Genomic DNA, 144,179 nt, shown 5'->3' with positions numbered 1-144,179 from the left:
CTTAATTCATGTTATCACTTAGATGTCTTTCTCTTCAGCATGGCACCAATAAATTGTTCATAAGGAGAAAAGGAAGTGGAATCAGGAGATGCTCACCAGCATACAGATCTAATATTCCAGGTAACTGCTCCCATGAACAGCAAATTCAGCTTTCTAAAGAATGTTATCCATTCACAAGTGTAGCCATTCACTCCCATTTTTTCCTGGGACATAGCTCCTGATAGTAATAAACACTGTTATGAACATATTTCCTTTAATCATTTTAACAATTTTGTTAACATGTATACAAAACTCATTATACAATAATACACCTGCTTTATCTTCTGACACACAGCACAGCACCACTGAGCAGATGTGCTGGAGGATGGAGAAGGAGGAAGGGCAGTGAGGAAAGGGAAGGGTGTGTAACAACATTAGGACTGAAAATAAATTGAAAGGAAAACATGGACATACTACAGAATACACCACCAAACCAAAGCCTTGACAATGGTATATATCACCCTACGGTAGAACATTTAAACAAATGTTTTTAGGAATTCAAAAGAGGATTACTAAGCAATCAGCGGATGGTCATCATTTTGAGTACCAGCTAAATGAAAGATACATAATAAAAGTGGATAAATGAACATATGAATAAAGATGTAAGCATCTGTGTGTCAGAAGTTATACTGTTCTGAGTAAACTATTAAATTTTATATTTTAAACTTCTGCAAGAGAAATTCACTTTAGCAATCTAGCTGCCAGAATGTTACAACTGATTTTGTAGTCATCCAACATTGTTCTCTATGGTTTGTGCAACACTAAATTGTTGAGGTCACTGTCATAGATGCCAGGGCACACAGTTCCCACATACAATGTAACACCTCTTACTGTAAAGAGCAGCAAAAAGTCCAGCTCATTGTGTCAGGCATCACTGGAACACCTAAAGGCTTGCTGCTTTTTTCCTGATAAAAAAGGTATGAAACATAACATCTATTTGCAATGAGAGTTTGCATTAATTGAGAGCAAGCCCAAACAACACAATATGTGCCCTTTTAAAATTCCAATTATTTTAAGTTTTTGGGTCCTGCAAATCTACATTAAAATCTCAAAGGCATTTAAAATGGCAAATACACACAATGTAACTTTAAAGTTCAGCAGAATTTTTTCTCCAAATTCAGTTTTTAATTTTATTTAGAACAAGCTCAGAATATATAAAATGTTCAGTAACTAAAGATATTACTCAAAAAGAGGAGAAGAGAGACTTCCCTCCCTCTATCCCTACTATACTTATCTACCCAGTACTTTTTTCTTTTCTTTCTTGCTTCTAAAGCAAACAGAGTTAGAAAAAAACTTCTTTTGGAGGAAGTGGTCTCCCCGGAGCCACAATGAGATTTAATTAAACTAACCAACATCTTTTTTATATTTCATGCATAGGTGGATTCCTATATGCTTCTTAATAATCAGATTCTGACAGTCAGAAAACTATATTTTGTTTACGTCAGTTTTACAGTCTACCACTCAGTGTTTCCTTTGGTAGATATAAACCTGAAACCACAGGTAAGTGCTAATGCAGTGGGACAGTTGTTTAGGAAAAAAACAAAATCATTCTAAATAAGTGAAAAACATTAATGTTTTTAAAAAATGATTTAGTAAAACTCAGGAATATGAAAGGCAAAATTGTAGTGACTATAGCTACAGGCAGACCTTAAAATGTTTCTTTTTCTACTATATTAAATATGCTATTCTCAGAACGCATTGTATTTCACCAAAAATGTAATGTGCAGTTTTTATTAAAACGAATTTTTTCTTGTAAATATGAACTGATTGTAGTGTTTGGTATATATGCTCTTATGCAATTAGAAAATATACAACCTATCACTGCTGAAAGGTAAACACTGAAGAATTCTTTCAGGAAAAATGCCTAAATCAATTAATGCCATGTAGGTCAATAAATAAGAAGCTGCTTAAACCTAGAACACTAAAAATAAGATTTTTAATATCTGAAGTCTGTGTAAATGCCAAAGCATACAAATATCTGTGTCCTGTCTCATGAAAATAAATGTTACAAAAACTCACAGCATTACCTCAAGTAATCCTGAATCATTAGTTTGCTTTGTTCCATCAGTTAAAAATACCTTAGACATTATCTTTGTTATATTGTAGACTTACTCCACAAGCTAACAGGTATAATGGTTTCAGTTGGTTAGCACATAAATCATCTACTGAGAATGGCCCAGAAGTAGTAGTGAAATAAGATACAACAACAGTAACTCTAAAGGAAAAGCAAAAATTATTTAGTAGGTGTTACACTGGAACCTATGTACAAACAGAATGCCACTGCTCATGCCCTGAGTGCATCTGGCAGCATCTGGCAGCTTTTGAGCAAAAGTATGAAAAAAAATCATATGAGGAAACAAATTTGGAAAGCCCAGGCCATAAATCATGTATGTTAAAATAAAAGAAGCTTTGGGATTATTCACAATCTTCCTTCTAAATCTGGCCCTCCTTTCCAGCTTCACTCACTCATTGGGTGGCTTGACTTCACTGCTGCTTTCCTCTACCCCGTGCACGGTTCTGCTATGCATCATAGGGTAAGGAAAAGCAGCAGTGCCACAGCCATAGCCAAGATCGGCCAGACGGGATAGAGCTTTAATGCTACCTGGAGGTCTCCCCGGGCTGACTTTGTACCCCGCAGCTTTAGTTGTACCCAAAGGTCTGCCTGGACTTGTCTTAAATCCAGCCGCTTTGGTGGTTCCCAGGGGTCTGCCTGTGCTGGTCCGGTATCCTGCTGATTTTGTAGTTCCCGAAGGCCGGCCACGCTTACCAGATCGGTTGAGATTTTTCTTTTTCTTTAGTTCATCTTTTATCTCTAAGCTTCTGCCACTTGTAGTCTGCAAGTGTGTTTCATTTAATGGGTCTTGCCTCTGACAAGCCATTGGTTTGTGGCTGACTGTGTGGCTGTATTTGCTTTGCTGGGAGGAATATATGTCAAACTGATCAGCTCTCATGGCATCTTCATTGAGGCAGGAAGACTTGCCAGGCCCACAGAAAGCTGGATTACTGCTGGCAACAGGATGCATCATTTTCTACCAAAAATAAAAGGCAAATATGCATAAATACACATAAACAAATGTAAGTCTGTATGCCGGCATTCGGTGGGGAAGCAAAATCTTCCAACAACTATACAGGCTATTTAAAGTGAGGCTGACGGGCACGGACTACCTATCATTTATAAACAAATTTAGACAGTTCGAAGGAGACTCAAAGATACCGACCACTTTTAAGCAATACACATTAGCAGATTCAAACTGAGAAATGATTTTGACAATTTAATCACAAGTAGGGACAAACTCCATAAAAGGAAACTCAATTATAATACTGATTTAGAAGTCATAATGTTCTGTTTAGAAAATGTAAAGCGTATAAAATATAAACCTGTTATGTTTTGTTGATTCTTTTCTTCTAGATTACTAAACCTCAAAAGAACAACAATAAAGACAAGAACTCTTTTTCCTTTCCCCCCACTTTGTCTAACATTGTTAGAATGCTTCCCTAGGGTTTTTGATTATTTTTCTCACATGTGTACTTCTGATCTGGTCATAGTATACACAAGGTTGACACTTCCTCATCAATACTGTAATTTATTATTAAGATGGAATTCCGAGTGTATGCCTTACTTTACACAAGATGGAATCTACTACACAAAGAACACTATGTCTTGTCCCAAGATACTTATTCCCTTCAAACCATTCTATCCAAACAGGAGGAAGTACCAACAAGGGGTAAACAAATGTTTCTATTAGCTAAAATGAGTGAACATTTCTACATAAAGCTGAGACTTATATTGCAAAAATATGGAAAATAATTTTAAAATTCCTATTTTGAAGGTATGGTTGTCAAGACAAAGTTGTATGTGCAACAAAGCTTTCTACTGTGATCAGAAATGTGATTTTTATTTATTACTGCCTGCGGGGCCTCCCTGGTGGTGCAAGGGGTTAAGCACCAGCACCATGAAGCCATCCACAGCCACTGAGGCACAAGTTTGATCCCTGGCCAGGGAGCTACCCACTTGGTGGAGCAGACCTCTCCTGACTTACCCGCTGCTCCCCTCAGCAGTGTATTTCAGTCACTCTGCCTGATCTGTTCCCTAATGTCTCTGGTGAATCCTCCCACCCCTGCAACTCTGGCCTGCACCCCTGCTCTTGTATGCATAAATAAATAAATCTTTAAAAGGCTAAGAACAAATAATTAATGTGAGTCAAAATCATTATAAATTTATTTCAGGGGCCTCCCTGGTGTCACAAGGGGTTAAGTCTCAGCACTATCAAGCTATCAGCAGCTACTGCAGCATGAGTTTGATCTCCGGCCAGGGAGCTGACCCACATGGAGCAGCAGACCTCTCCTGTCTCTCGCTTATTGCTCCCCTCAGCAGTGTATTTCAGTAATAGTCATTCTGCCTGTTCTGTTCCCCACCGTCTCTGGTGAATCCTCTCACCCCCTGCACCTCTGGCCTATACCCCCATTCTTGGATGCATGAATAAAAATAAATCTTAAAAAATTTATTTCAGTTTATAAAGGCAAAAGGAAATATGATCAGTCACAGAATTGAATTGTTGAATTACTAAATATTTGCTGAGAATCAAGACAGAGATGTTGGCCAACTGGCTTAAAGTCTTAACTATGAAGGAAAAACATCTACAGTGAGAAGTTATTTGTTTATGTCAGAAGACTCAAAACGAGAACATAAACAAGACTGAGCAAAACACAAATATTAACAGGAGTAATTCCTCCCTCATTCCCCAAAGGCATAATAAGAACTAGGTAATTTATTACCACTTCACTCACTCAAATTCTAATTTCAGATGACAAATAAGAAGATTTTAAGGAAGTATTCCAAGTGTAACAATATAAGCCAACAGTTACATTTTTGAGTATTTTCTGTGTGTCAGGTAGTATACTGGGCACTTGAGGAACATCACCTCATTTAATCCTCAAGGCAACTCTATGAGGAACATACTATTATTAGCTTGACAGAAACAAGGACTTGAAGCAAGTTCCCAGGGCCACGCATTAAGAATCAGTGAAGTCAAATATGAATTCAGATAATCTGACCTCAGATTCAACAATTTCAGCAGATACACAACCAAACCATGTTTTCTCAGTAGCAAGCAGGACTATCCTTGGGTCAGTTAATTCTTTGTTGTACAGGATTGTCCCGTGCATTGTAAGATGTTTTGGTAGCATCCCTGGCCTCAATCCACTAAACTCTCTTCTAATAGCTATACACTTACTGGCTCTCAATTTGTAACAACTAAAAATTTCTCCAGACACTGTCAAATACTGCCTAGAGGGCAAAATCCATACCCTACTGACTGAATCAGTCAGTTACACTAAAATGAAAATGTAAGATTCAATTTAAAATATTCTTGGGCCTCCCTGGTGGCGCAAGGGGTTAAGCACAGCACTGTGAAGCTATCTGCAGCCACTGCAGCATGAGTTCAGCTTCTGCAGCAGGAGCTGGAGTTAGATCCCTGGCCAGGGGGCTGAACCCACACGGCTCAGCAGATCTCTCCTGCCTTGCCTCTGCTCCCCTCAGCAGTGTATTTCAGTCAGTCTGCCTGTTATGTTTCCCACTCTGTCTCTGGTGAACCCTCTTACCTCCTGCACCTCTGGCCTGTACCCCAGTTCTTATATGCATAAATAAATATATCTTGGGCCTCCCGGATGGCGCAGCGGGTTAAGCACAGCACTGTGAAGCTGTCTGCAGCCTCTGCAGCACGGGTTCAATTCCCAGCCAGGCAGGGAGATTCCCACATGGCTGGGCAGACCTCTCCTGCAACACGTGCTGCTCCCCTCAGCAGTGCTTTCGGTCTGTCTGCCTGTTCTGCTCCCCACTCTGTCTCTGGTGAATCCTCTTACCCTCCCCGCGCCTCTGGCCTGTACCCCAGCTATTGTATTATTTAAAAAAAAAAAAACTCTAAAAAATAAATGTTAAAAAAAGGAAAAAAAATTATTGTTTGATCTTTTTATTCCCCTCTGAAGCGCCCACCTCTCCAAAGAGCCTTAAAACCTTTCTGCAATGACAAATAAATTTGTTTTCTAATTTGAAGAAAAGCCAATGTTGGGATTTGTGAAGGAATCTCCCTTTCAAGTTATAAACATACTGAGAAATATACACAGGAATTAGAAATTGCCAGTTTATTACCAATAAAGTTAGATGAGAGACCACACTTAAATACAAAGAGAAACACATTCAGGCCTTGGAGCAAAAAACTAAAAGAAAAAAAGTGACCCCATTTTGAATTTTATTATTCAGGTATCACCCTGCTGGAAAGCTCTAGCAAAGAGGCAGAAAGATGTAAGTTCCCTCCCACAGGTGGTAGTATCAATAAATGGAGAAAATGTTTCCTCCTACAATCTACTTGAACTCTTTAAAGCTCATGCCTTTTAGTTTCCTGTCAGAAACATACCAAAATCTTGCTTCTGGATCTTCCCTTTCTCTTAATATATCACAACATTCATGATCTATTAGCACTCAGGATATACAGTCTCAGCTTACATTACATTAAGCTTTAAAGACAAGATGTTTTTAAAGGCATCTTTAACGATACCAAGCAACACTGAAAAAAAATCCCACACTTAAAAAAAGCAGACCTGAATTTTTTTTTTTAGACCTGAATTCTTTTTAAATGCACCCATCTGATTCCTTTCATCCTCTCCAGAAAGTTATGCATTTGATTTGTGTATGTTAATTTACTTCTGACATAGCTTGCCTTTATTGTGGGCCAACTCCATGCAAAATACTAAGCAGTAGGACACAAAACAGAAGTAAAGCTATTTATTCTAATAGGATGTCAACGAGATACTGATTTAAAACATTTCTAAAGGGCAAGTCTTCTATATGTTCTGTATTTTTTTCCCCAGCTACGAACAAGAAATTAGCTCAACATTCTGCTTACTCAATAACTGATTAACAAGCTGGACAAGAAAATTACTATGGTAATTACCCATGTAAATAGCTAACTAAAAAAGGAAAACAGCTAAAACCAATCCTTTTCTACTTTCAGATTTCAACCTCTTAGGATGGTAATCAGCACATTAGATATGCATGTACATAATCCTCATTATACGTTTATATGCAGTATTTGCATAAATAAGCATTAATCCTACACTTAATAACTCTGACCTCAGGGCTTGCCAGCTAACTGCTTTCTTGAAAGACACTTCCCATATTGTAATAGAGTCCATTCAAAGTATGCCGACGACTGTTTCTAAGAGTCAGAAAGACATTTCTAGAAAGTTAGGACTGAATGAAAACCAAGAACTGCAGAGCACAGTGTGTGAGACTATCAAAGGTTAATTATCTTTTGAAAACAGTTCAGTGAATACAAGAGAGTCAAATTAATTTTCCATATATTTTAACTATGAGTAAATTCGAATTTTAAAATACACACTAAAACTTGCCATCACTGAAGTTCTTTTAGTGCGGGTTAACCCTTGAAGTCTGTCCGTGAGCCACTGTTGATGAAATAATTCCTTTCCCTTCTCCTGAAAGTGGCAGTCATTACACTACAGCTTAGTCGTCCTATAGTACAGATTATAACTATTTTTAGCACTTCACAAAACATTCATGAAGCTTTCTAAACACGAGAAAAGCTCTCTTTCAACAAACCCAAATTCTGCTCTCTTGCGAAGACCAAAGGTCACATAATTCCCAGGGATTTATTTCAGGCCATACGGCCTGTTATTCTAAAGTAGAATCATATACGATTTTATAATTCTAAATCAAAGTACCTTTGTGACCCACCTCAATAACTCAAAAAGTGTATTCAGCAAAGGCCAAAACAAATAGCAGTAGCTAAGCATCCTGCCCCACCAGGGAAAGTTTTGACACGAGGACAGAACATAAATAACGGCCTCCTTTGTGTTCTCCCTACTCCTTAATTGTGCCCCACGGCGCAGTTTCCCCGGAGCCAGAATCCTTATTTGACACCAGACATTGAGAAATGTATTACCTGTTGTGCCTAAAAGCGATGGCTGTGTTGGCAGAACAACTTTGCAGAAGACACACACCCACACCCGAGAGAGGCTGGTGTGCTCTACTCTCCAAAACCCAACTCACACGCCGTGCTCCGCGCGCGCGGAGTTGTGCAAGCTGTGCAAGTCCACAGGCCACTCCAGCTACGCGTCCATCTCCCAGCCGCCAGGCTTTAATTCAGAGGGGTGGGGGGAGGAAGGGCTGCCGATTTTGACCTCTCCAAGAAAAGAAAGGGTAACCCCTCCCCCTCGCCGCAGGAGGAATTTCCCCCCAATAATGGCTCCACGCCGAGGGAAGAGCCTGCTCCGTCCGGGGCCCCTCCTCTCGCTCCGGGCGAGGCCAGCGCCCCTCCTCAGGCGTGGGTCGGAGACCTCTTCCCGCCGGCGCGCTAGGCCCGGCTGCTCGCCGCCTCCCAGCCTCGTCCCCGCGCGCCGGGCGCCGGGCGCCGGGCCTCCGCTCCCGCCCCGGCCGCCGAGCCCCGCTCGCCCACCTACCTCAGCCGCTGGTAGCCCGGCCCCTCAGCGCGCCCGGGGGCTGCCCATCGGCTGGAACCTCGCGCTGGCGCTGCTCCCTTCCCGGTCCGCCGCCTCGGCTCCGCGCGGAGGAAAGTACGAGGAGGACGGGCGGGCAGCTAGGGCGGCGGCGGCGGCGAGGGGGACGCTGGCTCCCGGCTGCGGTCGCGGCCACCAGTCAGGGACCTGCCCCGGACGCGGGAGGAAGAGGCCGCCAAGGCTCCGCACGGATGGGGGCGGCGCGCGCGCGCTCGCGAGGACCGCGCACGCGCACGCACACGCGCGCACACCTCGCGAGACCCGAGCTCCCGCCGCCGACCGGCACGCGAGATTGGGGACGGAGCCCCTCCGACCCGGCTGCGCGTGCGCGGCCCGGTCAGGCGCGGGGCGGGGCCTGTGCTGCCGCAGCTCGGGTCCCGCCGCCGCCCGGAGTCTGCAGCGGAGGGCGGGAGCGCTGGGAAGGGGGGTGATTTCCGTCCAGGGATTGAGTTTCACCCCAATGGTGCGATGTTGGAGCGGCTACTGATCCCATTTCTCTTCTCATATTATTGTACTAATAAAGTTAGGAAGGAAACCCAAGACAGCGGTCTTGTTGCAGAAATTGCTTTAATCGCTGCTGGAAAAAACGTTTGCTTATGTCTGAACAAGGTGCTGGCCTTGAGTTCAGAGGAGTTAGCCTCATCCTTTTAGTTATGGGTGGGTAGGGTGAGACCTCTGCCTGCAAACGTAATGAGAATATTCAATAATTATGAAGTTGTCTAGACCCTTGGTTCTAGGAGCTTCTTATGATCATGAAAGTCTCATTTTGTGAGACAGCCTATAATTTTAAGTTTTTACACCCACGACCGCGGAATCGCTACATTCATCATTCCACCATCACAGGATGGGATGGCACCAAAAATAAATTTGTTCATAAACTCGTGGACTTTCATGTAATTGTGAGACTTCTGGTTATCACTTACCACATGCACTCACTTAGATTAATTTCGCCAGTTCTTTCTCCTGTGCAGTCAAAGATGTCAGGAAAAAAGAGGATTAAGAATCAGGAAGGCTGCTGAAAGGAAAACACTTTGTTAGGCAGGTGAAGAGGCTAAAAACGACGGTGCTTGTCCTTTCCCCCAAATACCAAATGAAGGTGGAGCCCTTTCTTACCAGAGTTCCACCAGGAGCACAGTCCTTGGCCAGGTTGCTTGTGCCAGTAGAAGAGGAGCAACAACTTTCCTGGGTGAACACACAGGCCAGGAGGGAAACCCAAGACAAGCCAACCCATCCATTTTCTGGTAGGCAGGGTTTCATAACATGATTCAAAATAGCATTCTAACTAATCCCTGTATAAATACTAGAAAACAGGACTCGTTGCAGTATACTGTTTATATGTAAAAGGAAAATACCAATAGAGATAAGTTAAAATATGTACAAAGATTTGAGGGTATATTAAGTCGGCTTCAAAAAAAAGCTTGTAAACAAGTTACCTCTAAGTTTTCTTTTTTTTACTCAGTGGAATTTGAGAATGCATTGTAGCACTTACTGTGTCATAACTATACCCTATCTGTTACTCTACAAAACTGAAATGGTATTGTACATAAAACAATGTAAGAGACTAACAAGGTCAACGGGTACTAACAGGTACTAACGAGGTCAAATGATTTGCAAGCACAACAGAGCAGTAGCCAGCATAACAGAAGTCAGACATTCCTGGATTGGCATGCCTTTCTGCCATTTGCCTCTTATGGGACTTAACTTCGAGCAAGCCATTGCTCTTCGAAAAATTTCCCACATGTGAAATGAAGAGAATGTCATCCCCATAGGGCTGTGAAAATAGTAGGGCCACAGGACAGTCATGATCGTTGATCTGGGGCAGTTTACCTTCTGTAAGGTAGACAAGCACTCTTATAATCTGAATAGAATGTTAAATGCAATGATCTGGTATTTTCTGGTAATTGTTTCAGGGTGGTCTCTTTACACGGTGCTACCGTACGTACCACACAGGTACAATGTACAACTAGTGCTGAATACATATCAAGAGCACAGCCATTTATCATCACTTCACTGGTAACAAGAACATACAAAAAAAAAAAGGCACAGTATTTGACTTAACTCCCAACATGTCTTTATCAAAAGTGTATACCTTGAAATACAACTGGTATTCAAAATTACAATTTGAAGTTAATCCAACATTTTTCATTCATTTTCCAATGGCTTCAGCCTGACCCAAGGGAAGTCAGATCATACAAACCACCAGTTACTGAGATTTTTGAATGATAAATGGTGACTATACATGTGCAAGAAAGGCCATAAAAGGAATTTTGCCTAGAGCTAGGAACGGCCTCTAAAGGCTTTTCAATTGAGGCAACAAGTTTACTTAAAAACTTTCACTTGTGAAATCCTTTTCTGGTTCATAAGCAAGATGATTGGGTGTTCACGAAGCTGTGTGAGATGTGCCTCCCTTAAACCTTATTACGATGAAAGCATATTACCCTTCTGAAGTGAAAAAAAAAAAAACAAAAACTTTCACTTGTGGCCTCCCTGTTGGCACAGCAGTTGAGCGCTGGGCTGCGAAGTTGCCTGCAGCCTCTGCAGCACCAGTTTGATCCCTGGCCACCGGTGAGGGTCCCACATAGCGCGCAGACCTCTCCTGCTGTGCCCGCTGCTCCCCTCAGCAGTGTATTTCATCAGTCTGCTTGTTCTGTTCCCAGCTCTGGCTCTGGTGAATTCTCTCACCCTCCTGCGCTTCTGACTATACCCAGTGCTTGTATAAATAAATAAATAAATCTTAAAAAAAAAAGCAAAAACTTTCACCTGAACTGAAAGATACACATAGGAAAAAATTAATCTCACTTTATAAATTTTATATTGTGTGGACAGCCACTACTATTCACAGCTTATAGCAAGTGAAAGGTACAGCAAATAAGTAAATCCACTCTTTCACCTATTGTAATAGTACTAATGTTTACCATGCCAAGTATATACTTTAATATAATCTTATATACTTTAAAATCTTTATATATTTTATCTTACATACTTTAACTCTTTATATAAATGTGCATAAGTATATTATTTCATCTCATCCTCACAATACTTAGAAATAGATATTATCATGCCCCTATTTTATATATGAAAAACTGAGGTATCCAAATACCATTCCATATGTGAATTTATTTGTAATTATGTATATAAATCAACACTGTAAAAATATGACATGTCCTGTATCATATGACACACAAAACCTTCATACAAAAAACTTTGAATGAGGTAAAAAGGAAATACAAATAAAAGATCTAGTTTTTTTCTTCCTTCTTTTCAAAGGTTGATAGTACATATGCCCCACTTTGGAGACCAATGCTTTAGATGACAGGCAGTTGAAAACTCCAAGAGCAAAACAAAATGAAGATTATCAATAGTTTTCAAACTTCAATGAGTATCACAGACTCATGACCACCCAGACACATGTTTAATAACAACACTAGACAGGAAAAGTTACAGAGAACTTGGGTTCTTTGAAGGTCCCAAGCATTTACTCCCCTGCTATCCATGGAACTTTCCAAATCTGAGACTTAAGCCAGAGATTTGGGCCCTGGGCTGGTTTTCAAAAGTCTACAATATACTTGTAGAAATCTCAGTTCTAAGGCAAAGAGAGGCAAAAATGGAGAGAAAACACTACCTTCCAGGACCCTTGCACTGGTTGGATCCAGGCATCTGAGATTCTCCTAGAGATACAGAAATAAGGCCATGGACACTTTAGCATAAGGACTACCAGAAGCACCTGCTATCGCAAGCTGCTAAACACCTATCTACTACCAACTGTCAAATTCAAATTAAAAGCTTTTGTGGAGAGCCCAATTTTTAGGACTAAATCCTCACTTTTTTTTAATCCATGATTCATCAAATTATTCATTAAACCATCTCCTGCCATAGCAGAGAGGTGGAATATCAGTATCGTGGTCTTCATTTGATACAATGGGAGCTGAAGGTCCCTTATACTTTTCTGATCTGTGTGCAGTGATGGTCCCATCCCGAGCTATGGTCCCCAGTGCTTGGGTTGTCCAGGTTCTCTTTATTAATCTTCATAGCCATTCAGCAGTGAATTCGCATGAGGGTTATGGAGCATGGTTACCATGCCCCCAGGGACAATGCTTGGACCTCATGTAGAGATGGAGGTAGGACGTAAGCTCGGGTCTCTCATGCTTTCGGCGCTGTGACTTCAGGAAGACATTCAGCATGCTCACCCCAACCCACAGAGAGCAACAGTGAAAAGTGAGGGCCTTCCACATCGGAGTTAAGGAGGCTTAGCATGGATGCCTCTTGACATGGGTTTCCCAACTTGTAGCAGGGACTGACCCAGCAGTCTAGAAACCCAGCGCCCAGTTACCCTGCTATTTTTGATCTGGATTCTAAGCTCTTTGATTTCACATTTTCCTCTCAGACAGATTAATGCAAAATTAGAATTTCCTTTCAAGGGCTTCAGTTAAAAATCATGAACTTCTATGAGCTGATGCCATATTTTGAAGAGTAGCTAAGAAAACCAGTGAAATGTAAAGTCTTACCAATCCTGTGATTTAACAGTATGCACTTAGATACAAAAACATACTAATTCAGCCATAGGGACTATAGAAGTGAGACTGGTATTGTGGGAATTCTTCAAAGGGTATGTTTGTTTACACTTTTTCTTCACATTTCCACTTGGACTCCTGCCTGAGGAAAATTATAAGTTGTTATAGGAAAGAAAAAAGAACCTTCAAACTCATAATGGGTAACACATCAGGGAATCTCTACCTCCAGCTCCAGAAAGCTGGCCTAAGAGCAGAGCATATCTTTCATTAAGTGGTGTGCAAAAAGATGTTGTTCTTCAAGTTAATAGCCACACTCCAGTGAGATTTTATTGTTTTTTTTTTTGATGGCTACAAAACCTAAATGGGATGAAAGGTTAAGCCATTCCCTCTATACCACCACATACATTTACTACTTTTTACTCTTTATATACACATACTTTAAAAGATTAACTATTCATGCAAGAAACAGGAGATTTATAAGAAAAAATGTCAGTAGGTTCTAATTCTTATACTAAACTATGTACCACAACGAAGAACTGGTAGCTCCATACTCAGATCAAAGAGGAAGAGCATTTTTAGGGACCACATGGGACTAGTCACTCAGAACTCTGGCCTGCTAAGCTACAAGAACTCAGCATCCATTATCTACAACATACCACGTCCTTCTTTCCCCAGTTCCTATATAACTTAAGCCCCGTGTTAACCTGTCACCAAAGCACCTGAACTGATGGTTTTACAAAGCAAAGCAAGGCACCACAGGGAAAGGGCTCAGACACAGCCGAGTTACAATTTGTGATTCTTAAGATGTGAATGTCTCATTTAGAAACAGATCCCCACAGCTGACATCACAGGACTTATGAATCCGAGATATCAAGAGCTTCTCAAATAAAAACTTTGTATGTACAGGGTATGGATAAAAAGACAATTGACCATCATAGATGCCCTGTGACTACCAGCTGAACACTATGAGTATACCAATAAGGCTGGTAAGACATGAAACAAATCAAATGATAAATTCTCTATAAGAAGTTGGGGGAATTAGCTATTGTCCTTTCATTCCATACTTCCATTTCACATGACCAAGTGTCACTAGTTAAATGCTGACTGGCACAAGGACATATTATTTCACCTACAGAGCCTTTTTATCTTAAACTAAAAAGAAACACCATCAAAGACTGAGAGGCTTTTTCAAGAGATTTTTGGGTACAACTGTGCATTACGGGTATTGAGTGACTAGATTTTTAAAATAAAGATATAGAGAGTGTAATACACTTCTCTCAAGTCTCTGTATTTAAGCTAGAAAAACAGCAGAAAACATTTCAGCAAAGATAATTTTAAGAAAATGCAGGTTGAATTAACTTTATTTTATAAGGAAATTAGAAAACATGAGCAAATATTAATAATGCATTAAAAAACAAATCTGTACATCATTCAAATCTTAAAAATCAGACTCAGTGTGACACTAAAAAAAGTACTAACAGAACAAATCCTTTCATTGTAGACCAAAAGACCATCAGTAGCTCATTATAACTAGATATACAAACGTAAAGATAGTAATGATAAAATGATGTCAAACTCTGAATCTCAAAGTAATTTAGCAGTGAAGGGAGCACCAATTGTGACCATTGTGGGACTGCCACATTCTATCAAGGGAAACAAACTATCACTGGGTTAAAAGGGGGGGAGGGTAAATAAATACAGTGGAGGCGATGGGGGAAGGAGCCCAAGATACCTGCAATTTTAAACTGAAACTTTTTTGTTTGTTTGTTTGTTTTATACTGTTATATGTGTTCTGTCTGTTTTCTTCCTGTATGAAAGAATGAGAGGGATCCAAAAATATTCCCCAGTTACATCTCAGCTTTTCGGTAAGGGTAACTTTATGTTGAAGAAATAACGAAGGTGATTCCTGATCACTTTTAAGTCATTTAGTGGACTATTAAAGCAACTCAACAGCTATAGATGCTTTTTCTTTTCTTTTTAAAGAACTCTAAGTCAAGAATATTCAAAGGACCTTCTATGTCTCTTAATTTAAGACACTATCTATTTCATTCCTGAACATTTCCTTTTTTTTCAACAAGCAATGACAATATTAAGTTCTAATATACCAGGAGTCTTGAAAAAGATACATAGTGATCCCATTACAACAGTAGAAATAATTTTAGGAAATAAACCTGAGGGCTCAAAAAAATAACTTACAACTGCTCGTGAACTACATTTCATTCACATATGATTGGTCTAAGTCTAAAACTTGGGTGTCATTATGAAAAATTTTAAGAAAGAAAATTCACAAGTTACTCAATTATTCTGAAGAAAAAGCAGAATTAGTACGCTGCTTGTATATACCATATGTACAGATGTAGAAACACTTTCAAGAGGGAAAAGGAATTGTATTACTATTTACAGACTAAAAATCACTTTCTTTTAAGCAAGATTAAAAAGTTAGTAGGTAGGCATAGGGCAGAGGTTACAAGGGAAACCTAAAAGTAGCAATACTAAAACATTTTGCAGTGTAAAGAAACACAAAAACCTCTTATACTACAAATCTTTAATTTTACAAAACCAAAAAGCAGCCCATCTGTTCCCCATTTACAACAATAAAAATTGAAACAAAAACTCCCAACTCTTTTTGTAAAAATTCGGTTATAACATTCTTAAATCCAGTTCATACTGTTCACTGAGTCCCGTAAGATTTAAGTTTGGGGTAGGGGTGGACGGACACAAAATTAGAAAGAGAATTTTACCTTTTGAGGAGGCGATCACAATTTCATTGCAAGAGGATAAGGAGAATAGACCTTTAGCGACTTGTGTACTTTATTACCATTACCGTCAACAGGAAGTCCAAAATTTCCATTTTTTTTAAACTACTCAGATAGTTAAAATATTGATATTTAAATTTTACATTAAAGGATATACTATGAAAACAGGCCTGCTTTAAATATAGATTAATAATTCTGGGGCTACTTACTCAAAGATTTCTTTAACAAATACTGGTTTCTTGTATTTAAAAAATCAGCAAGACAGAATTTAAAATATCTTAATTTACAATACGCTGTAAACTGCAGACAACTGCCACGTGTATCACAGACCAGCACAGATAAAAAGCTTTTTCCAGATGTTTTATAGGACCTTGTATCTTCCTTTGTTTGTGGGTTGATAGGAATTTTGCTGTAATAAAAAATAAAAAAGCACATCATCAGAAAAAGAAGGGAAAAAAAAGCAATAACTGCTAAGGTATTTTCCTATACAAACTTATAAAACTATGGGATATTTAAATTTTAAATGTTATTATTATTTTCAGGAAGAAATGTCCAACAATCATTTCTGTATGTCCACCCGACTACTCCTTGACACCCATTTTGAAACAACTTAATGGTGGTGACACTGAAAAGTACAATTTTTTCCTCTATCACTTTTTTTTTTTAAAAGATTTATTTATTTATTTATACAAGCACTGAGTACAGTCAGAAGCGCGGGAGGGTGAGAGAATTCACCAGAGCCAGAGTGGGGAGCAGAACAGGCAGAAGGACCGAAGTACACTGCTGAGGGGAGCAGCGGGCAGCAGGAGAGGTCTGCGCGCCATGTGGGACCCTCCTCCGGTGGCCAGGGAGCAGCCATGGATCGAACCGGTGCAGCAGAGGCTGCGGGCAGCATCGCAACCCAGCGCTTAACCGCTGCGCCACCAGGGAGACCCTCTATCACTTCTTGGTGAGAGTTTGTTGGTTTTTTTTTTTTTTTTAAAGATAGGTTTATTTATTTATTTATTTATGTATTTGTAGAAGAACTGGGGTGTAGTGCAGAGGTGTGGGGGTGTGAGGATTCACCAGAGAAAGATTGGGGAGCAGAACAGGCGGGTTGACTAAAATACACTGCTGAGGGGAGCAGCAGGTGAGATAGGAGAGGTCTGCTGAGCCATGTGCATCAGCTCCCTGGCTGGGGATCAATTTCATGCTGCAATCACTGCCAATAGCTCGAGAGCACTGAGACTTTAACCCCTGTACCACCAGGGAGGCCCTGAAACACTTAGTTTTAAGCACTATATTTAAAGGCTGTTTTTCCTTCTCCCCTCTTATTTTGTCTGTCGTTTATTCTTTAAACTATTTATCTCCCCAAAATGTTCTGTAAGGGGAATTTTAGAAAGGTCCACAAACATATTCTTAGAGAAAGGATACTGTCTTTGCAAAGGCCCTCATCCCTACACATTGTAGGAAGAATTTACAAATTCCATCTGACACTGAAGACACAGTGATGTGTCTGACTCCTTTGGGAAGGTCTATAAAATGGGGCTTTCTACAAAATCACATTAATTCCTTGCCCAGATTTAAAAACATGGCAACACCTGTACTGGAAAAAATTTAGAGAAAATGGAATTTTCATACACTGCTAGAGGGGATAAATTGTATGACCTCTGGAAAAATGCATTATTCATAAAAACCAAAAACTTAACCCCAAAGTTCAATGTATCAATTAATTGTGGTATATTCACATAAATACTACAGTCACTAAAAATGGACTACTGCTCCATATAACAACATAGACTGATTTCCTCAAATGTTGTGACAGATACTAGATATATGGAGTTTAAATAGGCAAAATTAGTCTACCATGTTAGAAATCAGAGTATTGTTACATTTGGAGAAAATAAATAGTGACAGGAAGGGAATAAGGAGTGGTTTCTGGGATGCGGGTAATACTCTATATTTCTTGATCTAGATGGTGAGCACATCATTATGTTCTGTGAAAACTCATTAAGCAGGATGTTTATGATCTGTGTGTTTTTCTGTATATATATATTATAGTTCAATAAAAAATTTATTAAAACAAATAAATCCTTGAGGTTTTCACTTACCAACCGGATCAGCTCTTCTTTTATGAGCCTGGTGATTTCTGCTTTTGCTTTCTGCACAGCCAGTTCATTGGCACCTGGAGAATGTGTAGAAAACATTATTCCTATATCACAGTCCTATTATTATTATTATTATTATTATTTCTATTACTACATGTTTATCTCTGTCATTGAGTTCAAGTAGGAAAAACCACAGGTGACTTTCAGGAACACAGTACTGACTAACAAGATAGCCTTTCAATATTGGTGAAATATCAATCACATTATATAAAAGCTATTTATTATTCTGTTTACTCTCAGAGCTTTAAATGTAACTACCAAGGAAACATGAAGTAGAATATTAAGAATTCTTGATATGTTGGATTAAAAGGAGGGAAGAAAAGATCATTAGCAGTTTGTCCAAAAGAGAGTAAGAAACAATTAAAGAGAAATATTTACTGGACATTAGTTAGATCCTTGAAGTTAACAAATGTTCCAGAAAAGTCATCTGAGCAAAATCTTAAACATAAAGAGAACACTAGCCAAGTTGAGGGAGGAAAGATGACATGGTGAGTATTTTGCAAATGGAATCACAAGTGCAATGGTACAGATTACGAATGGCATGCATAATTACTTAAGAGTAAGAGAAATGGGGCATCCCTGGTGGTGCAGGCAGCTGGGCGGAGCGCTGTAAAGTTGTCTGCAGTCTCTGCAGTGCGGGTTCGATGCTGGCCAGCTGGGGAGATACCCACAAGGCTTGGCAGACCTCTCCTGTCTCGCCTGATGTCACCCTCAGCAGTGTATTTCAGTCAGTCTGCCTGTTGTGTGTACCACTCTGTCTCTGGTGAATCCTCTCACCCTCCCACACATCTGGCCTATACCCCAGTTCTTGTATGCATGAATAAATAAATCTTTAAAAAAAAAAAAAAGAGTATGAGAAGTACAGCATGCTTGAGGGTGTGTGTAAGAGAGAAAGAGAGAAAGAGAGAGAAAGAGAGAAAGAGAAAGGACACAGCCAGGTGCATGAGGCATGCTGGAAACATTTATCCATATAGTTATTATATTCAAGAAACATTAAGAGAACCCACCATGTAAGATACATAGTGAAAGTCCTTACACAAAAAACTCAATTCATACTCTTTATGATCTTGTAGATTATTAGAAAACAAACTTGTAAAGATATTACAGTAAGATGTACAAGAAGGAAGTTGCAGTCTATCAGACTAACTTTCAGATATTACTTCTTCTAAGTAGTTTTCCCAGACTTTTCCAGGAAGAGTTGTGTTTTCCCTCAATGAGTGCACAGAACTGTGTTCCTCCCGCTATGTAAATACATTTTTGGGTAGCAGGTAAGAAAGTCAGAAGAAGGAAGACACTGAATCCAAGAGGAAGACCAGGTATTATCAGCAGTAGTGGTGGTGAAATTCAATTCTGAGATTGCTGTAAGTTGAAGTGCTCATAGGATGTCCGCTGAAAATAGCACTGAAGTCAATAGATACATGGACCAGAAGTTCCGAAAGAGAGGCCCATCAAGGGTAGGCAGGGAGGGATCTGAAGTCAGAGGACATGCCAGGGGGCAGATAAATCTGGACAGACAGCACAGTACAAACTGATAAAAGGAAAAAAAGCGAGACCAAAGTAGTCTAAAGATTAAAAACTAAGAATATAATGTCAAAGAACAAAGGGACACCTGGCATTGCAATGTAAAGAAGTACATTTTATCATTTTATGTAAGAAAACCAAATGAGGAAAACAATTCGTAAGAAACGGGAAAATTTTTCCCCTTATTAGATGTGAATCACTTTTTCGACTCCTGAGAAAGAAGAAATGGCTTAACAACCAGAAGGAAAGAGCCATGAGTATAGCTATGAAATCACAGAAACATATCTAATCTATGTCATACAACCCCACTACCTATCAACCACAACATTTCAAAGCTGTTTGGGGAAGATGGATGCAGAAAGGACAGAAGGGTAAATGAAGTGAAGACAAGGGTAGACTCAAGACAAGTCAGACTGAAATGTTACAATCATAATAAAAATATACTTGGCAGGAGTTGGTGTAAAGTTTGTCATTGCTATACGTGATATTTTAATTTTAAAAAGGATAATGACACTGTCACCTAGATCTAAGTGGAAGAGTAATTTTCCTACTTTGTTCAGGGCTTGGCCATTTGGGCCAGTTTAAAATTTTGACTTATATAGCTTCTATGGGTAATAGGTTACACATGTTTATAAGCTGCCATGAAAAAGAGGCATTTCCTTTCATTGCTCCTAAAACAACTCTGGCTGCTTTTAAGGGATTCTCCACTAGTAAAAGAGAGGGTCACAAAACAGGCTGTATAAATTATACAGGCTGGCTAGGCACGTAAGTCCTTCCTGTTCTCCTTCCCGCTACCTGGTGGGAGGCCTGGCGCTGCTGAGCCACACAGAGCCTCCAAGGAGCCAGGCGGTGGGGTCCCTCCAATTACAGAACTAGAAACAGATGATGCTAGGCTCCTTCCAACACCTGTTTTCATCCTATTAGTGTTTCGTAGACTTGGTTGGAGCTTCAAAAACTAAAAGACCTCTTAAAAATCTAATCATCTATGAAAATTCTCAAAGCTTTAAATGATCTTAATGACCAATGTCCTGCACCATTATGTCCCTAGAATTCTCAAGATTCATTTTTGACAAGGCTATCTTTTTATTAGGGGAAAAAAGCTTGTTTGGATTATAAAAATTAGATGTTATTTCCTAAGTACTAGTTGACAATGAAGAGATGTGACCCAAACCATTCACGATGGATGGAAAAGTCAGCAGAAGCTGTGGGCCTGCACACCATGGCTAGCTTATTGCACTTCCTGTGGTAGTACAGGAAATGTGTTCTGGTAAAGCTATATTTAAAAGGAACCTTGATACTGTACATTAATCATTCTATACTACTAAACATGCATAGTAACCTTTAATAAATTATACAGAGGATCTTTTTTCAAAGCAAACAAATATGTCTCTGATTTACCTTCACTAAGGTAAGCAAAATTGGTTTGCTTACCAATTGAACATGATACTCAAGTTGAGGATAAAAACTTGACTTCACATCTACCTAAGGTTTTATTATCAGAGTCTACTGGATGTCACTGTGTCTCCCTCCTGCATGGCCTATAAACACGGTAGTAAAGGAGATGTGCACAGTCCCAAGTGCTGAAAGATGTCACTGTAATTTTCTCTTCTTGAAGATCTGTGTGCCAACATCCCCCACCCTGCTATGCAATGAGAAACAGCGTCACACAACTGAGAAACACAGTGACTCACTGGCAGACCAAAAATCTGCCAAGAAACACAACGGGTGCCACTTGAAAACCTGATTTGAAATGGGTAAGTGTCTCAAAGTCAGTCACTAAGCAAAAAATGGATTCATGCAAGGTCTAGACCCACATATCTTATACACCATTTCAAACTGTATATAAGAATCTCAATGTGTAATAATGGCAGAGTAGCACTAGCACAGGAGGAAAAAAAGACTGTATTTAAGTTCTACCTTAACACTAGTAATTTCTAAAAGTCAATAGTGAGAGTTTTATCAGCAAAACTGGCACAGTAGGGAACTTCAAAAGTCTGTCCCATGGGGGACTCCCTGGTGGTGCAAGAGGTTAAGGACTGCACTATGAAGCAATCCGAAGCCTCTGCAGCACAATTTCGATCCCCAGCAAGCCAGGGAGCAACCCACATTGCGCAGCAGACTTCTCCTGTGGTACCCGCTGCTCCCCTCAGCAGTGTATTTCAGTCAGTCTGCCTGTTCTGTTCCCGACTCTGTCACTGGTGAATCTTCTTAGCCCCCACATCTCTGGCCTGTACCCCAGCTCTTGTATGCATAAATAAATAAATCTTAAAAAAAAAAAAAGTATGTCCCTCCACAAAAGCAGCCAATAAACATGCAAAAACTACTAAAATCATATCAGAACTCTGGAAACGAAAATTTACAGAAATGAGGCAAACACTTAAGAAAAAAAAATCAGCTGGTTCTTGGTAATGGAACTTTTCTGTCTTTTAACTTACTCTAACCCAATCAAGCATTTTTGGCCAGGAAGTAATTTCTGCGCTGGGGTGGATGGGCTGCACACTGCACATGTGTTTCTTTTCTTGTACTCTTTATACTAAGAAGACCCACAAAAACAATATGAGCTGACCAATTAAAGGGAAAGTGACTAAACAGGCATTGCACTAATTTACTTGGTCCCATTTGTGAAATTTGCTTTGTTTTGCCCAGGAAAGAATCAAACCCTAAAAACAATTCCTGATATATAATCAAATCATTTTCAGTTTATAGTTATTGCAGAAAGGAACTTATCCAAAACTATAAAGTCTTCACAAAAATCAAAGGAATGCCAAAATATAACAAGAAAAAAATAACTAGCAAGAAATCTTATTTACAATATACTTTCAATGAATCTAAGTATCTTCTAATCTTTCAGAAACAAATTTTAGATTTCAGCTATCCAATATAGCAGCCACCAGCCATGTGGCTATATGAATTCAAATTAATAAAAGTTAAATAAAAATTTAAATTTCTGAGTCACACTGGTCACATTTCAAGCGTGCCATAGTGAACATTCAGAGTTCTTTTGGACAGTGCTGCTTTACCAATATCAAATGGATATGAGTCATGAGGACAGGAAGTTAAATCCTGGGGCTTAACCAGATACATTGTTCAGAAAATTTATCAAGTGTCTGCTTGTACCAGTCACTGGGAATACAGTAGATAACAAAGTCACTGCATTCACAGATCTTTAGCAGAGGAGACATAAGACATGAAAACATCATTTCTAAGTGGTGAGGATGGTGAAGAAATTTAAAGCAGCTAAAAAGTTGGAGACTGGCGAAGGTATAGTTAGATGTGACATGTATGACTCAAAGTACTAGACTGGTGTCTGAGATGACAGTCCCTCTGCGGCATCTATGCTATTTAACCACCAGGTGTGCATGCACTGGACCCCTCCACGGCTCCAACAACAATGTTCAACAACTACTTAGTTGACTAACTAAATGGATCTGGCTGATTTACACTTTACAAGTCTATTTCAAAAATGTTCAGATAAAATATAAATGAAGGGAGGCAGGCTGTGCGCTACCCTTTAGTGTAATAACATATTAGAGAAAAGTCAAAATGGAAATTGTCTTTCGAATTCATTCATGAATGTATAAAATAAGATTAAAAAACAAACCTGACTGATCTTAGGTAACACATTACTTATATCCTCTGACTGATGGTATGAATCGTCCTCTTAATGCTTTTCACTAGTATGCAGAAACTTCATAGGCATAGTTTCAGAGACAATATGTTTAGAAAAACATTCATTTAGTAGACTAAAAGAATGAATTTATTTTCTAATCTAAACTTTATCTAGACTGTTTTACAAATATACACCAATCTTCCACAAGTGTTACTTTCTGAGTTGCCGAAACTGAGAGTCCCAACATGTATCATCACCTTTGTGTATGTACCGAACTTCAAAAAAGACCTCAACTAATACAAGGAACTTTTTTTTTCTTGTAGGTTTTCCTATTTCAGTCCTCTCTAGAACTGACCTCACATTCTCTCTCTGTCTATTACACCTACACAAATCTTTATCCAACTCAAGACAGAAACTGAACAGTACATACTTTCAATTGCCAAGTAAATTTTCCGCTCTCCTTCTTTGGGTTCTTTGCCAGGTGGGAAATATGTTCCTCTGATTGTAATTGCGGCTTCAGAATATTCACTGATTCTCTGCAGCGCTTCCTTCGAAGTAACTTTCCATCTGGCAGTCTAAGGAGAGAGAGTGGGAGGGAAAAATCATTTCATAGGAGGATTAAAAAAACCTAGTGTGCTGACAAAGAAAAGGTTGTCTAAACCAAATTATGACCAACATGAACATTGTCATTAACACCTATCTACTTCATAAATCCATTTAGATCCTAATGTTCCTATAAAAGTCATAAAAATGCCATCGCTAGGGCCTCCCCTGGTGGTGCAGTGGTTGAGCGCTGGGTTGCAAAGCTGCCTGAAGCCTCTGCAGCACGGGTTTAATCCGGTTCGATCCCTGGCCACCGAAGAGGGTCCCACATGGCTCGCAGACCTCTCCTGCCACGTCCACTGCTCCCTTCAGCAGTGTATTTCGTCAGTCTGCCTTTTCTGTTCCCCGCTCTGGTGAAGTCTCTCACCCTCCTGCGCTTCTGGCTATACCCAGTGCTTGCATAAATCAATCAATCAATCAATCAATCAATCAATCAATCAATCTTAAAAAAAAATGCAATCTCTATTGTTCCCATGTAGATACAAAGTGAAGTATCTACTAAATGTTTATAGGTTTCACATTGAGATACCTACCACCTTACACCAGTGAGAAAGGCACATATCAAAAAAACAAGCAACAATAAATGTTGGCGAGGATGTGGTGAAAAAGGAACTCTCCTACACTGCTGGTGGGAGTGCAAACTGGTCCAACCACTATGGAAAGCTGTCTGGAGGTTCCTCAGTCTGCTAAAAATGGAGCTACCATATGACCCCGTAATTCCACTCCTAGGGATCTACCCAAAGGACACAGAAACACTGATTCAAAAGACCACCTGTATCCCTATATTTATTGTATCACTATTTATAGTAGTATTATATCACTATTTATTTTATCACTATTTGGAAACAACCCAAATGCCCTAAAATAGATGACTAGATCAGGAAGATGTGGTATATATACACAATGGAATATTATTCAGCAATCAAAAAAGATAAACTCATGCCAACCGCCGCAACGTGGATGGATCTAGAAGGAATTACGCTCAGTGAAATAAGCCAGAAGGAAAAAGAATAATATCAGATGGTTTCACTTACAGCAGGAATATAGGGGAACCAAATAAGACATCAGTGTAAAAAAACAATAACAGTACAAAACACAACAAAGCAAAAACAGACAATTATAAATCAGAGACATAATGCAGGGGAGGAGGTGGGAGGGGCTTCAGAGGGAGGGGGAAGAAGGAGCACAGGGGACTGCAGTGATGGTGCACGGGTGCATTGGTGAAGGAAACTCTATGGGGACTACACCTGAGGGGGTGGGGGGAAGCAAATATTGTTTCAAAATGAATAATGATGCTAAAAAAAATCAATTTAAAAAATAAATTATATAACACATTAAAAAAATGTTCATAGGTTTTAAAGTAGGGATTTTTACTCCTCAAGAAGCAAGAGTTTCTACTCCACAATGCAAAAGACTTAAACAAACGCTACTTGCCTGTGGGAAGTCATTGATCTCTAATTCTTCCTCATATCTCTTGAAAGATTCATTTTGTCCACCATCCTGTCTTTCCTCTTCTTGTTTCTCCAAAGGCACATAGTTGAGCTTGGCATTGATCTTTTCAGCGAGTTGCTCTGCAATGGTTTTTGCTGATACTGTGGGAGCCAAAATGGTGCCACCTCTGAGAATTGCATTGGTGGCCTGTTGCATAACATCCTGCAGTTAAAAAAGACCTACAGTCAAATCTCAGTTGAGGGTAGAGACAAGATGGAGACCCTATCACAAGTTATTCTCTGGAAAGACACTAACTAAAAAACATCTTTTTAATAGAGTTCTACTTGTATCTGTAATTTAGCAATTATATAACTAAAAAGTTAAAGTATCTCCCTTACCTTGGTGAGAAAACTAAAGAATATTTAACTCTACATTAAAAAAAACTCTACTGGATTATAGCTATGTCCTTGATAATTAAATTAACTCTTGCTATCAGAGATATTTCTGACATCATTCACATGCTCTGTGGCTCCTACGAGTTCTGTCCACTACCATCACTGAATTCCCGCCCCTCCATGGCCTGACCCAACATTCAATAAATCATAGTAAATGTAAACAGTAAAACTTGAAACTTGTATTTACAGACTCTACCATGGAATGAATTCTTCTGTGAGTAATATGAAGACACAACTCAAATTTTTCCAACAGCTACTTGATTTTCCCCAATAAAGATATTAATAATAATAATCCCAGAGAGTAGTACGTTAGATGTTACAAATCTTGTTTTCAGGAGAGGCCTATGCTTGTGTACAGTAAACACTTCATGATAATGCACTGGCTAAATAAAAATAAATGCAGACAAGCAACAAGCCCTGAATGTGGCTGCTTCCTGAGTCAGTCTGGCTTCTGGGTTGGTCATACCAGCTGGGCCACTACATATCTGAACTTACACAGTCTACTGGACAGAGTCCTATCTCAAACTCTTCAAAATGCTGTTAAAATTAACAAACCTTTCCTTGGGACTTCCACAAAAATTTACTCTTAATTAACCAAAAAAAAAAAAAAAAACCCACAAAAACTCCCGAAAGATGGCATGCAAAATATGTAACACATTTTCATTTTCCCACTACTTAAGACCCATGTCAGTTTGAATTGTGTTACTGGGCGTTTGTACTTCTAAGAAGTTATTTGTGTGCCCAATAACCCACCAATGAAAGCAGATCAAGAGAGAAAAACTCATTTAGGTAAGATCAATTAGAATATTACTGTACAAAACCAAGGTTAACATGCCTCCCAGAGTAGGCATTAAGTCCTCATTTAACATTAGTTTCAAATGCAACAATCAAAGAATTCCATATTCAAATAATGTTAAATGTCTAGCACAATCCACTTACTTGTGTAGAAACTTAACTCCTAAAAAGCATTTAAATCAAAAAACTCATAAAAGTATTGACTAAGGCTCGGAACAAATTACTTAATACCTGAGACTCAATGCCCAAATTCTTCTGAGCATTGATTCTAAGAGCCAATCTCTTAGCAATTTCTAATTTCTCAGCATTTCCTGCCGTGGGAGCAGGAACACTCGATGTTCCAGGAGCTGCCATATCTTTCACTCTCTTCTTTGAATTAAACATGCTTTCAATTTGCTCATCAATCTAGACAAGGAAAGAAAAAAAAATTAGAAAAAAGTGAATTAAAAACCCAACTTAGGTAGATCTATAGAAATTTAAAAAGAATACTTCTACCAAAAGGCTAGAATAAGATAGTTAAATTTATGCTAAATTTAACCACACATATCAATAGGAAAGAACACTAATTTTCTGTTAAGTGTAACAAATCTTATTTTTTAAAAATCTGTCTAATGGGAAAGAAAAAAAAAAAAAAAAGAAGAAGGAAGGAAATAGGGATACACCACTTAAACAGACTCCTTAGTGGTCCAGAAAATACATCCCAATTCAGCAAATGAGGATTATGTGCTGTCAAGACACAACAGCCAATATGATACAGCTGACTTACTCCAAGACTCAGGCCTGGAGATCAGATCACGTTGCAGTGAAATAGGCAAGAAGAAGGCAATAACTCAAGGCAAGTGGATAACTAAAAATAAAGTCAATGATTTTCACGGAAATGGAGTAGCATGTCCCTAAGACAGGGGTTCCAAAATAAACCCCAACTCCTAACGGGCAATTTGATTTCCTAAAAATCTGAATAACAAGAGTCAGAAGACTCTCTGGCTTTATTTCTTTCAAATAAAAAAGCAAAGAAATGAAAGTTGTTTTCTCCATCAAAACATTAGCAATGTGGGCCTCCCCAGTGGCGCAGCGGTTGAGCGCTGGGTTGCGAAGCTGCCTGCAGCCTCTGCAGCCGGTTCGATCCCCGGCTGCTCCCCGGCCACCAGAGGAGGGTCCCGCATGGCGCGCAGACCTCTCCTGCCGCCCGCTGCTCCCCTCAGCAGTGTACTTCGGTCCTTCTGCCTGCTCTGCTCCCTGCTCTGGCTCTGGTGGATTCTCTCACCCTCCCGCGCTTCTGACTGTACCCAGTGCATGTATAAACCAAAAAACAAACAAACAAATAATAAATAAATAAGACATGCCTCTAGAAAATTATAAAAAAAAACAAAAAACAAAAAAACACAAACATTAGCAATGCACTCAAGGCTCTGCCCTCCAGGAGCCCCACAAATTCCCCAGAGCTTTTTCTAATTCTCAGGTTAACCACACCAACCTAGTGAGGCAAATGCACACTATTTGCATTTCCTTTTAAAGATGTCTTTCTCACAACAATGACTACTGACACTGCCAGCCAAAGAGAGTAAACCCTTTCAGAGCCTCAGAGTAGGCTTTACCTTCCAAATCTCAAATGCAGAGGAGAACTTGTTCAGGGTTTAAAAATTGCTTAATTTAAAAAGACTTACCGAACTAGAAATAGTCAACTTAGCTTCTTTTAAAAACATTCATTCCCTAATAAAGTGTTTTAGTTATCAAGTACTTTTAAATTTGACATTTAACTGAGTAAACTGTTTTAAGTTAGAAAGCAAAAGTGGCATTAAAGTTCAAAATGACTGCATACAATCAGGACTGTGGACTGTGTATGGTGCTAGTTGAGAGGGGTAACTCTTTAACTTTTTCCACTTCAGTATTGTTCTAATTTTGTTCAGAAATTATATATTACTTTAACAACCACAGAAACAGGGCCTCCCCAGTGGTGCAGTGGTTGAGCGCTGGGTTGTGAAGCTGCCCGCAGCCTCTGCAGTGCCGGTTTGATGCCCAGCCCCTGGCGAGGGTCCCACATGGCGCATAGACCTCCTGCAGCACGCTGCTCCCCTCAGCAGTGTCCTCCATCTGTCTGCCTATTCTGCTCTCCGCTCTGGCTCTGGTGAATTCTCTCACACTCCCACGCTTCTGTCTGTACCCCAGTGCTTGTATAAATAAATAAATAAATCTTTAAAAAAAAACAAAGAAAAACAAAACAAAACAAAAAAACCACAGAAATAAAACATTGCTATAAAACTTGAAAAAAAGTCCAAAGTAATGTGGAAAAAAAAAAAAAAAACTGGTATCATTTTAAAAGAAACTCATAAATTGGGCCTCCCCGGTGGCGCAGTGGTTTGAGCGCTGGGTTGTGAAGCTGCCTGCAGCCTCTGCAGCGCCGGTTCAACCCCTGGCTGCTCCCTGGCCGCTGGGGGAGGGTCCCACATGGCATGCAGACCTCTCCTGCCTCCCGCTGCTACCCTCAGCAGTGTCCTTCGTCACTCTGCCTGTTCTGTTCCCCACTCTGGCTCTGGTGAATTCTCTCACCCTCCCGTGCTTCCGACTGTACCCAGTGCTTGTATAAATAAATAAATAAATCTAAAAAAAAAAGATTAATGAAAATTGTCCACCCTTAAAAAAAAAAAAAAAGAAACTCATAAATTCTTTAACAGTCTTTCCTTCTAGAAATGGAGTCTCTCCCAAAACATGGGCTGTACTTGCTGTCTTGCTTCTAGTAGACAAAGTGGAAGTGCCAGTGTATGACTTCTTAGTCACAAAAGGCACTAAGGCCTTTTCTCTTCTCTCTCCCATCACTCACTAAGGGAAGCCAGCTGACATGTCATAAGGACAAGCGGGTAGAGACAACAAAGGCTTCTTGCCACACTGAAGTGAGTGGCCATCTTGAAGATGACACAACTGCTTGACTGCAACCCTAGGAGACCTGAACCCATAAATACCTGGCTAAATGGCTCCTGATTTCCTGACCCCCTTGAGCTGTGAGATTATAAGTTTATTGATTTGTTATACTTTAAAAGGTAACGAAAACACTGACTTAATTTTGTGCCAGTATTCTTGAGAGAAATGGCCTAGGTTAATAGAAGACCTAGCTTCTGGTCCTGGCTGTGCTCAACTACCAGTGCGGATGAAAAGCAAATACTTTTCTGAACCTCAATTTCTCAAATGACAACATCAGCTCAATTACTGGTTTCCAAAATTGTGTTCAGAGCAAAGGTATGTCAAAAATTTTTTTTCTATGATCAAACATGTTTAAGGATTTTGGGTTGAAGCAAAAAAAAAAAAAAAAAAAGTGTCTTTGCCCATTTGCCTCCACTGCACCATGGAACCCATAAAAAAAAAAAAAAAAAAAAAAAAAAAAAAAAAACTTGTGGCAAAGGAAAGCAAAAAGAAAAAGTAGATTTTTAAGTTCACCATCGACGGTACCAGGCTGTAGAAGATGGAATCATGGATGATGCCGTGGATTGTACAGGACAGAATCAAAGCGAATGGAAAAGGTGGTGAATAGGTTGTAACCTCTGAAAAGAGTAGGGGCAAAATTACTCTAACTTCTTAGGTATCTTCTCCTAAAAGGTATTTCAAATAGCCACCAAATAAATAACCTGAAGAATAATCTATGTGATTGGTCATGGGTAGCTGCTAACAGTAAAGGGAGTTTCAAGATGTGTGATTCCCAGATTAACCAGGATGAAGAGGAGAAAGAGATGAGGATTAAGACTTATCTTCCTAGAAATATTTTGTATGAGTTCTTGAATAAAAGTTGCAAACCAATAAATAAATAAGCTAAATATGCCTCCTTAATTAAAAGGGCCTCTCACATTCTTTGATATACTACTAGTGGTATGCACTAGGGCAGGTTTTCCAAATACTCATCTTCTAAAATTGCAGCTCCTCGGATTAGGGTTCTAAAGAATATTCTGTGAAACCCTCAGCTGCCGAGTACTCAGCTGTGATCCTCTTCACTGGATCACAAACAATGCTATAAGCTAAGAACATGGGTACTGAAGTTTAAGTATGAAATGGACAAAGGATCCAACTGTTGCCTCTAAAAGCTATATAAATCTGAAAAGGTTAATTTTCTAAGTCTCTTCCTCTTCAATTATTGAATGGGGATACTCTGAGTATCTACTCCACATAGCAACTGTGAAGAAACAAATCCTCTAAAGCACCTGCTACAGGATGTGACACTCAGTAATACTCAATAGATATTGACTATTGTCATTAAGAATGTTCTATGATGATCAAATGTTAAAAAAAAAATAGTATTGGTATCACCATTGTCAAAGTCAGGGGAAGAAGGCATTCTTGCTAACATTAAGTGCAAAATGGTAATCTACTTGTAGAGACATTGCTTTAAAACCAAATTAGATATACTTCTTGGCCTAGCAATTATGTACACATCCTCAAACCTTAATCTGATAAACATGCAAAGTAAAATGTGCAAGGATAGGTAATATAGTATAGTTTATGGCAATATATTTCAAATAATGAGTAATATTTCAAAACAATTTACTTACTACAAAATAGGGGTTTGAGGGCCTCCCTGGTGGCGCAAGGGGTTGAGACGCAACCTATGACACTATCCCGTAGCCACTGCAGCACGAGTTTGATCCCCAGCCAGGGAGCAACCCGCATGGTGCAGCAGACTGCTCCCGACTCACCCGCTGCTCCCCTCAGCAGTGTATTTCAGTCAGTCTGCCTGTTCTGTTCTCCACTCTCTCTGGTAAATCCTCTCCCCGCCCCACACACATCCCTCTGGCTTACACCCCAGTTCTTGTATGAATAAATAAATCTTTAAAAAAAAAATAGGGGTTTGAGTCATCAAACTATTGAATATCCAAATAATGAAGTACTATATAGCCATCAAGAATGGAAGAGTAAATTCATTAAAATGGAAAGATTTCAATTAAAGACTGTTGCTGTAAGTCACAAAGCAATATGATTTAATTTTTATAAATTATACAAGTATGGGCACATGTGAATACAGGTGTATATATAGAAAAAGTTTGGCAAAGGACACACCAAAAAGGATTACAGTAATTGCTATCTCAATAGTCATATGGGAAGACCTCCAATAAGAAAGGAATTAATTGCTTCAACTGACAAAAATGAGGCCCAGAACACTACTTACATCAACTGCAGCATCCTCATCATCTGAATCTTGAAGACCAAGTGCTGCTTTCTGTAACTTCTTCCTCTCATTAGCCAAGGCTTGTTCTGTCTCATCAAACTTGAATCCCTTACCAGAGAATCCACTACTCTTTTTAATTATTTTCCCTTCCTTTAAGGGAAAAACAAAAATAAAATTAATTTCACAGTAAAAATGTTAATGTCCAGAGTTTTATGGCAATTAAATATTTTCTAAGGTGGTGTATGCCAATACTAAAAAAAGAGTTCATTTAGTGTGTAACAAAAATAAGAATTCTACACAGGCTATATAAAATACTTAGTTGAAACAGAAGGGAGAATTTTGTTTTTATGCCTTATCTCACTCTCTAAAAAGATAAATGAAAATAATCCTTTTAAGATTTGTGAGTATTAAATATTCAAGGTTTAGAACACAATTACAATTTGCACCAAAATAAGAGTTTAAAAACTCACAGCTTTTTGCTGATCTTTGAAATCACTCCAAAGTTTCTCTAGATCAGGAGGCACTGCAGTCCCTGACAATTCAAGAGCTTTAATTATGTCACCAGCATAGCGAGCTTGATCTTCTGTGATAAAAGTATATGCATAACCCTAATGAATGATAGAAAAGTGGAATTATTAGACCCTAACAAGATGGCCTGCTATACAGATCACAAATAAGTTACTGCGTGAGCCACGTAATAAATCCTATTAAGACTGACTCCATTACTAAAGAATTTAAATGACTTTAAGAGTCCTACGAAAATCTTTAATGGTTCAAAGGGCAATATCTAAGTTTAATATTTAAAATTAAAGTAAGCAAAATCAGTAATTTCCTAGTTTCTATACGCATGAGATATTTCACAAATGCACAACTACACTGTCAGATATATTAGTTTTTGTTAATATAGAACTTAAATTTTCCCTTTTTGCATTTCATTGCTCCACTACTACACAAGTCTATCCCAGTTAAATCATATTAACTTCCTAGGATGTAGCTTCCAATATTTTTTAAAAAACAATTTTTGGGCCTCCCTGGTGGCACAAGGGGTTAAGACGCAACCTATGAAGCTGTCGGCAGTCACTGCAGCAACAGTTTGATGCCTGGTCAGGGAGCTACCCACATGGTGCAGCACTCCTCTCCTGATTCGCCTGCTGCTCCACTCAGCAATGTATTTCAGTCATCTGCCTGTTCTGTTCCCCACTCTACTTCTGGTGAATCCTCTCACCCCCCCACATCTCTGGCCTGTACCCCAGTTCTTACATGCATAAATAAATAAATCTTAAAAAATAACCAAAAATCAAATTTAATGTTTGTATATAAAATGTAGTTTTGTTTAAAAAATGACTTGTCTTTATATATTAATTTTTGTAATTACTTCACATAAATGATGTCAGTTATATCACCAATCTGAGCTTCTCTAGGACCTAAGGTTTCATACACCCCCAGTAACTTTTTGATTCAAGCAAGAGAAAAGACTGGAGTTGAAGTAGGGGAACAGCAAAGCATAATCAGGATGCTACTTCATAAAACCTTTGCCCCTACCTCTTATAAATTTTAAAACACACTCTAATATTCTACCTCAGGAATATGTAGTCACCAGGCTTCACCCAGGGCCTTTATTCATATTGCCCATGAGCCACGAATGGTATTACATTTTTGAAAAGGTGAAATATATGTGTGCCCTTTATACAAAGTTTCCAAATTCATAGAACTCAGGTTAAAAGAAGAAATGCCATTACTACTAAGGAACAAATTCTATGTGCCTCAACTTTTCCCAGCAATTAAATGCAGAAGTGTGAGGATGCAATATGTAAATAACTTGGAGCAGTGCCTGGCATTTAGTAAATATTCCATAAACATAACCTATACTATTAATAGTATTACTGCTTCAGTATGCAGAAATGCCCATGGTTGGAATACCAAATACATCACCATCAATGTTTCCCATTAACAGAATATTCTGATGCCTTTAAAGTGAATGAATTAGGGGCTTCCCTGGTGGACTAGGTATTGAGTCTCAACACTAACATCTCCACAGCCTGTGTTCAATCCCTGGCCAGAGAGGTAATTCACATATGGTGCAGCAGACCTCTCCTGTCTCACCAGCTGCTCCCCTTAGCAGTGTGTTCCAGTAGATCCACCTGTTATGCTCCCCACTCTGTCTCTGGTGAATCCTCTCACCCCTCCTAACCCCCTGCAACCCAGTTCTTCCATGCAAAAATTAAAAAAAAATAAAATGAATGAGCTAGACCTACCAATACTTACCAAAATACAGAGTCAAAAAAGCAATGTAATTGGAGGGGCGTGCGGGAGAAACAAAAGCGTTAATGTTGAGGTTGGAGGAAAAGGTGATAGGTGTGACGGTGAATGTTTTATAACCCCAAACTAAAAAAATCAAATATTATGCATACTCTGAGGATTTCCACAATATCCCGCATAAGTCCTATTATCAACTCGTTGAATAAAAACCTGTATTTTAATATAACAGAAATCAACATTAAAAAAATTCTCTTTACTTTGTTGCCTGCTCTTCCAGTCCGTCCTGCTCTGTGCACATAATCCTCATAATGGTTGGGACAGCTGTAATTTACTACAAGAATCAAATGTTTCACATCTAGACCTCGGGCAGCAACAGAGGTGGCCACGAGAAGTTTGCAGGTCCCATTCTTAAAGTCATTTATGATGCTATCTCTGTCATATTGATCAATGCCTGCAAGTAAATTAAAGAAAGAATTGTAAAACCATTCTGTTCCAACTGTTTTCCATTTCCTGTGAATGAAGGAAATCCAACTTACACTGACCACACATCCAATATCTATAATAAAAAAGCAAACAAAAAGACACATTCACTATGCTACTATATGCCAGGTATCCTCTAGGAAGCTACTCTTACATTTCTGAGAGAATAAGCATGAAAAAAAAACAAAAACAAATAACATAGTGGGGTTACTATGGAAATAGTTAGACCTCATGAACCCCTGAAGGTCTAAGGGACAATTCTTTAAAAACCAATAGTCCTGGGGCCTCCCTGGTGGCTCAAGGGGCTAAGACACAGCACTATGAAGCTATCCACACCCACTGCAGCATATGAGTTCGATCCCTGGCCAGGGAGGTGACCCACATAGCACAGCAGACCTCTCCCCTCTCGCCCACTGCTCCCTTCAGCAGTATATTTCAGTCAATCTGCCTGTTCTGTTTCCCACTCTGTCTCTGGTGAATCCTCTCACCCCCTGAACCTATGCCTGTACCCCACTTTTTGTATGCATAAATAAATAAATCTTTTAAAAAAAAAAAACCCACAATAGTCCTTCCTCTTGCCTCCCTTGTAGCCTAGGGGTTAAGTCTCAGAGCTACCAGGACGGCCAGCCCTCCCGCAGCAAAGCAGCCTAAGTTAGATCCCCAGCCAGGGAGCTGACCCACATGGTGCAGCTGACCTCTCCTGTCTCTCCCGCTGCTCCCCTTGGCAGTGTATTTCAGTAGATCTGCCTGTCCCGATCCCCACTTTGTCTCTGGTGAATCCTGTCACCCCCCCATACCTCTGGCCTATACCCCAGTACTTCTATGCAAAAATAAATTTTTAAAAAATCTTACAATAAAGGAATAATTTTTCAAAAAACAAAAAAACAATAGTCCTTCCCCTTTGCCTACAACTCAACAACAAAAAACAAACATGCTAATTAGAAAATGGTCAAAGGCCAGGGACAGACATTTCTCCAAATAAGATATACAAATGTTCAACCGGCACACAAAAACAAGTTCAGTAAGAGATAATTGTGTCTAACAGGAAAATGAAAATCACAATAAAATACCATTTCACGCTTACCAGTATGCCTACTATAAAAATAAGATGGAACACAGCAAGTGCTGGCCAGGGTATGGATAAGCTAAAACCCTAGTGCACTGGTGGTAAAAATGCAAATTGGTAGATCCTCAAAAAATTAAACACAGACTTACCATTCAGCACACCAATTACACTTTCAAGTTTAGCATACCCTAAAGAACTGAAAACAGGAACTTAAGTAGAGACCTGCACCTCAGTATTCAAAGTAACATTATTCACAATAGTCAAAAGGCAGAAACAACAAAAGGGTGCACCACCAGATGAATGAATAAAGAAAATGTGCTAATAACTACAATGAAGTAATATTTAGCCCTAAAAAGGAAGAAAATTCTAAGACATGACAAAACATTGACAAATCTTGAAGACACTGTGCTAAGTGCAAAACGCAGGCAGAAAAAAAAGAAAAACACTGCATGATTTCACAAAAGTGAGACACCCAGAACAGGCAAATTCAAACAAAGTAGAATACAGGCTACCAGAGGCTATGGGAAAGGGAGAATGAAACTCTGTATTTCCTGAAAAAGTACAGTTTCTGGATAGGATGATGAAAGTTCTCTGGAAATTTAGTGGTGATGGTTACATAGCACTGTGAATGTATTTAATGCCACTGAATCACAACTTAAAAATTGTTAAGATATCCAACAACAAGTGCTGGAGAAGACGAGAAGTATCCTCTTACACTGTTGGTGAGAATGCAAACTAGTGTGGTCATTTTGTAAAGTAATCTGGCTTTACCTTAAACTAAAAATGAAAATAACCATGTGACTCAGCAATTCCACTCTATTTTGGGCATTTATCCAAATAACATGAAGCCATCAACTCAAAAACATGTATGTTCTACAATGTTTACGGCAGCAGTGTTTACAACAGCGAGGCCATGGAACCGTAAGTGACGCTGTGAGAGGACTGGCTCAAGGCAATGTGGTCTTCCTACACAATGGAGAGCTTTTCAGCCATGAGGAGAGACAGAAAGTTCCTATTTACAACAAAGGAGTCTGAGGGAATTATGTGAAGTAAAGCAAGTCAGAATGACAAAGAGAAATACTGGATGTTTACAAAGCAGACGATTTAACAAAGCAAAATTACTTATAAAAACTAGTGGACACGAATAAACAGTGAGGCTTTTGAGGCCAAGAAGGAAAGGAAGGGAGAAAGGGCTAAAGAGATATAAGGTATGATGGGAAAAAAATACCAAGTGAATAAAAAGTGTGAAGTTAGAAACAATAGTTAAGTCAATCAGGTAAAAAGGGATACAGTAAAGGACAGAACTGGACTTCAGTGGTGAACTTAATGTAAAATACAGACTGATTTATAAGGATGCACACCTGGAACACATTCTATATGCAAGGCTACTTCAACAAAAAATTTTAATAAAAGGAAAAAACAGCTAAAATGGTAATTTTTTCATAATGTGCTTTTAACACAATATTTAAAAAAGGGAAAATAAAATGAGTCCTTTTTAAACAAGTTAACCAAATAAATATCCTCAAAGACCTTTTATTTTCCAAAGAGGACTGCAAAAGTATGTCCTAGACCACAAGCTCTTCTGTATATGGAATGATATTCTCCCATCAAGAGGTGGAACCTATGCCTCCATCCCATGAATCTACGCCAGCTGACTATGTGCCCATAAAGAATATGGTGGGGGGCCTCCCTGGTGGCACAAGGAGTACACAGCACTATGAAGCTATCTGCAGCCTCTGTAGCAGGAGTTTGATCTCTGGCTGGCAAGGGAGCTGCCCACGTGGCGCAGCAGACTGCTCCCGACTCACCCGCATCTCCCCTCAGCAGTGTATTTCAGTCAGTCTGCCTGTTCTATTCCCTACTCTGTCTCTGGTGAATCCTCTCATCCCCCTAACCCCCGCAACTCTGGCCTGTACCCCAGTTCTTGTATAAATAAATAAATTAATTAAAAAATAATAATATGGTGGCAATGAAAACTCTGCCAGTTTCCAGTATTCTCCTTAATTGACCCAGCAGCTTTTGGGTCTTGCCATCCAGCCAAGCCGTCTCATAAAGAGGCCCTGAGGAGAAAGTCCAGGGCCTCTGCCAGCAGCCTGACTGAGCCCTAAGTCAAGAGCCAGTACCAATATGCCAGGCACTTAAGTGAGGCAAACTGGAAGTATATCCTCAGCCCCAACAGAGCCACCCTAATAGACACAGCATGAAATGGAGATTAGATGTACATGCTGAGCTCTACACAAATTATACGTTCACAAGCAAATGGCTATTGCCAATATACTTTAGGGTGGTTTATTACAAAGCCATAGATAGCCAGAAAACTTGGTGAATAAAGATAATTCAAATTGTCTCTGCCCCACGTTTAGTTCTCTCTATATATATTTATACAGTGGAGATGTTACACAAAATTGAAAACTTTCATATGGTAAGGTGCAACAGAAAGAATGTAACACGAATCAGAAAATTTTAGTCAATTTTTCTTACCTAATTTATGGCTATGGAATTTAATTAAGCCAATGTATTATCTTATTTGCATAATCTCTAAGTTGGACTATAAATAATGCTTACACGCAATATGCTGTTGAAGTAAAAACTGAGGGAGATGACACAAAATTAATAAATTATAGAGACCAAAGTAAGTATTATCATTCAGGAAAAAGAGAAGTGCATGGAAAGTGGGGCATCCCCTGGTGGCGCAGGCAGTTGAGTGCAGCGCGGTGAAGCTGTCCGCAGCCTCTGCAGTGTGGGTTAGATCCTGGCCGGCCAGCGAGAATCCCACATGGCGCGGCAGACCTCTCCTGTCTCTCCTGCTACTCCCCTCTGCAGCATATTTCAGTCAGTCTGCCTGTTCTGTTCCCCACTCTGTCTCTGGGTGAATCCTCTCACCCTCCCGTGCACCTGGCCTATAGCCCAGTTCTTGTATGCATGAATAAATAAATCTTAAAAAAAAATACTTCTTATTGGATGCAATTAAACATCACCTCCATGAAGAGACATGCAAGGATAAGATGCTCTCATTAAATCCTTGAGAAGACCGTCAGCGTGTTCCTGCTTATCCACAAATATAATGACAGATCCTGATTCCTGGTAATGGCCTAGAAGCTCAAGTAACTTCAAGAATTTCTTTTCTTCTTCAATCACAATCTGCAAACATCAAATTGCACCAAATTAATGGAGTAAAAACACAAATACCTTCCTTGAACAGATATATTCTTATTTGTGACAAATAAATAATTCATATCTTGCTCTATCTGTAAGGAGCTAGGATGAACGGCTAGGAAAACAGTGATTTTTAAAGTGCTGATTTTGAATCAGTGAGACACAAAAAGCATGACTTTCAGAGAATAAGAGACTTGCAAATAGGGACAAGTCATCTCTCTGCCTCCTAGCCTTACATTCTACTACCCACAGAACAAGATGGGTATGTGACAGTTCTACGTACGAGCCCACTACTTCTGGTGGGAGAAATTAAAATGTGTATTTTAAACACAGCTCCATAGAATAGCTGGTATGTCTGATAAAATATTCAGGCTACAGTTGATGCGTACTACTTAAGTTTAGAAATCATTTGCCTTCATCAAAAAGAATGTTCTGAAAAGAATCACACACAATGCCAAAACATGCAGGGAATTGGGGATTGTACTCACCACTTGTTGTTCTACATCAGAGCAAACCACACTCCTGCCTCCAACCTGCACTTCAATGGGTTTACTCAGGATTCTGCGAGCCAAAGCCTCCATAGCTCTGGGGAAAGTAGCTGAAAACATAACTGTTTGTCGATCAGGACGGACATTATCCACAATGCGCATGACCTGAGAAAACATTACAAATAAATATGGTGTAGCCTCCAAATCATAAAATGCTGAAAGCCACCGAAGAAACTTTTCAGAACTAGTCTCAAAAAAAGTCAAATGAGACTTTTAAATCTGCTACTTGAAAATATTACAACTGATATTACCCTACAATTTCTACTTCTCACAGTTTTCCCATTTCAAGAAAAGGTCACTCTAGTCATCCACATGTATGAGTCCAAAATCTAGGAGCCATGCCTGACTACTCTCTCATTCACTGGCTTTACCCTAAACTAAAAATGGAACAAATGGAATAAAATTCAGCAGTCTCAGTCTTCAAAGTACATGTACAATGTAAACAATCTCCAGCAGCATCATAGCAGTTTTCCCTCACTGACCCCACATGTTTTTACTGAGCAACCTGAGAATAACCCCAGCTTATTCTCAGGGCTAGGAATACGCAATAAAATTAGGCAAACCATTCTGTCTTCATAGAGTTTATAATATAACGAGGATAGAGTGATAAATATACTGTGTGTCAATGATGGTAAAAGGTACAGGAAGAAACAAAACAATGAAAGTGAACTTACTGTTGTGGAAGTAGGGGTAGAGGTTTCATTTGATTTAATGCCTACAGAGCCTTGGTGGAATCAAGTCTTAGGATTTCTGTGGTGACAGGTATAAAGAGGGGTAAAAAGGACATAATGAAAAAGATGGCTGATGATTTCCAGGTAGAGTGGTGTGTGGTTGGAAACTGAGAAGGATGATGTTTTTGCCAGGAGTAGACTATAGTTTCACTCCAACTAAAGATGATGTAGTCTATATGAAAGGGTACTTGGAAATTCTAGGTTTATGGGACAAACTCAAACAATTCTCATCTAGATTATGTGAACTATCTCCTAACAGATCTCTCTGCCTTTATTCTTGCCTAATCTGAAATCAACTTTCCACCCAGCAGTCAGAATGATGTTTTTTCAAACATATGACAGTACTTCTCACCTCCAGAAACCTCCTATGAAAGGTACAATATAAGGATTTATAGAAAATTGCACAAGGAAATAAAACAGGAGAAAAGGGCAACAATATTTTGACTACACAGTACCTAACATACCAAAGAAAACTAAATCCTAAAATAAGAACTGTATTTTCTCTCCCACCCATCTTTTACCCCCTCTTCTAAAAGGGTTTCTCATCACATTTATTTACATAAATTTGAGTCAACTTAAGCCCGTATTACTGTTTCCAATAAAGTTTCATATTTTCTCCAAATATACCTTATATATCTTTTGCAACATTTATTTTCTCATAATGTCATAAATTAAGCTTTTTAAAGTACATTTCATTTCTTTTTTTATTTTAAAGACTTATTTATTTATGCATACAAGAACTGGAGTATAGGTCAGAGGTGTGGTAGGTGAGAGGATTCAACAGAGACTAAGTGGGGAACACAACAGGCAGATTGACGGAAATACACTGCTGAATGGAACAGCAGGCGAAGCAGAAGTCTGCTGCGCCATGTGGGTTGGTCCCTGGCCAGGGACTGAATTCGTGCCGCAGTGGCTGCGGATAGTTTCATAAGGTTGCGTCTTAATCCCTTGTGCCACCAGGGAGGCCCACATTTTTTTTTTTTTGAAGATTTATTTATTTATGCATACCAGAGTTGGGGTACAGGCCAGAGATGCAGGGGAGGAGGGTGAGAGGATTCACGAGAGACAGAGTGGGGAACAGAACAGGCAGACTGACTGAACTACATTGCTGAGGGGCGCAGCGGGAGCAACAGGAAAGGTCTGCTGCACCATGTTGTTTGCTCACTGGTTGGCCAGGGGTCAAACTCATGCTGCAGAGGCTGCGGATTGCTTCAAAGTGCGGTGCTAAACCCCTTCTGCCACCAGGGAGGCCCCTTAAAGTACATTTCTTAATTTACTAGGAAAAGAAACGTAAACGATATGTTTGCTGACTGTATCTAGAAACTTCTCTATTCTCTTATCTGTCTATCTGTCCATCCCAATCATCTGTCTATCTGTCATCTATCTATCCCAATCATCTGTCTGTAGACAATACTTTTACTCTTCTGCAAAGAAGTCATATCATCTGCAAGTAACAATTATTTTCTTTCTTTCCAAATATTTCCAAGTTACTTCCTATTCTTGTCTGTGCTGACGAGGAGCTCCAATAAAATGCTGAGTGGATGTTAAATATCTCATTTTGTTTCTTAGGTTCATAGTTTAAAAGTTTCACAGTAGGATACATACTACAAACTTTTGGTGGTAAACAGTCTTTCGTTATTATTAGCTAAGAGGGGATCCCCACTACTCTTAGTGTGGTAAATTTATAAATGAGTAAAATTTTATGAAATGCCTTTTCCCTATTTGAGATAATACTGTGTTTTCACACCCCTGTTCTGGCAACAGGGTAAAGTGATTTATTACAGTAATCTCCCCTTATCCTCAGTGGATACTTTCTGAGAGCTCTAGTGGCTCTCAGTGTTATAGACAACACTGAACCCTACATATACTGTGCTTTTTCCTATACATACATACCTATATGTATAAAGTTTAATTTATACATTAGGCACAATAAGAAATTAACAACAATATAATAAAATAATTACAACAATGTAATAAGTTATATAAACATGGTTCCTCAAAATATCTTACTGTAGGGCCTCCCTAGTGGTGCAAAGGGTTAAAACACCACCTATGAAGCTGCAGCACGAGTTCCGATCCCTGGCCAGAGACCTACCCACATGGCGCAGCAGACCTCTGACACGCCCACTATTCCCCTTAGCAGTGCACTTCGGTCCATCTGCCTGTTCTGTTCCCCACTCTGTCTCTGGTGAATCCTCTTACCCCCCAAACCTCTGGCCTGTACCCCAGTTCTTGTATGCATAAATAAATAAATCTTTAAAAAAAAAAATCTTACTGCAAATAACATTTTCCAATCACAGTTGACCATAAGTAACTAAAACTGTGGAAACCAAAACAATGGATAAGATTTTGTTAATATTAAACTCATCTTACATCCACAGAAAATTAACTTCCATATGAAAATCTACTTTAAGCATTGTTATATTTAGTTCCCAAATAAGATTTTTTTGAGCTTTTTAATCATTGTACATAAAACTATAACTTACCTTGTTTGATTCTGGTATTAAGATTACACTGGACCATAAAGCTGAGAACACTGGACCATTAATGGAATAGCCAGTTTGAGAGTTTCTTCAAAAGATAGACATACGGCCTTCAGGGTGGCCAGGGATTAAAGACTCAGCGTTATCAAACTATCGCCAGCCACTGTGACCTGAGTTTGATCCCTGGCCAGGGAGCTACCCACAAGGTGCAGCAGTCCTCTCCTGTCTCGCCTGCTGTTCCCCTCAGCAGTGTATTTCAGTAGGTCTGCCTGTTCTGCTCCCCACTGTCTCTGGTGAATCTACTCGCCCCCCAGCACCTATGGGCTAGACCCCAGTTCTTGTATGCATAATCAATAAAAAAAATAAATCTTTAAAATCTACACTATAGCTCAGAACATAATCAACAACTCAATCTAAAACCTCTCTCCAACAAGTAAACAATTACTCAGCCTTTCTCCCCTCTACTTAGCGCAGGGGATGATTCACACTTTGCAAATCAATGAAAAATGTGTTTGGAATTCATTCTGGAAAGGCCTGTCACGACACTTACTGCCAGCACTATCATAAGTGCTAAGGTTCCTATGATTGGGAAAGATGTAAAAGGGAACCAGTTTCATTTTGCATCTTATTCTTTAAGTCCCTTACTTTTTTTCCACAAACAGACTCCTTGTAAGTGCTTGAACACTATCTTCCCACTATAAAGTAACCTGGTTCATCTCTAAATAATGCTATCCAAGTCGTATAGCACATTATGTTCATTTCAAGGTTGTTGGGACAGAAAGGATAATCTACTTTTTCTTATATGTGACAAACTTTTTCCAGAGTTAAAAGAGGCTATGAAGTCCTCTACTCCAAACTACATACTCCTCATTTCTTTTATCTGTTCCTCACATGGCTCAAGTGTTAACCATAATCCTGTTAACTCTCTTTTGTGGTCCTCTGTAATCATTTAGAATGTGGTCCCTAAACTTATTTATTTATTTTTAAAGATTTATTTATTTATTTATACAAGCACTGGCTACAGTCAGAAGTGCAGGAGGGTGAGAGAATTCACCAGAGCCAGAGCAGAGAGCAGAACAGGCAGACTGACAAAGTACACTGCTGAGGGGAGCAGCGGGAGGCAAGAGAGGTCTGCGCGCCATGTGGGACCCTCGCCTGGCAGGTGGGGATCAAACCAGCACTGTAGAGGCTGCAGGCAGCTTTGCAACCCAGCACTCAACCGCAGCGCCACTGGGGAGGCCCTGGTCCCTAAATTTAAACATAATGTATGTACCATAATATCACAGGAGCTACACTTTTGGAGAATACATGAATAAACTGAAAAAGTCAACCATGATGTTAACCTTACCCTTTCTAATATCCATTTTTATTTTTTTTTAAAGATTTATTTATTTATGCATACAAGAACTGGGGTGCAGGCCAGAGGTGCAAGGGATGAGAGGATTCACCAGAGACAGAGTGGGGAACTGAACAGGCAGATCGATGGAAATACACTGCTGAGGGGAGCAATGGGCAAGCCAGGAGTAGTCTGCTGCACCATGTGGTTGCTCCCTGGCCAGGGATCAAACTTGTGCTGCATGGCTGCGGACAGCTTCATAGTTTTTGTCTTAACTCCTTGCGCCACCAGGGAAGCCCTCTAATATCCATATTTATTATTGCACTTTGTGATAATCGATTTTTTTGGCATCCATAACACATTAACAATTCACACTGCTGTCAAGAAAATCTTCCACCACCTTTGAACATGCATTTCTTTTAAAGTTTTGCATTTGAGAAAACAGAATGTGTAAGAAATACAAAAATCTATGTTAGACCAATGCTTTGCACTAAAAGCATGAATTAGGGCCTCCTAAAGGGTTTAAATTCTCAGTGCTCTCAAGCTATTGCCAGCCACTGTTCAATATCCAGCCAGGGAGCTAAGCCACATGGCACAGCAGATCTCTTCTGCCTCACCAGCTGGTCCTCTCAGGAGTATATTTCAGTAGACCTGCCTGCTCTGCTCCCCACTCTGTCTCTGTTGAATCCTCTAGCCCTCTGCACCTCTAGCCTACAACTTAGTTCTTGCATACATAAATAAATAAAAATAAATCTTTAAAAAATAAATAAAAGCACAAATTAAATTAATTTGAAATACGAGAACTATAAAATATGAAAGCTTGAGATTCTATAAGAATAATCTAATTCTAATTTTACCAATGATGGTTCAATTGGCTAAGGAAAGCCTGAACAAATACTCTCAATATAAAAAATTCAAAACAGAAATATTTATTTCCTTTTCATATGTCCCAATCCACCATTTTACCACATAGTAGAGGTGTGAGAATATTCAAGAATTTCAAAATCCATTAACATTTCACTCTCATGGCAGTTTATTTTACAATTCAAAGCACTAAGAAATTTAAAATCACCTGTGGTTCAAAACCCATGTCAAACATTCTGTCTGCTTCATCTAAAACAACATATGTCACTCTTCGAAGATTTGTGACCCGACCTAAGGTGAGGAAAGAAAAATAAAGACAAAAAGAAAACTGAAAATCAGTCACAGTTCATTTTATGACTACCAAGAACTTTAAAAAACTGTAAAGGGAACTAAAATGCCTGACTTAACCAGAGGGGTAAGTTAGGTATCTTTAAACAGTGAAAAGAAATTTTGGTCTACAATGTCTTAATCTAATGGCAAATACTTTCTGACAATGGGTATATGAGGCCCTTTATTTTGTCAAACTCGTCTCTTGCATACCATCATAGGGCCTGAAGAACCTGTAAAATTCAGAAAACAGCCCTCTCCAAAACACATCATAAAACTAAGACTGAGATGAAGCATCGAGCCACATCAGCCATTATCTGACAGCATCACCTAGGAAAAAACATATTAGAGATTACAGCGTATGTGTGGAAAGCAAGTTCCAGAGCTAACTATTTCAGATGTAGAAAACTGCTCTTTATGTATTTTTTAACCTACTTTCATATAGTTAGAAGTTTTAAATGGGCATTAATGACAACGTACAAAAGCTTTAAACACCAAATGTGTTACATAAATACACATTCTTCTATACAAAGATACAAATCCAATTTCACTAAGTGGTCCCACTGGTCTAAATAAGAGCAATTGGTCTCTTAGCCACTGAAAACTAAATACATACACAGGAATTCCTTCCTAAAGGATTAACAAAAGCATTTCTATCAATTGCTGAATCAATCACCTGGCAAAACATATATAAAAAAGTTATTAAATATAAACCAAAAAGATAAGGGAAAAAAGTAAAATTAATCAAGATGAATTCAGATGAGTTAAATCAATGCAGCATTGAGAAAAAACAAGGGATTATTTAATCAGCATTCAATCCAAAACTTTTCATATGCTGTATAAGCACATTGACATCAATTTTGATGTCACTTTGCCAACTTCATGGACAATTAGAATTAAATGTATACAGAAATTCAAGCAGAATTCTATTAGAAACATGCATTACTCACAGTTTTTAATACTCTATTATGTATATAATGAGTACTACAATGAAAATCTTCCAAAGCATTTTCTTCAAAAAGTAGAAATGAGCCAAAATATATGCTTTCTAATATTTAAGTATTCCACACTAACATTTGCAGCCCCAATTAGTTTTGCAAGGTTGGGAACAGCATTAAATTACCTACCTTTGATGGTTTAAGTCTCGGAAGCCCAGTTCTATAAATCTTGAAGGGCCTTTCTCCACAGAAGTTAAATAATGTCAACAGTTTAGTAACAGTTTTGATAGGGAATAATTTAACAAAGCACAACATTTGAGCTTAAAAAGCATGCAACATTTACAAAAGATAAAACTTCTTGAAGTTGCAATATCTTAATTTATCCAGTATTGTAAGAAAATACTATTTCCAATGGATAAAAAGTTTTACCGAAAACAAAAAGACAGTCTCCCACCCTTTTAAAAGCAAGTTAAGGCCAACTGAATTAAGACTCTATGGTAATAGCTAAAGAGATCAGCTGAAATTAGTTTTGAAAAGACGTTTTAAATTGCAAAAGTATTCTCAACGCTTACAAAAATGAGCTTGTTACAATACAAATGTTAAGATATTACAGCTTTAAGAAGAAATGTAGAAACCATCTGGTGGTTTCTTGTATCTGCTTTGACTTAACAAAAATGTACAGAAATCAAAAAGGAAAAAAAGAGAACAAAAATATACCTCTGACTTACCACTGTTAGCTGCTAACATGTCAATCATTCGACCAGGTGTGCAAACAATAATTTCAGCACCTCTTTTCAGCTCAGCAATCTAAAAAAACAAACATGAAATTTTATAGTCTATTTACCACTAATGCTTATTTAAACAGATTGAAAATATTGTCCTTGGTCCCAGGATTGCTACAAAAGGTTAAGGCAGGGGTTTGATTAGAAGACTCTAAAGTTTCCTGCTCAATTCTTTTTTTTTTTAAAGATTTATTTATTTATTTATTTATGCAAGCACTAGGTACAGTCAGAAGCGCGGGAGGGTGAGAGAATTCACCAGAGCCAGAGCGGGGAGCAGAGCAGGCAGAAGGACCCAAGTACACTGCTGAGGGGAGCAGCGGGCGGCAGGAGAGGTCTGCGCGCCATATGGGACCCTCCTCCGGTGGCCGGGGAGCAGCCGGGGATTGAACCGGCGCTGAAGAGGCCGCAGGCAGCTTCGCAACCCAGCACTCAACCGCTGCGCCACCGGGGAGGCCCCCTGCTCAATTCTTTAGAATGCTGAAGCACTACTAAAGGGGTAGGTAGTAGCAACATGATCATACTACACTGTAATCTAGAAATTATCAAATAAAATCACAAATTTTAACCAATTTTATTTTGGCATAACCCATCAAAACCAAGAAAGAAACATGAGAGAGCAGGAGATAAAGTGGTTATATAGATCAACATTTTTCACACTGAGAGTTGATTCCATTATCAACTCATGAAATCAGTAAGTCACAACCAGTGGTTTTAAAATAAAACAGAATGGAAATACCAGAACGCACTAGCCAACATAAAGCTTCTGTTTGACATTTTTATAAATATAAGATGCATAGCACACACCAAGTTATCTTAAATTTCTGATTAAAGGCTTTGGTCAAAAAAAAAAAAAAAAAAAAAAAAAAAAAAAAAAACCTGACAAACATAAACTTAGAAAACTAACTTCAAATGTTTAAAATAGCTTGGAATACAGGCCTAGAGGTTAAGTCTCAGTGCTATCACCTCTATGGCCTGAGTTCAACCATTAGCCAGAGAGGTAACCCATATATGGCTCAGAAGACCTCTCCTGTCTTGCACACTGCTCCTTTCAGCAGTGTATTTCAATAAATCTGCCTGTTCTGCTCCCCATTCTGTCTCTGGTGAATCCTTTCACCTCCCCCAACTCTGCCTACACCCCAGTTCTTCTATGGAAAAATAAAATAAAATAGTTTAGAATACCAAAAGCAAAGATTCCCATAGTGTGTCTTTATATAACACAAACTCTCAAAAAGAGTTTTATGATTAAGTAAATTCAGAAAAATGCCACTTAATTCATCCCATTTTTCTAGATTAGCTTAATAAAGGCTAAGAAGTTCAGTAGAAAAGAAACTTTTAACTTTGTATATTCCATTTCCAAACTTCTTTGATCATAAAGCTGACTTTTTTACTTCTTCTAGTTAAAACTAAATATCTGATGATAAACTTGTATAAATGCCAAACAAAAGATTGAATGAAGGTATGTTTAAATAATCTGTGCTAAAATCACTGAAGAATGCTGATGATATTAAAGCATCCCACTCACTGCAACCGTTTAAAGATGTCAGCATAGAGAAAATAAATGCTGGCCCATGAATCACAAGAACCTAGGTCCTAGGACAAGCTATGGCATCATTAAGCTAAAATGTGTTAACCTTTCTGAATATTTCCTTATTTATACAATGGAAAAAAATATCTGCCTTCCTTGAGCATGGAAAGACAAAGAGGAAGAAGCAACCTAAGGGAAAAACTACTCAAAAATTGAAAAATAACACCATTCTGACCATTAATTTCACACCTCCTATTTTAAAAATTGTTAGAAGCAATCACTATTAAAACACTGAAACAGAAAATCACTTTTATTTTATTAAGTCATTCAACTTAAGAATGCAAAAACTGAATGTTTAACTACCTGCTCACTGATTCCTGTTCCACCATAAACACAGACCACTCTAAGTCCCAAGGTCTTGGAAAACTTCTTACATTCTTTAGTAATTTGTAAAGCCAGTTCTCGAGTTGGAGTCATGATGACGGCTGAAAAGATAAATATGTCAAAAGCCTAACCACCAAAAATTTTGATGCTCTGCTTTAAAGTATTAAATTTAACCTCTGCAATAAAGTTCAGTTCTCTAATACTATTTTTTGTATTGTTTTATGCACCTCTGAAAATCCTATTTTTTTTTCCAAAAACTTAATTAACAGAAATTGTTATGGAAGAAAATTTTAAGAAGATTTTAAGAACATGCTATAGGGAGACAAATGAGTTAAATACCCTCAGGAAAATACTCGGTTTAAACAGAATGCATGTTGTTCTCAACTGCAAATCACAGAGCAAAGACAATCAAGTGACTCACTGTGCTGCAGAACCATACCTCGGCTTCCGGAAACAACCTTGGTCTGAGGGGCACAGACAGAGGAGAAATACACTGTGCCCTCCGTTTCCAAGAGTGGAGCTGAACAACTTTCCAAAACCCTACTCAAATTTGCAGAAGAGAGAGCTGCCAAATGAATCAAGAAATCTGAAGACCTAATCCTGAATGAAATGCTGGCACTATAGCCTTTTAAGGCAAAAAAATAAAAAATAAAAAGGAAAATACATTTCCTTACAATCTTCTATGTTGAGTTTATAGATCCACAGATACTGGCTAAAAACAAACCTCAACATAAATAGATAGATGCACAAGGAGACTACCTGCCGAGTCAGAGTTTAAAAATTGAGCTGTGCCAGGAGAGGCTGTTTTTGTACTTCTGAGATGTCACTCCAGAGCTCTGATGATTGTCACTCCACCTGCTGGTTAAGGGGAAATCAGCCCCAAAGTGCCAAATTTATAAAGGAAATGTACATCAAGACATCTTTATTGTCATAATTAAGTACATTATAAAGTATCAGGTCTTTCTGATAAAATGACAGCAAATAGTTTAATGAAAGGAATCATACCTATTGGTCCCTCTCCTTCTTCTAATGACCTCTGATCCATGATGTGTCTAAACATGGGCAACAGAAATGCAATGGTCTTTCCACTTCCTGTTTTGGCAATACCAATCAAATCTCGTCCAGACATGATAGCAGGAATGGCTTGGGTTTGGATTGGGGTGGGCTTTTCATAGCCATGCCTTATAAAAAAAAACAAAGGAAGGTAAGGAAGGAATTAATATATCAGGCCTCCCATAAGACTAAGGTCTTTCAAAATGTGATCTATCTATAAATATTATTTAGCAAAAAAGAATGGATTACTGTACTGCATGAACCTAGAAAATACGTTAAGTGAGGCAAGATACACTGATATGATCCCATTTCTATGAAATATCTAGAATAAGCAAATCTATATTGACAGTGAATTAGTGGTCTCCCTAGGATGGAGGACAAAGGAGAAGACTGATAATGGCTACATGTCTCTCTTGGAGATGAAAATGTTCTAAAATTAGATTATGGTGGGGGCCTTCCTGGTGGCGCAGGCGGTTGAGCACAGCGCTATGAAGCTGTCCGCTGTCTCTACAGTGCTGGTTGATCCCCGCTGGCTGTGGAGCAACCCACATGGTGTGGCAGACCTCTCCTGTCTCACCCGCTGCTCCCCTCAGCAATGTATTTCAGTCAGTCTGGCTGTTCTGTTTCCCGCTCCGTCTCTGGTGAATCCTCTCACCCTCTTGCAAGTCTGGCCTGTACCCTGGTTCTTGTATAAATAAATAAATCTTAAAAAAAAAAAAATAGATTATGGAGATGATTGCACAACTCCATAAATACAATAAAAACCACTGAATTGTGGGCCTCCCTGGTGGCGCCGAACTATGAAGCAATCTTCAGCCTCTGCAACACGAATTCGATCCCTGGCCGGCCAGGGAGAAACCCACATGGTGAGGCAGACCACTCCTGTCTTGCCTGCTGCTCCCCTCAGCAGTGTATTTCAGTCTGTCTGCCTGTTCTGCTCCCAGCTTTGTCTCTGTTGAATCCTCTCACCCTGCAAACCTATGGCCTGTACCTACCTCTTGTATGCATAAATAAATCTTAAAAAAAAAAAAAAAAAAACACTGAATTGTACACTTTAAAAGGTAACCTTTGTGATATGTAAATTACATCTCAATATCTAAGACCAGAAAGAACAAGATTTTCCAATAGAGTAAAAATGTAACCAAGGGGAATAATTGTGTGAAAAAACTATTTTGAGTAGCAGGACATTGGGAAATGCACAATCATTAACTACTTACTTTTTCAGAGAATTTAAGATCTTCATGGAAATTCCACATTGGACCCAAGATTTAATTGGTTTTGGGCAACCTTTTCCCTTGACTGTAATGCCCTCCATTTCCAAACGAAATACATTTACCTCTACAAAAAAAAAAGTTGAGATTAAAAAAGTCTTAAATATTGTGCTTATAGCGGCTACTACTTTTGCAGTGGGCATATTAAGGTAAAGAATCTCAAATTCTTATTTTAGTGTTACCAAAAATAACTTCATATAAAACCTACAGAGCAAAGCACTAAACAGCCCAGAGATACAGTTAAAGGTATCACTGTTGCAATCAACTAAGGATAAGAAATACTCCATGGGCCTCCCCGGTGGCGCAGCGGTTGAGTGCTGGGTTGCGAAGCTGCCCACAGCCTCTGCAGCGCTGGTTCAATCCCCAGCTGCTCCCGGCCACCGGAGGAGGGTCCCACATGGCGCACAGACCTCTCCTGCTGCCCGCTGCTCCCCTCAGCAGTGTACTTCGGACCTTCTGCCTGCTCTGCTCCCTGCTCTGGCTCTGGTGAATTCTCTCACCCTCCCGCGCTTCTGACTGTACCCAGTGCTTGTATAAATAAATAAATAAATCTTTAAAAAAAAAAAAAATACTCCTGTTTCTACAATTTTGGCTTCAAGTTGCAACAGGAATAAATGAATAATGATAGACAAGCAATACAACCACTTGCTCTACAAGCAGGAGGTACCCAGATTATCCTTATTTTACCATTATCACCCAGATTCACATTGGTTCCTCACTCTCAAATATCAGAAAGAAATGGCTAGTAATATTTTATTTGCTAAACTTCACATAAAAGTTATTTTCAATACTGAAAATCTCAACATGAGACAAGACAACTTTTGTTCACATTTTAAATACTCCCAAAAACATACTGACTCAAAAACATCCTCCTCACTGCTCTCGATCGTTGCAGATGATGTTCCCACTCTTTAGAATGACATACTGCATTCTGGTTCCCACGCTCACTTCTCCAAGTGAGCCAGGCAAATTCCTTCCATGCATCCATCAGCTCACAGCCAATGCACACTGACTCCAGAAAAATAAGTGTTAATTCTTCTTCTATTTCCACAATAACCAATAAACAAATAAGAAAACTTTACCTTCTTGAGACATTTTTGCTAGTTCTGGAACTTCAACGTAAAAGTTTTTTCTGAATGGTTCATATTCAATTTTTCCATGATCTACGGGTTCTAGAAGCTTTCTCTGTTTTGTCTGATAGCCTGTAAGGGCTGTCTGAAGATCAACTTCTTCCTCCTCTGAAGAATACTATAATTTTTTAAAAAAGGAGTTAAGAGCAAAATTCATTACCATTTTCTCCTTATGGGACGCAATATTCCTAGCATTTAAAAAACTCCTCTCTCTCTCTCTGGGCCTCCCTGGTGGTGCAAGAGGTTAAGGCGCAACCTATGAAGCTATCTGTAGCCACTGCAGCACAAGTTCAATCCCCCGCCAGGAAGCTACCCACATGGCACGGCAGACCTCTCCTGACTTGCTCGCTGCTCCCCTCAGCAGTGTATTCCAGTCAATCTGCCTGTTCTGTTCCCCACTCTGTCTCTGATGAATCCTCTCACCCTCCACACCTCTGGTCTGCACCCCAATTCCTGTATGCATAAATAAATCTTTAAAAAAAATAAAAAAATAAAAAAAATAAAAAACTCCTCTCAGAGAAGATACGTTTGTGCTTTCTAAAGTTTCAAAATTTTTTCTTTATCTCTAGCCCTTCCAGAACATTCTAACAAATTACAGCTAAAATAACATAATTTGACATAACTTCAATAAAGTTTTGCTATAGTCCTATCTAAATGTTTACATTGCATAGTAAAGTAACAGGAAGAAATTTCATTCATCCTATTACTGCATTTCTTCCTTCCCTATTGCACATCTGAGGTGTGTTGATGAGGTGTGCAGGAGGGAATCAAACACTGACATAGAGCAACAGGTCAAAGATGTCAGCATGTTCTACCAACTGGATATTCAGCTACAATATTGTTAAGACTAGTAAGAATTCCTCTTAATACTAGTTTAATAAAGAAAAGCATGTTTCCATTAATGCTATCTAATAAGTGATTCTACGACAATACCATGAACAAGACAAAAATTAATAAAGAATTACCTCCATGGCATCCTGATCATTCTCCATGAGCTCACCTTTCTTCTTATCAGAATCTACAACTGCTTTTTTGGTAGTCACAACAGTGACCACTTTTGTGACTGTTGGCCCAGACTTCTAAAAAAAAAAAAATTTTTTTTTTTAAATATTTTGCAAAGTTGAAACAATATATAGAAGCAGAACTGAAGCACAGTAATTGTTATAATTTATGTTAGCTTATGACAACTTAAGTGGCAACTTATGAAAAAACTTATTTCTATAAATCTTAAAATGTAATACAATCACATATTTTACAATACATCAATGTAGCTTACTATATAACACATCTTTTTATATAACAGTAGATAATGCAACTTATTTTCAAACACTACTAAATGGGACTTTTCCTTCACTCGACAATACAGACATTGTTTTAGAAGTTTAGAATGACTCAACAAACGAAACAGGTAAAGGTCATAGCTCCTGGGGAGCTTTTATTTTCATAAAAGACAAAAAATAAATGATAGAAAGTTCTCATAAAGGACAAAAAATAAACATGATAGAAAGTTCAAAATTTGGTTAAAAAGTAACACATGCTATATGAAAAGAAAAATAGACTAGGAGGGGGTATTAGGAGTATGAAAGATGAAAATGCTGGGAAAATCTGGAGAGGAATTATTGATAAAACAGCAAGCAGGGGCCTCCCAGGTGGGGATTAATACTTAAGATGCAACCTATGAAGCTGTCCACAGCCTCTGTAGCCTCTGTAGCACGAGTTTGATTCCCTAGCCGGCCAGGGAGCAAGCCACATGGCGCAGCAGACCTCTCCTGACTCGCCTGCTGCTCCCCTCAGCAGTGTATTTCAGTCAGTCTGCCTATTCTGCTCTCCACTGTCTCTGGTGAATCCTCTCACCCCCATTCCCCACACACACCCCTTTGTCCTGTACCCCAGCTCTTGTATGCATAAATAAATAAAAAAAAAGCAAAGATACTGAAAAAAGATGATGTTGGCAATAATGACTTTTAAAAGAAGTAATTTATAGCTAAAAATCACTAGCATCTGTAGTCCTCAGATGTGAGAAAGAAGCAAAAACATTAACTTTTAAAGTCACGCATTTTGGCAGGTTAATGCAACAATGAACTCAAGTTATCCAATTAAAAATAGAGATCTTTAAAAATAATAAGGAAAAATTCCATACCTTTTCATTACCTCCACCACCTTTAACACTTCTCATGTTAAACTTTTTTACTTCCTCTTTCACTTCCTCCATATAAGCATCTAATGGATCTAACTCTTCACCCTCCATTTCATTTCCTTCCTTTTCAGCTTCTGCAGGATCATCTTCATCATCTAAAACATTAGAATACATTTCCTTTGAACATGTGTTTCCAAAAAAAAGAATAATCACACCACACTTCACCATTCTTTTATCTCATTACCCAAACACTCTCCTATCTACAGGGCAATTCAAATGCTCACACCTATAATTTTTCACATTAATTAAGTATTAATTTTGAGTAATAATGATAAAGGAAATAAAGGATAAAATTACAAATCATTAAGCTTAAACAAGGAAAAAAGATTAATTATGCAAAAAAACAGATCTCCCACATTAACTTTTACAATTGCACTACTAGAAGCAGAACTGAAAATTTTCTCTGCTTAATAATCTTTAGTTATCAATTACCTTTCTTTAAATTACAAAAGAAAAAAATAGCAGATAAATTATTAAGAAATCTAGTCTTATTTAACTAAGGACATTAATACTTAAAGATATAATCCATTCATTCATCTATTTAAACTAATATGAATTTTCACAGAAATGGATCAAAATTCCATTTTCCTACAAAACTTCACTTTTCTACACACTACTAAAACCCCAAAAGTCAAAACTAGATATGGAGGAGAAATGCTTCTCTTCTAAATTATGGAAATCCAGAGGAACTTGAAAACATGACTAAATTATCTTCATTACAAAAATTCTTAAAGGAAAAAAAAAAAGAGAGCTGTTCACTCACTGTGTCCCTTAGTACCCTAAAGTAAAATGAGTGATTTTTTCCTGATCACTACTATTAGCAATTTAAATTTTAACAGAAATATTAATAGGAGTATTTAAAAATCTCAATATGAAACAAGCAATTTCACTTCTAGGTATATACCCAAAAGAAATGAAAGCAGGAATTCAGACACTTGCACATTAGTATTTATAACAGCATTATTCACAAGTGCCAAAAAAAGGTATAAACAACCAAATACTCAACAACAGATGAATATGTAAACAATTTAATAGATACATACAATGGAGTATTACTTAGCCTTAAAAAGGAAGAAAATTCGGACGCATACTACAATATGAATAAATCTTGAAGACATTATGCTAAGTATAATAAGCAAAGCACAAGGATAATACTGTATGATTCCAGTGAAGGACCTAGAATAGGTAAATCATAGAAACAAAAAGTAGAATACAGATTACCAGGCACTGTTCTAGGGGTTTAAGGAAAGGGGGGACAAAATTACTGCTTAATAGGTACAAAGTTTCCATCTGGGATGATAAAGCCCTAAAAAAGGACAGGGTGATGGGCACAGCATTGTGTAAAATTGTGAATGTCATTAATGTCACTAAATTTTATGGTTAAAATGGTAAACATGATGTTATGTTTTTTCACAGTAAAAGATAGTCTAAAAAAATCCCAATATAAACTATTACTCGCAGTTCTAGAATATTCTATATGAATTGTTCTCTAGGCTATAAGTCTAAGAAATAAACATACCATCATCATCTTCTAAACTCCATTTTTTCCCTTGTTTCATCTCTTCAATTTCCTTTTTCAGTTCCCCTATGTTTTCCATGGCCTTTTTGCGTTGTTCTTCTCGCCATTTTTCTACTCTTTCTTTTCGTTTTCTCATTTCTTCTTCTAGTTTATTCTGGTCAAAGTTCTTAGGGAAAAAATGAGCAAAACAAGAATTAACAGTTTTACTCCGTGGAACATTCCAAGTAATTCTCAAGAGTATAAAAAAAAGAACAAACTCCTAAATTTAGACCATCTTTAGTAAATCACATGTATTTTTACTATTAAATATACAAGTAAAAGGAAATCACAGTAAAAAGCATCTGCAACTAAAAAGCTAGAAAACAGACCTCAAACACCATAGATTAACCTCATGTCAGTTATACGCAACATGTACGCATGAAGGCAATTTCTCCCTGAAAGTAGAAACTAGTCTAATGAGCAAGCAAATTTTCCCAGCTAGATTCAATTTTTAATCCTCTTAACTTCTCCAAATGACCTCAATAAACAGTCATTTTCTATTACAAATTAGTAAGTAAATGAAAGCTTTTTCTCAACATGATTATGAAGTTTTGTTTTTTTTAATTAATCTTTAGGTCTAAATTTCCTGGAAAGTCATTTTAAAGACTTTATTAAGATTATTAGAACTCTAGGGCCTCCCTGGTGGCGCAGCGGTTGAGCGCTGGATTGCGAAGCTGCCCACAGCCTCTGCAGCGCCAGTTTGATCCCCGGCTGCTCCCCGGCCACCGAGGAGGGTCCCACATGGCCGGCAGACCTCTCCTGCCGCCCGCTGCTCCCCTCAGCAGTGTACTTCGGTCCTTCTGCCTGCTCTGCTCCCCCCTCTGGCTCTGGTGAATTCTCTCGCCCTCCCGCGCTTCTGACTGTACCCAGTGCTTGTATAAATAAATAAATAAATCTTAAGGGGGGGGGGAGATTATTAGAACTCTAAAGATGAGGGAAAAAATTCACTTTCATGGTCATAATCAGAACCTTAAAAGTTAAGTAGAAATCACAAATTTACATACACTACTATTAATACTATGCATGCAATCACACACGTAAAAAGCAATCAAAAAATTCTACAAAATTACTATGGCGATGGTGTGTTAGGCACCCAGGATTACAGAGAACTATTTCTTACATTGAAAATATTTTATAATATGGCTAGGTTTGTATTTTTAATTTAAATTTTTTCCAACAGAGAGATGTTAGCCCTAAATTTGTATCATTTATAATAAATCCATCCTCTGTAAAATTGAGTCCCAAAGGGTTTTTTTCCTCAAGGTCACTGGTGATTCAACAGAAGAAATCAGACCTTTCTATTTCTTACGCTGTATCTTTTCAACCTACCCTGCTCAGCAAGCAGGTGCTTAAAAAGAAAAGTGAACCCTTAAAAAACCAGAGCTTAAGAATAAAACAAGAAAAATCTCCCTGGTGGCGCAAAGGGTTAAGAAGCAAACTATGAAAACTGTCAGCAGCCTCTGCAGCAGGAGTTCGATCCCCGGGCTGGCCAGGGAGCAACCCACATGGCACAGCAGACCTCTCCGGACTCGCCCGCTACTCCCCTCATCAGTGTACTTCGGGTCAATCTGCCTGTTCTGTTCCCCACTCTGTCTCTGGTGAATCCTCTCACCTCCCCCCCAACACCTCTGGCCTGTACCCCAGCTCTTCTATGCATAAATAGATAAGTAAATCTTTTTTTAAAAAAAAGAATGAAACAAGAAGTAAAGTTATAACTTAGACTAAAATGAGCAAAAGAAGACCTCCCTGGTGGCATAGGGGGTAAGTTACAGCACTATCATGCTATCTCTGCTGCTCTCCTGTCTCACCCACTGCTCCACTCAGCAGTGTGTTTCAGTGGATCGACTTGTTCTGCTCCCCACTCTCTCTGGTGAATCCTCTCACCCCCACACTTCTGGCCTATACCCCAGTTCTTCTATTCACAAGTAAATAAATCTCTAAATTAAAAAATAAATAAAATGAGCCAAAGATATGAATACACAGTTGAAAGAAAACTGCAAATAGTATATAAACTTAAGAAAATACATTCTTATTTATATCATATCCATAGCATTTAAATATTCACTTGCAGTAGAGACACGCTACTCAATAAGAATGGTAAAAATTAAAATTTAAACCTCCCATGTTTGCAAGGATGTAAGGAAATAAGATTTTTTTCATGTTTAAATTCTTAAATCACAACTTATATGTTTTTGGAGGGCAACCTGATATTTATGAAAATGTTAAGTGTCTATACCCACTGACAAAAACAGTTCACTAACACTTCAGCACACACTATATTCACAACAGACTGTGAACAAGGATCAATGCCTGTTTACAGCAAGCAGGAAATAACCTAAATATCCACCAAGAGTGAGCTCTACCTTGTTGCAACAGAATACTATGTAGGCATTTTAAATGAGTTTTATTTGCATAAGCAGCTATAGAAAGATCTCTACTATGTAACAAAAGAAAACAGCAAGGTATTCTACTTCTTAAGATGGATGAATATACTACTGTTAATTATTCTTAAGCGCTTATATACCAATAAAATAATTTATGATTAAAAGCAAGGTATGAGGGCCTCCCCAGTGGCGCAGCGGTTGAGCGCTGGGTTGCGAAGCTGCCTGCAGCCTCTGCGGTGCTAGTTCGATCCCCGGCTGCTCCCAGGCCACCAGAGGAGGGTCCCACATGGCGCGCAGACCTCTCCTGCCGCCCGCTGCTCCCCTCAGCAGTGTACTTCGGTCCTTCTGCCTGCTCTGCTCCCCGCTCTGGCTCTGGTGAATTCTCTCACCCTCCCGCGTTTCTGACAGCACCCAGTGCATGTACAAACAAACAAACAAACAAAAAATACATGCCTCTTAAGAAAAATAAAAATAAAAGCAAGGTATGAAACAAAAAGCAAGGTATAAGAAATATATATGATATGAGGACATTTTCTGAGTAAAAACAGACAATAAATACAGATATGCAAGGAAATATCCTCAGATATGAGGAAAAAAGATAAACTTTTTGGGACTCATTTTTACAGAGGATATATGAATAAGTGTAGGCTAAAGACTTTTTTCCTATCTTTTTTCATGGGAACAAACATTTCATGTTTATCTTATTACATACCTACTCTCATTTATTTAAAAATAACAAATAACATTAAGAAAACAATATGTCATTGGAAAAACAAGTTTGCTACTATGCAACTACTTATTTATAAGTTAATAAACATACACCAGCATCTTTTTCTTTTTCATCCTCCTTGTCATCTTTGTCTTTTTTCTTCTCTTTAGAGCTTTCCCCACTATCTGTTTTCTCTTTGGACCTGGATCTTCCAAAAAGAGAGAAATAAGCATCATCTATTCATGCTTGGAAACATTAATTTTCAAATGCTTTTATACACTTGTGTTTACCTTTTTTTACGTATGTAACATCTAAGAATTAACAACATGTTTATATTCCATTAATAAAAACTTAAGAAATGTAATGAAAAATTAGTCCCAATACTATTCAGTATTTAGAAATTCACCCGAGAAAAATTGGACATTTCATATAAAAACAATTGCAAAATTTAATACGTAGTAATATTTAAATCCCAACAGGCTTTTACTCTGACCCTACTTAAGGAATCTTAAAATAGTATTTGTTAATTTTAATGTGACCAAATTAGACAATGCCCCCCCACCTTTGTAGTGCTTACTGAAGTTGCTTTTCTAAGAAACTTAAAAATCCTTCCAGATTTGGTAGATACCCAGAGATAGAGAAGATATTCTCAAGTACTACAAACTTCTAAAAATTATCTATGACAGAGAGAGGTACAATAATAACATTACCTATTTTCAGTTTTCTTGCTTTTATTACCAGGACTGGAAGAGCGGGATCGCCGGCCCCTGCTTCTACTCCTTGAGCGTCTCCTGTCTCGACTTCGAGATCTTCTGCGTTCTCGACTTCTATCTCTCTCTCTACTTCTGGAACGCCTGAAAGGGGGACGCTTTTTATTTATTCTGTGACCAAGCCAAGCTACCATTTCATGTCATGGTTCTATCCCATGCTCAAAGAAGCTTCTTAATTATCATCATTAAAGGCAGAGATTTCAATTAACTATCAAATCAGTGAAAAAGGGCGAGTAAAATCAATTCTTATAAATGGTCAGTGAAAAAAATGAGGATACAATTTTAAAATGTTTATTGAAAATATATCATGGCGGGGCCTCCCTGGTGGCACAGGGGTTAAAGACAGCGCTATCAAGCTATCACCAGCCACTGCAGTACGAGTTTGATCGCTGGCCAGCCAGGGAGCAACCCACATGGTGCAGCAGACCTTTCCTGTCCCGCCTGCTGTTCCCCTCAGCAGTGTATTTCAGTAGATCCACCTGTTCTGCTCCCCACTCCGTCTCTGGTGAATCCTCTCACACCCCCACCCCCACACCTCTGGTTTACACCACATTTCTTGCATGAATAAATAAATCTTTAAAAAAAAAAGGAAAGAAAATATATCATCTTGGAAAAAAATAAAAAGCTATCTAGAGCTTCTGTGGTGGCCTAGGAGTTAAGTCTCAGTGCTACCACCATGAAGACCTACCCACTCTGTCTCTGGTGAATCCTCTCATACACACTCCCTCCCCCCACCCCCACACCTCTGGCTGGCACCCCAGTTCTATGAAAAAATAAAATCCTAAAAAATAAATTAAAAATACAGCAATTATTAAAAAAAAAAAAAAAAAAGCAATCCAAAATCTAGTCTACAACAGAAAATCTAAATTTCACAGAAAGCCTAAACCTAAGTATAGGGATATGCAGTAAAGGATTGTGGGAAGATCATGGATATGACAGTTTGGAAATAAGCATTTTACCATGCTATTGCTACTAATGAGTGACCTGACATAGGGCAGAGTTCTAACACTCTGGGTTTCAGTTTCCTCATCTATAAAATAGGGAGACTTCACCAGATATTCTCAAAATCCTCTTGCTCTAAAATTGTGTGATTCTACTTTCACATCAAAAAGTCCAAGACCAAATATTAAAGGACCAAGCGCTTGACTGAACTGTGTAAAACTGATCCTGGACTTACACAATAAGGAATTGAAGAAGGCAGCAGTACTCAGACTGTGATTCCCTGAGAACCACGTAACATTTTTGCATCCTCTTCCTCCAATGTTTGAGAAAGATAAAGCTCTGTGATCAGCTTGCAATACCTGGATAACCTTATCTTCTTTTCTATTTTGATGAGAAGCTGCAATGGCAATTTGTTTTCGGTGTGGTGGAGATTTTTATTTAAAAGCTGTTTTTCACCTCAAGAAAAAGTTATGGCCTCTTGACTGCTGTCAAGGAATATGTAGTCAAGTAAAATATAAATTAAGAGTGCTCTTTGATTTAAATCTTAAACAGTTTTAAGTATTTAAGACAGCAAGCAGGGGCCGGAAATGGATTTTTTTTTAATATTTATTTATTTATGCATACAAGAGCTGGGGTACAGGTGTGGGGGTGGTGGTGAGAGGATTCACCAGAGAGAGCGGAGAACAGACCAAGCAGATCGATGGAAGTATACTGCTGAGGGGAACAGTGGGTGAGTCAGGAGAGGTCTGCTGCGCCATGTGGGCTGCTCCCTGGCCGGCCGGGTATAGAACTTGTGCTGCAGAAGCTGTGGATAGCTTCATAGGTTGCATCTTAACCCCTTGTGCCACCAGGGAGGCCCCAGAAATGGATCTTTTCAGGCGGCTTCAGGGGCTGCTCAAAACAGTTATTAGCGCCCATGAGACAGAATAAAGCCACCTTGAAGGCACATTCTTTTTACTTCTTTCTTAATTTCTCTCAGTGGGCATTAAAGGTTCTCTTTGGATTATATAAAATACAGCCTGAATTTTCCAAACTTCAGGCTCTAAGTCAGACAGATTGAGTTTGTGTTCTAGGCAAGTTACTTCTGGATCTAATCAAACAAGCAGGCATTAAAACAGAGGGTCTGCAAGGGGGCCACTAAATTCCAATGCAACACACACTTTTGAAGATATTCCATTTAATTGAGAAGACCCAATTTATCACGGGTCCTTTGGAGATTAATGCCTTACCTCAGACGCTTCCTGTCTCTTGACCGAGATCTTCTTTTATCCCTGCTACGAGACCGCTCTCTCCTTCTGTCTCTATCTCTGCTTCTAGACCGTCTGTCATCTCCACGTTTACTTCTTTTGTCTGAGGGTGAGCGACTTCTAGACCGACTTCCAGAACGCCCTCGTGACGCTGATCGCTTCCGATAGTGTCTAGATATTATTAAAAATTAACCTTAACAAACAGTTCCCATTATACTTTATTATTTATTTTATTATTCTTTACCCAAAAACCTGAGAGACAAATGAAACACTAAAAGGCCTTTTTATATATAAACTTTTAAAAAATCAGAGAGGAAAAAAATGACCCTTTTGTTTCAGCACATGAGAGGTGGTAAAATCTATCCTAAAGAAGTAACACAATAAAGAAAACAGAACAAGCTTCTGCCTTTGGGCCCTAAGCAGCTTTCTGATTTAAGCTCTGGTTTAAAAAAAAAATGATGACAGACAAGAAATAAATATATACTGTCAGTGGTGCAATGGAGAAAAACAGATCAGAGTGAAGGAAAAAGAAAATGGAAGGTAGGAGGTTAGCTAGGATATAGTATACAAAGTGATTAGAGAAGGTCTAGCTCATAAAGTAACATTCATTTCAGACATTTATCCTAGGCAAGTGACTTCTGGATCTAATCAAACAAGCAGGGGTTAAAACAGAGAGCCTATATGGGGAAGGAGCTAATCAGCTAAAAGACACAGCAAGTGCAAGACCCCTAAGGAGGAAGCTTGATTGATGTATTCAAGGATGGCAGCTAGGGTTAAAGGGGTGAGAGTGAGAGTAAGGAAAGTCAAACATGGAGCGTTCTCTAGAATTCTAGAGGCCAATTTAAGAACTCTCTTTACTGAGTAAGATGAAAAGCTAGAGAGAAATTTTAAGTGGAGTAACATAAACTCATTAATGTTTATAAAGAACTATTCAAGCTGCTAAAGGGAGAATAAACCAAAGTGAAGCACAGGCAGAAGCAGGTAAAACAATATTTGGCTGAATTGAGTAGACAGATGAAGCTGCCATTTACTAAGATGCAAAGGTTAAGGGAGAAGCCGTCATGGGAAATCCACACATGAGGCATCGGAGTTCAGGAGGTGGCTGAAATGAGTCTGGACTTCATAAGACAAAATAAAGTGGCGCGTCATCAGTGTGCCAAGGCTACTTCAAGCAGTAAACCTAACTAAGATGGATAAGGCATATGGGCCTAACCATCTCTCAAGCACCTAAAATTCAGTGTTTAGAAACTCAAACTTGTTAGCATTTTCTCCCAAACCCTTAATTATCCCAACTTCTAGCCAGCGGGATCAAAGTATCAGTTATCTTCTTTTGCTTTTTCTACATAACCAATAAAACACTGAGCATCACCAACATTGCCTCCCTAATTGTTTTTACATTATATCACATCCTCAGGGTTCCCACTATCACTACTCTGAGACCTGTTACTTAGGACATTTGAGGTGATCCCTGGTCGTTCTGCTTTAATTCCCTTTTCCCTTAAGTCTACAATGACTCCCAAATAAATTCGCAGCCCCTAAATAAATTCTTATTTTCAACACTAAATCTGTAATCCATTCCCATTCTGGTCCAAATCCCTTTCAGAACCTACTTCCTACTACTTCTCTTTAATCCTCATGAAACCCACATGTGTAGGTAAACTGGGTTCTTATATTTTTAAAAAGTTGTTCCCCATCTCAGTCTTTCATTATTTCCTCAACAAACCAAGAGCACAGTCCATAAAGGAGAAGGATGAAGGGCAGTAAGGGACTTCCCTGTGAAGGGCTTGAAGGCTGGGCTAAAGAGTCTGAATTTCACCTTGTAGTCAGAGCCCACAACCCCCAAAGTGGCTTAAACTTTGTTAGAAAAGTTGAAAACTTTGTTAGAAAACTAAGTAGAATCAAATACTAAGTATCATCCTTGTTCTCCCTTCTCGCTCTCTCTCCATCACCTGGTGATTCATTCTCCAACTGCATACCAAAAACAGACTGTGCTACATCTCTAACAAAATTCCCCTTGCCCTTTCTAGGCTGCTAACACCAGGGCAAGCATCTGCTGGGTTGTTAACCCCAAAAGAACACTCTGCAGAGGAAGATTAATGTTAACTTTTGGTGCGGAGCACCTCCTAGGACCAGGAAAGACAAAGCCCCTTATTCCCCTTACATCCTGCAACTCTTTAAATTCCTTTCCTGTTTATACAATTACAGCAAAACACACACACACACCCCCACCCCATTAGGGGAGCCTCTACTTTTAGGGTATTAACCCTGCTGACTCCCTTCGTGGCCACCTATTCACATAATAAACTCCTTTGTGCAAGACATCCTCAGGGTTCAGAGTTTGGTAGCTTACAGTCTTAGGAGCAGTAAGCACCAACAGGGACTAAGCAGGGGAATACATGACTTTATCTTTATTGTGAGTCACCCTGACCATAGTGTGAAGGGGCTTTTAGGCAAGCAAGATGAGGAAGATAATCCATTTGAGGCAAAGAGCAGTCTGATCAATAGATTAGGGCCTGAAGTAAGACAGGGGGAGCTGGAATGGGGACAGGGTGCAGAATCCAAGACCATGTAGGCAGTAAGACAGAAGAATGAGTCAAGTAAGTATCACTTGCAAGTTTCTGGTTTAGGTAGCCAGATGAATAGCAGAGATTTAAATTACTTTCACAAGAATTTGCTATAGTTATGAAATTCACCTTTATCCAGGAGAGTTTATCTATTTGCTGAATTTCATCAAGCTCTACCCTTAAGCTTTGGCCATTCCCCTCCATGTTAATTGGAGGGGAAACAACAAAGTGTATGAGCATGGGGGGAAAAAAAAAACCCAGCCTCACAGTCCCTGGATACCTAGGATTTCCGTCATTATTAAGTGCATGGCAATCACTCAAGTCAAAAATCTCAAGGTCCCGAGCCAATAAACAATCTAACGTTTTGATGAAATCATAGTTCCAAGATCTCCCAGTCCACAGTTTCAAAAGGATGGAAAGCATCCGCCCAGAAACATGAAATCTACTCGCAAAGTAAATCCCCAGTCAGTCTTCATGATTAACTAGTCTAGTAAACAATCACAGCCCAGGCAAAGCCTAGTCACCTTCAGGGTGTAGGTGATGTAAAAATGTTTGTCCCCAAGCTTCTTTCAACTGACTTGGGAAAATACCACACAGGTACAGAACAATGAACAGAAACACAGGGCGCGGGGCGCCAAGGAAATGCTGCAAATGCGAAGTGTCAGAACTTCGACGGGGCTCGTTACTGGGGCGTTCAGGGAGGGCTTCCTGGAAGTGGCGGGCTGCGGGGCCATCGTCAAAGTGGTGGCCGACCGTTCGCGCCCAGGAGCTCCAACCAGCGGGGGGCAGTGCGGGGGGCCCCTGGGCGCCCATCGTCGGCCCCAGAACAGCCATTCCCGCCGCCGCGGCGCCCCCCGACCCCAGGGGCCGCGGGCAACGCGGGCCGCACGTGGGGTCGCGCCGGGCCGGGCGCGGCCCGCGGCCACTCAGCTCCCGCCTCTTCCCCGCCCGAGGACGCCGCTAGCCCGCCGCCCGCCGCCTCACCGAGACTCCCGGCCCATGCTGCGGCCGCGGAAAGGCGGGCACTCGGTTACGACGCGCAGGAAAACTGGACAAAGGAGGCGACCGCGCCGCCTTCGGTCGCCGGGCGAGGAGCGGGGCTCTAAGCGGCGGCGGCGGCTCCAGCGGCGGCGGCCATCCGGGGCGGCCAACGAGAACAGGATGAGGCGCCCGCGGCAGGAGCGGCAGAGCCGGCCGGAAGCTGCTGTCTCCACAGCGCCGCCTCGCGGCTGGAGGCCGCACGGCGTCGGGCGCGCGGCACCAGCCGCCTTGGTCGGGTTTTCCCAGCACCGCCAGGAAATTCGCGGCTCCGCGGGGCTGGGAAGGGGGGTGCTCAGCCTGGCCCCAGCCTTGGGAGGCGCTGCGAAGGTCGCCGAGCTCAGTGAATGCAGAGCTGTCCTCGGACGTGTACAGACGTCCCCTTAACCTGCTAAGTGATGCTTACAAACATTGCCACTCACTCTCATTCACTTGTACGGTCATTTATTGATTTGTCATTCATTTGTCATTTATTTATATATTATTTGTTAAGCGGATTTTACAACCTAGTGGGGGTATGTACAAATTACTAAAAATACAAGCGGATTTAATACAAGTGTGTCCACCATAAGATGGAGGTCAGATATGTAGTTCCCTGAGACAGTGACCTTTAAGATGAGATTTGAGTCAAAGTTACAAAGAGCTACAAGTGAATTCATGTTTTAACGGTTCTCCACATTGCCTCCACATGAAATAAAAAAGGCCGCGTAGGGGGGATGTTTGTGTTAGATCGTCATATTCTGGATCTGGAGTATTTCCTTTGCATTTGAAAGACTTGTGTCCCAGATTCTGAAGTACAGTGAAGGTTGAGAATGACACCCCTCATGGAACACACTGAACAGTTGTTTTAGCTGAAAGCTACTTTACATGTCCCTGCACTGTTTAACTTTCTTACATCTAAGGCGAATAGAGAAGTTCTATGACTATCTTCACTATGGTGGCTGCTGAGTGGTTGTAAAGGTTTATAAAACTTCACCAAACTGTACACTTGAAATTGGCTGTTTTGTAAAAGAGACAATAACCAAAACAAAGAGAAACCCCACCACTGGGAGAAAATTTTTGCACACAACAATAATGATAATGGTCTGATCACAAAAATCTACAAAGAGCTGATGAGACTCAACAAAAACAAAGTAAATAATCCAGTCAAAAAATGGGCAGAAGAGTTAAAAAGAAACTTCTCCAAAGAGGAAACGCAAATGGCCAACAGGCATATGAAAAAATGTTCAACATCACTTGTAATCAGGAAGATGCAAATCAAAACTACAATGAGATACCATCTTACATCAGTGAGAATGGCACATATTAAAAAAAAAAACAGCAACAAATGTTGGCAAGGATGTGGAGAAAAAGGAACTCTCCTGCACTGATGGTGGGAGTGCAGAATGGTCCAACCACTATGGAAAGCTGTGTGGAGATTCTTCAACCTGCTAAAGATAGAGTTTCCATATGATCCAGCAATTCCACTCCTAGTTATTTACCCAAAGGACACAGAAACATTAATTCAAAAGGGCACCTGCACCCCTGTGTTTATAGCAGCACTATTTACAATAGCTAAGCTATGGAAACAACCCAAATGCCCAAAAATAGATGACTGGATCAAGAAGATGTGGTACATATACACAATGGAATATTACTCAGCAATCAAAAAAGATAAACTCATGCAATTTGCAGCAACATGGATGGAGCTGGAAGGGACCACGATTAGCCAAATAATCCAGAAAGAAAAAGAAAAATACCAGATGCTGTCACTCATAGCAGGAATTTGGAAAACCTAAATAAGGGACCAGGGAAAAGACTAATTATAATAAAGAAAAAATCAAAATCAACACTCAACTATAGATCAGAGACACATTACTGGGGTGGGGGGTGTTTGGACAGTAGGGATTAGGGTCAAAATAAGGGGGGTGGGTGGGAATTGTATAGGGAATATAACCAAAATGAAAATGCATACATTGTGCAAAAATGAAAAACGATGTATGAATTAAATAAAATAATAAAAAAGAAATTGGCTGTTTTAACTGCATGAAAACTTTACCTCAATAAATTTGATTTATTGAAAAAAGAAACGAAGGAGTTTAAACTCCAAGACTACTCTGGTCTCTTGCTGTTTATTGCCCACCTGTGGCAGCAGTGAGGACACTAGACTAGATTAGGGGGTCTGGCAGTTCGTGTCAAGGGTAATGAAGACCTGGACTACATGTTTAACAGAATGGACACCAATGGTCAAGTATCAGAATCACAGTAAAGTGCCTGAATGCACCGTAGGTGAAGAGTGTAGATTTCAGTTTATATGGAATAGAAAAATGACTAGTGGATGTGTTCTGCAGGCAATGCTATAAACGGTAATTGATAAACTGGATGTGAGCTATAAGGAAAAGCAAGAAATAAAGATGACACTCAGGATTTTAACAGAACTACTGTGAATTGTGGTGAACTTGTAAAAATGAAAAGGGTATGGAAGTCTATTTGGTGTGATGAAAGCCTACTAGGTATCCAGAAGGACATAATGGCTACCTAACAGGATATATAAGTCTGGAGTTCAAGAGAGAAATAGGAGAGGTAAGGGACATAGAATTTTGGGCCTTCCTGGTAGCACGGGGGTTAAGTCTTAGAGCTATTACCCCACTGTGGCCTAAGATCTGAGTTCAATCCCTGGCCAGGGAACTAACCCACATACGACACAACAGACCTCTCCTGTCTCACCCGCTGCTCCCCTTAGCAGTGAATTTCAGTATATCTGCCTGTTCTGCTCCCCACTCTGAATCTGGTGAATCCTCTCACCCTCTCCCACCCCCCGGCACCTCTGGCCTACAACCCAGTTATTTTAATGCATGAAGAAATAAATCTTTAAAAAGCAAATCTTTTAACTATAAAATAGATAATGATCTACACTGCCTGTGTCAACTGGCTAAATAGGGTTTTTTTTTTTTTCCCACTAAGAAGTAAACATGTTTATGTGAAGACTCTTTAGTGTCTTCTTAGGGGTGAAGAGTAACAAATCCATGAAAGATACTTTCCAAACTTTTATATACTAGGTTTATTATATAATCAGGAAAACTATGTTTGTAGTCTTACCTTAAGTCAGGGAATAAATAGACTGAAATAACGATACTTTTTTCATTATCCTGGTTCAAAATAAAATGAAAAAATCAAGACTTTTTGAGTAATAAAAAAAAAGCACATGTTTTTAATATCACAAGGATTAACCAATTGGACCATACAAAAATCTATAAGGGAATGTAATACCAAGCAATATGACACTTATGTTTTATACTGTTAAGACAAAGCTCCCAAATATGAGTGTTAACAAGTTACTTAAAAGGATATTCATGTTACTGGGTAGCATACCACAGCAATTCTTCAAATCCCATTTTTATAGCTAGTCATTCTTTTCTAGTTTGTTTAAAAAGCACTACTTCTAAAAATTTAAAACTCAAAAGTGAAAACATCCAGTTCTGAGTTTGGTAAAAATTTCATAAATAAAATTTAAAATAAAATAAAGATTTCATAAATACCTTCCAATTTCACAATATATGAATCACAATCATTAAAGATTTGCACTCAAGTAAAACTTAAAATCAACAGAAAAAGATCAAATTGGCTACCTTATTCAGCCCTTAATATGTGCAGACTTAACATTAGACAATTTCGTTTCTTTCATTTTATTTTTAAAATGGCTCCATTTCTGAGGACATAACACAAATACAAGATACAGTCCTTGGGGCTATCTGAGACCATGTTCATCTGCTCTCCTGAAAGCACTGGCTCAGCCCCTAAAAGAGGAATTACAAATCTGGTAAGATTGGAAAAGGTGTATTCTGGGGTTTTTAGTTAATCAAGAAAAATCAATTAACGACGTCAGTACTCTATTCTTCACATCACTATTAATACAAAGTCAAACCTTTTAAATCAGAGAACCTGCCATTTCATTCCTAATCAAGTAGTTTTACAACTCCTATAAAGTAAAGTATTAAATAAACACATGAACCTATTTGCCTCCTTTAGGGACACTGTAACACAGAAGAGCAATTGTTTTCCTGTAAGTTTCTCCTTCTGAATTCTGCAGGTTTCATGGTACTTCAGAACCCCAGTAATCAAGTAGTTCATGACAAAAAATAAAAGTGAAAAAGTAGACACATAGATCTGTGAAAACTTCGCCCATTTTGCTATAGGTATCCATGGATCGATTTATCACCTCAGCAGGAATTCCAGATAGCAGAAGTGCTGCTGTTAATACTGTTGTCTTTATCTTCTTTTCACCCTGTATAGAGAAAGACTTAAATAAATCTTAGAGCTTACAAAAAACTGCCTAAACTCTATAAAAACATTACCAGTATGGCTATGTTTGCCTGATTTCAAAAGTATTAAATTAAGCTTCAAAATATTAGTCAATAGCCTACCAACGAATACTGACTGATAGCATAATATGTAAAGCAGCAAGCTGCTAGGGAGTAGAGAAAAGAGACCATTCTTGCTATAAAAAACAAGGTTTTCTCTAGAAGCAAGAAATAATTAACAATTTAAGACAAAACTACAGCACAAGACAAAAACAAAAAAATATCACTGGACAGGACATAAATAAATGCTAAATGAGTAATGCAGATAATGTGTGGAATGAGGGTTTAAAGGAGACAAGAAACTGCTCCAGGATTTTATTCATAAAGCACCAGAAGGGCTTCAGAGGGGATGTGAAATTTAAAACATGTCTTTAAAAATGTGGAGGATTTAGGGCCTCCCAGGTGGCACAGCGGTTAAGCGCTGAGTTGCAAAACTGCCCGCAGCCTCTGCAGTGCCGGTTTGATCCCCAGCCACCTGGCAAGGGTCCCACATGGCGCGCAGACCTCTCTTGCTGGCCCGCTGCTCCCCTCAGCAGTGTGTTTTGTCAGTCTGCCTGTTCTGCTCTCCGCTCTGGCTCTGGTGAATTCTCTCACCCCGCCCCCTGTGCTTCTGACTGTACCCAGTGCTTGTGTAGATAAATAAATAAATAAATCTTTTTTTTTTTAAAAAAAAAAAAAGGAGGATTTAGATGGGTAGATGTGAAAAGTGAAAACAAAACTCAGAAGAATGCTAGGTATCCTGAAGAAGAGTGAGTTATTTGTGCCAGAATCACAAGCATTTTCTATAGAGTCACATGGCACGCAGACCTCTCCTGCCGTGCCTGCTGCTCCCCTCAGCAGTGTGTTTTGGTCCTTCTGCCTGTTCTGCTCCCTGCTCTGGCTCTTGAAAATTCTCTTACCCTCCTGTGCTTTTGACTGTACCCAGTACTTATATAAATAAATAAATCTTTAAAAAAAAGAAAAAGAAAAACGACATAAGCAAAAATGAATTATACTTAAAGATATGTAACCTGAAGAGTGTAGAAGTATACTGATATCTACATATATAACATACTTTGAAGTGCATCAAGAAAATGAAGATGTATTGAAAAGTGACAGAAAACTGGATATATAAAAAATACAATGAAATGCTAATTACAAAATCTAGGTGGCATGGCCTCCCCGTTGGTGCAGCGGGTTGAGCGCCGTGCTATGAAGCTGTCCGCAGCCTCTGCAGCGCGAGTTCGATCCTGGCCGGCTAGTGAGAATCACACATGGCGCAGCAGACCTCTCCTGCCACACCCACTACTCCCCTCAGCAGTGTATTTCAGTCAGTCTGCCTGTTCTGCTCCCCACTCTGTCTCTGAATTCTCTCACCCTCTTGCATCTCTGACTGTACACCAATTCTTGTATAAATAAATAAATCTTTAAAAAAAAAATCTAGGTGGTAAGTATAAGTGGATGTTTACTGCACAATTCTTTCAACACTGCTATGTGCTTAAAAACTTACTCAAAATGTTTTGCGAGAAAAGGATACAGTAGTCTTCCTTTCTTTCCTCTTCCCCACTAGAAACCTATACACACCCTATCTAAACACATTGTTTATAACTTCAGGTATATCTCTCCAGTTTCATCACACATATACAAGCAAAGCCAAAAAAATTGCTTTCCTCCTTTTTACCAAAAAAAAAAAAAAGTAGGTAAAATAAACCCTTTTGTGTATTTTGGTTTGTTGTCTTCATACTTCTTGGCAAGCTTACCATTATCAGCACATGGAGTGTTTCATCACTCTGAATGAATATGTCACAATTTTTTAAGATTTTTTTCTTTAACGCATACAAGAACTGAGGTGTAGGCCAGTGATGCAGGGAGGTGAAAGGATTCACCAGAGACAGAGTAGGGAGTAAAACAGGCAGATCTACTGAAATACACTGCTGAGGGGAACAATGGGCTAGACAAGGGAGGTCTGCTGCACCATGTGGGTAGCTCCCTGGCAGCCAGGGCTCGAACTCATGCTGCAGTGGCTGGTGATGGCTTGGCAGCACTGTGTCTTTAACCCCTGTGCCACCAGAGAGGCCCTATCCTTTTACTTTCTATTTAATCTATTTGACTGCTCAAAAATATATAAATGCTTCAGGGTGGGAGGGGGAAATAAATAAATGAACAAATAAATAAATGTTTCATATCCATTAAAAGTACATGAGTTTGGTGCATTACAAATGACAAAGCAAACAGCCAAGTGGTCATTTCTCAGCAAAAAAACGCACACAAAACTCAATCACAAGCAACATTATCTTCTTTGCTAACCAAGCCAACTCTCATAAAACCTTGTATACATCTGCAATCAAGCAGAACAGGGACATACTGATAATCCCCAGGGTTCTTCTGCTATTTTGCCCAAATATTTCTGGAAAACATCAGATTCTCAACATTAAAGTGCTTTGTCATTAAATGTCCCGGAAGGAGCAAAGATAACGGAACCCATTTTTAAAAAAATCTATTTCCGGACCTCCCAGGTAACATAAGTCTCAGAGCTTATCACCACAGCAGACCTCTCCTGTCTCGCTCGCTGTTCCCCTCAGCAGTGTATTTCTGTCAATGTGCCTGTTCTGCTCCCCACTCTGTCTCCAGTGAATCCTTTCACCCCCCCCACACCTATGGCCTACACCCCAGCTCTATGCATAAAATAAATGAATAAATCTTAAAAAAAAAACTAAAAAAAAAATCTATTTCCTTTATTACAAACAAATGTGTTACTAAATTTACTAAGTAATCAAACTTAACATTATCTTATACTAGCACTATTCAAACTCTGGAGTGAGTTACTCAACTGTGGACCAGTATTTTTATAAATATTAAAATATATGGCAATGTCTAACTACTATAAGTTTCTAACTACTGACTTTCAGAAATTAACTCATCATAAACAGAATGCTCAGCACTGAAGGGCCAATCACACATGACTGTATTTTTTAAAGGTTGTGAAGTTATCTAGTTGTTCATCTAAATAAATCATCATAATTTAGAAAAAATTGTAATTTACCTTGGGAAAATATTTGTATAGTCCCATGTACGCAAGTTGTAAAGTAAGAAATGGAGCAAATATGGACTGTGAAGATAAAAGATAAAATTATGCATTTCCAAATAATCACACTAATAACAATAAATCAAACTAAGAGTAGCTATAAAATTCCAAGCATAAGAACCTACAACACAGCATTTAATTTTAGTAAAGGTAAAGAAAGGTGAATAAAGGGATTAATTTCCTAATCATAAAATATATTTTTCAAGTCAATTCTAATGTCCTCAAAATATTTTTTCATAAAAACTTATCTTCTAATGATTTTAAGTATTCAATGGCAACAGTTGTATACTCATATGCAGTAACATCTTTCTCATCTAGAAGAAAGTGACAATTCAAAAGCACACAAAAAAGGCCGACTATTCAAAATAGACTACATACGTTTTTTAAACTGTGAAGGAATTTGCATGGCTTTATCTTTAGCTGAAAAGATGAGTTAGTCATACTGTAGTCTAAATAGCTAATTTTTTTGCTTTCACACACTACAACAAGAAAGATCAAACATTTAATTAATATAATTACTTCTAAAATTAAAAATACTACGAAGGGAGTAAAGGAACAAACATTACTAGCTGACTAGATAAAAGTATAGTAACAGCAGTGAAAAATAACCCAGTTGAAAACCTAAAAATAAAATCTGACAACCAAATCACCTCACACAAAAATGAGGCATAAAAATAGGACACAACTTTAAGAACACAGAGTACTTGACATAAAAAGCAGCAACCCACTTCACTGAATGCTGAAAGTTTTGAAGACAATTAGAAAAAAATCAAATCTGTGAAGATATTCTCTGTAAGAAAAGATGTGCATAAAACTACACTTCCAAAATAGATTTTCTGCTTGATATAAATCTTAATTACCTGGAAAACTGTATGTGTCTGGCACATGTGTGGGCATTCTTAATATGGGCACTGAATATAAATATCTCAAAGAGCTTCAAGGACTGAACTACAAGTTATGCTTTTCTCCATTCTTCCACATAACATTAGAGACAACTAAATCCCAATGGACAACCATTAGCATTTGACAGTACAACAAAAATGGACAGACATTATAATACAACATTATGAAATGCTGAAATGTCTCTGAACTATAGAAAAAATTACATCATGTTCAGGACCTCAGGGACAACATTTTAATGTTTCAAATGATTTTAAAGTGGTAGGTAATACACAGTGAGAGTGTATGTGTGTATGTACCTGCATTTGTATTCCTTGTGTATTGAATGAAACTTCTGTCACCTGGAGAAGTGATTTAAGCTGAGGTTTCATTCCCTCATCTATAAGACACAGAATCAATGATATCAAGTTCTTAAGGGTGAAGATTACATGAATTAATAAATGTAAAAGCACTCAGAAAGGTACCTGGCATTTAAAGGGAGGTTAACAACTATAATTAGGTTCTTGGAATTAAGGTAAATCAGTTCATAATACACTGCCAAATAGCCACATCCATCTGGTAAATAATAAGACTGACAAAGAAGTCAAGGGATTAAAAGCACTCATTATAACTAATTTGCATTTCCAATGTTTCTTACCAAATATTTGCAAACAAAAGCTCTGACTCCAAAGGCAAGAAGAGCACATCCCACCAATCTAAATATTCGAAAAGAGTCAAATTCTTCTGTTGTATTTCCATCCTCTTGATTGGGTTTTTCACTAATCAGTTGTTTCCTTAGCTTCATAGCTTCTTCAAATCTGGAGAGGTACTGTTCTAAGCCATGGCGAGGACCCCTCTGGACAGTGTCCGCTGTTGGGTCCCCTCTGTTCCGCTGCCGGAGCTCATCAGCACTGTACTCAGGGGGCTTCATCAAAGAGTCCAATTTGTCTCCCAGCTGAGTCCCCTTTACCTCGGTCACACCACTCTGCTGCTCAGCTGCTCCCGTACTTACGGAATCACCCAGCACTACTCGCTTTGAAACGGAAGGAATGTTGAGGGAGTTCAGTTTATCACTGTCCTGTGGCTTTGAATTTATTTGACTTTCTTCTTCTGGGAAGAAAAATGTAAAAGCCTTGTGTATTATATACTGGCAAAATAGCTTTCATCCTAATATTAAAAAATATGCTGCTGCAGTTAGAACTCAGCAGTCTCTGAATCTAAATTAATACTGATTAGACATAAAAACTAAACTACCTCCTTCTGCTACACCCTCAAAATATATCGCTCAAAAAGATGATTCCTGCAGAGTATTTAACCCAAATATTGGGGGTAGATAAGCCAAGTAGACAACATAGGAAGGACAGTCAGGGAGGGAGCAATATAAAGACCAAGTTTTCACAGATAATATATCCTGGAAGTATGATTTTATTTATCCCTGCTCTAACTTGCTTTGTTCAAAATATTAAATTATGAAAGCGTTTTAAAATCTGTATTTTTAGATTCCTGCACCCAGAACCCAGTCAGCACAGGGTGTGGCATATCCTCCAGCTACTGTTTACATAATCCTGCTACTGGAGTCAGGGAGCCATTAGGAGGTACAAGCAGTTTCAGAATGCTGTTCTGGTTTTAAACAAAAGACCAAGAAACTCTACTGATGGCAACTGATGGATAAAATTTTCAGAGCACAACAACAAAACAGAAGCATCTCAAGGACAATAACAAATGCTTTGAAAAAAACAATAACGTGTTATTAATCATTCTAGGGAAAAAATGTGTCTTTTAACTATTGTTCTTGGAGAACTGAAATAATACTCTTACCTCTCTTCGCATTTTTCAGCTGCAAACCTGTGAACGGTCTGAAAGTTCAGAGATAAAAACTAGAGCCCTAGAGAATAAATATCACAAAGCCTAAGGAGTTTGCAACCCGCAGCTAGAGCCAAATTAGTAAAGGAAACATTCAATGGAAAGACAGGTCACTAACACATTCTGGGTGTTCAATACATTCACACGACAAAGAAAAAACTTTTAAGAAACTCATGGTACAAGTCACTAGGGGAAGAAATGAGGAACTCCTTTTAGGGTTAAATGCAGTTTCTGATATCAATCTCGGCACACCAGGGGAGAACCCCTCAGGTGAGCACTTACCACTTGTTGGGGCTAAACAATATTGATTCCTTCCCTCCCCCCGCCCCCATCTCTTCTAAAAGGCTTGTGGATGACAACATTGAGGACACAGACACCAGGATATGACCGTAAGACTCCCTGATCCACGCAGGAAGAAAGACAGGGCAGTTCGGGTAAAGACAAGCTCAGGTGGCCGACTGAGTTCGAGCAAGGCAAAAGAAGGTGAATGCTAGGGAAGGCCAAGGAATGGAATGCATTTGTCAGGGACTGAAAGGAAGCAATCTTCCCGAGGGCCACAAAAGGCAGAGCAGTCTTGGGATAAAATGTGACTCCTTCATGAGAGGCTAAGGCGTGGGGAAAGAAGAGGGGCTGTCTCGGGGTGACTGGATGGAGGGCAGCACGGCAAAGGAACTCAGGAACGAGGGGTGGGGACAACTTCAAGGGAAACACCTAGTAAATCCAGGGCAGCGAGTAGGCACGCCCGGGGCTTAAGGAGTGAAAACTTGGGACGGCACCTCAGCAGCAGCGAGGGGGTGGTCCGGGAGAGGGGCTGGATCAAAAAGGTCAGCGGGGTGGAGAGGGAAAGGAGGCGTGATCCTGCATGAGACCTGAGCGGGAGTGAGGGGAAGGCGAGATTCTCACCCGCGCTGCTCCCAGGCCTGTGAAAGCCCATGATCCGGTTGATGCGCTGTTCCGAGTTCATGAGCAGTTTTCGCCGCCGCAGCTCGGCCCGACGCTGGGAAGCGGACAGTCCTGAGCCCGCCGGGGCCCCTGACCGGTCCCCGTTTTCTGCTGCAACGGTCACCGGCTCCATCTTCTCTACAGTCAGGGAGAGGTGATGGAGGTGCAGGCGGTGGGAGAGGGTGCGCGGATGACTCTTCAGAGCCGGCCGCAGAGCGCGCGTCGCCTTCTCGCCGTAGACCCGCCCACGGAGTAGGAGGCCGGCGCTAAGCACGCGCGCCGCTGACGAAACCAAGAGCGATGCCGGAGCCGCCATCTTTGGTAAGGGCAAAGAGCGTTGCCACAATCCTACTCCCGCGGCGGACATGGAAGGAGTGGACTCATCCCGCACCAGGGCCAGGAAGTAAAATGGTGCTTATAGCGACACTGCCTTGTTTCTACTACACTTCCGTGGCCTCGCTTATAGGCCGAGGGAATACGTAACTCCGGCAGCGACGCTTTAGGGAGTAGTGTGTTTCTGATTTGTTCTTGGGACTCATTACTCACCTTCAATCCTTTTCTCCCAAATACACGTCTGGTTTCTCCTCAGCCTTTTTCCTCATTCCTTTGTTGAAGACAGACAGTGAAGACTCCTTCGTTATATTTAAATTGTCAGCTTCCCAACACTCTCTAGTCTCCTTACATGTTTATCATCACTTATATAATCGACTTGCATCCTAATGTACTTAATTTATTGACTTTTTCTGAAACGTTAGAATAAGCTCCCCTGCCTATCTGTACTGACCTAAATTTATAAGCACCAGACAGTGCCCTTAAAAAAAAAAAAAGCTACAATTGTAATAGTAATAAATGTACACAACTTGATGAGGTATAGTCCAGACGAATCATGACCAGGATAAACAAGGTTTATCAATCAATTCCAGGATAAACAACGTTTTTTGTGCTTTTTTTTTTATTTGAGAGTTTATGGAAGACAAGTGAAAAATCTTGATTTTTAAAAAAAAATAGATATCTTGGTAGTTCATTTAGTCAGTTAAAAATGGAAAGTCAAATTATGCATTACATGCTTATTTCTGGGAAACCATTGGGATTGCTTTAGTTTATCTTAGTAGTTCTCAAGGATAGATGTGATTGATAAATGACATGCATACTTAAGATTCTTGATTAATTTCTATCTCCTTCGCTATGATTTACAAGGGCAAGTCCCATTCATTTTCTTTGAATTGACCACTTTTCCCCAAGTATAACAGATAAGAGCACAAGTTTTAAATTTACCTGAATATTTGCAAAAATTTTTCTTTAGAGAAAGTATCAGAACTTTCAGCAAGTTATATGTGTAACTTTTATTAGATCTTAGCTTTATTTATGCAGGCAAATAGCACTATTTGGTCGATTTAAAATACAAAGCTGGACAGATTATCTGTGCTAAAACTAAATCACTTTCTGCTTAACTTTAGGCAGTAAGCTGATGCTTGGACTTCTCTCTATCACACCAATAAGTTAAAAATATAAAGGGAGAGAAAGAATTAGCTGAGCTCAAAACAAAGAAATATCTCAGCAGATCAAAGTATCAGAAAGACAAAGCATTGGAGCTAAAGTTAGGTGCCTGTTGGGCTGCAGGTCCAGAAGCAGGCAGTAAGTACATTCTATGGGTTAGGACACACAGAAAGCACATCACATGATGGACAGAGACGAACAAACCAAACTCTTCCTTCATGTTAACTCTCACTGCAAAAACAATCAAACTATCACTTGCTATTGACCCATATAGCCTTAAACTTCAGCTTTACAGGAGGCAGAAGAAAGGGCAACAAGATTCCCCACTGTTGATGAATGGAATGGTGATTTCCCAAAATTACCTCAAGGACAGGAGCTCTAAACCAACTCTATCAGCCCTGGTTTGGGGGTACAGAAAATGCAACTAAAAAATCCACAGATAGGAGGAGGAAAGCTGGGCAGAGACAAATGAGCTAAAATGATAAAGACCCTCCCAATCAAATAAGCCTACAGCCTAAATACTAAAAACATGAAGAAATCTACTTAAATTCTGCCAATATCACATTAAAAATTGGCAGTTGAATTCACTCCAGAAAGAATTATATAATACTTTAAATATTCTTTTCACAAAACAGGCAGAAATGAAAAATAGACAAATATTTAAAAAATCAGCCTTGGAAATGAAAAATGTGGTTATGCAAATATAATAGTCAATAGATGAGATTAAACTCCATGTAGACATAGTCAAAAGAGGAATTCATGAAATCCCTCTAATAGGAATCCTGAAGGTAAAATATAAGATGGAATGACAAAGAAATATTTAAAACACCTTTTTATTATGTCACTCAATTAAAAAAAAAAACACAGCCAAGAAGTTTCCCAAATTGTAGACAGATAAGGACCTTTGGATATGTGTACTCTGAAAAATAAACATCATAATCATATTCTGAAACAATAAATTATAGTAAAACTATAGAATATTAAGAAACAGAAATAATACTGAAAGCTAACAAACTATCTTCAAATGAACAACAATTAGACTAACAGGAGGAATCAATAACAAAAGGGTCCAAAAGACAATACAGTATCTCAAATATATAAGAATTTTTATTTTAATTTTCAATATGGAATTTTAAACCCAGCTATCCTTGAGGAATAAGCAAGAATTCTGCCACCCAGACACCAACTTAAGAGTTAAGGCACCTTCAGCATAGTTTCCATCAAATTGGGTGTACAACATAGCACTACTTACTCAGTGACTGGCAACTTATTCAAGGTTTTTTCTTACTAGATATATTTATTTATGCATACAAGAATTGGGGTACAGGCCAGAGGTGCGGAAGGGGTGAGAGGATTCACCAGAGACAGAGTGGAGAGCAGAACAGGCAGGTTGTCTGAAATACACTTCTGAGGGGAGTAGCAGGCAAGCCAGGAGAGTTCTGCTGCGCCATGTGGGTAGCTCCCTGGCTGGGGATCAAACTCTTCCTGCAGTAGCTGCAGATTGCCTTACAGTGCTGAGGCTTAACCCCTTGTGCCACCAGGGAGGCCTGACTGGAAAGTTATTCATATCACTTTTATTTTTTAATTTTTGCATAGAAGAACTAGGGTGTATGCCAGAAACACAGGGAGTGAAAGGATTCACCAGGTACAGCATAGGGAGCAGAACAGGCAGACTGACTGAAATACAGGACTAAGGGGAGCAGTGAGCAAGACAGGAGAGGTATGCTGCACCATCCGTGGGTTAGCTCCCTGGCCTGGGATCGAACCCAGGCCTAAGTGGTGATAGTGCTGAGTCTTAAGCCTAGGACACCAGGGAGGCCCCTCATATCACTTTTAATAAGTCACTATATGTAAGTTCCTTCAATGAACTTTTATTGAATAGCCAAATTGATAAGTTAGCACAGTTCAAATGATTATTTGCATGGGTTACAAATGAGTTTTTTTTTTTTAACAGGAATAAAACAGTGAAAATTACAAACTATAAAAAGGAAGACAAATCTTGTTTCTAACATTTCAGAGAAGCAAGATTGAACACAGCACATTGAAGATCAATACGTATTTGAATTTGAGAACAAGATTTTAATGTTACAATATTATACACTACTTTACAAAATTAAAATTTCTATATAAGGATTATAATTGTAATAGTTAACAAAATCTTGAAATCACATTTGGTGGTCCCCTAGATAACAGCTGTTATGCATCTTTGATTAGAAGAAATAAATCTTTTATTCTAATTATTGTAAAACAGTCTATTAGACTCAATACATTTAATTAAATTAAAACAATGAAATATATGCAAACTAAAATAAATGGTACTGTTTGAGTGAATATTAATGTCAGACTTACAGAAATGTTATTTAAAAAATTCTAGAAATTAGAAAAATAGAGTACTTTTTATGGTAGGACTGCCATGCTCAGATTTAAATACCAAGATTGCCCTTGTCTGTTACTTTAGTAGTTGTAGATCTGTAGAAAATTCAAGATCTTTCATAATTTACAACTACAATAAAAAAAATATGGCATAGTGTAAATATTAGTTGCTTTACATCAAAGGTAATACAAGATGGGAAAGCAGGTTGTGTCCTGCAGCGAAAGGAAAAAAAAAAAAAACTAAACTAAAAAACACATTCAATATTGCAAAAAATAATTGCTTAATATCAGTATCTCCAAAGGGTTCATCTCATTCCCTCATTTTTGGAGAATATTGTGAATCCTAACTAAATTTATGCTTTTATGATGTGGCTATTATAAAATTATTCTGGATTGCACATGTTATATAATATCTAAAATAATTTTTTAAAGTAAATTTGTGAAATATACTAACAAAGCATGTGGTAATAATAAGAGTCATACCCACTTAGGGATGAAGTGAGGCACAAGGAAGAGTATTGTCCCTAGAAGCACAAACATTTCCTTCTGGAAGATTCTTTACTACTATTAAGAAAGGATTTACAAATATCAACATTTAAAATTCACATTATGAAGATAATTTTAGTTATTTTAAGAAACATCAGTGCATAATGACTCAGTTTCTTTAAAAGAAGGGAAAATATAAATTTAATTTGCTACAATTCAAAACTTGCTTCCTAATAAAAGAAGCTCTTTCAAGAAATTTCCAGTTCAATGTACCACTTGCATACTGAAAATAAACTTTAACACTGCTTAAGGGAGATGATATTTTTATAAAGCACAATTCCTCTCATTGAGCTGGTAAGCAGTAGTGTATATTTAGTGAGCTTGCTTCTTCCCTAACCCAAAACAACTCAGTTAAAGTCAGCTCATATTGATGTAAACCTGAAAGTTACTATTTCATTGGTGATCATGAGACCAGATTGTAAACACATATTTCTAACACATTAAAACAAAGAAACAAAAGTCTCTTCATCAAGTATTACACACAAACATCTTTACCTTTAAGAAGTTCTTCTGAGACAAGATGAATCAGTGAAAAGTGGGTTTAACTCTTTTAAAGATTTTCTATCATAGCACTTTAAGTATACAAATGTATAATTTACCTATCTGTAAACAAAATTCACTTAATGGTTCTAATTATAATATTTCTCTGAATGAATTAAAAAAAACAATCTCTTGAGCATGTTCAGAAATCAAGTTCTTTTCATAACTTCAGTATACTGGATTCGTGTAATCTTAATAGCCACCAAATCAAACAGCAGCATTCATGCTTTAATAGGTATTAATATTTAAGAATAAATATTTCGTATGAGCGGCTTCCAATTTAATTACTAAACTCCTTAGAAAAATGTTACTGGTGCATTTGAGACAGCATTTAAGACACTTGAAATCTTTCATTCATCCTCATTTCACCAATATAACATTTTTATTATCCATCAGAGAAGAAATATGTAAAACAAAACCCACTTAAAGAATCAAGATAACTAAAGTGTCTCATCTCCCCATTATCACTGCCCATTCCAATGTATTTATGAAGAGCTTAGATTCTTTCACTGTAGAATAACACAGCGTGTCGAGGTCTTCTGCACTCAAATCAGAAAACCACTTAATAGTTTTCACTTCAAATCAAAGTGACTTTGTTCTTCAAGTATAGAGAATACTGACAGATTTTAAAGCTTGACTGTAAGACTAGAGTTTAGTTTTAATTAACATGATCCTTTTTCTTCTTAACAAAAGAAAAAACAGATGTGGGGGATTAGATTCTAGCTTTTCTACGTATGTACCTCTGAAGTTTGTTTTTTTTTTTAAAAAAAAAAAGATCATTATCAATGGATTTGTAACTTCCCTGCAACACTTAGTCTTCTGAGGTTTAAAATGTAGCAGCCAAAAATTCAGGAACAAAATGAGAAATATACAACCAGAACACAGAAGTCTTTATTTTACAAAATGTACTTTGCCTCTGCAATATTGTCTCATCTCATTCCAATTCATAATAACTCAAACATAATTGGCAGCAAAGGGAAAAAAGGTATCCAATCATATGTAGATATATTTTGATTTGAAAAATACAGTATTTCAAAGTTGCATGTTTGATTCTCTGCTGTGGTCCTTTATTTGCTATAGTTTGTTGAAATCACAGTGAGAACATCTAATCATCACATTAATCCACAAACCTAATAGAAATGGAAGGTACTATACATTCTCAGGTGGTCTGCATTATTGTGACTTTCCTTAGAAACATCTATGTCAAATACCATTTGTTCATTTATTCACTTGTTGCTGTATATGCAGGAGGAATTCATAATAAGATAATGCAGACTCTGTTCTGTCTTCTACCATGTTTTGGAGGAAGCTTGCTTTCATTGGACTTTCATCCCTTAGGAACAAATGACAAAAATATTTATATATATAAGAAAAAAGGTAATAGTAAAATACACTGGATTTGTCACAGGTTTTTGACATTCTGATAAACATTATAACATTTTAATAGCTAATTTTATTTTTTATATTTTATTTTATATAATTCTTACATCATTTTTAATTTTTGCACAATGTATGCATTTTCATTTTGGTTATATTCCCCATACAATTGCACCCCCCTTATTTTGACCCTAACCCTTCCTCTCCCTACCACCCACCCCCTCCCCCCACCCCACCCCGGCAATAGTGTGTCTCTGGTTTATAGTTGCTTGCTGATTTTCATTTTTACTTTGTATTAATTAGTCTTTTTCCTGGTCCCTTATTTAGGTTCTCTAAATTCCTTCTACAAGTGAGACCATCCAGTATTTTTCTTTTTCTTTCTGACTTATTTCACTGAGCATGATCCCTTCTAGCTCCATCCATGTTGCTGCAAACTGCATGTGTTTATCTATTTTGATTGCTGAGTAATATTCCATTGTATATATGTACCACATCTTCTTGATCCAGTCATCTATTTTTGGGCATTTGGGTTGTTTCCATAGCTTAGCTTTAATAGCTAATTTTAGAGGCATTCTCTGAAATACTTGTATCTCAGAATAAACTTCATGTCATATGGGGGACAAGTTTACAATGAAATTAAAAGAAACTTTTTACTAATGACTCAATATAAAGCATAATTTAGTACTATTTATTGGAAATTATTTTTCCTTTCTATATTTTCTAAAGTGTTTGCTAAAGCAATGGGTCACATATATTCCAGAATTGAAAATTATTTTTCTTTTCTTGTCTATATTCTTCTAAAGTATTTGCTAAAGCAATAGGTCACATATATTCCGGACTCACAGCAGGTCCTTGGAATGTTAAACAACTTGCTTTACTACTAGCAAATGAAAAGTTCAACATACCTTATTATATAAAGTATTGGGAAAAATGGTCTCTGCTCTCTAAGCCAGGAGATGAAAGCTGTTGTTCTGGCAGATTCTGGTGTATCAAGTTCTGGAAGGTCGGTCTATTGAACAAAAACAGCAATATCCAGCTTGCTCTAATCATATATAATTAATATATCATTTACAGAGCTCCTCAAACTTTATCATGTATATGTATCACTAGGGACCTTGCTGAATTACAGATAGTGATTTAGGAAATCTGGGGAGTTGCCCTAGGTTGTGCTTACCACAATTTTTTAGTAAGGGGTAGGCAAACTTCTTAAAGGGCCAGAGAGTAAATATTTTAGGCTTGCAGATCATTTGGTCTCTATTGCAACTACTCATCTCTGCTATTGTTCCACTAACACACCCACAGACAATACATAATTGAATGGACGTGGTTATGACTCAAAAAACCCGTTAGGAGCCTCCCCGGTGGCACAAAGGTTGAGCACTGGACTGCGAAGCTGCCCACAGCCTCTGCAGCGCCAGTCAGATCCCCCGCCGCAGGTGAGAGGGCCACATGGCGCACAGGCCTCTCCTGAAGCACCCACTGCTCCCCTCAGCAGTGTATTTTGTGGGTCTGCCTGTTCTGTTCCCGGCTCTGGCTCTGGTGAATTCTCTCACCCTCCCACGCTTCTGACTGTACCCAGTGCTTGTATAAATAAATAAATAAATTTATTAAAAACAAAAAAAACAAAAAAAACCTGTTAGTCATAAAATCAGGTGGCAGTACTCCTTGGAAAGTTTGCTGAGCCCTGATCTAGAATATCCCACCTCTTCTCTCCAGGTGACTAGAACATTAGAATTAACTGATTCATTAAAGCAATTACAGTAAATATGACTTCTTTTTTTTTTTTTTTAAAGATTTATTTATTTATTTATACAAGCATTGGGCACAGTCAGAAGCTTGGGAGGGTGAGAGAATTCACCAGAGACAGAGTAGGGATCAGAACAGGCAGACTGACGAAGTACACTGCTGAGGGGAGCAGTGGGTGGCAGGAGAGGTCTGTGCGCCATGTGGGACCCTCACCCGGCAGCTGGGGATCGAACCGGCGCGGCAGAGGGCAGCTTCGCAACCCAGTACTCAACCACTGCGCCACGGGGGAGGCCCTATGACTTCTTACTTAGAAGTAAGAAGTCTGGTCATCCAGGGCCTCCCCGGTGGCACAGCGGTTGAGCGCTGGGTTGCGAAGCTGCCCACAGCCTCTGCGGCGCCAGTTCTATCCCCGGCTGCTCCCCGGCCACCGGAGGAGGGTCCCACATGGCGCGCAGACCTCTCCTGCCGCCCGCTGCTCCCCTCAGCAGTGTACTTCGGTCTTTCTGCCTGCTCTGCTCCCTGCTCTGGCTCTGGTGAATTCTCTCACCCTCCTGAGCTTCTGACTGTACCCAGTGCATGTATAACCAAACAAACAAATAAATAAATAAAGCATGCCTCTATTAAAAAAAAAAGAATCTGGTCATCCAAATTAATCAAACTCTGAAAGCTAATGCTTAGTCTAACTCTAAGTCTGAGGTGTCTTTTAAATACATAAATTTCTGGGCCTCCCCGGTGGCGCAGCGGTTGAGCGCTGGGTTGCGAAGCTGCCCGCAGCCTCTGCGGCGCCGGTTCGATCCCCGGCTGCTCCCCGGCCACCGGAGGAGGGTCCCACATGGCGCGCAGACCTCTCCTGCCGCCCGCTGCTCCCCTCAGCAGTGTCCTTCGGTCCTTCTGCCTGCTCTGCTCCCCGCTCTGGCTCTGGTGAATTCTCTCACCCTCCCGCGCTTCTGACTGTACCCAGTGCATGTATAAACAAAACAAACAAACAAATAAATAAATAAACAAACATGCCTCTATTTAAAAAAAATAAATAAATAAATAAATAAATAAATAAATAAATACATAAATTTCTTAGCGACATCAATGAATGGAGTTAAACTCATAATATATGAAAAAGTGACAACATAAAACATAAATTCCACAATTGGTGACAAACAGGCAGCAGGGCGGTAAAAAATATGACACTAAATAAGACCATGTTATAATTAATTCTAATTTTAAAATTCAAAACTATCCAAATGCTACAGAATTTAACAAGTGCTTCCTTATGGATTATTTCAATTACTTCTCCATAAGCAACACCATTCTTATTTTATTAATGAAGTTGTTTGTGACTTAAACAAGGTGACAGAGCTATTATTAGTATCTTCAATATTATCAACATAAATCCAACTAGAACTAGTAAATGATTTGCTTGTGTGGCAATTATCTTAGTTCTTATTTCAAAGCAGCAGTTAAAGGGCCCTTCAAAAAACAGTAAATAACTTACCCAAAACACACACAAAAAAGTAGTAAGATTAATGTCAATTGCAGCAACCTACTTTTTTTTGCCATTAACTGAATTATTTAACTTTTTCCCTAAAATAGTATAGTGCCTTAGACACATAAGAACATATAAATTAATAATATAATAAAATAACCTAAAGCATATATTTAAAACAAAATAATTATTTTCGATTGGAAGAGAAACATATTCTGTGGATACATCTTATTTTTTGAGAAAACTTTTAGTACTATGCTATGATTTCAAATGGGAAATTCATGTTTGTGCCATATTTGAAATGCTTTTTAAATGGACTGCAATCACTGTAGTAACAGTCTTACCATAATCTGTGGGATTAATGCATAGTTTTGAACTCCTAGAACTTGGCTGAGAAAATTTTGTCCACAATTTTTTCCAACCCAAAGCATCAGTACCTAGAGACAGGAAGAAAATTATTTTGTGATATATCATAATATTAAGTTGTTGACTCACTGAAGATGTTTTCAAAGATCAAAACAATGAGTAAGTTTAGTGAGATTATACAGCCTTCAACTGCACTAATAATTACTATTTATCTTGATGAGACATGTAATGCTTGGCATGAAAGGAGGCTATGGAGGGGGAAGGTGGCTAATACAAATACAAAACCTACCTGGCACATAATCTGTTCAGGAAAAGAGCTACAAAGGGGAATGAAGGTATGGGAGTGTGTAAAGAGAAGGATCACAATCAGTCAGACTACTCACAGAGCCTGCATCCATAAGGAAAGCTCCATCCCTGTTCAGCTTTTCTACTGAAAGCTGGAGAATAGGCGGTTGAGGTATGGTACGATCGTTGATGTTGAGCGCTCCCTGAGGAATTACACAAAGAAGAAAAGCTTTTCAATACAGGTAACACAGATCACAGTTAAACAGAAAGTATTTCAATGAATGTTACCTCAGAGACCTTAAGGCTTACTTAGGTAAATCACAATTATTCATACTTAAGTATGAATAAGATGAAGAAATATTTGTCACTTACCTAAAAAAAGTAACTTCTGATCTTAACTATTATTTTGAAAAATAATGAAATAAAGGCAACCAATATCCATATTTCCTACTCAGATGAATTATTTTACTGAGATCCAAGTAAAGTCTTGAAATTACTTATTATCTGCTCATAGCATGGTATATGTCATGTACACATTCTGAGGAAGGAGTAAAAAGCCTAATGCAAATGAGATTTTAATACCTCTCTCCACTTTCACATTTATTTATTAAAACCACAAAAGGAAGTTTCTTGTTTATAACTATTGTAATATTATCTGAAAACACACACACATATCTTTAAATAGACCTATTGGTGACCTAAAACAAAGTACTTAAATTAGATATTGAATTAAATTATATCTAAAGTAAATAAAATACAGACCTACTAAGTTGTATTGCACCTCCAATGATAAGGTTTTGGCTTTATCAAAGTAGCTTAAGACCTCTAGTCTTGGGGCATGTGGGGAGTAGAAAAGAGACTATAACTCACATATAGCAAATAAAAAATTACCCCTGGAGGTTTTCTAATGTGAACTAAGAAAAGAGAGCCTTGGGCCTCCCTGGTGGCACAGGCGGTTGAGCACAGCACTGTGAAGCTGTCCATAGCCTCTGCAGTGCCGGTTCGATTCCCACCGGCCTCGGAGCAACTCACATGGCGGAGCAGACCTCTCCTGTCTCGCCCGCTGCTCCCCTCACAGTGTATTTCATCAGTCTGCCTGTTCTGTTCCCCACTCTGTCTCTGGTGAATCCTCTCACCCTTCCGCTCATCTGGCCTATACCCTGGCTATGGTATAAATAAAATAAATCTTTAAAAAAAAAAAAGAAAGAAAGAAAAGAAAAGAGAGGCTTGTCTTTGGTGGTAAAAAAGAAAAAAAAAAAAGGGAAGCTACTTTCTAATCTTAAAAAGAAGACTGATCTGAAAGAATGGGGAGGGCTTCCCGGGTGTTGCAGTGGTTGAGTGCTGGGCTGCGAGGCTGCCCGCAGCCTCTACCGCGCCAGTTCGATCCCCCGCAGCCGGCGAGGGTCCCACATGGCATGAACAGACCTCTCCTGTCGCGCCCGTTGCTCCCCTCAGCAGTGTGTCTCAGTCAGTCTGCCTGTTCTGTTTCCCACTCTGGCTCTGGTGAGTTCTCTCACCCTCCAGCGCTTCTGACTATACCCAGTGCTTGTATAAATAAATAAATAAATCTTAAAAAAAAAAGAAAAAAAAATTATGTTCCTGGCAAGCCCATGTGTGTTGAGAGCTTCTCTGACTATCCTCCTCTGGGCCGTTTTGCTGTTCGTGACATGAGACGGTTGCTGTGGGTGTCATCAAAGCAGTGGACAAGAAGGCAGCTGGAGCTGGCAAGGTCACCAAGTCTGCCCAGAAAGCTCAGAAGGCTAAATGAATATTATCCCCAATACCTGCCACCCCAGTCTTAATCAGTGGTGGAAGAACGGTCTCAGAACTGTTTATCTCAATTGGCCATTTAAGTTTAATAGTAAAAGACTGGTTAATGATAACAACGCATCGTAAAACCTTCCGAAGGAAAGGAAAATGTTTTTGTGGACCATTTGGTTTCTTTTGTGTGGCAGTTTTAAGTTATTAGTTTTTAAAATCAGTACTTTTTAATGGAAACAACTTGACCAAAAAATCTGTCACAGAATTTTGAGACCCATTATAACAAAGTTTAATGAGGAAAAAAAAAAATTATGAAAGAATGGGGAATCACAAGGAGAGAATTTGAATCTGAGCTAGACCTGAGTTTAATCCCACCCTAGCCTTCCCTAGGGTCTGATTTTGAGTACAATCAATCTTTCCTTCCTAAGTTTACATGCAACCCAAAGAGTCCTGATAGATACACCACTGACATGGTAGTAGTACTTTATTTTTCTTTCTGGTGCTTTCCATATAATACACAAAAATATATTACATTTATATTTTTATGCTAATATACCATTTTTTAAAAAAGATTTATTTATGCATACAAGCACTGTAGGCCAGAGGTGTAGGCCAGAGGTATGGGGGTGGGGTGGGGGTGGGTAAGAGGACTCACCAGAGACAGTGTGGAGAACAGAGCATACAGATCTACTGAGATATACTGCAAGGGGAGCAGCTGGCAAAACAGGAGAGGTCTGCTACTTCATGTGGGTTAGCTACCTAGCCGGGGATCAAACTCAGGCTGCACTGTCTGGCAATAGCTTGATAGCTCTGAGACTTAACCCCTGCGCCACTAAGAAGGCCCCAATATACCATTTTTTTAATGTGAAAAAAAGGCAGGCTCAGTTAGATGAACTTATCAAAAATATGATTAATGTACAATTACTTTTTAAAAATAAACACAAAAGTATTTTTTACTTAGTATTCAGAAACACAGATTACAAGATAACATTTTCATACTTGTAATTTCAACTCAGGTAAATTTTCTATCAGAGAAACTGATAGAAATACTTAGACAATACTTAGAAATACTTAGATAAATACTATTTTTCTAATCCAAGAAATTCCAGATGGCAGAAAGAGGCCGAATTATAACAGCAATGAAATTATGTATTTAAAAAAGTACACTGTTTTTGTTGCTGTTATTGCTGTTTCTTTCTTCCCAAGAACACTGTTACACTAAACACTGACCTGGGATGTTTAGTAAGTTCACCCTCGGGTCACTCCTTTCAGATCAATTTATTTAAATTAGTTATAAGTTGCTCTGGTCAATCTGACATCTCTATATACTCTAGAAATTTGTCGTAAGCAACTTAAATAAAGGTACTTGCCCAAACCAAAATTTGTTTGCACAGATCTAGCAAAGGAATAAAATATAAAGCTTCAAAAATCAACCTGTACTCACTTCTGACTAGGTTCAATATAATTAGGTTTCTAAACCTTCAAGTAAAAGTCACTAAAAAAACAAATCAGGGCCTCCCCGGTGGCGCAGCGGTTGAGCGCTGGGTTGCGAAGCTGCCCGCAGCCTCTGCAGCGCCGGTTCCATCCCCAGCTGCTCCCCGGCCACCAGAGGAGGGTCCCACATGGTGCGCAGACCTCTCCTGCCACCCGCTGCTCCCCTCAGCAGTGTACTTCGGTCCCTCTGCCTGCTCTGCTCCCCGCTCTGGCTCTGGTGAATTCTCTCACCCTCCCACACTTCTGACTGTACCCAGTGCTTGTATAAATAAATAAATAAAATAAAATAAATCTTAAAAAAAAAAAAAAAAAGACATGATTAAAAAAAAAAAAAAACAAATCAATCTATTACCTCATCCGAGAGATTGTCAACTCTGTACAAATTGGGATGAGTTGTGAGCATAAGGTAAACCAAGGGCTGATTTTTCACTTGACACATAGCAAAAATGCGTTCATCTAGACGTGCATTTGTCCCAGTCTGGAATGATTTCTGTAACAAAAACAAACCCCCAGTGCAAAAAGAAAAAGGTATTTAACAAATACATAAAAACATTGCAAAGAGCAGTTAATGAATACCTTCAGACAGAATTAGCAAATTCACTATTAATTATTCTTTGAAAAATATTTAGGAAGTCACACATGTATGTATTAAATTGTAGCTATATCCCCACCTAAAAGTCTTGAGAAATAATTACCTAACAAATGGCAGTCATTTGATCTCCCTGGTATCTGTTCCCTCCTCTACTGTATTCTCTACTGTGCAGTAATAGTGATGTAGAAGTTTAAGCAACACTACCAAAACGCCAGAATTATATTGCAGATGACAAAATAAAGGCACACATAAAGTACCAAATCTACATGTTCTATGAATGTTGTGTGATGACTAATGGTAGCTAATGGGTCCTTGTTTCTACCACAGTTAAGAGACATTATACAATGAAACAAAGATTACAAATCAGTCAGGAAAAATAATAACATAAGTGAATGCTACTACTCAGTAGGAATAAAATTAACTAGTAATTGTGAGTTTTAACTGGTATTTAAGTTTCATGGAGACTAAAGAAGTTTTGAGGTAAGGTTTTAAGCATTCCAACTGATGGCAGAAAGAGGCATTGTAACAGAAATGAAATTATGTGTTAAAATAAGTGCATTGACTATAAATAATGGAAGATTAGAAAAGGATCTTAAGATTTTTGAAACTGATATGCAGGGTGGTCACTAAGGAAGAAGAATATGATGAAAAATGGAAGAAGAGTTTCATTTATTCATTTAAAAAATATTTACTGACCTAAATAAGGGACTAGGAAAAAGACTATTATAAAGTAAAAATCAAAATCAACAAGCCACTATAAACCAGAGACACACTATGGAGTGGGGTGGGGGGGAAGGGAGTAGGATCAAAACAGGGGGGGTGGGAATTGTACGGGGACTATAACCAAGATGAAAAAGCATACATTGTGCAAAAAATGAAAAATGATGTAAAAAATATATAAAATAAAATTTAAAAAAAAGAAATTATATCAAAAGAAAAAATAGTAACCTCATAAATTTTTGCACTTCAAAATGCACCATGAGGAAAATAAAAGGACAAAGTAGAGACTGAGGAAAAATATTTGCAAATTTTATGTATGATGAGGAATTGAATCTAGAATATATGAAGAACTCTTTCAACATTTACAAAAATAAGATTACTCAATTTAAAAATAGACAATGGATAGGAAAATATATTTCTCTATAGAATATATTTAAATTTTAATAGGCACATAAAAAAGATGTTTAACATCATTAGTCATTAGGGAAATGTAATCAAAATGACAATGAGTTAACATTTCACATCTATCAGAATGGCTGAAATTAAAGAGGCAGACAGGAATAAATATTGGCAAGAATGTGGAGAAATATATATTGTTGATGAGATGGTAATATGCTACAACCACTTTGGAAAACAATTTGTTATGTTATTTAAAAGTAATAACTAGCTACCCCACACAGTCCACCAATTCTACAACTATATTTTGATATTGCCCCCCAACAAAAAGAAAATGTGTCCATGAGAGACTTCACACAAATATTCACAGTAACTTTAATTATAAAAGCCCAAAAAGTAGAAAACAATTTGTGAATTATCAAAGTGTGAGGTATCTATGCAGTGAAATACGACTCAGAAATGAAAGAGATTGAGATACTGACGCATAGTCTGACATGGAGAATTCCACAAACATCTTAAGTGAAAGAAGAGTGACAAAAAAGATCATATATTGTATAATTCCATTTCTATGAAATATAAATTCCATTGTATGAAATATCCAGGTAGGCAAATGTGTAGGTACAAATGGCATAGTGATAAAAAGGTAGCAAAGCATAGAGACAAAATGTATATTGTGGCTTCTTGGGGGTAGAGAAGAAAAGGGGATCAGTTGTAAATGGGCATTAAGGATCTCATAGGAGTCATGAAAATGTTCTAAATAGGAGTGCTGTGATGGTTGCATAACTTACAAAACTATACTTAAAGTAATTATACATGATGTATTAAAAATGAGAGAACTTTATTAAATGCAAATTATAATAATTTGACCTATTATGTAAATTATGTCTTAATAAAGCTGTTGAAAAACCTGGAAAAAAATATTTACTGAGTGTCTTAATATGTTCTAGATGGTAGGACCAAATGGTGAAGGAAAAGATAAAAGTCCTTGTTCTCACAGACAAAAATCCTAATAAAGGAGAAACAGAAAATGAGTAAGAAAAATATGTGGTATACATCAGTGTTAAGTGATATGAAGAAAAACAAAGGAAGGAAAAGAGACAAACAATGTCGGAGTGGGGTAGGATGAGAGCAGGGACAGCAGGTCAAAGTGAATGGACAGTGATGAAGAAAAACTGAAGGAAAAGAAAGAGATCATATTTTAAAATGTTAAAATCTAACATTTATGCAATCTCTGCATTTATACTACATTTAGAAATTTAAATACAAATTTGAATTTTTTTAATAAACTAGAAGTAGATTCAAAAGATATCCCTATTACAGCATGGGGTTGCCCTTCTACATCCAAGAGTCATTCACCAGATAGGTCAATCCCGGCTTTCAGAAAAGTATAGAAAATCTGACAAGTTATAACACAGTCCTTGATTAATTTTGGAATCTGGAATGTTCTCTCAGGAGCTCTATTAACATGAATTTTCTAAAATAGTAAAGTACAATGCAGGCAATGGAGATAAGTACACAGGTATGACAAGGCACATCTGAGATAAAGTAGTGGGAGATGCTGAAATATTATAGGGCTGCAGTAAAGGATTATGCTTTAAACTAGTATTTTAAAACTTTCTTTGGTTAGAAATCCTCTCAACATTCTAATTAGGAGTTAAGATTTCTGTCCTCAGAAAACTGTCATCAAGTTAAATGCACACTGTTTAGGGACTCACAGGATTAAAATTTTCAAAACTTCACTGTGCTGTTTCTGGTTTTGATTCTCTTACCTGTTTAAGGAGAGCCAACACAAAGAGTGGAAAAAGTCGCAAAGAAAAAGGAACCATGAGTCCAGGCTGCTGGTTACTCAGGACTGAAGAACGAAAAGCTGAAAGAGAGTCTATGACAGCATTCACCAGGGCATCTCGAGCATCGCTCAGGCTGGCAGAGACAGACCTGTCAACAGCTAATGCCGATGAGGATATGGACAAGAGAAATAAAATAGAAGTTTAGTTACCCACCATTCTTAAGGATACAACAGATTTTTTTTTTTAAGATTTTTATTTATTTATTTATTTATTCATTTATTCATTTATTTATTTATTTAATTTATACAAGCACTGGGTACAGTCAGAAGCACGGGAGGGTGAGAGAATTCACCAGAGCCAGAGGAGGGAGCAGAGCAGGCAGAAGGACCGAAACTGCTGAGGGGAGCAGCGGGCGGCAGGAGAGGCCTGCGCGCCATGTGGGACCCTCCTCTGATGTCCGGGGAGCAGCCGGAGATCGAGCCGGTGCTGCAGAGGCTGCGGGGCAGCTTCACAACCCAGCGCTCAACTGCTGAGCCACCGGGGAGGCCCACAACAGATTTTTTTAATTATACAAATTATCTCTCGATTTTATTACACCTACAAGGAGTCAAATACACAAAGCACAAACTTGGCAGAATCAAACCAACCTCCGTTTAAATGCTGCTCTGCTATTTTCTGGCTATATGACAATTTGACATGTAATTTAACCTTCATGAGCCTCAGTTTCCTTTTATCTGTAAATGGGAAAACTACATTTTGCCAAATCTAAAACTAATTATAATCCACTGAGAAAGGAAAAAACTATGTAATGAAATACATAAAGATTTTAATTTTATATTTAAAGTGCTCTTAAAGCTAAGTAGACACTTCTTCAGAAGACATATAGAAGGCCAACAGGCACATAAAAAAATGTTCATCATCATTTATCATCAAGGAAATGCAAATCAAAACCACAATGAGATACCACTTGACACCAGTGAGAATGGCCCATATTTAAAAGACCAGAAACAGCAAGTGTTCGTGAGTGTGGAGAAACATTGTTGGTGGCAATGTGCACTAGTCCAGCCTCTAAAGAAAACAGTATGGAGTTTCTCAAAACATTAAAAATAGATCCATCCTATGATCCAGCAATTTCTCTCTTAGGTTATCTACCCAAGAAATACAAAAACACCAGTGCAAAGGGACATGTACACATCTATGGTCACTGCAGCATATATGACCTAAGTGCTCAACAACAGATGAGTAGATAAAGAAGATCTGGTATGCCTACACAATAAAATACTAGTCAGCTATAAAAAAAGACAAAATCTTGCCATTTGCAACCACATGGATAGAACTGGAGGGGTTTATGCTAAGTAAGTCAGTCAGAAGGAAAGGGCAAATACAACATGATTTGACTCATATGTAGAATATAAAGAAACAAAGCAAAGGAACAAACAAAAACAAACCTTGAAGTCTGACTATAGACCAGAGATAGTACGAAAGGAGGGTGGGGAGGTGGGAGGGAAGGGGGAATGCAGTCCAAGGGACTAAATAGTGGTGGAGGATTACTGGGACTTTGATGGTAGGGGTAGAAATATACATTCATAGAGGTATAAATCTGTACCCCTAAAGTATATAGTGTGTAAACCAGCATTATCTCAATAAACATTAAATAGGAGATCTTGTAGAGAACTATTTAGATAGTTTTCAAGATCTGTCATGCTACTCTGTTTAAATACATTTCTGAATACTTATATATTTTTTTCAATACTAAAAACACTGTTGACTATTTTGAAGATTTTTCAAATTACAACTAAACACAATTCATGACGTGCACATAAGCAAGATAGAAGACTACTATTACTTGATCAACAAAAACTTTTAAGACTTCATCAGTTAAAGGCTGCTGACGTTAAAGAGTTTGATAGGATGTGAAAACAATGTGCATGCTGGGATAACCAAATTTATTGATAGAACTAATAGTTGTTGTGAAGCAAGTTGTGAATATTTCTTTTTGAATCCAAAATACTGTCTGGTATATAGCTGTTGATAATAATGAAGAAAGAAAATAATAATACTATTACCAAAGAGTATTATCTCAAATTTCTTAGGTTACAGCCTTTAATTTTAACAACATTTAAGACCAAGGTGGTGTTAAATCCTTTACCAGGCTACATTGCAGAAAAATTTCCCCAACAGAATATTCGAGAAAATGGGTGGTTATTCCTATTACAGTTAGATTTAAGTCTGAAGCAAATGAATCAACTGGTAGTCTTCCCTGAAGGATAAAGGGAATAAGAAACAAATGATGTTAAAGTCTGTGTATTTGAAAAGCAAGTAAATGAACAACAACAAAAAAAAAAAAAAAACACAACCCAAGAAGGCAACCATATGTGAGATGGAATTAAAGATTTGAAGATACCACTGTGTTTTCTGTTACTCATACAATCTAGCTATGACTGCAAACTTATGTGTTGTTGTAAGCTCATTTTGATTACAAATTCCATGAATTCCAGTCTAATGATCTTTATAAATATCACTGTATACTCCACAGTTCTTGTAATCCAAGTTACAGAGATCATAAAAAGCTAGTAACCCACTAATATTAAACATCAAGTAAAATATGCTTATTTAAGTCCATAGTAGGCAAATTATGAGACCGAATGCAGTCTGTGGTTGCCTAAGGCCAGTGAGAGAAGAAAAGACAGAATGGATAGTAACTGCCCAATGAGCATGAGGTTCTTCTGGGGGTAATAGAAATGTTTTAAAATTAGCTTGAGGTGATTGCACACAACTCTGTAAATGAGTTAAATGCTATGGCATACAAATTATATCTCAGTAAAGTTATTTAATTTTTTAAAAAAAGATAAGGTTATCTGCAACAGATCCTTTCATTTAAGTAGTTATGTAGCAGGTATACACAGTATCCAAAACACTGAAATCCTTAAAATTAATTGTTTAAAGGGAAAAAAAGGAATACAGACTTGGTTAATGTTATTATTTACAAAACATTTATAGTAGAGGGTAACAATTCTTACCCATATTGGCCAATAGCCCTGAAATTGCTTGAACATCAGCTCCAAGAAACACTTCATTCAGAGTTGAAACTACTGGCAAACACAAAGTGTGAACACGAATTCTTCTTTCACCTTTGGGAAAACATACAAATAACAGTAAGGGACGATTACATATAAATGTTTCCACTAAAGTCACTTGGAAAAATAACTTCTTTTCAGTTTGAACAAAATAGGATTATATATAGTAAGCACAGATGTATCAGAACTTTAATGGATGAAAAACTAAGTTTTTTTTTTTAACAACAAAAATTCTCTTTGTTCAAGTTACTACTGAAAAAAAAAAAAAATCCAGATGTATTCAAATGATGATAACATGCTACCTTTCAAAGAATCTCTCTTCTGAACTTTTTGGTTTATTTCTTTCTTTGTATAAAAATTTTGAATTAATTCATATATTGTATGACAGCATCACACCAACATGTAAAGTCTGTTTTGGTATTAAAAATACAGAAAAGTCTTGACCTTTCTCTTTAATCACAGGAAAAAAAACTGCAAAGAAACAGACTAATAGTCACAGTGACTAATAGTCACAAAGAAACAGACTAATAGTAATTACCCACAACAATCAACACAAGACATGTACCCTACAATCTCTATGGCCACTGAAAGCTAGAGAAAATGTCACATGAAGAGCTCCTACAAATTATTTTTAAAGAGGTAGTAAGACCTGCAAAAACACAGAAATACTTTTTTAGAGCTTCTATTTTAGATATAAACTTTGATTATAACTAAGATAAAAGATACTGAGTTTAGCTTGTCACATTGGCAGTAACACATACACAAAATCAGAGGCTGAGGGCCTCCCCGGTGGCGCAGCGGTTGAGTGCTGGGTTGCCAGGCTGCCCGCAGCCTCTGCAGCGCCGGTTTGATCCCCAGCTGCTCCCTGGCCACCAGAGGAGGGTCCCACATGGCACCCAGACCTCTCCTGCTGCCCGCTCCTCCCCTCACCAGTGTACTTCAGTCCTTCTGCCTGTTCTGCTCCCTGCTCTGGCTCTGGAAAATTCTCTAGCCCTCCCACGCTTTGATGGTACTATAAATTGGCAAAATCTTTCAGAAAAGCAAACTGGAAATTTCATAATTTGTTCTAAATGGTTGACCTTTATATCCAATATTTAGAATTCTAGGAACTCATCTTATGGAAATTATCCGAAATAGCAAGAATCTGTGTAGATGGATAGAAATTATACACAGACTTTTCATTAAAGGAAAATTTAACTTTTATATGAAAACATAGTCAATGCCAGTTATTAGGAAAATATGAAATAAATCCAAAAGAGATACCAGTATACTTTTTTAAAAAATGGAAAACCCACAAAACCAACAAAACATCAAAAAGATAATTAAAAAAATAAAAACCTTGACCAATAGCAAATGTGGGGGAAGTGGCAGAGCAGCTGAAACCCTCATACACTAAAGTGGGAATGCAAGATAGTACAGCCAATATGGTAACAATTTGGCAAGTTCTTAAAAAGTTAAATATATACTCCCCATATAACCCTGCCATCCCTCTCCTTAGGTATTTAACAAAGTGAAACAAATATTTTTGGTCTCACAAAATTCTGACATTATATTTGACTACATCTGAAAACTGTCAAAATCTGGGGGGTGGGGATGGGAAATAACTAAAGTAAATAAACAAACTGGATATTGTAGAATACTACGTAGAAATAAAAAAGAACAAACTCCTCTTCCTGTAAGCAGTCTTTATTGATTTATAAATATGTTTTGCTACTCACTTAACCCAGAAAACTCTAGAAAGTCATGTAAAATGAAGAGGTCCAAATTTCATGTTTGTTTCAAGAACATTTATTAAACTGCCTAGGCCATCCAGGTATGCACATCTGAAAGGCACCAAATATCTGAAGGATGTCACCCTAAGAAGCAATGTATATCATCCATCATTCCAATGGTGGAATTGGTAGGTGTGCCCAGCCAAACAGGGGCCTGGATGCTGGGTCAGAAGCCTAAAAACAGTGCTGACTTCTCATTGCACATGCTCAAAAATGCCAAAAGGAGTGATGAACTTGAGAGTTTAGATATAGATTCTCTGGTTATCAAGCACATAGCAGTGAATAAAGCCCCGTAGATGCACCCCAGAATTGCAGAGCTTTTCGTCAGATCAACCCAGCTATGAGGTCTCCCTGCTGCATTGAGAGAGATGACCCCTACTGAGAAGGAGCAGATTATTGATAAGTCAGAGGAAAAAGCACATAAGAAGAGAGATCCCAGAAGAAACAAGAAAAAAACAAACAAACCAAACTTACAACCTGGGAATAAAGCCAGCATAAAATAAACGCAATTAAAAGTTGAAAAAAGAAAGAAAAGGTACAAAGTATTGATAATTTGAGACAAATGATCTTAAATGCACATTAGTGAAAAAAGTCATATTCAGGGCCTCCGTTGTGGCCTAGGCGTTAAAGCCTCAGCACTATGAACCTATCACCAGCCACTGTGGCATGATTTCAATCCCCAGATAGGGAGCTAACACACATGGCACATTAGACATCTACTGTCTTGTCTGCTGGTCCCCTCAGCAGTGTATTTCCGTAGATCTGCCTGTTCTTCTCCCCACTTTGTCTCTGATGAATCCTGTCAACTTACCGCCCCCACTGCACCTCTGGCCTGTACCCCATTTTCTTATATACATAAGTAAATAAAATAAATCTTTTTTTTTAAAGTCATATTCAAAAAGCTACCTAATTCAAGATTCCATTTATATAACATTCTTGCAAAGGCAAAGCCATGGGGTCAAAAAACAGATCAGATCAATGATTGCCAGGAGCAGGGAATAGAAGATTAGTTGATTACAAAAGTAGGAAGAGATTTTTGGGGACAGTAGGACTGACTGTGATATCTTATTTGTGGTAGTGGTTACACAACATATTTGTCAAAGCTTGTGAAATTATACAAGAAAATAGTGGATTTGGGCCTCCCCGGTGGCGCAGCGGTTGAGCGCTGGGTTGCGAAGCTGCCCGCGGCCTCTGCGGCGCCGGTTCGATCCCCGGCTGCTCCCCGGCCACCAGAGGAGGGTCCCACATGGCGCGCAGACCTCTCCTGCCGCCCGCTGCTCCCCTCAGCAGTGTACTTCGGTCCTTCTGCCTGCTCTGCTCCCCGCTCTGGCTCTGGTGAATTCTCTCACCCTCCCGCGCTTCTGACTGTACCCAGTGCATGTATAAACAAAACAAACAAACAAACCAGCAAAACAAATAAATAAAGCATGCCTCTATAAAAAAAAAAAAAAAAAAAAAAAAAAAAAGAAAATAGTGGATTTTACCATGTCAATTATAATTTTTTTAATGTTAAGAAAAATTAATGAGCAGAAAAGGGAATGAGATTTCTTTCTTTTGTCAAATAAAAATGGTATCTAGACACAGAAAACTTACTTATACATTTATGATGTAGTGTTTTATTATTACACATTTCTAATAGATTTTGGAGGGCCTATGAAGGTAAGAACAGAGAGCACAGAAAAACTCCTAAAACTTTTCTAAGGAGACAAAAACAGAGCAGAGTAAGAGTGAAAGAATGTTAAGTATTTTTAAAAGATAAAATAAATGTAACTCCTCTCAACACGTTTAGGATGAAACATTTATAAATTAGTAACAAATTACATCCTTAAAAAAGTGATCTCTGGGCCACCCCGGTGGCGCAGTGGGTTGAGCACAGCGCTGTGAAGCTGTCCTCAGCCTCTGCAGTGCGGGTTCGATTCCTGGCCGCCCAGGGAGATTCCCACATGGCGAGGCAGACCTCTCCTGTCTCTCCCACTGCTCCCCTCAGCAGTGTACTTTGGTCAGTCTGCCTGTTCTGTTGCCCACTCTGTCTCTGGTGAATCCTCTCACCTTCCCGTGCCTCTGGCCTGTATCCCAGCTATTGTATAAATAAAAAATAATTTTTTTTAAAGAATTATTTATTTATTCGTACAAGCACTGGGTACAGTCAGAAGTGCAGAAGGGTGAGAGAATTCACCAGAGCCAGAGCAGGGAACAGAACAGGCAGACTGACGAAATACACTGCTAAGGGGAGCAGCGGGCCTGGCAGGAGAGGTCTGTCTACCCTCGCCGGAGGCCGGAAATTGAACTGGCGCTGCAGCGGCTGCAGGCAGCTTTGCAGCCCAGTGTTCAACCGCTTCACCACCAGGGGAGGCCCAAAAATAAATCTTTTTTTAAAAAAGTGATTTCTATCTCCCACTTAAGCTCTTTCAAAATTTAATTCAAATGTAGCCTTTGTGAGGACCAAAAAGACAATCTTCTGAGCACTTCCCAAACCCTTTACCTGCTTTATATTTTTCCTTAGCTAATATCACTGTAGAACATACTTTTCCCCCCCACTTACAAGTCTTCTTAATTGTCTATCTTCCTATTAGAATAATCACTATGAAGAAAAGGATACTTATCATTTCAGTTTTATTGACTGTTTTGTCATCAAAAACAATGAGGGGAGGCCTCCCGAATGACGCGAGGGGTTAAGAAACAACCTGTCAAGCTATCCGCAGCCACTGCAGCACGAGTTCGATTCCTGGCCAGGGAGCTACCCACATGGTGCAGCAGACCTCTCCTGAATTGCCTGCTGGTCCCCTCAGCAGTATACTTCAGTCAATCTGCCTGTTTTGTTCCCCACTCTGTCTCTGGTGGATCCTTTCACCCTCCACACCTCCGGCCCATACCCCAGTTCTTGTATGCAAGAATAAATAAATCTTAAAAAAAAAAAAAAACATGCGGGGGGCCTCCCTGGTGGCCTAGGGGTTAAGTCTCAAAAGTTATCACCTTTACAGCCTGAGGTCAATGTCCAACCACAGAGCTAACCCACATATGGCGCAGTAGACCTCTCCTGTCTTACCCCCTGCTCCCCTTAGCAGCATATTTCAGTAAATCCACCTGTTCTCCCTGCTCTGTCTCTGGTGAATCCTCTCACACCTGTACCTTTGACCTATACCCCTGTTCTTCTACACAAAAATGAAGAAAAATAACTTAAAAAAAAAAATCATGTCAGTACCTGTCACAAAGTGAATCTCAATAAATATCAAATAAATAAAATGGTAAAGGAAAATACCAAAACATCTTGGAAGAATAGTAACAAAATGGCTTATTAGAAATTAACAAATTTCTTTTGTTAGTAACTTATGGCTTAATAGAAATTTACAAAATTCCTGCAAAGAAGAGGAAATTTATCATAAACTATAGAATAAATGACAATCAAAAAAACTTAATCTTTGCTAAAACACTGAGCTTATAATTACTAATGCAGTACGGTACACTTAAAAATTATGTGGTTTTTGCCACAATAAAAACAACAGCAACAAAAAAATAACAGCTTACCTTTGCTGGATGTATATAAGAGTGCTGACTGAAAGGAAACCAACTGAGTATCAGTAAGACTCTCTTCCACTGACATCTGCACTGCATACCCAGCATCTGGGTTTACATTAGGTAAAGACAATAAGTCCGTTGACCGAACAAAGAAATTCCCATGGAAAGTATGTATTGAAAGACCTAGAAGAAAAAAATTTATGAAAATGACCTATGTATACCTACATATAGATATTTACAGTGTTATTCAGCAGACTGTAGAGAGTAATTTAAAAAGTATAGATGTGATATTGTAATTTATAGTAAGATTTATATTTGTCTTTCCTCCCCTTTTCTGGCACAGAGCTCCTAAAACCGTTAGAATTCCCTAAGAGAAAGATAAAGGTGTCTTTTGCTACATTAATGAGGTGATTTTTGAAAAGTATCTAGAAAACCTAAGGATGGGGACTGCTTGCCAGGGGACCCAACTCCAAGATTAGAGGGTTGGAACTTTCAGTCCTACCCACCTTCTCATGCTCACTCTACCTCTAAAGAGAGCCAAAGGGCTGGTGGTTGAATTACCAATGGCCAAATATTTAATCAGTCACGACTGTAATGAAGTCTACTGTAATGAACCTACCCTAAATATAAGTAAGAGAAATGAAAACATGTCTAAAAACCTCTACACAAATGCTTTAGCAGTATTATTCAAAAAACAAAAAGAAGTAGAAATAATCCAAATTTTCACCAACTGATGAATAGATAAGCAAAATGAGGTAATTGGACAATGAAAATAAATCAAATATTTTTGTAAAAAGTAAAGGAACAAAATATTGACACATGCTACAAGATGGGTCAACCTTGACAACATTATGCTAATGACAAGAAATCAGTCACAAAGGACCTCATATTGTGTTGCTTCATTAATATAAAATGTCCAGAATAAGCAGATTCATAGAGACAGAAAGATTGGCATTACCTAGAGCTGCCAGAGTTGAGGGTAAAATAAGGAGTGGCTGCTAATTGTTAGAGGGTTTATTTCTATAGTAATGAAATGTTATAAAACTGGCAATAACATAATGAATATACTCAAAACCAATGAACAGTGTATTTCTATTAAATAAATTGTATGGTATATAAATTTAATCTCAAAATAGTTGTTATTAAAGTTAAAAAGATAACAGAAACAGAATGTTTTTGTACCAAGTGATTAGTGATGGATGATTACCTGTAACTTGTTTGGAGATGTGACAACCTTTTAAAAGTGTTTATTGTTGTTAACAATACTGTATTATATGCTTAAAAATCTGCTAAGAGGGTTGACCTCAAAATAAAACATTTGCCTTTTCTTATGTAAGAGAATATATGTCTTATTTTCAGTTGCTTCACCAACCATTTTTTCTTTTCATCACAGTGATAAATAACAGAGAACTTCAATTGGCACATGGTTTGACCAACAGATTTCAATATCTATTTAGTGGACAGGTTCGTGGATCCTTATCTTGGTATATTTATTTTTTCCTACATATTTCATATAATTTTTCACTTTAAAAAACTGTTTCACACCTGCTTACAAAGCAGTATTTAAAAAATCTGAAAAAAGAGTAGTACCAGGCTGATAATGTGGATAAGTGAAATATTAAGAATTATAATTTCTCATTATCCTAAGAATAAAGTTCTATAGGTGCCACAAAATGTTTGAAAAACAGATTGGATAAAATCATTTTGAAACTCTGAGACTATTTCTAAAGCCACACTGTGGCAAGATGTTAGTATCAAGTACATGGTGAGAAGGATACAAATGAAAAGATCTACTTCTGCAGGTGGGTGGTTCTGATTGTTGACAATAATGGAGTCTACTTAATGCCACTCAACTGAACACTTTAAAATGATTAAAATGGTAAATTTTATGTCACATATACTTTACCATAATTTAAAAAAATAATTGTTTAAAAAATATTCTATCACTACAGTTAAATAAGTGAAATAAAAATTTATCAGCATTATGGCATTATTTTCTTTGGGGATACAATTTTTTTTTTCAGAGATACAGCTGACATACCATAAAAATTACCCTTTTCAAGAGTACAATTCAGTACATACACAATTGTACTTAAATTTTTATGTTATGTTTCTTCTCTATTCCTAATTGTATATTCCACCACAGTAAACAAAGTATCATAGGAGACAAATCTTAGAAGCAACAATAGGTAAAAAATGTATTATTTAATTCCATTGCTACTTGACTGCAACTGTTATTATGGAAGCAATTGTGGCATTCCTCTGTGGGAAAGAGACTGCTACATGATTGAACACTGCTTTCTTAGCAAAACAGAAAGTGGGCATATCTGTGACATACAAGATGCAGCCTATAGTTTTGTTTGGCAAAGGAAATGATGATCTATTACAAAATAAACGTTGATCTGTTAAATCTCTTGGCGTAAGAGAGAAAACTAAAATTGAGTATTTGAGTAATGCTAAAAAAAAAAAGGTATTATTTACTGGTATTAAAAGCAACATTTGGGCCTCCCCGGTGGCGCAGCGGTTGAGCGCTGGGTTGCGAAGCTGCCCGCGGTCTCTGCATCGCTGGTTCGATCCCCAGCAGCTCCCAGGCCACCGGAGGAGGGTCCCACATGGCGCGCAGACCTCTCCTGCCGCCCGCTGCTCCCCTCAGCAGTGTACTTCGGTCCTTCTGCCTGCTCTGTTCCCCGCTCTGGCTCTGGTGAATTCTCTCACCCTCCCGCACTTCTGACTGTACCCAGTGCATGTATAAACAACAAATAAATAAATAAAAGATGCCTCTATTAAAAAATAAAATTAAAAAAAAAAAAAAAAAAAAAAAAAAAAAATTTTAAAAAAAGCAACATTTACTCCTTACCTTTGGTGCACCGAATCCTCATGACTGCTTCAAAGCCAATCTTACGAGTAAGATATCTCTGTAGTTCCTTCTGTAATTTCTGTACTTGGACTGGGTTATGCTGATGGTGGTAAGAAGGATAGTAATAGACACTACCTGCTGAATACCGAGAAATACAACCTGAAAAAGAACATATACTCCTTTTAAGTGCTGCCATTATCTACTACTGCTACACCAAAGGAACTATAGGCATTTGAAGCAATTTTTATAGAACGTCCCAAAGTATTGTCAAAAGATAGCATTTTATTTCTTTAAGCAACAATATAAATATTTCTGTAATACATGTTTTGAAAGGAAGAATATCAGGTTTATAATAGACTAATTTGACTGAGAGAATAAAAAATAAATAATAAATGTTAGTTTGTCCTTCACTTAAAATACCATCATAGAAATACCATTTTGACATTCACTTAAAAAAAAGAATCATTAGAAAGAACTTACCCAGAGATGCTAAATCAGAATACTGTCCACTGAGAAGGAATAAGTCAACAGCTACCTGCTGACCAGAACAGTCCAAAGCTAATTTCTTATAGAAGTCAGTGGATGGTGTCAAGTGAATTTCCTATTAATAAGTCACAAGAAGAAAACTTTAAAATTCATTAAAGTGTCATGAAATTTAACCAGATATCTACAGCTATATCTACTACATATCTACACCTATGTCAAGTTGTTAACAACTATCCTTGGGCATTCTACAAAATCCCTTAGCTTTATAGTATTTTCTGGATTTTTAGCAAGAAACACCTCAGGTCTTTTCTGGAAAAAAAAAAAAAAAGTTCAAGGTAATACAAAATATTAAGAAAGAAAGAAATAGGGGCCTCCCTGGTGGCGCAAGGGGTTAAGATGCAACCTATGAAGCTATCCATGAGTTCGATCCCCGGCCAGGGAGCTACCCACATGGTGCAGCAGATCTCTCCTGACTCGCCTGCTGCTCCCCTCAACAGTGTGTTTCAGTACATCTGCCTGTTCTGCTCCCCACTCTGTCTCTGGTGGGCCCTCTCACCACCACCCCTCACATCTCTGGCCTGCACCCCAGCTCTTGTATGCATAAATAAACCTTTAAAAAAAAAAAACAAAGAAAGAAAGGAATAAAATTAAGGTAAGGGTGAATCAAATGGAAAATAATGTAATAAAGTACAAATGTCTACATAAAAGAAAAATGCTTTATCCATCTCCTTAAATTCCCTCCTCTCCACAACTGGAAAATAAATTATAAAAAAACAAGCTCTGTGATTCAAAGGAACAGAGCACCAACAAAAATCTTAATACTGGGCCTCCCCGGTGGCACAGTGGTTGAGCGCTGGGTTGCGAAGCTGCCCGCGGCCTCTGCGGCGCCAGTTCGATCCCCAGCTGCTCCCCGGCCACCGGAGGAGGGTCCCGCAAGGCGCGCAGACCTCTCCTGCCGCCCGCTTCTCCCCTCAGCAGTGTACTTCGGTCCTTCTACCTGCTCTGCTCCCCGCTCTGGCTCTGGTGAATTCTCTCACCCTCCCGCGCTTCTGACTATACCCAGTGCATGTATAAACAAAACAAACAAACAAACAAATAAATAAAACATGCCTCTATTAAAAAAAAAATCTTAATACTTGATGACTCTCTAACCTTAGCAGATGACCTCTGGTTGGGTTCCTCTCGCGGTTTCAGAGCTCCGACTCCAAGAGTTGGAAGCTGTGTTTGAAAGACAGTCATTCGACCACCAGTTGGGGACATCAGCTTAAAGGCAGCCTGAAGTGCAGGACCCAAGGCACTCTGGGTCTCCAGGGTCTTGGTGAACATTTGCGGCAATGTTTTTAGTAAATCTTGGACAAGCTTGTGAAATAAAGCAAGAAAACTCAAGAGTGTTACAATTAATTTTTTTCCCACAATACGTCAGTAACTAATACAACAGACAAGACACTGATCATGATGATGGTCAGAGGATCTACAGACAGTACATGAAACAATGAAGTTGGTCAAATAACAAGAAAGCTATTTTAAATCAACGTTATAAATTGGCAAGCAAGACAAATCAAAATTGGGGCCTTACAGTTCTTGCACATGCAATAGTCCAGCAAGACTATAAGTCCAAAATGTATCTAAAAGAACCATTACAGTATAGAGATTTGATTTATTTTAATGCCATGAAATATGGCCTTCTCAATCACCTCTACACACTTAACTCTTTTCAGTTCCAAAGTGAGTTTAACTCTTTCCCTATTGTAAAATCTAAGATACCAGTAAATTTGCCAACTAAGTAATATCACTATAAAAGAAAAACAAAACGTAAAACAAACTACCTATTTGGGTTAGGTTGTACAAATAGAGAGTTAATAGGAGAAAATACTTCACACTATGGCGAAGTCACCATTGCCAACAACTGAGACCATAGACTTGCTAGTTAAAATGTTACCCCTACGGCATATATGCATGTACAGGGTAGACAACATCCCCCCTCAGACACATTCTGTTCACCTCTCACTGTATTATGTCATGGCAATTTCCAGGCAGGTAATAAGAGTTTCTTCTGAACTGACCCCAATGATACTCTGTGAATCAGAAAAGCAAAGGGCACTGAAAGCAGCCTAGCTAAAGTGCTTCTATGTAGTGACCAGAAGCTTATCTCAGCAACCCTCCCAGTTTCCCAAATGGCTGGCAAGGCAGATTTCTTTCAGGCTTTCCTCCTTTATGGAACAGGATTATCTTCTACCCTCCTACATATAACTTGCTACATTAGACTTATAAGCAATCAATTCAAGGCCAAACTCAAGAGTTATTCATCTGATGAATTTTAACTAACAGCAAATATAAAATGCTACGCAATCTAGAATGTCACATAAAGAAGCAAATTTTTACTTAAAAAAAGTTCACTTCAAAAATACATTCTTTCAATATTGCAATAAAAGAAATAAGATAAGGAAATGTGTCTTACCTCTTTACTTTCATTTAAATTTACTAGTAAGTTCTCTGGCATAGGTATAAAAACATCTGAAAGAATAAATAAATATTTCTTTTAAACAAAACTTATTAAAAAAGTTCCAAATACACTAATGCAAGAAAACTCACCTCCTCCACTATTATAGTACTGTCTTCCTATGTTCAAAGAGTCACCAAGGAAACATAAATTCAGGTACTTATTGCAACTTATCTCTTACCATGTTAAAAGTAAATAGCCTCCCAATTAAAAAATATTGATCTCCAACCACTCAGTAAGCATTTGTGCAAGTGTTCTGCTTCTTAGAGTAAAGAAAACAATTTCAAATTCTATTTACCTTGGCTATCAGTCAAAAAGACACTTAGTACTAAAAAACTGTTAAGACACGAGAATACTGTCTTCATACAGAAGTAATAAAACTCGCCAACAGCTCTGTCATTCAAAAAGCAGATACTTTCTTATAAGGAGGCCCCTAACTGACCGTAAGTCAGCACATCAGATGAGCTTCTCAGTATTCAAATTTATTCTTGCTCAACAATTATATTCCTTTCCTTACAATGAAGCAAACTGGGAAGGAAATGTTATTCCCTTTAGCTACTATATAAAAGTTCTATTGTATATTTAAATTTTTCCTTAAAATAAAAAAATTAAGATTTATTAAAATATAATTCACATTCCATAATTAACCCTTTTACAGAATGTACAATTTAGTAATTTTTACTATATTCATAGTTGTTTACTCATCACTATATAGTCCCAGAATCTTTTTATCATCCAAAAAGAAAATCCACATCATATTCCTCATTTCCCTGCCAACTTTCACAGCTCTAGGCAACCACTAGTCTTTCTGTCTCTAGAATTCCTTAATCTGGACATTTCATATGGAGTGGAGTCACACTATGAAGTAGTTTGTGATGGACCTCTTACACTTGGCATGTTGTAGCATCATCAGTACTTCTTTTTTATTGCCAAGTAACATTTCATTATATGGGTATACTAAATTTCATTTATCCATTAATCAGGTGATGGGCATTTGTATTATTTCCAGCTTTTGGTTATGTAGTGATGAATGTTAATATGCAAACTGGAGGACATATCTTTAATTTTCATTAGTATATACCTATTGAATGGAATTGCTAAGTCTTATGGGAACACTATGTTTAACTTCTTGAAGAACTTCCATCTGTTGGCTCCCATGTAAAATTGAGAGGCTGAACCACATCAGTGAATTCACATCTTTTTTTTTAATACAGTAGCTGGGTTACTGGCCAGAGGTGCAGGAAAGTGAGAGGATTCACCAGAGACAGAGTGTGGAGCAAAACAGGTGGGTTGAATGAAATACACTGCTGAGGGGAGGAGCGGGCAAGACAGGTGAGGTTTGCTTCGCCAGGTGGGTTGCTCCCCGGCCGGCCAGGAATCAAACCCATGCTGCAGAGGTTGTGGACAGCTTCACAGCGCTGTGCTCAACCTGCTGTGCCACAAGGGAGGCCCTGAATTCACATCTTGGCCAAGCATCAGAACTGCTTGTTGACTGATATTTACTTCATGACAAGTAAGTATCTAGGAATAGATTTGAGGATGAATGACTGACATGGCTAATCAGGAGTGAGATTTCAAACAATCAGAAGAAAAGGGGACTCTTCTCAACTACTGTCATTTAAATATGTACAGTCATTCTTCAAAATTTGTGGATTCCACATTTGCAAATGTGCCTATTCACTAGAATTTATTTGTAACCCTGAAATCGATAGACCATGTTTTTTTTGGGTATAGTCATTCATTGACATGCTGAGTGGCCAAAATATTTGTTTTGAGTTTGGGAATTTTTAAATTGGTGTGAGGTGGCATTTTATTGTGGTTTTTATTTAAATTTCCCTGATAACTCATGGCATGGATCATCTTTTCAAGTGTTTCCAGTCAATTGTATATAAAAAATATTGAGCATCATGTACTTACAGATGAATAAAGACAAAACTATCCGAATTCTCTGCCCACTTTTTAATGAGGTTGTTTTTATTGTAAGTTGCAGTTCCTTATGTAGCCTAGATAAAAAACCCTTATCAGATATGTTTTACAAATATTTTCTCCCATTTTTGTGTGTTGCCTTCTCACTTTCCTGATGATATTCTTTTGTAATTGAATCTAAACAGTTAAAATTGCTTTCAGACCTTAAAGAGCACAAAAGAAAAAACAAACATCTAACTTTCTCTTTGATACTTGTGCTTACAGATGTAGTAACGAACAACCTTGAGCTATATCCAAGGCCGGCTGGGAACTGAGCACACAAAGAAAGGGCTACCCTGAAGAGAGAGACCTTGAAAAAACTGAATTTGGACCTGGACACCAATTATAAAAAAAGTATGTTTTCAATTGGTTTTAATGGATTGAACCTCAGTTCATTGTTACTAAGAAATGCTTAACTTCTATTGATCTTTGGACACTGTCTTCCAAATTAATAAATTCCCCTTGTTTCCAAAAGTCTGGAGACATTAAAACTTCCAAATAATCATTCATACTCAAGGGTATAAACAATTGGGTTTACCAACCTGGAACAACTAGTCACATCCCAAAGTAGCTAGGGATAAGATTCTGCTCCTCTACGGGCCCCAAATCCCCATCCCTATTCAGCAGGAAGTAGTTCCAAAAGATAGACCTCTTTGCCCATTACTCCTCAAAAATGAGGAGCAAGACATAGAGGGGGGATTTGTCACCAGCCTGGTAACTGGTAATTTCCTTAATATTCCCCCATAAAAGTCCCCACTTCTCCACAATTTGGGGAGATGGCCTTTGAGACAGTGGTCTGACACCTCCTCAGGATGCTGGCTCCTGATTAAACCTGATTTCCTCAAACCAACTTTTGTCTGAGTTTTGACTAATGAGCAGAGAAGCGGTCAGACCCAAACTCCTATAATACCTGAAGCACAGGAGTGTTTTAATGAGAATGGCTTGATTTATCTATTTTTACTCTGTTGTTTGAGCTCTTGGTAATTTTAAATCTCTGCCTAATCCAAGCTCACAAATATTTACTTCTGTTTTTCCCTACCAGTTTTAGTCTCACACTCAGGTCTAGTATCCATTTTGAGTTAATTCTTTTACATTGGGTAAAAATATACACAATATATAAAAGTTAACATCTTAACATTTTTAAGAGTCCTAGTGGTATTAAGTACATTCACAATATTGTGTAACTATCTCAGGCACATATTTTCAGATTTTTTTTTTTAATTTTTTTTTTTTGGAACTTTTTTTTTCCAATTTATTTATTTACTTATACAAGCGACTGGGTACAGTTAGAAGCGTGGGAGGGTGAGAGAATTCACCAGAGCAAGAGCAGGGAACAGAACATGCAGACTGACGAAATACACTGCTGAGGGGAGGCGGGCACAGCAGAGGTCTGTCACACCATGTGGGACCCTCACTGGTGGCAGGGGATCAAACCGGCGCTGCAGAGGCATCAAACCAGCGCTGCAGAGGCTGCGGGCAGCTTCACAGCCCAGCACTCAACCACTGCGCCACCAGGGGAGGCCCTATTTTCAGAACTTTTTCATCATCCTATACAGAAATTCTACAATTAAATAACTCCTTACTCGTAACCCTTTCCCTCTGTCCTTGATAACCTGTATTTACTTTTTACCTATACAATTTTGCCTGTTCTGAGTACCTCATATAAGTGTAGTTATACAATATGTCCTTTCATGTCTGGCTTCATTCATTTAGCATGTTTTCGATATTCACCCATGTTGTAGCATATATCAGAATTTCATTCTTGAGGATGAATAATATTCCATTATATGAATGAAATACATAGAGTTTACTGGGGTGTTTGGATATCTGGGTTGTTTCTACCTTTTGGCTATTGTGAATAATGGTGCAATGAACATTGGTATACAAATATATTTTTTTTAAGATTTATTTTATTTATGCATACAACATCACAGGTGTTGGGGATGAGAGGATTCACCAGAGACAGAATGGGGAGCAGAACAGGCAGACCTACTGAAATACACTGTTGAGGGGAGCAGTGGAAGAGACTGGAGAGGTCTGCTGTGCCATGTGGGTTAGCTCCCTGGTGGGAGATCAAAATCATGCCACAGTGGCTGGCAACAGCTTGATAGTGCTGAGACTTAAACCACTGTGCCACCAAAGAGGCACCAGTGTACAAGTATTTCTTTGAGACCCTGATTTCAATTCTTTTAGGTTTATATTGGGAAGTAGAACTACAACATCATAATGATAATTCTACGTTTAACTTTTTTAAGGAACCTCCAGATTATTTTCCATAGTACCACACTATTTTACATTCCCATGAGCAATGCATGACAGTTTCAAAGTTTCCACCTCCTTATTAATACTTGATACTTTCCATTTTTTTGATCATAGCCAATCTAATGGTATAAAATGGTATCTCACTTTGGTTTTGATTGCGTTTTTAATGACCAATGATTTTAAGCATTTTTTTCATGTACTTATTGGAATTTTGTATGTTTTCTTTGGAGAAATGTCTATTCAAGTCCTTTAATGTAAAAAGTTTTTAATATTAGGTATGATCCTACACTTCTGAATCACAGTATTGTAAACCAATGTTACCTCAAAAAAATTAAAAATATAAAAAAATTTTAAAATACAGTTTTTTAATATACATGAAGTGCTACCTATTTTGTCTTTTGATGTTTCTGCTTTTGTACCACAGCAATGAAATTATCAAATCCAAAGTAGAAAATTTTTCTCCTATATCTTTTAACAATTTTATAGGTTTAGTGAGTTAATTTTTCATATGATTTAAGGTAAGGATTTTTTGCATGCTCAAGTTTTTTCAAAAGCATTTGGTGAAAAAACTATCTTTTCTCCATTGAAACACAAATTGTCAAAAACCAAGTGTGTGTGTGTGTGTGTGTGTGTGTGTGTACACATATATTCTATTGGTCTATATTCACCCTTAAATATTTTTTGAATGAATGAATAAGAAGGGAAAAACAGAACTACATGTAATCTGAGTTTTAACATTAACTTATTTTTGCTGCCCTGTTTAGAATTCAATTTATTTCAAATAACTCAGTTTCCTCTTCTATAAAATGAGGGATTGGACTGAAGGACTCCAATTCCAACAATCTTATGATTTGATACTCGATATTTACCTCAATATGGTACAATTACACCATCCGCTCTTAATTCATCAGTCATGAAATAGTTCTAAAACTAAAATTTCCTAATGCAGTTTAATAATTTTAAGTGTATAACATATACCTTCAATATCTGAAACTATTAGCATCTGAGGTTGAGAGAGACCTTCCTGAAGACTGTAGAAGTGGATTGTACTGTCAAATGTTATGAAGCCAATTTTTGTCCTAGTGTTGCCAGGAAGCCTAAAAACAAATTCAGAAGAGTTTCAAATTCAAACTCTACAAGTTCAGTAGAGTTTCCCATATATATATATATATACACACACACATAAAATACCTGGTAAGAGTTACATAAATGTCTACTTTTGTATTATGGAAGTTGTCTCAAAACAAATGTTTAACCCACCCATTGCTTAACCATCATGAAAACACAACCCACTCAAAATGAAACACTATGCCCAACAACAAACAAAATTCAGCAACTAGATAGCAATTCAAAATTCATTATACCTATACAAAGTTACATAAATCACTTAGGTACTAGGATATAAAAATATAGAAAAGCATTTACAAAATTCTGGATTCTTTTATTTAAAAAAAACTTCACTTTTAGATACTGATAACTGAATGGTGGCTACCATAGAGAAAAGGAATGGAAGGGTAGCAGGCAGATAAAATGAATAAAGAGGGTCAATTTTATGATGGTAGGTAGAAACTGGACTTTTAGGGGGTGATCATAATGTAGCATATACAAATGTCACAGTATAAAGTTGTACACCTAAAATTTAAGCAATGCTGCAAACCAAAGTGATCTCAAAATGTCTATAATGTGACATAAATTTAGGTACTGTATACATTTTTAAATTTTGACAAAACCTCTTACATTGTTTAATGAGTTCATTTCAGAAGAACAGCAATTATGTGGACCTATAATTTCATTGGGAAAAGACAAACTAGTCAACATTCTTGTTGTCCATGCCTGGGGAGTCAGTGGACTATCTCATCAACAGATAATGCCATACACAACCTACAATATTTAAAATACAAAAACTGGCAGGAACAAAGATGCTGCTTTCACAAATGTGAGGGAGTTAGTTCTATTTCTAATGAGATTTGGTACTCTACAGTCTTCCATACCACACCATACTTCATTTTATTGAAAGGTTACACTACCTTTTATGAGTTATACTCAGCATCAAAGCACCATTTAAAGGACACTTATTTTAGGAAATTTAAGAGATATAACCACCAAATAAATGTGTGGACACTATTTGATTTCTTATTCCCAAACCTACAGTATAAATGCCAGGGACAAATACTGAACTGGGTATTAGATAATATTATGGAATTATTGTCAATTTTGTTTTAATATGACACTTATATTCTAGTTAGGGTTAAAAAATAAGTCCATGTATATAAGAACTGCCATATGTATTAAAATAATCAAGGGGAAAAAGTGAGTGTGAGGAGGTGTGTGTGTTGTCTGTGTGGAATTAAATGAAGGTTGAATAGCTGAGTCCTAAAAATGCTGAAGTTGAGGGATGGAAGCTAGAAATCATTATATTCTTTATATTTACTATATACTAGAACTTTTCCCATAATAAAAAGTCAAATTAATGTTTGTCAGAGAAAATGAGGTCTAAAGTTAACAAAAGACTTAAGTGGACTTTGAAAAACATAATTACATTTTTTTTCTTGTAACTATTCATTTTGCATACACTGACAGTTTCAAATTTATGCTGAATACAGATACTTACAAATCCAGACTAGCTAACAAATTCTGGCAAACTGAATTCAAGTATCCAGTTTCAACTGCATTGTGAGACACATCAAATACAAAGAGGTACACTGGAGGTTGAGGTGGTCGTAACTAAGGAAAAAAGGGATCTCATTCAATACATTTAACAGGATTAAATTTAAACTTATTTGTCAGGTTTACATATGGCAAAACAATATAATAAGCATTAATTACAGGTAAAGTGGAGAGATCATAAATAATGATGGATAAGGAAAATAATATGGAAAGAAGTGTAAAAAACAGGCAAAAGCATTAAATTGTTTTAAGATGCATACTTAAAAAAATAAAGTGCAATAAGGCAGTGTATTTTCTCTAGGATAGGAAAGGAAGGAAATATGATTAAAACAGGGTTTCTGGCAGTAGTTCCAGTATTCAATTTCTTGACCCGGGTGGTGCTAACACAGGTGTTTTTAATTATTTGGTAACCTTCATATATGTTTTCCAGACTTTTCCATATTTGTATTATATTTCACAATTTAGGGACATTACAGTTCTGAAAGTGACAAATCATGTTAGCCTGAGCTGGACCAAGTTCCATAAAAAAGTACAAATGTATTTTAAACTTCCAATTTCAAAGATTTATTTTTAATTTTAGAGAAACATGAAATAATCATAGCTGGTCATGTAGAATCGTAACTTTTATACTTTTATTCATGTCTCACTTGCCAAACTGATAGAAGCCATCACCTAAGAAATAAATCAGGAAGGAGTAGAAGCTGCCCAAAGACAAATTTCCAAATTTAAAAGAAGACATTTGTGCAAAATCTGAGATGAATGAAACCCAGTAACTGTTTCTTTGGCTTTAATTAAAGGGACAGCTAGACTGCAGGAAGCTTGTGCCAAATTTTTAAGTATCACAAAAATATTTTCTACATTAAAACTACTGTTGTGAAAGAGACTGAATCCTTATAACTTATGGGGCCTTATAAATGGTCCTAGTTGCCCACACAAAAAAGATTATCCCTCAAAAATATACTATAAAGGTATTAAAAGTTAGTGTTAACCCTAATCTTTACCATTCATTCCCTTTCCATAGAAGCAATGATAGCCTGGTTACAGAGCAACCAAATCAAAAGGCCTGGATTTTTATGCAAGCTCTACCATTTACTAAAGGATATTTAGCAAATCACTTAACCTAAATCTCTCTTCATGTCCATAACAGACAATAAACAGCATTTCCCTAGCTCACTTCAGAGAGGCTTTATAAATACATATACTTTGACTTTGTACAATGTAAAGTGCCAATTAAACATTAAGCATATTTATTATTTTTAACTGCAAACCTTTAGATATTCATACAAGTACATAAAAAGTACTTGCAAGAAGATGCTCATCGTACATTTTTTGCAACAGAAAAAAATTGGAAGTGACTTCAAAGTAAAAATGACTCCAATATCTGGTTACAAATTTCTAGTTAGATACCACAAGAAACATTAAGTAGAACTTTACCTATACTTTAATTTTTCAACTCACCCTTATGTACTAATTAACTTTTATAATGACCAATAAAGCTTTATAAAATTTAAAAATAAAGTATTTTATTAAAGGATGCTATATCATTTTATTTAAAATACAATATTATGAAATATAAATGCTAAACAAAAAAACAAAACCTTACCATGTATTCTGAAGGAGCCATAAACTCAATGGTGGCATTTTGAACTTCAGGTCTTCTGTGAGGCTCTCCATAGACTCTGGTCAAAGGGTTGTACATGAATTCTTCTGGAACTATGTAAGTTAACAACATATAATGATAATACTGAAAGGATTAAGTTTAATTATCTTGAATGTGGCTGTTTTCTTAATTTAGGGATTTATAAATAATTCAATATAGACTAAATATTTAAGGGATAGATGTACCTTGTCTTTTAAGTTCCCCACATTCTAAATGGCACTAGGCATATCTTGCTTTTACAACTATAATAACTGATTTTTCTTTTCCTATCTCCTAGTAATCTGTTTGTCTTAATTCTTGCTCAAGTTACTTTCCTAAAATAGTTTGAAAGAATGATAAAAACTCATTAAATGGCAATTGTTTTGTTAACGCAAGGCTATACTTTGTCTTAAATTTCTCAGGGGTACAAAGATAATAATATTTGACATATGAAATGTGTAGACTGTGCTGCCACTAGAAATTATGGCAAAAAAGCTTTAAAAGAGTAAAGACATAAAGGTTTGGTGAGTTTCATTAAGTAATGAGACCAATATACGAAATCAGTTATCTACTAGTGCTTAACGAATATTTCATCATTGTACCTGTATTCCCAGAACTGTTTGAAAATTCAGAATCCTATGTATGTTAAAAGGTAAGCCATAGGGCCTCCCCTGGTGGCTCAGTGGTTGAACGCTGGGCTGTGAAGCTGCCCAAAGCCTCTGAAGCACCAGTTCGATCCCCGGCCACCAGCGAGGGGCCCACATGGCCCAACAGATCTCTCCTGCCACGACTCACTGCTCCCCTTGTTAGGGGGAAAAGGATGTCCGAAAGCTAAATTCCATACAGGCTTTGTGGACTCTACCCCCACCCCAGGCCAAAAGCCAAAGACACTGGGAACTCCAAATCCCATCACCACCAAAGGGAAGGTGGCTGGGACCTGAGGGTGGGGTTAAGCAGCCAGGTTGATATAAAGCCAGACATGTAGGCTTGGGGGGTTCCCCCATTTTGGCTCTCTGCCAGCTAGTAGCATCCGGCCAGCTCTGAGAGTGACTTTGGGTTTCCAGGTCGGCGGATCGGGTAGGACGCATTAAAGACTTTATTTCCCTATTTTCTCCCTGAGTTGTACATTTTCCTTATTTCCTTTTCCCTTGTAAATAAATCTTTTATTAACCTTTTGTGTATGCCTGTAGTGGAGTATTAATAAGTCCCTTTTAAGAGCGCGGGTGAGGACCCACAGCCAGGCAACCCGTTAAATATCGGGGCTGCCCTATAACACCCTCAACAGTGTATTTCATCAGTCTGCCTGTTCTGTTCCCTGCTCTGACTCTGGTGAATTCTCTCACCCTCCCGCACTTCTGACTGTACTCAGTGCTTGTATAAATGAATGAATGAATGAATGAATGAATAAATAAATAAATAAATAAATCTTAAAAAAAAAAAAAAGATAAGCCATAGCTGATAAAGTGGTCTGGTCTGTTTATGAAAGAGACCTCAACTTTCATTACAATTTCATTTCATAATATTGAAAGACATATAACACAAAAAACTTCAATGGTTTACATGAACACAAAACATGTATTTTTCTGAATTACTATAGAGTAAAAAGAATGGTTTTACCCGATTTTTGCTTTCCTCTACTCTTAAAAAACATGCAAACAATAAAAATGGTTTTAAAAAACTCGTCACATTACTCTTCTCCCCAAGTTCTAAGGAAATTTCCTTCCAAACAAAAGTTCTAAATTTTAATAAGAATATTGGCATACTTTTGCTTCTCTAAACCTAAAAGAACGCTGTTGGTTTATGATATTCCTCGACATAAATTGTGAAACAGTTACTAAAAAAGATCTCCTTCCTCTGTTACTGAGAAAACTACAGTCAACTAACCTTCTAGCAACCCACCTCCCTTCAAACAGCATTGAATGAAGTTAATGGCAGCTATTCTGTGTGCTTATTTTCTTTCACTCTGGAGAAAAGGCATGGGACAATTCTAAACAAAAATGTTTCTTAAATAACAGGCTTCAGTAATATCACAAAATATGTCATCTATTACATACTCAATATAATAAATGTAAAAATGTGTATCAATGTAATGTTATCACATTTTTTGCTTAAAAAGTATATGGTTACTTATATATAAGAATAAAGGCACAGAAAAGCTTAACAGAAGTTATCTCTAACTGGAAGGATTATAGGTAAATGAGAGATGGGTTTTATTCGCATTCATATTATCTGATTTTCTTACAATGTGAGCAGAAATTTTTAAATGTTTCAAAAATAAACATACCATCATTGACTCGATAACACAAGTTACACTTCCATCTCCTTTGATCGAGAAAACTGACAAAAGGGTTGATGTATGTCCTGCATGAACGGCATCTCACAATTGTACTGGATGTAACCACAGGCAGTTGCTGAAAACAGAGAACTATTATTTTAAAGGCAGTGATCATCATGTACTAAGGCCCACACTTTACAAAAGTGATTGGGGTATATAGTTTTGGAGGAAAAACCCTGTGTGAAAGATGTATCCAAACTGTCACACACAAAAATTGTACAACTGAAATGTAGTGATTTTAAATGCTGTTGTTTTTCTCCAGAACTGTTCTCATAAAATTTTACCTTCTGAAAAGTATTGATTTTCTCATTAAACATCTATATTGGAAAACCAACACAGTAAAGTTACAATGCATTTTTTTTTGATGGATGGCAAAGAAAGAATCAAACATTCTAAATAACCTATAAAGTATTAGGAAATTTCTTGATGTTACATTAAGAAGCCTACGAAGTTTTCATAAAAGAACAGTTAGAAAATAAGGTTAAATTATATTTATTCAATCAAGCTTTTCAATTAAGCTCCTTAAAGCTTTTTAAAATTTTTAAAGCAATTTAAAGTATCTTAGGGGCTTCTCTGGTGGCACAGGGGTTAAAGACACAGTGCTAACAAGCTATTCCCAGCCACTGCAGCACGAGTTCAATCCCGAGTTCAAGCAGCAACCACATGGCATGCAGCAGACCTCTCCTGACTCGCCTGCTGCTCCCCTCAGCAGTGTACTTAGGTCAATCTGCCTGTTCTGTTCCCTGCTCTGTCTCTGGTGAATCCTCTCACGCCCATACCTCTGGCCTGTACCCCAGCTCTTGTGTGCATAAATAACTCTTTAAAAAAAAAAAGTAGGGCCTCCCTGGTGGCGCAGCGGTTGAGCACTGGGTTGCGAAGCTGCCCACAGCCTCTGTAGCGCCGGCTCGATCCCCGGCTGCTCCCCGGCCACCAGAGGAGGGTCCCACATGGCGCGCAGACCTCTCCTGCCGCCCGCTGCTCCCCTCAGCAGTGTACTTCTATCCTTCTGCCTGCTCTGCTCCCCGCTCTGGCTCTGGTGAATTCTCTCACCCTCCCGTGCTTCTGACTGTACCCAGTGCTTGTATAAATAAATAAATAAATAAATCTTAAAAAAAAAAATAAAAAAATTTAAAAAAAAGTAAAATAAAAAGTTTATCTAATATAGTAAAAGTTCTAAAGTCTTGTCATAAAAAATTAGTAAAGGCAATACAATCCTATCACCACAGGTGTTTTTGGAAAGTAACTTTATTTCTGCACTAATACTCTCAGGAGTATGTGGCCATATATCAACAATGGCATAGAACCTTAGGACAAAAGTCAAAGAACAGAGGGGATCAATCTAATAGTGGGAATGGCACTAGAACTTCAGTGACGAGGTAAGACTTATTCACAAAGAAGTAAAGATGTACCCTTATTTTACATAGTACTGTAAATAAATACAAATTTTTTTTTTTAAAGTGGAAAACTTTTTTTTAAATAACTTCTTACAGCAAACTATGTTACTCGAAGAACAGACAATCTGGAAGAATGGGTAAAATGTTTTAATGAGTAAATAATTTACAACTTTTAAAAATAGTATGTTTTTCAGTACCTCTTATTATATTCATTACCTCCTGGATTTTTCAACAATATACTTATTTTACTTCAATTTAAAAATGTTTAGTAATAAAATTTTTGATTAAATTAAGATACAAGCATCTGTCAATAGTCAAATTCCTAATGATAGCTTAAACAAATTTCATAGGACTGCAATATTATAGAAGATTTCTCACCACCAAGATAGTTTTTCACAAAACATTTACTTTCACTGCTAAAACATACCACTAGGTCTTTAAAAGGATGAAGTAGAAGTCCCAAAGGAAGTTTGGCTTTATTCAGTAAGGCCTGAGTCTGAGGAATACTAGTCAGCGTGCATCGAAACAGCCTATATCAAAGAAGAAAGCATGTGTCACTTGTGGTTATGATTATCTTTTACAACTGAAAGATTTAAGATACAACTTTTAACATAAGATCAAACTACAAGTGAAAAATTTCAATAGGTCATCTCAAAGTTTATCCATTTAAATATTTAAATCTAAGTACTATTTAAGAAGACAGGATAGAGACATAACTCCACATTATAGAAAAATTAAGTCTTTTTTTACCTTGCATGCAAATAGTCTAAGTTATCAAATGACTTAATTTTCATTATATGAATCTAAATTACACCAGAATTATAAGGTAATGCAAATGGAAAATTTACTACTGAAATGTTCAATTTTGTTGAGCTTCTAGAAAGACTACTTAAAAATAATAAAATTCAACTCATCAGAAAATCTTTACTACATACATTTTAAACTGTGGTCACTTTTTAGTGAGAAATGATGTTGTGCAGGAAAAACAACTTAAAATGAGAGCAAATAAAAGATTATATTGAATCAAATCCCTGTACTTTGGACCTTGAAGAAAGAATAGTTACCATAATGATAATGACTATCATATTCTCAGTAAAGCTGATAAGGGCAGCAATCACTTTAGAGGGTATAGCCCTATTTCTCAGAAAATTTCAAATTTCAATTAAGTAACCAACTGAGTTCTACTTCCTGCCAATAGAAATATTTCCACAAGAGTCCAGCAAGACACTGTGGTACATACATGGAATGTTACAGAGACACAAGAAATGATTAAATGCAGCCATTTTGAACAAAATGGAGGGAATTTCAAAGAATTAGGTACAACAAATTAAGTCAGAATGATAAAAATACTGGACATTCATATAACATAATTTGTCTAAGTGTAACACTTTCAAAAACTACTGGATATCAACAAACGTTCTGTGGACTCTGAGGTCCAGGGAGAGGTGGGAGAGAAAGGAACGGGGGAATAAGGGATGATGGAAAGAAGAAAAAGAAAGAAGAAATACTTTCAAAAATAAATATATTTTTACAGCTTGTTCATAACATACAAAGCTAAAAAAAAGATCTAAGGCTAAAAAAAATTTAGGAAAAATAAAATGTGACACTTCATAAGAAATGTTCTTTGAAGTCTTACTCTGGATTACAGTTGAGTTTCTGAATATCTTCATGCAAATTTGGAACTGGAGGCTGCAAAGGTGTTGATGGAAGCATGTTTCTTTCTTGAAGAAGATTGATAACTCTTAGGCCCTCTGGATGTAGACTTAATCCACCCATGCTTGAAGTTAAATGATTAGCACCTAAGGGGGTCTAAGGATGTATAATTTCAAAGTAAGGAGACTTTATAATGTCTTCAGTTGAAAACAGAAATATAGAAGGACTTGGTTACTTAATTTCTGTATAAGTAAATTGTAATCTAGACTTCCTAGTCAGTATTTTGGTTCTAAGAAAAAACAAAGTCTTTATGAAACATCCATTATTGTTTTAACTAGTTAAAAATGTTCATAATAGGGCCTCCCCGGTGGTGCAGCGGTTGAGCGCTGGCTTGCAAAGCTGCCTGCAGCCTCTGCAACACCTGTTCGATCCCCGGCCACTAGCAAGGGTCCCCCATGGCACGCAGACCTCTCCTGCCGCGCCCGCTGCTCCCCTCAGCAGTGTATTTCTCAGTCTGCCTGTTCTGTTCCCCGCTCTGGCTCTGGTGAATTCTCTCACCCTCCTGGGCTTCTGACTGTACCCAGTGCTTGTATAAATAAATAAATAAATAAATAAAATGTTCATTATAAATTATACCTGAAGACTATAGCTAACATTGCTGTCTAACATATATGTAAGTTATTAACAGAGTAAATCCTAAGAGTTCTCATCAGAAGGAGAATCTTTTTTTCCTTTTTTTCTTTCTTTACTTCATCTGTATGAGAAAACAGATGTTAGCTAAACCTATTATGGCCACAACTATACAATTACATAAAATACTGTAAGTCTTAATAGTAATGTATATATATTGCACTATGTCAATTATTTCGCAATAAAACAAGAAAAAATATTAATTATACCTTCCTTAAAACTTCATGTAGGGGCCCTCCTTGGTGGCACAGGGGTTAAAGACAGCACTAACAAGCTATTGCCAGCCACTGCAGCATGAGTTCGATTCCCGGCCAGCCAGGGAGCTAACCCACGTGCCACAACAGACCTCTCCTGTCTCACCCACTGCTCCTCTCAACAGTGTATTTCAGTAGATCTGCCTGTTCTGTTTCCCTCTCTCTCTGGTGAATCCTATTATCCCCCACACCTCTGCTTATACCCCAGTTCTTGTATGCATAAATAAATACATCTTAAAAAAAAAAAAAACTTCATGTACATGCAGCTAACCAGAAGGTATAAAGCAAGTTAAAAAAAATTTACCTGATTAAAGGCCTGTGGTCCACTTGGGTAATTCAAGGAAGAGGGTGGCATTCCAGCTGTACTAGGTGGTGCTGTGTTCTGATAACCAGGTGGTAAGGATGGATATGAATACCCAACACTTCTGCTCATTGTGGGATTCTTATGAGTAAGCTGTGGTGTTGCTAGAAACAAAGTAACTTTTAAGTTCTATTTTATACTCCTCAATACTTCAAATCAACTCATAGATCCATTAAATTCTAGGAATTATAATGCCTAATCCTATGGGCAATTTAATATTTTCATTTATCAATTCTTTAAAATAAGGAAAATAAACACTAGTAACAATATAACAGCAATGGTTAAAAAGTAGTTAATATAGACTATAGGTGTAAACACACAGAAATAAATTTGTTACACTTCATTTACTTTCATAGCACACTAAATTTTGTGTTCAGGTTAAAATTCTAATTCAAAAGAACTTTAATGCTCAAATAGTTAACTAAACTTAGATATAAATGATAAAAATACTACATACTCATACATAGTAATAATAAAACCCATGTTAACAATTCTGAAAGGAAAAATATCTAACTAAAAAAATCTAAATGTGTGAAGATAAAAAAGGGTAACTAGGTATTACTGTGTGACATGATTATAAGGCTTTCATCTTTGTTTCCTATAATGAACACATTCTTTTTTTAAGTCTTTCATAGCATCTCACCCAAGAAGCCACCGCCTTCAATTTCATCATAACTATTGTGAACAGCCATAGATCCATTATTGGCATTTGATGTAATACCTAAGAAAGAAGTTTATTAACAATAATTAAATTAGGACAATTATGATAATCTTTGCAACACCTGAGCTAATATCTAAGTCAAAATAACTTTTTAAACAATAGTTTAAACCACAAAGAAAAATGTCATATGTTGAAATAAAAATTTCAAACTGTAAGTTTTTAAATACACAAAAGTGTTAAATAATGTCATACACTTCTAAAAAGGATAGTCCCTTGTGAACTTAGTAAAATTATTCTGAAAGAATTCAGTAGTTGTGAGAGTTGCATTCAAATTTCTAATTTAAGTCAACACTGGAAAAAATTTACCAAAATCAATACTACTTGAAAATTAAATTACAAGGGTAAAAACTTTTTTGCAAAATATGGAGTAAGTGGAATCCTTGCCATAAACTCATACAAAAACCTTAGTAAAACTATTTGTAGTAATAAACCAGCATACTGGACATGTTTTCAGTTCATTAAAGCTTTAAATGCTTATTTCAGCCTAGTTTTCAGTTTTGTAATGTGACAACCAGTGTGACACTGCTTTATCATTTTGTTACAGTTAATACTATTCAAACTATTCACAGGTTGGTTTTTTCCTTACAATATTTAAAAAAAAATGCAAAGAAAGTACAAATATGATAAATATTGATTGTATTTAGTAGTAGGATATGAACACTGTTTTTCTCTTCTTCTGTTTTCCTATTTCCATATCTTGCTGCAATGGCTATACAACTGTCTAAATCAAATTTCCTATTTTACAAAATATTTTTGATTAAATTAATAAAACATTTGAAAGTTACATCTGAAGTCAATGCTTTAAAACTTTATTATTTATATAAATCCTCAAAATGTTTATGTATTTGATATTATATTTAGACTCATAAATGTCAATATTGATAAAAATAGTGGCAAAGGAAATTTTGCTTTAATGGAAAAGAGTCAATTTAATAAAAAAGTAATTTTAACACCTGTCCACAGCAGGAATTCCCCTCTTGCCTCCCTCCTCCAAAAGGCACCTAACTTTATAGCCATGATTTTAAAAATCTGCACAAAAAACAAAAAAAAGTTACAAATTAATTGCAGTGGTTCCGAAATGGTAGTCCACAGTCCTGTATAATTCATGAGGAACTCTTTAAAACTCTAAATTCCTGAAGACCATCCCTAACCAAAACAACAGGAATTTCTGGAAAAACATGATTTGGAGGTACAGAATTCAGATAATAATCTTGACTCGGTTTTTGCTACGCTTACCTTCTTGGTTGATAGGTGAATTAAATGAGGGTTGAGACATAGCTTTATGTGATGATTTCTGAGGCGTGAGAGGCCTCACTGGCAGTGGTCCTCCAGTTGGAGGGGGTGCAATAGGAGCTCCTGGTTGAAAAGTGGTAGGCAGAGGTGGATTCACTAAAGGGGGTACAGAACCTATGGAAACAAGTGTTTTTTTCACATTTCAGTTAAGAACTTAAGGCAAAGTCCAAAATATTTTTTAATCAGGTCTAAGTAACTTCCAAATTTACATTTTAATTATAATCACCAATAAATTACCAGAAATGTTAACTCCCAGATTTATTATTTTTTAATTTATATGCATCCTTTGTACATTTCAAAGTCTCTCCCACCTACTACGCCTCTTGTCAACTATCAAAGCGATATAAAGGGGAAATGATATTAGATCACTTATAGGGTTGATAAACATCTTATTTATTAATTTGCATAACTGGTCACAGAGGCTCAACAGGTCATGTCAAATATTTCAGTAAAATTAACATGAATAAAAATTTTTAAAGATTTATTTATTTATTTATACAAGCACTGGGTACAGTCAGAAGCGCGGGAGGGTGAGAGAATTCACCAGAGACAGAGCGGAGAGCAGAATAGGCAGACTGACGAAGTACAAGGCTGAGGGGAGCAGCAGATGGCAGGAGAGGTCTGCACACCATGTGGGGCCCTCGCCTGGCAGCTGGGGAGATGGGGATCAAACAGGCGTTTCAGAGGCTGCGGGCAGCTTTGCAATCCAGCTCTCAACCGCTGCGCCACCAGGGAGGCCCTGAATAAAAAATTTTAAAGGCCTAATAATGTAATCCATTCAATAAACACCAATTAAGCTTAGAGCTAGGTTTTGAAAGCTACAAGGCATTCTGGTTATTTTAAATTCTCCAAGTATTATTTCATTTTGCTTCATTTTTATTAGGAGTATAACCTGTTAAAAATGAAATTATTAATTTTTACATTGTTCAGTGTTTACCTAATAATAATTAAAAGTAATTTGCTTTCAATAATGGTTTAAATACTGTATTAAGAATTCCACCTAGGCTTCAAAATCTGGAAATTGGAGCTCTCTGGTGGTGCAAGGGATTAAGCACAGCACAGTGAAGCTATCCACAGTCTCTGCAGCATGAGCTCGATCCCCAGCCAGTCAGGGAGCTACCCAGATGGGGCAGAAGGCCTCTCCTGTCTCGACCGCCGTTCCCCTCAGCAGTGTATTTTAGTCAATACGCCAGTTCTGCTCCCCACTCTGTCTCTGGTGATCCTCTCACCTCCCCCCATCTCTGGCCTACACCCCAGCTCTTGTATGCATAAATAAATAAATATTGTAAAAAAATCAGGAAATGATCCAAAGTTCATGTATACACCTTATAAAACATTATGATCTAAGAGGTTTAAAAGTGTCTATTAAAATAGAGTGAGAATGACACTGCATTTGTCCTTGCATCTACCAATATCTCACTGGCCTAATTTCATCAATTATCTGTTAGACTCATGTAAAAAATTATCATTTACTCTTAGAGAAATTCTTCCATATGATAGCAAAAGTTTCAAAACCCAGTTGCTCATTAAAGTTAACAGCTTTGCTTCCATGTACTCATTTGCCAAAGAGGAAGAACAAAGTCTACAAAGTAAATAAAATACTATTGATAAGTGTGTGATTTAATTTTTCTTTCCAACATGTCTTTAAAAATCTTCTGTGGGGGGTGGGGGGCGGGAGGGGAGGGATTGGGGTCAGAATGGGGGGATTGCAATTGTATGGGGAATATAAAAATAAAATTTATTAATTTAAAAAAAAAAAAAAAAAAAAAAAAATCTTCTGAAATTGGGCCTCCCCTGGTGGCGCAGCGGTTGAGCGCTGGGCTCCAAGGCTGCCCGCAGCCGGTTCGTTCCCCAGCCGTCAGCGAGGGTCCCACAAAAAAAAAAAAAAAATCTTCTGAAATTGTTACATATATAATAGGTAATGAATTTTACCTATAAATATATTCTATAGGGTTAACCATAGTAATGTTTCTTTACTACTGCTCAATTCTCCAGAGCCAAATTGAAAAATAAACGTATGGCTGAATCTTTATAGCTATCAGCAAGACTAATCAGTGTTCTGTTGACAAAAGTGAAGACAAAAATTACTGCTATACAACTCTCTTATCAAAGAGCATGCATTCATATCTATGCCAATACAAGCAAGTCAAAGGAACAAAAGGGCAAGGTACCCTTTAAATTACCGACTCAGCATGGACAAGAAAGAATGTATGATAACATCTGGCCACATGGATGTAACAACCTAATTTTTATCAGAATACTAGTGAGCTTATGGAGATTTTTCACAGCTTTAAGAATAACTCTGAAACTAGAATATAAAATAGACATTATTCTTTCTAGTTGAGTAATTCTTGTTTGTAACACTAATAGCTAGAATTTCAGAATCTTCCCTCTGAACTTCCTAAAACTAAAGTCAGTTGGTAAAAGGTGGTCTACGAGGAAAAAAGCCAGAGAATTTTTTTATTTCATTTTTTAAAGGTTTATTTTTATTTATTTATGCTTACAAGAACGAGGGTGTAGGCCAGAGATGCAAGGAGTGAGAGGATCCACCAGAGACAAAGTGGAGAGCAGAACAGGTGGATCCACCAAAATACACTGCTAACAGGGCAGTGGGAGAGAGCCAGGAGAGGTCTGCCATGTGTGGCCAGGTCCCTGGCCAGGGATTGAATTCAGGCCACAACAGTGACAGTGTGATAGCACTGAGACTTAACTCTAGGCCCAAGCCAGGGAACTTTAATAAAGGACTAGATAACATAATTTAGATAATTATTTTAACACCAGATGATCAGGAACCTACTATCAATGATGGGTTAACAAAACAAAAAAATGAGGAAAAAAAATTTTTTTAAAGATTTATTTATGTATTTATACAAGCACTGGGTACAGTCAGAAGCACAGGAAGGTGAGATAATTCACCAGAGCGGGGCGCAGAACAGGCAGACTGATGAAGTACACTGCTGAGGGGAGCAGCGGGTGCAGGAGAGGTCTGCGCGCCATGTGGGACCCTCGCCCAGCGGCCGGGGATCAAACTGGCGCTGCAGAGGCTGCTGGCAGCTTCACAGCCCAGAGCTCAACAACTGCGCCACGGGGGAGGCCCAAAAATGAGGAAATTTTTACAGGTCTCATAAGAAAAAAGATTAGTCACACTTTTACTTTAGGTTCATTTCATTTATCTATCTTTTTCCCCCTTGTTTTACATGGGAGCCCTCATAAATTTCTGCACTTGTGTCTCTCACAACACATTTGTGTTGAGACTGGGGGGGGCTTTACCTGAGGACCTCTGGTATAGTGAAAAATTGTAAAGAGTACTGATCATGTGCTGTTTAGAAAGAAGCTACAACTACTCTTAAACAGTTTTCTTTTCTGATAGATTTACTTTCTGTATACAAGAACTAGGGTATACGCCAGAGATGCAGGGGGTGATGGGTCAGAGGATTCACCAGAGACAGAGTGGGGGGCAGAACAGAGGGATCTATTCAAATACACTATTGAGGGGAGCAGCGGACAAGACAGGAGAGGTCTGCTGTGCCATGTGGGGGATCGAACCTGTGCTCCCTGGTCGGGGATCAAACCTGTGCTTCAAAGACTGCAGAGAGCTTCATAGTGCTGCGAATTAACCCCTTGCACCACAAGGGAGGCCCTTTAAAACAGCGTATTTTTCCAAATTATTTTCTTGTAGCTTTGGGTAAATTATTCCAACCTCACATTTCTTATCTTTGAAACAGGTTATTGAGAAGATTAAATAAAATAATACATATGAAAGTTCAGTAAAGTACTGGAAAATCTCCAGTAAATGTTACCTATAACTATTAATAAAAAAGTGAATATTTTGGGGTCTCCCCAGTGGTGTAGCAGGCTGAGCACTGCACTGTGAAGCTGTCCACAGCCTCTGCAGCGTGGGTTTGATCCTGGCTGACCAGGGAGCTACCCACATGGTGCAGCAGACCTCTCCTGTCTCGCCCACTGCTCCCCTCAGCAGTGTATTTCGTCAGTCTGCCTGTTCTGTTCCCACCTCTGTCTCTGGTGAATCCTCTCACACTCCAGCACATCTGGCCTGTAGCACGGTTCTTGTATAAACAAATAAAAATCTAAAAATATTTTATAAAAAAGTGAATATTCATTTATTTAATCTGATAGATGTTTATGCATGGTGCTAAATGATAAACAACAGAAGTAACCCGAAGGATTTTAACAATTATGGTTCTAACAAAGAAAGTAAGTTTCTAGAAGAGAGTTTAATCTTTAAAAGTCAAAATGAAAAATGTTTCACCAGTGCCAAAGGCTTGTCAAGACACTGAGAAAAACAATTTAAGCAGTTAACCAACTACAAACCTCATTAAGTGTATGTTGGATATAGATGCAGAAATATACATGATTATAAAAAGGTGACTAATAATACTAATATTTCACTTAGGAACGTTTACTTAATTCATTTCCTTGTGTAAGAATTTTAGGATCAACTTGTCAAACTCTCAGCACAATCATATGCTGAGGCCAACACAGAATTTTAAATGCTTTTCTCAAACTAACACTATTAATGCTGATAAGAAGCTTAAGAGCAAAAAAGGAATAGTAAACTGACTAAGTGAACCTACTTTTGAGCCAGATATTACTTACTAAACACTAAGGTTAAAAAACAAAATGATCGACACGGGGAAGGAGGAAATGATCTAAGTCATCCAAGAATTCATAGTTCTCTTCCCAAACTGATATAGGGGTTCAATACAACCACTATCAAAATCACAGCCGGTTTTTGTTTTTTTTGAAAAATTGACAAGTTGATCCTAAAATTCTCATCAAAATGCAGAGGGTGCAGAACAACCAAACAATTTTAAAAAAGAGAAAGAAAGTCAGAGTTACACTTTCCAAATTTAAGTGTTACTACAAAGATACAGTAATAAAAATGACTGGTACTGGCATAAGATAGACCTAAAGTTCAAATGCATAGAATCAGAGTCTACTAATAAACCCTTATATTTATAAGCAACTGATTTTCAACAAGAGAGCCATTCAATTGACAAAATAATAGTATTTTCAACAAATAATCCTGAGACAACTGTATTCTATATGCAAAAAAGAACAAAGTTGAACCCCTACCTAATAACATACAAAAGAAATTGATCAAAGACGTATATGTGGGCATCCCGGGTGACCTAGGGGGTTGAGTCTCAGCACTATCACTACTACAGCCTGGATTCAACCCCTGCCCAGGGAGCTAGCCCACATGTGGTGCAGCAGACCTCTCCTGTCTCCCCCACTGCCCCCATTAGCAGTGTATTTCAGTAAATATGCCTGTTCTGCTCCCAGCTCCATCTCTGGTGAATCCTCTCACCCCCCGCACCTCCGGTCTACACCCCAGTTCTACAAAAATATATAAATAAATAAATATTAAAAAGAAAGAAGACCTATATGTAGGAGCTAAAACTCTTAGAAGAAAACATAGGTATAAATCACTGTCCATTGCTTTGACTGTAGTTGTGCTCAATTAACACTACTCACTCCAAAAGTATCGGCTGTTTTAACCTGCTTCTCTGGTACACTACGTTTCTCGGGTCAAAAGCTGCCTAAGGGCCTCCCCAGTGGCGCAGCGGTTGAGCGCTGGGTTGCGAAGCTGCCCGCAGCCTATGCGGCGCCGGTTCGATCCCCTGCTGCTCCCCGGCCACCAGAGGAGGGTCCCACATGGCGCGCAGACCTCTCCTGCCACCCGCTGCTCCCCTCAGCAGTGTATTTCGGTCCTTCTGCCTGCTCTGCTCCCTGCTCTGGCTCTGGTGAATTCTCTCACCCTCCCACGCTTCTGACTGTACCCAGTGTATGTATAAACAAAACAAACAAACAAATAAATAAATAAAGCATGCCTCTATTAAAAAAAATTAAAAAAAAAAAAAAAGCTGCCTAAGCCATAACAAAAGGTTAACCCAAGCCGCAGACCAATACCAAGAGGAATTAAGTTCCCCTAGAAAACAAGATGGAGGGCCTCCCTGGTGGTGCAGCAGTTGAGTGCTGGGCTGCAAGGCTGCCCGCAGCCTCTGCAGCACCGGTTCGATCCCCGGCCCTCGGGTGAGGGTCCCACATGGCCTCTCCTGCCACGCCCACTGCTCCCCTCAGCAGTGTACTTCGGTCCTTCTGCCTGTTTTGCTCCCCGCTCTGGCTCTGGTGAATTCTCTCACCCTCCCGCGCTTCTGATTATACCCAGTGCTTGTATAAATAAAACAATCTTTAAAAAAAAAAGAAAAAGAAAACAAGATGGAGCCCACTTAATAAAAGTAATGGCCAGACCTTAAGGAAATGCCTCTGCACACATGCCAGAATAGGTGAAATGACATGGGTGACTCAAAGAAACACAAAGAATATTTTCAAAGGAAAGAAGCAAAGCAGAATCAACCGATAACTTTAAGTGAACTCAAAGGTTAGAGAACTTACTTAATGATTAAAAGTGACTTAAAAATCAATAGTCTTCCACATGGTTTCAAAGCTTGGATTATTAATTCAAACATCAAAACAAACAAAAATTTCCCACTTCTACATTTTAAGATTTCTACCTGTTTGGGCCTCCCCGGTGGCGCAGCGGTTGAGTGCTGGGCTGCGAAGCTGCCCGCAGCCTCTGCAGCACCAGTTCGATCCCCAGGCGAGGGTCCCACATGGCGCGCAGACCTCTCCTGCCACCCGCTGCTCCCCTCAGCAGTGTACTTTGGTCCTTCTGCCTATTCTGTTCCCTGCTCTGGTGAATTCTCTCACCCTCCCGCGCTTCTGACTGTACCCAGTGCTTATATAAATAATAAATAATTATTTAAAAAAAAGAAAAAAAAAGTTTTCTACCTGATTTCATGAAGTTGTTTTGAAGTGAGGGATCTCCAGAAGAAACATATTGATGACTCGCGAAATTTGTATTCCCAGACATAGTTGGTTGAGATGTTGCACGAGGACTGTGGTTTGTCTGTGGTCCTGTGGACTGATAGTTATATTGCCAATTCAAAGGTGGTGGTACATTGGCTCCAGGAAGAAAGCTACCAGAAGGCATTGGTGTAGCAGCTGGGTTCTGAGAAGTAGGTAGTGGCATTCGAGGAACCGGACCACTAAGGAATGAAGGTGTCACTGGATTAGAAGTCACAGGTGGTCTATTAAGAGTCTGCCCGGGTCCCTGATAATTACTTAATGGAGAAACAGTCTGAGAACCACCATAGTTAGACTGTCCAGAGACTGGATTCAATGTCTTTGCTGGTATTGGATGAGGATAGGATCCTGGAAGCTGAGAATTAAATCCTTGGCTCACCGACACTTGTGAAGACATCAGTGCATTTTGGACAGGACCTTCCAATAAAAGAAGTAAAAATTAGTCTTGCAAACAAAGCAGTATTTTTTTAAAAACACATTAAAACATATGGTATTCAGGGCCTCCCCAGTGGTGCAGTGGGTTGAGCACAGTGCTGTGAAGCTGTCCACAGCCTTTGCAGCGTGGGTTCGATTCCCAGTTGGCCAGGGAGATTCCCACATGGCATGGCAGACCTCTCCTGTCGCGCCTGCTGCTCCCCCTGCTGCTCCCCTCAGCAGTGTATTTCAGTCATCTGCCTGTTCTGCTCCCCGCTCTGTCTCTGGTGAATCCTCTCACCCTCCCGCGCCTCTGGTCTGTACCCCAGCTTCTGTATAAAAATAAATAAATCTTTAAAAAAAAAAAACAACATACGGTATTCAGACAACAATAAAAAAACAAAAATACTCCAATTTAAAAATAGCAAAGGGGGGCCCTCTCTGGTGGCTCAGGAGGTTAAGTGCAGGCTGTGAAGCTGTCCACAGCCTCTGCAGCACGGGTTCGATTCCCGGCCGGCCAGGGAGGTGCCCCACATGGCACGGCAGATCTCTTCTGGCTCGCCTGCTGCTCCCCTCAGCAGTGTTTTAGGTCCGTCTGCCTGTTCTGCTCCCCACTTTGTCTCTGGTGAATCCTCTCACCCTCCCACACCTCTGGCCTGCACCCCAGTTCTTGTATAAATAAATAAATCTTTTTAAAAAAATAAATAAATCTTTTTCTTTAGAATTTACAACCATGTACATTCCCCATTAGTATTTTATTAAAATCTGGCCTTTTCTCCTATAAATCTAAATGTTCCATCCAGTCAGCCTTTGAAAAATCCAAACGGGGTGAGGGGAATTTCCCCTATGCGCAGGCATTAATATACACACAGGTTTAGAAAGATTTCACTTTTCCTAAATTTTACCTCCTTGATGTTTATGTAACCCATTTAAAAAGGCTTCTTGAATCTTTAGAAAAAGAGAAAGGATAAGTAAAGAGAAAGATAAGCATAAATAAGTAACTTAAATCAACTCTGGCTTACTTCCAAAATACCAAATCAAATGTTCTAGGAAATTAACTCTTTATATCTAGGAATACTTTGCTTAGCTATGCATGATTTCTCAGTCACAGATGAATTACAGAATCTCATATTCTAAAAATGACAGTGAAGATTCTGGTACTATGAGAAATTCTAACTTTATTTTATTTATTTGTTTTTAAAGATTTATTTATTTATGCATACAAGAGCTGGGGAACAGGCCAGAGATGTGGGGTCGGGGGGGTGAGAGGATTCACCAGGGACAGATTGGGGAACAGAACAGGCAGATCGACGGAAGTACACTGCTGAGGGAGCAGCGGGCAAGTCAGGAGAGGTCTTCTGCGCCATGTGGGTTGCTCCCTGACCCACCGGGGATTGAACTCATGCTGCAGAGACTGCAGATTGCTTCATAGTGTGGTGCTTAACCCCTTGCGCCACCAAGGAGGCCCAAGAAATTCTAAGTTTAGGGCCTCACCGGTGGCGCAGTGGTTGAGCACTGGGTTATGAAGCTGCCCGCGGCCTCTGCGGCACCGGTTCCATCCCCGGCTGCTCCCCGGCCACTGGAGGAGGGTCCCACATGGCGTACAGACCTCTCCTGCCACCCGCTGCTCCCCTCCCTTTGTACTTTGGTCCTTTTGCCTGCTCTGCTCCCCGCTCTGGCTCTGGTGAATTCTCTCACCCTTCCGCGCTTCTGACTGTACCCAGTGCATGTATAAACAAAACAAATAAATAAATAAATAACATGCCTCTATTAAAAAAAAAAAAGAAATTCTAAGTTTACAGCAGCTAAGCAACTTGTCTCAAATCACACTACAAGTCAACATAGTTGAACTAGCAATGTTCTATATATTCTAATGCCATAGTGAGGTGAATATTCAATCGCTGAGATATGCTACACAAAACTATCTAAAGGAATACAAACCCTACACAATCAATTTCTTCATAGTACAAGATCACTCTATATTAAATATATAGGAAAGAAGCACTATAAAGTAGCAATTAAGAACACAGACTTGAGAAGCTCCCTGGTGGCGCCAGCATTAAAGATAGCACTATCAAGCTATTGCCAGTCACTGCAGCACAAGTTCGATCCCCGGCAACCCACAGGGCACAGCAGACCTCTCCTGTCTCACCCGCTGCTCCCCTCAGCAGTGTATTTCAGTCAATCCGCCTGTTCTGTTCCCCACTCTGTCTCTGGTGAATCCTCTCATCACCCCCCGCCCCCACTGCCCCTGCCGTACCTCAGGCTAGATCCCAGTTTCGTTTTTTTTTTAAAGATTTATTTATTTTTTTTATACAAGAGCTGGGGCGCAGGCCAGAGGCATGGGAGGGTGAGAGGCTGCAGACAGCTTCACAGCACTGCACTCAACCTGCTTCACCACAGGGGAGGCCCTCTTTTTTTTTTTAAGATTTATTTATTTATGCATACAAGAGCTGGGGTAAGGGGGGGGGAGCGGTGAGAGGACTCACCAGAGACAGAGTGGGGAGCAGAACAGGCACAACTACTGAAATATGAAATATACTGCTGAGGGGAGCAGCAGGGGAGACACGAGAGGTCTGCTGCACCATGTGGGTGACCTTCCTGGCCTGGGATCGAAGTCAGTGCTGCAGTGGCTGCAGATAGCTTCATAGTACAGACATTTAACCCTTTGTACCACCAAGGAGGCCCCGAAATTAAGGTTCTTTAAATTTTTTTTTTTAATAGAGGCATGCTTTTATTTATTTATTTGTTTGTTTGTTTTTTGTTTATACATGCACTGGGTACAGTCAGAAGCGCGGGAGGGTGAGAGAATTCACCAGAGCCAGAGCGGGGAGCAGAGCAGGCAGAAGGACAGAAGTACACTGCTGAGGGGAGCAGCGGGCGGCAGGAGAGGTCTGCGCGCCATGTGGGACCCTCCTCCGGTGGCCGGGGAGCAGCCGGGGATCGAACCGGCGCTGCAGAGGCCGCAGGCAGCTTCGCAACCCAGAACCGCTGCGCCACCGAGGAGGCCCCGAAATTAAGGTTCTTAATGTAATTTGAGATTGAGATAATTTCAGATTATCAGGATAATCTGATATATGAACACAAGGGTGAAAGGGGGAGGGGGAAAGTTAGCAAGACCCAACAGGTCATTGTTGGATTTGAAGATGGTAGGGGCCACAAACCTGGATAACCTTCAGAAGGTGGTGTTAAATAACAAAAATACAACCAAGTTAATTTTTAAAATCTAATTGGCTTTATTAAACAGTTTATGAATGGAATGGTTATGATGGAATGTTTTGGGGCAGCAAGTAAAGCACTGTGGAAATGTTATTAAAAATGGAAGGCTTAGGCCTCCCCTGGTGGTGCAGCGGTTGAGTGCTGGGCTGCGAGGCTGCCCGCAGCCTCTGCTGCGCCAGTTCAATCCCCGGCCGCCAGCGAGGGTCCCACATGGCACAACAGACCTCTCCTGCCGCGCCCGCTGCTCCCCTCAGCAGTGTGTTTCATCAGTCTGCCTGTTCTGTTCCCCATTCTGGCTCTGGTGAATTCTCTCACCCTCCCACAATTCTGACTGTACCCAGTGCTTGTATAAACAAATAAATAAATCTTTAAAAAAAAAATAGAAAAGAAACTGCTTTGTAGTAGTTACTACAAGATTCATTGATTCATTGTGACAGTGATGACAGCAGGGGACCGAAAATGAGTCCTGGCAAAAGGTTTATTTTATAAGAGGATTCTGAAGGCTGGGTGGAAGTTGCCTTTTGTAAAAGCCATTCATATGTGCAAAGGGAGAACTTCCTCCATAATGGCTTCTTCCACACTGTTTTGGGGAATACCTAATCTCCCCAAACTGAAAACAAGTTTCATGTTAAAAAAGGAAAAATAGGGGCCTCCCAGGTGGCGCAGCAGGTTGAGCATAGCACTGTGAAGCAGTCCACAGCCTCTGCAGCACAGGTTCAATTCCTGGACGGCCAGGGAGATACCCACATGGCGCAGCAGACCTCTCCAGTCTCGCCCACTGCTCCCCTCAGCAGTGCTTTCGGTCCATCTGCCTGTTCTGCTCTCCACTCTGTCTCTGGTGAATCCTCTCACCCTCCCGTGCCTCTGGCCTGTACCCCAGCTCTTGTATAATAAAATAAATCTTTTTAAAAAAAAAAAAGGAAAAATAGAGGCCATGATAATCACCCAAATGATGTTCCAACATGCTCAAAATTAAAACAATTGAATTTTGGCTGCAGGTAAACATAATCCATCATATTACTTAATGTTTTTTCTTTGTTTTTCCCCTTCCCATTACTTAATTATTTTAAGTTTGAACCACAATGCTTTTGAAGATGTTTTATTTATAATTTGTTTTGGTTTTACAATGTGCCCACAGTTTTAAGTATATGGAATTAATACCTAGTTTTGTGTTTGTATATACATTTAATAAAAAATAATTTAACATTGGGGTTGCAGAGAAATGCATAGCACCTGTATAATACTTAGCTTAAAAAAAAAAAGATTGAAGAAATAAAACTGTGGGATTTGATGTGGAATTGAATATGGGAATGGAATATGTAAGCTGATGCGAAATAGAAGAGGAAGAAATCAAAAAATCCTGCCAGATTCTAACCTGACCAATTCCGTGGAGAGTAGTGCCATTTTCTAGGAAAGGAAAAGAAGAGAATGGGGGAAGGCAGGAAAACAAAGGGAAGTGAGGTTGAAGAATTATTTTAAAAGTAATTTCAGGTGCCATCAAGAAATCCAAGTGGTGGTATCCAACAGAAAGATACCTATATGCAACCAAAGAGACAGGTTTCAGCTTATAACTTGGGGAGGTGCTGGCATATGTATAGTATTTGATGCCATGGGAATTCATATCATCCAGGGAGCATGTACAGAGTAAGAAAAAAGTAGGCTAAAGAAATTATGTGAAATGTTTATTGTTGCTAAAAAAGAGAGAAAGAGAGTCAGGCCCAAACTCTTAGGAACATCAACATTGTGGGGGTGGAGAGAGAATAAAGCAACCAAAAAAGGTAGAAATATTGAGAATACTGCCAGTGAGAAACAGTGACCAAAAAGGTAGAAGGGAAAATCAAAATCATGCAATATCCTAGAAACCAAAACAAGTAGTGGTCAAGGGTATCAACAGCTGCTTGGAAAATAAAAGTGAATTTATTTATTTATTTATTTATTTATTTACTTACTTAATAAAGGTCACTTGTGGCCTTATTAAGGGTTTCAGGAATGAGTGGGAGCAGAAACCATATTAGAAGTGTGGAGATGGTCCTCCCTGGTGGCGCAAGGGATTAAGTTGCAGCACTATGAAGCAATCCCAGACACTGCAGCACGAGTTCGATCCCTGGCCGAAAAGCTAACCCACATAGCACAGCAGACCTCTCCTGTCTCTCCCTGTTCTGTTCCCCACTCTGTCTGTGGTGAATCCTCTCACCCTCTGCACCTCTGGCCTGTACCCCAGTTCTCACATGTACAAATAAATAAATCTTAAAAAAAAAAAAGTATGGAGAAGAGCAGCTTTTTCTGCCTGCTTTTGTCTGTGCAAGTGTCATCTTCTCCCTCTCTTTTTTATACTAAACCTAACTTTTTTGTATATTAAAAAAAAGATAGTGTAGAGAAGCAAAGAAGCAAATGAGATTAAAATGAATGCAGATGATTGCTACTCAGTCACCCAGCCAGTAGCTTCAGAATCAAAGAGATCCAAGGTATATTCCTTAGTGAGCCACCTTTGTCAGGTTCTGTTCTTCAAGACTCAGTGGGATCCCAGAATCTGACTGGTAAATTTCATGTACAGATGTTTCTCGTGTACTTGTGAGTGAACAGTATGAACTTCAGAAATCACTAATGTGTCAAAATGATTGACATATATTATTCGTGAAATCTAGCACAGAAAAATTAAAAGACACTTCTGATATACTGCCCAATGCATACAAAGTAAACTATTACTTTACAAGTTTCTTCAAGAAAGTCTACTGGATAGACACAAAAACATAAATAAACTACTCCTTAATATAAATTTAATAGTAAGGGGAAAAGATGTTCCCCAGAAAGGTTTTGCCTAAAATTCCACATAAGATAAAAACTTAAGATCTTTCTTTGTATTCTTAATTAATTCATTAATATATTCAGTAAATATATACTGAGCTACTATTTACCAGAGACAGCTTACACTTTCCACCTATCATACATGAATACCACTGAGGAACCAATTGTAATTAATTCAAGACTCTCCAGAATGTGATCCTATTAATTATGGTGGCCTACATAAAAACATCACATTTTAGACAGCAAGATAGTCTCTTAAACCTCAAACAGGTCTGTCTATGGGCTTTTAAATACAACAGCTAAGTACAATGTTACTATTTGGGGGAAAAGTTTTGATGTAGCAGGTAACAAATAACACATAACAAACTCCACTGCCTGAGTACAACTTGTGGGCCAGTCACTAAAAATAAGAGCTTTAAGAAAGCAATGGAGGGCCTCCCTGGTGGCGCAGCGGTTGAGCGCTGGGTTGCGAAGCTGCCCGCAGCCTCTGCAGCGCTGGTTTGATCCCCGGCTGCTCCCTGGCCACCGGAGGAGGGTCCCACATGGTGCGCAGACCTCTCCTGCCCCCCGCTGCTCCCCTCAGCAGTGTACTTCGGTCCTTCTGCCTGCTCTGCTCCCCGCTCTGGCTCTGGTGAATTCTCTCACCCTCCCGCGCTTCTGACTGTACCCAGTGCTTGTATAAATAAATAAATAAATCTTTAAAAAAAAAAAAAAAGAAAGCAATGGAAAGGGGTAAGCAAATGCTAGGAATCAAAGTGGGGTCTATAAAACATTTATAAAATATGATGATGAAATAGCAAGGATATGAACTAAATACTAACAGAAGTTAGGGTTGGATAATGCATTAGTTGTAATCCAAAGGAAAATAAGCTAAATGGCTTTTTAAAAAAAATCAACAAATATTCATTGTAATTATACAAATCTACCTACATAAAGAAACCTGAGAGGGTTCTTGATTCACGCACTAATTCAAAGTGCTAGGTCCTGTCACTTTGAATAACCAGTAAGTAGAACAACAGTGGTCAAGTAAGGCTACCTAGGTTTTGGGTTTCACAAATGAATAGCTGTATGACCTTGAGCTAGTTGCCCAACGAATTACTCCTCTCAAACTCCTTCTCAGGTTTACAAACCTAACAGTTCTTACTTCATAGTACTGTTGTGAGGATTAGAGAAGATGATGCATATTATACAGCCGAGCACAGTCACAGAATAAGTAAAAAACAAATGTTGATTCTCATTATTATATCTGCCTTTCAGGAGCTCCCAGTCTTATAGCAGAGAAAAACAAGAAGTTCAGAGACAGGCTAAGAGTCTTATGGGAATCTAAAGTTACTGCCCCAACTGAAAACATTAAAAGGAACTCAGCCACAACAATCAGTGTGACAGACCACATGCCATTTTTATTTACAGTATGCTTTGATCGTGACTAAAGACTTCCTATACTAAACACACAATCATAAAACACGGTTTACATCATAGTGAAACTAGGAGATTTATATTTCTGCCATGTCTAAAATAGAGATGCAAACCGATGATCAAAAAACACTTCACATATTCTATTGTGTTTTAACTGATAATACTGCAAGAAAAATCCACCAGGACAAAAGTTTGAAGTAAGCGCTAATCTTATTATGAATCACTTAGACACATGCTTAGTGATCTAAATTGAAAAATACCCACTCCAAAAACTTTCATTTAGTAAAACTGACTACTTTTAAATGTGGGGGAGTTAGAAACAGGATGATGTGCAAAAGCAGATATTCTTAGCCTCGCAAGATTTAAAGTCTAGAGAGGAGATGGACATCATAGTAGTGTCCACTTATTCTTGGGGGATTTGTTCCAAGACACCACCAATGAATGCCTCTGATAAAGTAACTTATAAATTAGGTGCAGTAAGATAGTAACAATGATTAAAAATACAACAATTATCAGGGCTTCTCTGGTGATGTAGGGGTTAAAGTCAGCACTATGAAGCTGTCCTCAGCCACTGCAGCACGAGTTCCATCCCCGACCAGGGAGCTACCCACATGGCACAGCAGACCTCTCCTGTCTTGCCCTCTGCTACCCTCAGCAGTGTATTTCAGTCCATCTGCCTGTTCTGCTCCCCACTCTGCCTCTAGTGAAACCTCTCACCCCCACCCTGCACCTTGTGCCTGAACCCCAGTTCTTGTATGCTTTATTTATTTATTTTTTTTAAAGATTTATTTATTTATACAAGCACTGGTATAGTCAGAAGCATGGGAGGGTGAGAGAATTCACCAGAACCAGAGCAGAGAACAGAACAGGCAGACCGACGAAGTACACTGCTGAAGGGAGCAGCGGGCAGTAGGAGAGGCCTGCGCGCCATGTGGGATCCTCACCCGGCAGATGGGGATCAAACCAGCACTGCAGAGGCTGCAGGCAGCTTTGCAACCCAGCGCTCAACTGCTGTGCCACCGGGGAGGCCCTCTTGTATGCTTTAATAAAAATAAATCTTAAAAATATATATATAAGGGCCTCCCCGGTGGCGCAGCGGTTGAGCGCTGGGTTGCGAAGCTGCCCGCAGCCTCTGCAGCACCGGTTCGATCCCCGGCTGCTCCCCAGCCACTGGAGGAGGGTCCCACATGGCGCGCAGACCTCTCCTGCCGCCCGCTGCTCCCCTCAGCAGTGTACATCAGTCCTCCTGCCTGCTCTGCTCCCCGCTCTGGCTCTGGTGAATTCTCTCACCCTCCCGCGCTTCTGACTGTACCCAGTGCTTGTATAAATAAATAAATATTTAAATATATGTATATATATATATATAAACAATTATAACAATTTACTATAACAAAAATTATCTGGGGATTCTCTTGCTCTCTCAAAATATCATATGATACATAATATTTTCCAAAGGCAGCTATTTATAAATATAACATTACAATATAAAAGGAGAAGCTATTAAGAGAGAAAGCGAAGATTATTAACCTTCACATTCTTAATGTATTTTTTTAAAGATTTATTTATGCATACAGTAACTGGGGTACAGGCCAGAGGTGTTGGGGGTGAGAGGATTCACCAGAGGCAAAGTGGGGAGCAGAACAGACAGATGAACTGAAATATACTGCTGAGGGGAGCAGCGGGCTTGTCAGGAGAGGTCTGCTGCACCATGTGGGTCACCTCCCTGGCCAGGGATCGAACTCGTCTTGCAGTGGCTGCAGAAAGCTTCACAGTGCTGCATCTTAACCCCTTGCGCCACCAGGGAGGCCCCAACCTATACTTTATTTTATTTTTATAAATTTTATTTTTATATTCCCCATACAATTGCAACCCCCTTATTTTGACCCCAATCCCTCCCCTCCCCGCCCCCCACCCCCCAAGCTATATTTTAAATGTGAAGTTTATATAAATATTACAATTTCTAATTGACTCAGCAAATTGAGTTACCAAAGCAATTAACTTGCCTTTATCCTTATCACAAGATAGTCAAATTAATTATCTGCCAGTTTAAGTGGTCGTACAGAATCACTATCAATTTATGAGGAATTCTACTATATACTGACACTACACAATATGAAAGCACGTTATATAAAAATGAAAGAAGTAGCTATTAGGTCTTTTGATTATAATCTAAAAATCTAACTGAACTATAGTATATAATTTGAACATAGCATATATGTTATATACTATGTCTACCAAAAACTTTATAGATGGGACTTAGAAAAAGAATGTCAAAATTAAATCTTAAAAAGGTATGTATTTGCAGTCCTGTGATTTCCTTCTCTATCTGAATCTCCAATTGGCTCTGGACAACCAGTGTACAGGGACTTTTACTTATTTTTATTTATGTGTCTTAGGAAAAAAGTTAAATGTTATGCAATAAATGCCTCTTGAACTGGATCCAAACAACATAGTGACTTCTCCAAAAGAGCAAATCACAATGGCTAAAATCCCTTAACATTTTATAATTACCAGAGCTATACTTAAACATAAGCTTATCAGAATATTTGCAGGATATGCACTTAAAGTTCATGTTAATTTGCAATTTACAAATAAGGAAAAAAATAGCCATATGACATGTCTTTTTACCTTAAACTGAATGTATTAAAATTATTTCATCCACAGTGTAAATGTTACTACTAAACAGCCTAGGAGAAAATGTCGTTCACATTATCTGCTACCATAAAAATGAGAGCACACAATGGATTCAACTTAACACCAGTTCGGTGCTTACCCACACTTATTCTTGCTTCTTCCTACTCAGACATTTTTAAAAGTCTTTTAGAGCCTTCTTTGTGAAGACAATAGTAATGTTCTCTAAAAAAAATGCAAATTAGCAATTTTAGTCATTGTTCATTTTCCTGACCACAGCTATCTTAGACTCCAAAAGACAATTTAAGTATTTTAGTATTAATTCTACTAGCTTTATTTCCTTAAACCAAAGACTTATAGGTAAATTGGTAACCTGGCAAGCTATTAGCAGAAAATCTTTCTCTATATAACAACTGCAAGCTTAGGGGCAGGGGCTCTCCCTGGTGGGGCAAGGGGTTAAGCCTCAGCACTATAAAGCGATCAGCAGCCACTGCAGCAGGAGTTTCATCCCCGGCCAGGGAGCTGACCCAAAATGCGCAGCAGACCTCGCCTGTCTCTCCTGTTGCTCCCCTCAGCAGTGTATTTCAGTAGATCCCTCTGTTCTGCTCCCCACTCTGTCTCTGGTGAATCCTCTCACCCCTTTCCCCCCGCACATCTGGCCTGTACCCCAGTTCGTGTATGCAGAAATAAATAAATCTTAAAAAGAATTGAAAGCTTGGAAACCACAATGTAGGGCAATTTACAAAATGCTGGAAGATGTATAAAATGACAAGACACTCTCACAACAGAGAGTGTGCCACATACACACTCTCATCGGAGGTTCACAGTTGTGTTCAACTCCTTTCCAAAGTGATGGCAACACTTCTAGAAATCAAACAGCAGACTCTCCCCTCTATTTGGTTCTTCCAAAGGTGAAAAACTGAACAGGTGCCCTAAGCACAATTCGAGGAATGTTCTCGGAGAGATGAGCAGGCCTTACCCTAAAGAGCCCCAAAGCCCAGCCACTCACTCACCTCGGTAAATTCAGACTGAGTACGACCCCCCCATCCCACTGTCGGCACGCAGCCTGAAATGAATCAGACCGCAAACTCTGCTATCTTGCTAAAAGACAGGCGGTGGTGCGATGGGGAAGACACATAACACGGGCACTGTGAGGTTTGTATGCGAGTTTTGAGGTCTGCACCCAACCAGTATTCTTCACCCATGTATGCCAGGGCGTTCGTTGCGTACAGCAATTGCTCATTAATTGTTCAGTCAGTGAACGAATACATAAATTTGAGACACTAAAAGGGACCCGGGGTCGCGGGAGCACATTCACCGCGGTCCCCGCGGCCCAGCCTCCCCCACCAGCGCCTGCTCGGGACCCCGGCGGGGAGGACACCCGCTCCTCCGCGGTCGCGTCCGCGGCCGGTGCAACCAAAGGTCAAGTGGAGCCTGGGCCCTAGTCGCGCCCTCCCGACCGCCCAGGAGCGCACTTACCGTTGGTGTAGAGAGACCCCGAGGCCGAGGCGGCCCCATTCTGGGCCTGGAAGTTGGCTGGGGCGCCGCCGGGGGCCGGTATCCCCGGCTGGGACATGACGGCAGCGGCGGCCGGGCCGGCAGGGGGTTGGCGGGGTCTGCGGCAGCGCGGGGCGGACACCCACAGACCGCCCCTGGGAGCGGACGGAGGGGGCTACGGCTCAGGGCTTAGGGGGAGGCGAGAGAGCGGCGCGTCAAGCCCTAGGCATGGCGCCAAATTCTCTCCAGCCCCGCGACGGTCACGGCCTGGCCCGGTAGTGGAGGCTCGGGTATCCGGCTGGAGAGAGCCGGGACGCCGGACCGCGAGCGGGAGCCCAGCCGAAGGAGAAGGAGGCAGGCCCCGGCCGGAAGTGTCTGTCAGCCGCCGGCCGCGCAGGCGCAGTCGGGACACGTGGCACTTCCGCCTCCCGGCTGGCCGCCGCGGTTGTCGTCGCGGCGCCTTCACTCCCGGCCGGGCTGCCCCGAGGCTACCTGACAGCTCCGGGTGTCCCGACCCTCCCGCCGGGC

General features: G+C 38.6%; 4 protein-coding genes across 5 annotated transcripts; all 4 read right to left on the bottom strand.

Moving 5' to 3' along the window:
• Nucleotides 1-903: 903 nt before the first annotated feature.
• LOC311183462 (UPF0461 protein C5orf24 homolog) lies at nucleotides 904-3,199 on the bottom strand (the record flags this gene model as incomplete). Its single annotated transcript, XM_084252872.1, has 2 exons — nucleotides 2,642-3,199; nucleotides 904-944 (listed from the first exon to the last, which is right to left on the bottom strand). The coding sequence occupies exons 1-2, from the start codon at nucleotides 3,063-3,065 to the stop codon at nucleotides 904-906; spliced, it is 465 nt and encodes a 154-aa protein (XP_084108998.1). The 5' UTR covers nucleotides 3,066-3,199.
• A 13,000-nt stretch (nucleotides 3,200-16,199) lies between these two features.
• Nucleotides 16,200-65,367, bottom strand: DDX46 (DEAD-box helicase 46; the record flags this gene model as incomplete). The annotated part of the gene is made up of 23 exons (XM_084252127.1): nucleotides 65,235-65,367; nucleotides 61,669-61,857; nucleotides 59,438-59,581; nucleotides 58,839-58,935; nucleotides 55,596-55,761; nucleotides 54,020-54,171; nucleotides 52,845-52,958; nucleotides 51,832-51,997; nucleotides 50,696-50,816; nucleotides 49,431-49,606; nucleotides 48,405-48,526; nucleotides 46,463-46,541; nucleotides 44,678-44,760; nucleotides 38,996-39,160; nucleotides 38,330-38,492; nucleotides 34,063-34,256; nucleotides 32,017-32,154; nucleotides 31,547-31,696; nucleotides 26,632-26,805; nucleotides 25,154-25,372; nucleotides 23,547-23,691; nucleotides 17,929-18,002; nucleotides 16,200-16,247 (listed from the first exon to the last, which is right to left on the bottom strand). The coding sequence occupies exons 1-23, from the start codon at nucleotides 65,249-65,251 to the stop codon at nucleotides 16,200-16,202; spliced, it is 3,096 nt and encodes a 1,031-aa protein (XP_084108253.1). The 5' UTR covers nucleotides 65,252-65,367.
• A 3,993-nt stretch (nucleotides 65,368-69,360) lies between these two features.
• Nucleotides 69,361-76,611, bottom strand: CAMLG (calcium modulating ligand; the record flags this gene model as incomplete). The annotated part of the gene is made up of 4 exons (XM_084252779.1): nucleotides 76,338-76,611; nucleotides 74,230-74,681; nucleotides 72,651-72,716; nucleotides 69,361-69,552 (listed from the first exon to the last, which is right to left on the bottom strand). The coding sequence occupies exons 1-4, from the start codon at nucleotides 76,507-76,509 to the stop codon at nucleotides 69,361-69,363; spliced, it is 882 nt and encodes a 293-aa protein (XP_084108905.1). The 5' UTR covers nucleotides 76,510-76,611.
• Nucleotides 76,612-82,550: 5,939 nt separating this feature from the next.
• Nucleotides 82,551-143,730, bottom strand: SEC24A (SEC24 homolog A, COPII coat complex component; the record flags this gene model as incomplete). Of its 2 annotated transcripts, none has more annotated exons than XM_084252463.1 (23): nucleotides 82,551-82,665; nucleotides 83,615-83,718; nucleotides 86,280-86,372; nucleotides 86,685-86,789; nucleotides 90,194-90,331; nucleotides 93,319-93,494; nucleotides 96,357-96,467; nucleotides 101,711-101,884; nucleotides 104,559-104,717; nucleotides 105,039-105,159; nucleotides 106,197-106,403; nucleotides 107,503-107,558; nucleotides 112,750-112,868; nucleotides 114,383-114,495; nucleotides 116,042-116,151; nucleotides 118,362-118,488; nucleotides 120,234-120,336; nucleotides 121,443-121,615; nucleotides 122,708-122,868; nucleotides 123,408-123,485; nucleotides 124,722-124,892; nucleotides 131,595-132,086; nucleotides 143,634-143,730. In XM_084252463.1, 23 exons carry the CDS (start codon nucleotides 143,728-143,730, stop codon nucleotides 82,551-82,553), a joined length of 3,303 nt encoding a protein of 1,100 aa, XP_084108589.1. The 2 variants fall into 2 exon arrangements, with proteins under 2 accessions (XP_084108589.1, XP_084108590.1); XM_084252464.1 differs by having other exon boundaries at nucleotides 120,237-120,336.
• Nucleotides 143,731-144,179: the final 449 nt, after the last annotated feature.

The sequence above is a fragment of the Talpa europaea genome (assembly GCF_964194135.1).
Source record: "Talpa europaea genome assembly, chromosome: 13".
NCBI classification, from domain to species: domain Eukaryota; kingdom Metazoa; phylum Chordata; class Mammalia; order Eulipotyphla; family Talpidae; genus Talpa; species Talpa europaea.
This window is presented reverse-complemented; position numbering and strand designations above follow the sequence as displayed.